The sequence below is a fragment of the Sylvia atricapilla genome, chromosome 7 (genome assembly GCF_009819655.1).
Source record: "Sylvia atricapilla isolate bSylAtr1 chromosome 7, bSylAtr1.pri, whole genome shotgun sequence".
In the NCBI taxonomy this organism is placed as follows: domain Eukaryota; kingdom Metazoa; phylum Chordata; class Aves; order Passeriformes; family Sylviidae; genus Sylvia; species Sylvia atricapilla.
This window is the reverse complement of record NC_089146.1, coordinates 20,536,591-20,680,769: the sequence shown is the minus strand read 5'-3', so window position 1 is coordinate 20,680,769 and position 144,179 is coordinate 20,536,591. Positions and strand designations below refer to the sequence as shown.

Sequence of the window (144,179 nt, the reverse complement as noted above, 5' to 3'; positions counted from 1 at the left end):
ACGTAAGTGCTGCTTCATGGAGAAACAGCTTACTGATCCAGTCTGGTACACTGTGTGCTTTGTACACCTCTTTTTTCTGGTGGATGTCATTTGCATTTGTTACAGACAGTTACTGGAAAACTTGATCTTCACCACCAGATTCCCTTTCAGTCACTGACATGCAGCTCAGGATAGCAGTCCTCTTATTGACACTGAGGAATAAACAATACATAAAGCACATAGACGACATTAAAATTCACATTTCAGAAGTGGAACATAGTCCTTTGGTATCAGACCAGGAGAAACATTATCCTCTTCCTTTGAGGTTTTCCTTAGCCATCAACCATTTTCTTCTAACTCCTTACATGCAAAGAATCTACAGAAATTCTGTGTTTGCAGATTCCACCATTAGAGATTATTTGAGCATATATATACATATATATGATGGCAAACCTCTATCTGTAAATACTCTGGTTATTAAAGTGAAGTTGGAGGGTAACTTCCACTTCCACTGCTGCATTTTGGGCTTCATACTCACCCATTCTCTGCCGCATAATGCCCTTTTTAGAAGATTAAGAAAAACCCTTCCTGATCATTGCTCAGTCCTCAGAACAGAGGTGTTAGAACAAAATTCTCCACCCTCTAACCTTGATCTTAGTGTATGTTTTATCCTACTCCTTCATGGCAATGACACCAACATTAAAGGAGAGCAAAAAAAGGAGCAGTAGCAGCAAGAATGTTGAAGAACTTAATGATATAAAGATTGTTAAAAGTCACAAAACAGACCACATCTTTTTCCTCTAGGAACTATGACAATTATTTCAGCAGACTCAAAACATTAACTTCACTTTATAACATTGAAGGCGATGACAAAACACACATCTTCCACAATGATAACAGTATAGACACACACATAAATATGCAAAGTACTTATATTTTTGTAAAGCAAGATTTACCCCTAACTCAGTAAAATTCACGTAAACTTTGCTCCTCCTCTCAACACAAATGTATAAAACCAGGTGAATGCCATATCCTTTTCTTGACTTTATAAAAGAACAATACATCAATTTGGAGGCCTAAAATAACTTGTAATTTTTAAAACGCTTTTTTTAATTCCGTGTTTGAGTGGTCACTGATGACCCCTCCTTGCCACAGCACAAGTTGCTGAGGCTGTGAAAGCGCACAGGAGTAACCAGCCAATGACATTATAGAACAATGAGAAGGTCAAAGTTGCATTGCATATTGCTGTCCTTCTTCCAGCAATGCACACCGCATCCAAGCCGGAAAAATTAACCCTTTACTCATATTTCTTATTACTCCAGTAAAACAGCACAGGATGTTCTGCTAAGCCAGAGCAAGAAAAGTAGGGTAAAATTCTAGGGGAAAAGCAGTCATAATTAGGGTATTGCTTGCCCCCTCATTCTGCCTTTTGTGTAAAAAAAAAAAAAAAAAAAAAAAAAAAAAAAAGTTGCTAGTGAGCAGGACATGGAAGTGTCTTTTGTTATCTAAAGAAACGAACTACAGTTTTCATCCCACTAGGGGTTTCCACAGTAAATGGAGCTTTTCTTTCTTTCAGTCTTATTTTAACAGTTCTCAGACTGACAAGCTGTTATAAGCATCAAGTTATCTTCTATTGGAACTGCACTAAGGAAAAGGTCCTATCTTTATCCCTCAAGACAAAAATTAATTTTAACATAAAAGCAGAAAAAGATGCAAGTATGGAAAAACATCAAATAGTGACTTTCAATATAGGCATAGCAAGAGCTTATAAAAATGCAATACTTAAAATAGTTTCATATTCACACATGAGAATACACAGAGATATAGACATAAATAAATTGTATATAATATATGCATATATTTGTGTATATTTGATATTTTCAAATAAAATGATTGCTGTGCTTTTCTACTTAAATTCCAGGCATCTGATACTAGTTTCTTAAGTTAATGAGCCCTCACCTTATCTTACTGCCCATATTGTATGTTTTACAAGCTGCCAGCTGTGCATTGGAGCTGCCTGAAGAATTTCATGTTTGCTTATAGGAAAAAAAAATTTAAGAACTTCTAAGAAACCTGAAATTTACAAAGTAATGAAAGAAATGCCCCTTATTTTTCATACTTACTCTAGTCTCATTTTACAATTTTTTTTTAATAAAAGAAAAACACCCAGAATCATCCATGGTTTCAATGGAAGGGGAAAAATAAATTTTAGTCTCACATATTCACAGGTCTGATGGAAAGATTTCCTCCTCCATGATATAAGCAACAGTGACTCAAGCCACGCAAGTGCTGGCTGGCTGGTAGGGCACTACAGCTGTGGAAGTAATTCCATCTGAGAGCTCCCCAGCTGAATGAAGAAGCCAGCCAAGGGCAGTGGGAGCCAGAAAAAGAGAAATGGAGAAACAAAACACACACCAGAGAAATGTCTTTTGTCAATTCACCTTAGGCTTAAGCTCTTTCATATTTTTCCTGACTACTAAGATCAGCACTATTTATTTTTTTTTTTCTGCAAACAACAGTATTGAGAGGAAAGAACAGCTATTTGCATAGATTTAAAATTACAGCACTCTTCCTACTGGTAACAGGATATACAAATTCAGACAGTTTCTCACAAAGCTAAACAGAAACTTTCAGCTCAATTCATATTTGAGTCAACAGTAGCTCTTCATCTCATCCAAGATTTCTGTTTGAGACAGAGAATTCAATAATCATTGCTACTCCTCAAAATTTGACTTGCCTGGAAATATATTTCGTTTTTGATAGTAAGACAAAATATCACAAGTATTCCATCATTGTAAATTCTTATGGCACAGAATGACAGAGTGGGTTTTATGTACAATCAATACGTTTTAGTAATACTTTTATGTGAATTGTTTATTCAAACATGGATAAGTTAGACAAAGTAGTGAAAGAAATCAGCAAGCACTTGAGAAGGATATTAACAGTATGGTCAAACGCTCTAAGAATGAATAACAAACTTGTGAGCCTTCTTTCCAAATGAAAAACCACAAAAAATCCCCATTAAACAAACCACACACAGCAATCTCCTCTCCTCCCACCCCACCCCCCCAAAAAAAACCCCTTAATTCAAACAAACAAACAAACCCAAATGGAGCAAACCAAACAAAAACTGAGCTTGTTTATTATTTATAAGAAATAGAATCACTCCTATATGTCACTTACCCATTGGGAAAAACGCTACTACTACTCCAGCTGCAGAAAAGGCCATATGTGAGGTATTTTGCTTTAGTTGTATGGGGTAGGGAGAATCATCAGAAATAAAGGCAAAAAGATAATTAGGTAAAGAAAAAAATGCACTTGCCCTTTGCGCCCTCACTTTATTTCCTACTCAGAGATCTGTCATCGATTTCCAGTAAGAAGAAAACGGAGAACTCTGGTCCTTTGTTTTCATTGCTCTGGAGATACTAAGGATCAGAACACCCACCGGACTTTAGTTTGGATTAGGCCATAAGTGCAGAATTTAATTTCTCATGGCTTTAGCTGTGATATGCAGAATGAGAAAGAGATAATGGGATACACTTGCTTTTACATTAAGCCCTCCTTGGTGCCTGCAATTTCATGAGTAAAGCTGACTGTCCCTTATGTACTACAATTCTTCAAGAAAAGCAGAAAATATTTTTAATTATGCTGGTGCCCGCTAGATAAACCTCTGAATGAGACTCTACCCTGCCTGCTGAAGGATGAGATAGATGAGAAAAAGGCAGTAGCCCATGTAGGTTGGTCCAGTGCCAGAGCTGGATGACATGGCTAAAACAAAATAAAACCAATAATAAAACAAAACCAAGATTAACCTCACAGTAATTTCAGCTGTATTAGAGAGCCTTCAAGCAGAGGTGCAGCGATGCTAAGTGGAGGTGATGGCATTTTAATTTGTTTCTTTAATCAAATTTATCCAAATTCATCACCCCTGAATAGCAAAACATATCAACAGCCAAACAGAAGATCATGCACAAAAGACAAAAGATCACATTCCTCAAAGTCTGAGAGGCTTTATGCATACTCGTGCCACATTCTTCAATCTTCAAAGGAGGTCATTCATATAAATTCAGTAAAGACAGTAATGTGTGAATCTGATGCTACCCTGACCCCTCTTCCACCTTCGGAAGAGACTCTAAAAGCTTAAACAGTAAAATTCAAGCAAAAAGGCACCTCCACTGCTGCCAAAGAGATAGATAGCCTATGCCTGAACTCAATTTACAAAACAGAGACATCACTGTATGTTAGCCACTTTAATAGATTCAAGTTTATTTTCAGAATATACATCTACCCCTTCAACAAACTGCAAAGCACAAACAGAATAAAAATGCTGACAGAGACAGCAATCTATAAGAAAAACAGTCAATGGAAATAAAAACAAATAACAAATAATAGTAATTACTTTATTTTCATAGCAAATGAGGAGTTTTACCTTCAGAATCTGCCACAGCAGGAACAAAAATAATGCTTGTAAATCTATTAATCCAGAAGGAAAAAAAATATATTGGACCTGTTCATGCTCAATATATTGCAGAAACCTGTCAGGAGCTCTGATATAGTCACCCTCAGGTCTAATTCCATTATATCAGATGAAACACTACAAGCATTCATACAAGACCAACCCTACCCAAGAAATATCAAGAAAACCCTATAGCAGCGTGGGTGTCTGGTCTTAAGCGTTGTGAGAACATTAACAAGCTGCAAGCAATCTATGAATCTAGAAATGGCAGTAAATCGGATTGCTCAGTTTATGAGCCTTTTTCATCCAGCAGTTCCCAGTGACTGAGAGCTTAAACACTGGCTCATCCAGTAGTGCTTGTGCTGCATGGCAAGAGGCAGGGGGCCATGAGGAAACTAAAACACACCAAAAAAATAGTGACAAACATTCATCATATGTAGACACCTTTCGAAAAAATGAGCAAGAGTTGGGACATAGTTTTAAGCCATAGGCATTGCTAGAAGGGAACACAGAACAAACACAAGCAAAATCTTTCTGGCTGGTTACCAAAACTGTGGAAACAGTAGCAACAAATTGTTCTTGATACTAAGCAATCCACTTCCCCTACAAAGTATTTTATGTCTCAGCCGTCTGGTTTTCTGCCTGGAATTGAGTTTTCTTCTTTTTCCTTGGAATTAATTGTAAGTCAATTTCAAGGTAGTGAATATTTTCAAATAAGACCCATTTTTAGTTTCTTTATGCTAAAAAAGCTGTTCAACATATTTGAATGGGTTTATTTTTGAAAGTAGCTACTTAACATTCTCAGAGACCATTTCACAAATAGAAAAATAGAATAACAAATATAGAATTTTGAAAGATCATTTCTATTCTCCCTACTGGCAGAAATAAGCAGGGTGCAAAAGGATAGAATGGTGAGTCACATTTCCTTCCATTCACTCAATAAATCAAGAGCGGAGATGAAAACACAGAAAAAATATTAAGACTAAACTTGAAAGAGTATTGATGAAAATATCTCCAGAAAACAGAGAGGAAGCAAGTGCTTTATATATAATAAATAGGTACTACCACCAGATGTGGCTAGAAATATTTTATTAGTATTGTATATAAATGGTAGTGGAACAAGACAGAATAAAAATGCAATATTAAAAAAACCAAAAACACCTACATAAGACTAAATTATTTTAATTCCTGCTATATTCTGTTTGCTAAAGAAACTCAAGTAAGAATGAACTGAGTTTATATTTTCTTAATATCAATTACCAGTCTGGTATTGATACACATCTATAAAGTACAATATCTTGTACTTTAAAACAATTTTAAAGCAGTCTGCATATTCTTTGAGGAGGATTTAACCACTACACAAAAGTCTAGCAAAAGCTTTCTTTGTCATTTTGGACCACCAAGTCAGGCATATATACAGAAGAAATTTCACATAGACTTGCTGCACAAATATAAAATTCTCCTACTGAATTTATGTCTATCTAGCACTTAGCAAAATATAATCTCTTTTTAGTTTTCTTACTTTCCCAAATTACAAGGAAGTGCTTTAGAAAAACTTGGAAGAGGTAAAAATAGATACCAGTCTAATGTGCTGGAATCCTAGAAATCAAATTCAACCAAAATAGAATGAGCTCTAAGGCATGAGAGGTGAAACAGTTTATTCCACTAAATTCAGGATGACAGGAAAAGAACCATGAGAACAGACAAAATGAGCAGACTCGTTTTTCTGATGGAACACAGCACCAATGAAAGGACTCCTCAAAGAATTTTTTTTAACATCATAAGTTTCCTCTTGGTAGTACTGTTTTTGCTTGGAAATGTATCCTTTTTTCTAGATTAATCAAGCTTCTATAAATTAAGCCTTCAGTCTACTAATATATTGGGGGAGGGGGGGAAGAAAAGGTTTTGATTTTTCCATCAGCAACAAAACAAGATAAGCCACTGGATCTCCTGACTGCAGCAAGCCATTTCCTGCTTCTTTCATTTGCCAAGCAGTTTTCCAGACTTCAAAGAGGGCCATCCAAATGCTTCAAACACAGTACCTCAACTATGCAGGATATATTTTATGTGACATTCAAATGGGAATATATATTCAAAGACGAATAAAACTATCACACAAGGTTCCCTCATGTTCCTAAAAGTAGGACATTGGTTTGCATTTGGAACAAGTCTTTCGTTGTACAGCATCATGGAAGTTTAAAAGGTAGAGAAAAGCAGTCCCTTTTGTTGTCAAATTGTACCTAAATGCAGAAATTTTAGGGAAAATTTAGGAATCTCCAAAATTAGATTTTATTATTTGTTTAAGAGTGTACACTACCAAATTTAGCTTGGGGATATTTATTTACTAAGTCACTACAAATTATTTACGTTCTAATCCCAAAGCTGTGATGCATTAAGGCAATAGCATCACACTGCATTCAAGATCCTAAAGAGCCTGAAGAAAAAAGTCTGATGACAAATAGAATGCTTTCTTGCAATTTTAACTAACAGGAAAGCCAGCTACACACAGCTCAGACACAGTACTTGCAATGGAATTCTGTAAAAGTGGAAAAACTATGCATCCCTCAGAAAATGGAAAAACTCATTTCCATCTCTATTACTCACAGTGCAGTTAATACAGTACTCTATCAAGGATTAGCAACATCTATGGATACCAAAACCAGATATTTACAGAAATGCTAAATTTTTAAAATAGAGACTTAGCCAACATAAACAAGAGCAAGCATTTTCTGCAAGTCAACAATGCAAAATCTTCATTTGGTTTGACTGAATTACAGCCCAATACCTGCAGACTGCATTATGCACACCCAGGTATTCTGCAAACAGGAATTACTATTTCCTAGCATTAAATAATTCAAAATGTATTTTGTATGTTGTGTTACAAATATAGTTGTGTTTTGTTATGCATTATTTTAAATAATTCTCTTGCATTTCCCTAATATTTCAATACTCTTTTGCTGATTATTTGAAGGTGAAATTATTGCTTATGGGAGTTGCTCAATACTTCCTAAAAGGAAGGGAAGAAAAAAGGTAGATTTTTCTTTTTCAGGAAAATTTCTCATTTTTTCTCATATCCTAATATTTCTAGTAATGGATCACGTCAGCAGTCAGTATTCTGCAGTGAGAGAGAGAGAGCATCATTTTCTGCTCTTGACAAGCTCCCCCTTAAATGTGCCTCTTAGATGTAATGCCCTATGTCACTGCCTAGCTCTGTGCAGCTTCTGTTTCCATGGCTGCTTTTAAAGGTTTTAAAGCCTCCTTTTCACCTGGAAATGTAAATTTGGAAACTCTATCAGGAGGATTGCCTAGTAAGTATTTTTAATCAAAAACTAAATTTTAGGGGGTACATTTATAGCAAGCTTGCCTTAATACAACCCACAAAATTGCAAACGCATCAGTTTTGCACACATAAAAACTACATTTGTGCAAATAAACAGGGCAGTTTGCAAACGTTAACTTGACCAATCATCTGGTTTGTGTGTAAAAATTCAGATTTGCCATATATGTAATGCCTGAGTTGGCAAATTTACAGCCAGAAATATAGAAATATCACTAGTTCTGTAGTCAGACTGTTGAGGAAAAGCAAAGACATTTCAAAACTAGTCTAACATTAAAGAACTAAAGAAATTCCACCAAAAGTGATGTAAGGTTCAATAGGACTTACCAGTTCAACAATACCTATTGTGAATCCATATCTTCCAGAACTTTCAGGAATTAGGATCTCAAGCAGGACTTGAAACAAACACATTCAATAGCAAAAATAAATAATTCTGCACAAGATTGCCTATCATGTTGGCTGAAAAGCACCGTCGAACTCTAATACATTTAATGGAAAATTTGTTTGTAGTGCAGAGCATAACAAAATTTTACAGACTATGGTATGAAACTAGCCTTGAAATCCTTATGCCTCTGGAATATCAAAATTGGAGAAAACCTGAATTGCTTTCTGGCTGAGCTGAAATAAAGAGGACTTATGATCTAGAAGTCACATTTTGTGAGTGGCTTTCTAGATAGCTTTTAGAGGGCTTGTACAGACCTGCAAGGCCCTGTATGGCTTATGATAGAATTCTATCTTAAGAATACTAAGTTTAAGCAACCACAAAAATTATACCTGTGCAAACAGTGTCCAGAGGCAGCTCCTCAGAGACTGGCTTCCACAGTGCCTTCAAGTACCTGTTCTGCAACCTGAGCTCTTTTCAACACCTAAATCAAACTGACAGGGCTAGATCACTACCATGACACTTGTCTTTTAGTAGTCATATATGCCTCACACACACCCAGCATGCACAGGATGATGCATGAACAGGTACATAGAAATATAATTTAAAACAAAAAAACAAAAAGAAAAATATGAAAACAACAACACCGCACAATTGCAAGGTACAATTTTATGTAAGACTTCTTTAAGTATCTAAAGAATCTCTAAACCCACACCAGTCTTCCAACCCTAATGGCCACAGCGATGCTACTTGAGTAGCAGCAGTTTGAGTCAGACATGAGTGATGTGGCATCTATTGCAGGAATTGCTTCACGAGGAGAGCTGCAGCTTAGAAAGCTGATGGGACTTTTCATGCACTCACTCAGCATCAACTGTTCAAAGACCCTCAAAGGATGTGCTCCTAAGTCTCATGGAATTTGGCCAAAAGCAGCAGGGTTCTAAATCAGCAGCAATAAGAGAGAAATTTTTCTCCAACAGAGGCACTGATGTCAAAAACAGCCAGTCCTCTAGGATAAGACAGATAATTTCAGTGGCATATGTCTCACCTAATTCTGATCTTTCAAGCACTGGCTAAAGTTATGGGGCAATATCTGTGGAAATCTAACCTTTCAAGGACGCATGCATAGGGAAACAGATGGCTTGCAACAGACTGTTTAATCCCAAATCAAATAACAGAATCAGCATTTCAGAATGACTGCTTATACAGACACTTCTGTTAGAGAGTGTGGCCTACAGACAGGCAGCTTATGCAACAAGATGCCCAGAGAAGCTTATGTGATTTATTAATAAAACATAGCAATTCAGTATTTTTAAAAATAATTTTCCATAAATGAGCTGTGTTTATAAACAAATAATCTGATATTTTCTAGAAAAATACCTTCATTTTCTACAATAAATTTTGTTAGCATAAATAATACTTAAAAATAGGTAAGATATTAACATTTTACTTATGCATACTCCTTCCATAAAAACCATTATGCCCCAAAAGTAGTCTTTTTTATCATGTTCTGAAGCCAGTAAAAAAAAGATCAGTTGATAAAAAGTGATCAAAGAACAAAGCAAAAAAAAAAAAAAACAAAAACAAAGGGTTTGCTCAACATTTAAAAGAATTTCATGTCACAACATGACACACTAGGAAGTGTGAGCATAAGAATAGCTCAAGAAGCAATATACTCGAGAAAAACAGCAGCTTCATTATCACATAAAACTCTGTCTCTTACATTACTGAATGTAGTCTTAGAAACACACCAGAGAATTAGTTGCTTGCTCATATGAATATCAGGAGGAGTAAAGTGTTCTTTTAACATCCCAATGTTTGCTATTCATATTGAAATGTTTAGAAATATTTTCTTTATTTGATAACGAAAAAAATTATGAAATTGTCATAGACTCCCGGGCCACCTGCTTGCTTTACAACTGCTCACCAGTGAAGCCAACTCACCCTGGGAGGTGTAAGCACCTCACCAGCTGCACACAGTAACACCAGGCTCTGTACCTGCCTTTACTCAATACACCTTCAGCTCTAAATATTCACCATTATGAGAAAGCATCTCACATGTTAAATATTGCCAGTATTACCACAACTCATATCTTCAACATAAGACAACATAGCCTGTTGCCTAATAGAAAATTTGAGAAGCTAAGAATCATTTTAAAAGCTGGTGAAGAGAACCTATAACTATGTTATGCTGCTATTGAATTCCAACTTGCTTGTTGTTGAGCGTAATAAAGGAATGGATCCTATCCCCAAAACCCTATGCCTTCAATTTAAGAGGCAGGCAACTGCTTTGCTTATGTCGAGATCAAATCCATAACTTATTGTGTTAGAATTCAATGAAGACACAAAACTCAAGTGTGTGTGATACATGCCTGGCATGACCTTTTTAGTCAGCTGGAAGACATAATCTAAAGATCTTTAAAATAGTTTAGTGGACAAGGAATCCTTTGTCTGGCAGCCACCAAGATACAGAATTTCCATCCTTCTTAATAAGCATTGAACCAACTTGTCCAGCAGCAGTGATTCCATAATGCCAAGAAAATATTGTAGCATATCATGTATAAAACAGACATCCATTCTTAATTTTTGGAGATTGTATCATTACTGGCAAGAAGGTTGTCTAATTCCTAAATTGTGGAAACATTTTATCGATCTAAACCTCCCCTTTTGAGGGTTACATTTTCTTCTCCCAGTTCCTTCCTGAAAACTATTGCATGGTCTTACTGAGTCATCTCAAAAGCAGGAACACATCAGCAGTGAACAAGTCATATATAAATAATGTAGATCAATAGTTTTCAACATGTGGTCTGCAGACTCTTTGGGTTCACACGACCTTGCTGGGAAAAGGAAGCCTACTGCAGTAAGTTAACTTTTGCTGCACAGAGATACATGCCTCTGCTGAAAAGTACTTGGGGATCAACAAATCAAAAAGGATATAAGCCAATGATGTAAGTAATCCGTTAGCAGTTTTAATGCTTTGTAGATTTTAAATGCCATTTCCGTTTACTATTTAAACAAAATGTAGTGATTTAGGGCCTGGCTAATTTCTGCAACAGAAATATTGAAAAATCAGAGTATGACTGCACCACACTCCCAATGGAGGAAACATCAAGTGATTTAGCTAAATGATGTTTTGATGCAGTAAAAGCCTAAAATGTACCTGTTCTAGTTTTGTACAGCCCCTCATAGCTTAGCTCCCTTGGTCTGTTAATTTTTCATTCTTGTTAACTGACAGAAAAAAAAAAAAAAAAAAAAAAAAAAAAAAAAAAAAAGGCAGTAGAATGAAAAAAAAAACCAGTAGAATGAAAAAATAGTTTAGCACAGCTACAAATACTGTATTGTCTTTGAACAAATCAGAAAAATTAATCTCTAACAAAAAGCATACAGAATCAATGAGGCTGTTAAATATAGACAACACTGACAAATAAGCAGGCTATATTTGTTTGAAAAGCTTATGGGTTCCCCCCCACATCCCCGCTCCTGCCTACAACTATTGAAAAGATGTCCTTATCTCAAGTACTTTTCACATATCAGAGAAGTGGTAAATTTCACAAAGCCTGCACTAATGTTTTGCATTTCCATTCCAAGTGAAATGCACTTCAGTAAGTAAACATGAGTATTCAAATAAAACTGTTGCTAGAGACAATGAAAAAAAAAAACAACCAAAAAACAATGCCATTTTAAAATAGATTGAAAAGTAAATCATTCTAAAAGCATTGGATAATGCTGTAGAACACTGAAGAGCCAAGGCATGCAATGCTGAGAATAGGGTTAGTCCCATTTTAGTGATGATTTGAGTTTTGCTTTTGTGGGCTTCCTGCCCCACCAAATCCTCATGGTGCTTGAAAACATAAAACAAGATATTTGTATTCTAATATTTTGTAATTCTGTAGATAATTAAGTGAATTAATGGAAAACAACCACATCCCTCTTACAGTCTGAGAGCACACTAAACAGTGTGCACATATTCCTTTTCAAATGTTTCACACAGCTGAGGGATGGGGGTGGTGGGACTTGCTTAAGAAATGTTTTGCCTTATTTTGCAAGCCCTGAAATTCATAGTGTGTTGGATTTGAGCACCTCAGGATTTCTATTCTCAGAACTTATTAGAAATTCATAGACCAAGTAACTTCTTTTACTGGAGCACAGCACAGGGGGTCACCATCAAGAAACACAGCCTCTGTATTCTAGTCACTAATTTAAAAATATATCTTGACTTTGCAAATGATGTATGCACATGCCTAACTTCACACGCTGCCAGATAGTCTCACTAGATTCAGCAGGGCCATCTACAGCAAGCTAAAAGCTAGCAAGCTTTTAAGGCTTGGTGCTGGAAAGACCTACATATTCTCTAAGATGATGCATATGAAAACAAACAAAAAAAAACCAACCCCAAACAATGTGATTAGTGTTAATTAATTCATTAGAATATTAATTTGTCTCCTAACCTATATCTACCCTTTCTTCACCAGGACTTATCTGCTGTCAAAAAATTTAGACAATGAATATTTTAAAATTAAATTGTTTGAAAATTTCTGCATAATCTTTCAGTAGAATGAGGGAAAAGCTTCTGATGGCAGTCTTACCAGAGACCAAGAACAATCTGGGCTCATTCAGTGATTGTATGCTGTTTTCTGGAACAAGCACCTTAGATCCTGGGTTTCACTTCTGATCCTTCCCTCTGAATGGGACTCTTATTACCGACCTTTTCATTGTAAATCTCCTGATGAGTTAGATGTAGTCAGGCAGGAAAGAACAGCCTTTAGAGTAAGATTAATTTTAAACATACTAAAAAAAGCCTACCAAAGAAGATGACAAATGCAGTTTTCTGACCACCAGTTTATGTTGCTCTGCCATGTAGTCATGTCCTGCATCACACTCCCATGTGCAGCCTCAGCTACTGCTTCTGAGACCTCACCATATTCAGCCTGTGGCAAAAAAGGCATTGCAATTGTCTGTATTTGTACCCCAGCAAGGTCCTCAACAGTAAAATTACTGGTTAATCAGACAATAAAAACAAGATGTAATGTGTGTCCTAGCGTAGACAGAAGTCAGGCAGAACACTATTTATCACACTACCTTAAAAACCAGTGGTCAGATGCCCCGAACCAAAGCAGAGATCAGTCTTCCAGCAAGTTTGAATTTTTTAATCTTGTCTCAATTTTTTTTATTTCCTCTGTCTTCCTGATTCCAAGTTTGAACCTGTTTTTCACCCTTTGCTTATTCCTTCCAGACAATCTATATTTTGAGAGACTACTTTAAGCATAATCACTTGTATGTTTATCAACTTGTATGTTTATCAACAAAACCTTCTAAATACACTAGCCAGTCATCTATACTATGGTCTATCAGATTCAGATTCTCAAAAAAATCACTTAAAACTGATTTTTCCATTTCTTTTCAGTCTTTCATCAAATAATACTTGAATGGACTCTGCAGACCATATGGATTAAGCTGAGTTATATGTGAGAAGCAAGAGTAAGACACGTAATTTGTCTAACATCACTCTTTCTGCTAAAGTAGGAGCATACAAGAAAATTTCAGTAATCTACAGCTACGAATGTCCTTATTCTATAAAAAATGTAAAAATATTTGTGAAGAACAAAATGCTAGCAGCTACTCTTGTTTCACCAAATCAGTGAGACTCTCAGAAAGTCCCCTTCTTTCTTAGGCCTGAGAAACCAGGAGAAATTACTCAAGGAACACGTAAAACAAAAATACCATGTACTGAGATACTTAATCCTACAAATATTTGTAACTGCACAGGATTTCTCTTCCTAAAAATACTTGTTTAATATTTAATTTAAAAAAAATACACTTTCCATGAAAGTTCTTTTCAAGTCTTAACTTACATATAACTGAACTTCAGTTCTATAAAAAGTTGGTTGGCAAACTTCTCTATGGCCATATTTCTGCTTGTAGCATAGTTTCTATAATTCAGCCTATTCCAGATTTTTTTTAATAAATTTACTTTCAGCATTGACAAATCCAGCTGCTGTGTACTATTCCCCACTGCCTGGGATTATGATTACCATTGACTTTCAGGTTCTGCAGAAAACATGTTCTTCTTCAGCCCCTGATACAGTAACATTTTTCTGGCTACCAGTAGGTTTTAAAACACTAATTAAACTTAAATTAATTTTTTGGGTCTCTCTATCCTTTTAAATAGTAATGTGTTTTGGGGGGCAGAAATACAATAGGAATAACACAGGAATGCTTGGCATTCCAGTTGCTTATTTTCTAAAATTGTTTATTTAATGCTTCTCCCCAACCCCTGGGTATTGTTCTTGCCAAGACATATACATTTCTATTCATTCTATTTTCCAGTGGAACTTTTACAAAGCTAACACGAACAGTATGCATTAAGAGCCACTTCTAAGCTGCAGGCAGAATAAAACAAATCCAAAAAGTAAATGTACCTTTGCAGAAAATTGTTGAGTACATTTAACTTACAACAATAAACAATAAATAATAAAGTCTTTCTGAAAGCTAGAGAAGCACATGTGTTCCCTTCATTGATTTTATCACTTCATCACACACAACAAATCTGTGTCAACATGAGTGGCAAGTCTCTGAGGTAAAAGATGTACAAGTCAAGGCCATAAAAGCAGACCACATGCTTAGGAATTTGTCTATTGTAACCATAATGAGGTGGCCTGCTGTCTCTAAGGAGACAATTCATGATACAGCATATACCCAGAGAGAAGTGAAAGACTATTTTATGAATCCAGTACAGTCAGCTGTAAGTCAATGAAGATTCAATTTCTTAAAGGGACAGAGGAAGAAAGAATTCATGTGAAAAGTAGTTTCAAAAATCCTGATCAAATGCAGCCAGATATTGCTATGCACCAATACTATAACCTACTGGAAGCAGCACAGCTATTCATGTAAGTAAAGCTTAATCATCTGCTCCATCAATAAGAGGCCTTTGATGTGTAACATGATCTACCTCATATATATATATAAATAGCATTTTTCAGCATTCTATTAATCTTGACAGTACTTCAGAGAGGTTGCCAGTATTAAAACACATTTTCGGGAACATTCTGAAAAACAAAAAGGCAAAGCAATTTCTTGATATTTATACTGTGCCTTACTACTACCCCACAATACAAAACTCACTTTGGGTGAACACTGTAGAAAGCATTAAACTGTAAAAGGAAGATGCAGCCTAAAAACAACTGAAAATTAGGGTAACTGCCTGCTGTCTAAAGTGTTATTTACAGAAGTCTGCTCAGAGAGGCATAAACACCCCATTTCATTTCAATGATTGCTAATAATTAAGAAAAAAAAATCTTTATGGAGAATCTCCAATAATTTGAAAAGACATATCATGTGTTTAATGGAGCAGGAGGAGGATAGAGAAATGAAACTAGTGTTTTAACAAACCTTTGACTTTGGACACAAGAAAACAAAAGAAGAGCTGTTTATCAAAGAACTGCAAAGTAAAGAATAGATAAGTGTAGGGTGTTTGAGTATCCAGCAGGAAGAGAACACACAGAAAATAACATAGTTTCTTGCTTTCTATCACAGACAAAAGGACTCTTCCTTAAAAGACTATACTGAAAGGGCTTTTTAATCATTCTTTTTCCTACAGGAAGTTATGCAGTAATAAAAGAGTTTTGTACACACATTTGGAGATTTTGTTTCAAACCATGTGAATAGAGTGCAGGGACATGGGACTCTCCCTGAAGTTTACACTAAAATACTGATAACTTTATTTATTTTTTTTTTTTCTGAGCATTTCTAGTTTCTTTTTTCTGCACATTGGTAGAGTGTTACACAAAACAACATTGCAGACTCTTTAGTAGTAATTCATGTAAGCACATTTAGCCATAAAGGTTACTTTCCAAAAGCTTTCTTTCGCATATGCAGCTGAGAGAAGTAATGCCAATATCAACAGAATAGTTGATTATGGATTTATAGCCTATAAATGTGAGGGCATATGGTGAGACTCTAAAATGAATATCAAATGTTCACAGAGCCTCACACAGATCATGAAGTGAAGTGTAAAATAGGACACAAGTGACTTAGATACAGTAATTTAGCATCTGCTGCAGCTGTATTAATTCGGGTTGGACATCATACAGTAGCATGATACAGACACAGACAAGTAACTGCATACATAAGACAGCTTGATTATGTCCTAGCCAAAAATGAACTGTCGTGCAACGGACCTGGGGTACCAGGCACATTCCCTTCTCCATTGTGCTAGTATTAGGTGAAACAAAAATTGGTCTTTTAGTTACATCACTCCTGAATGATATCCATAGTCCTCTCTTTCTTTCTTTACGAGTACGAGAAAAGTTGTTTTCTAAGCATCACACCCAGCACAGCATATGCATCAACTAACTCAAAATACTCTCTTTTGAGAGATACAGTTGATCATAAAATGAAAATCAAACAAGCTAAGAGAAGGTATCTTAAACCCCCAGAATTTCATCAATTTCACATAGACACTAAAACTGTGTCTTTGAATAGCACAATCACTTTCTTGGAAAAGGACACATTGACAGCAAATCCAATTTGAAGATCTAGAGCCTTCACATCAGAAACAATCATCGCTCACAATATACAGAGGAAAGAGAGGGAGAGGCTGCTTTCTCATCTGGTTTCATCTTAAAGCTCCTGACAAAGAGACCAGAAGCAAAGAATTGATTTCATGATGCAAAGGTAACACTATCAGTACTAGTCTTGACAAAGAGTGGACAGCAATCATTAACATAATTTACATGAACTGTCTTGGGGTCTGTCTTTCCATAGCTTACAAAACTGGATGGCACACAATAACGCTAAACAGAAGTGCTGATTCTTGAGGTAACCATTTAGTATGCTGCATGTTTCTTCACATTAGTCTCTGTAGTCCAAGCAGATGGATGTCAGTCTGTCTCTCTCTTACACAAACCAACACATTAGCAAGGCAGAAAAAAACCTGCATTTTAATTAATTGTTAAAAGTTTAGTCTTGCCACCTGTTTTTACCATTACCAATTAAAACAGATTGTTTTCCTATTACAGGTAGTTAATAACATGATTGCTTTGGATCTGCTCTCTCAAATAACCTAAATTAGGGGACTGAGTAATTAATCAAGTCCAAATGAGTATAAACAAAAATGTAGAGAAGAATTTATGGAACTCCAAAATGTAGGGTCAGTATTACCAGGCTTGACTAAAGGATTTCTCTTTATCTTGCGATAAACAGCTTTTTGCTTTCCTTTTCCAATCTCTTTTTATCTCCTATTCTTTTGTTTTACTGTTCTCCAGTTTTATCCTTTTTGGTTCTATTCTTTTCGTTTTTGAATAGTTGTATAGTTGCCACTCATGTTTCTTCATCCAGCACAAGTTAAATGGTTCCATTTTTCAGTACTAAATGAGCTCATACAAAGCCAGTCCAGAGCACTGTCAAAATTTAAGGGATTAGTAATAAAACAAACAAGACTGGTCACAAGTGCTGCTGGCTAGCCCTTTGGATATATGGCAGTCCTGGGTGAACATCACGGTCATCTTTAAAACCCAAAGAATCACTGTTAATCAGAAACGCAAGAACACACTTTCCCTGCTGAAAGAAATGCTGTCTTCTCATCCAATTTTTGTCCACATGCTCGCCATGTTTTGACTAATATTGGCCAGGTTGCAGACACACAAAACACCATCCTCTGTAGATTCCATATACAAGGTTATTGTAATCCTTGGCTATAATCTAAACATAGAACTCAATCTTCAACAATCTCCAGCCTTTAACAGAGGCTTTCAAAGAGCCATCAGTACAAGTAGCTTAAAAGCCAATGTCAAGGACAAATGCAATTGTCATTGAATATTAGTATGAATAGTAAATACTTTTCCAATAAGAATTGGCAATATCAGTAAATTTTCTAGTACTTTCAGGTTTTTTTTGGATATTTTATCTACAGAGGGCTATTAATGAAAAAATTTGAATCGCAGAAGTTTCATGACTCTTATTGTGAATTAAATTTATTCTTTTAAATAATGGAATTTATTATTTGTTAAATTGATGTTCAAATATTTCAAACTAGCTCATTACAGAGCAGAAAAGGCATCACGTAACTTCAGTGAGCAATCATGCAATATGAAAGAGCATATGGTTCAAGTAACCAATTTACAAAAAAAACAGATAAATTTGTTCACGATCCCTTTTTTCCTACTCTCCTGTCTATCTGCAAATACTGTCATTATTAATTTATTTATTGCACTCTATAGTATTGAATAGTATAACATCAGTATAGTATACTTCTATGAATTTAATCATCTTGTTTAACATATTAACATTTAGCTTTGAAAAGTGATTTTTCTCTACATACAGAAATTTCATTGAAATAAACAAGTTGCAGTGCCTAGGATTTTACATTACAAAATTATGAAGACATTGAAGTCTTCAATGTTGTTTGCTTAGCACTGCATCTTCATTATATCCAATATTGTTAAAAGCAAGTTTTGCTCTCTAATTAAGTTCATCCTAGGCTGTCCCATTGCTTTTGCTCATGGTTTCATACCAATCTGTATATTATAAAGAATCTCCTATTGATTCTACAAAGTTGACAATTTGCCTAATGGAGGGCAAGAATAATTTGCAACTGTGACTTCCCTTCCTTTCCAAAGTGTGCCTCTACAGAAGTTGCAGATGACGTAGGAGCAGTGCACATTAGGTTCAGAATGAAAACATTTGTCAGCCAGATATCTGATGGCCCACTTCATGGGGAATAGATGATGTTTGAAATATGCCAACTTTCATGGGTATTTTAATTACTGTTTTGATGGGTACAGCTTAGTTTACCTCATATTTACCTAACATGTACAAAAGGCCTGAAATCTTCTTTACTCTCATATTTACCTTGAAAATCTTAAATTTGTGGAAGCTAATCAAATGTATTTCCTTTCCAATGAGACAGAGAACTAAAAGGTTGTAACTGCAATATCTAAAATTTGAAATGTTAGACTGAACTGAATAACTAAAATCAAGGGACTGGATTAAATCCAGAAAAAAGAAACAAATTTTCTTTCATCTGTTTAGAAGAGTAGACTTACTCATCAGCTACCCTATGTAAATATAAGCCACCATCCATTTAATTTTAAGCACTACCGAGTACCGTACTAAAAAATCCACACCACTATTCTAGTTACTTTTTTCCACACATTTTTATACATAAAGAGGATTTTAAATTAATTCAACACGATTGTATAATTTCCTGGATTGGATATTATTTATTGATTTTTGAAAGCAGCATGCTGAAAAAAAAAATTAGAGAGATAAGAAGGGAATTTACAGCCCTTGTCCAATCAAGCACAATTAAGCCTCTATGTTGCTTATGCAATTTTAAAATCTCAGCATTTGTTTTGTTATCTATTAAGTATCTTCACAAAGATCCAACTATTTGTGTTTCTATCTGCCTTACAAAAACGTTTCAGAAATAGAAACACAGAGGCAGAGATTTCATGTTGTGTTAGATGCTGTCAAAGAGGTCTCTTTTTCTCTCCCTTTCTCTGTTGTTTCCAGCCATCCTTCTCTCCATTCGCCTTTGTTTGCTAAAGTAGCTTACTGACTGTAATAAAGGGAGCCCAAGTGTCAGCTTGAGACTGCCATGAAAACTAACATTCACATAAACCATTTTTTTCCACTTTTGTTAAGCTCCTTATCAAAAGAACTCTCCATCTCTCTCGCTCTCTTTTACTCTCTCTCGTCTTCTGTCCTTTTTAGGATATCTTTCTAATTTTATTGAGACTCCTCTGTTAAGGTACAGCACTATAGTTCAGTAACTATAGGAAAGTGAACCCAAAAGAGCCAGCTTGAGACTACCACAAACCATTTTCACTTCTTATGTTAACATTTCATCTCAAAGGACTCTTTTCTCTCTGTGTCAGTTGCAAGGCATCTCTTTGTCTCTATTGTGCTTACTGAGCTAAGGTGCCTCATTGACTGGAGTGAAGTGAACTCAAGCGTGCCAACTTAAGGCTGGCACACATTTTTTAATTTGGTTGAAGTTGACAGCCCAAAGGACTCAGTTTCGGAGCAGCAACACTCCTCTACTCCCCCACTTCATGCCCACTCCACAAAGGTAACTCCAAGATATATTTGCTGTATTAATACTTTCTATATTATGTATCAAATCTAACAAAATTCCATCGATCATAATCCTGCAGATCATTAAAAGATATTCCTTTTATTCCTCACCACCTTAGGCAGAACATGGGATGCTGAAACACAAATACCAAATTGCCAAATACACACAGCACTATCTATACCTGCCAGAAAACTTAGGAGAACTTAGAAATAAAGCCTGCTTGAAAAAGAAATACCTCTGAAAATTAGAGACTGAGAAAAATTTAAAAAATAAATATCCAAACTCCCCACATTAGCCTGTGAAGTTTCATGCTAACTGAAATAAGTATAGAATTCTAAACAAAGTTCTGATCCTTTTGGTTTGAACTTTCCCAAGAGGACATTTTTGGTGACAATCTAGTGATTAAATTTAAAAAAAATATTAAATGAATTATGGTAACCAAACTTATATCCCTGAGTGAAAGAGCACAAGTTGAAAGACAAGAACCAAAACTGACTAAACTGGAAATTCCCAGGACAGAATTTAAATCAGCTGCTATCGGCACTTAGAGCTAGCAAGCCTTTGGTACCTAAAGGTTTCATTGGAATAAATAGCCCAGAAGAAAGAATCCAGTGTGCAATATTTTCCACCTTGTTTTTTGTTTGTTTTTAGAAATGTCCTTCACTTCTTTTCTATGTTTTCCACAATTCCTGATAATATTCAGTTAACTCAATTTAACACTCTTATCTGTCTTCTGTATTGCTTAAATTAAGTCAAGTAGTTTTAAATCGGAAAACAAAAATGGATTTTTTTAATAACATTCAATGTATCCTTCGGTTTTTCACAGCCAAAACCCTACACTTTGCCGCATGGAAAATCTGTATGCCTTAAATTCAAAATGTAGTTCAAAAAAAGCTTGTTTATTTTTGCACAAATCAGAGATTCATAATGAAGTTACCCAGAAAAATCTGCGCTACTTATTTTCAATTTTTCTCTTTTAAATACCTGTGGATCACACTAGAATTTCAGGAACATGCCTAACACTGACAAAATCCACTCCAAGTAACAAGTGATCTTAAAAACACTCCCATTAATTGTGAACACAGCAGAAATCTTACATAGATGTTTTACAAGCTTTCATACACAGTTTGTCTCCAAAATAAAAGAAAAAGAACTAAAAAAAAAAACCACACCAGAACAAATAAAAATAAAAAAAAAATTTAAAAACAACAACAAAAAAAAAAAAAAAAAAAAAAAAAAAAAAAAAAAAGAAACACCCATAAAAAACCTCAAATAAACAACAACAAAAAAAATTCAACCAACCATAACCAAAACCTTTTTCAAAAACCCTTCACTGCTAGAGAAAATACAAAAATATCGTGATTTCAGGGCACACAAAATGTAAAACCACATCCTGTCCATTAAATCAAAAGGCACCATTGAGTACAAGAAGCCATTTTACTTCTAACATTGCCAGTAAAAGCCTTAATCTTGGTTGCTACACTTGGGGTCATTCCAGCTCCTGAATATACTACTAAGCAACAGTGCCAGATTCACTGAACATCACCCCAAGACAGCAGCATTCAAAAAGGTAGGTCCTCCCATATCTAAAAGGCTTTATTTTATAGTACATTTGGGATCCAATATCTCTTCTTGTTTCTGAAACTTTAAAATTCAGTCAAGTCTATACTTTTACTTTTTCACTGCCACAGCAGAGATGGAAAATATGCAATTTACTCTACAGAAAAAGAATCAGGAAAAATGTGTAAATTTAGATCACAGAAGGTAAAAAATTAGTAAGAGAGGGAATAAATATGGATTATAAACTTTCAGAAAGCTTGATTTTCACACCACGCTCTAATTGAAAACACTCTTTGACACATCAGTGCTTATTAACGAAATGAAGTACTACAAGTTCCTTAATAGTCAAGGTCAGAGATGCACAGAAAAGCAAACAAAACCCAAGAACACCCACACCCAGTCATGACCAATAGTGACTAAACAGGGTTGGTGATGATTTTTTAGAAAACCTAACATGAACCAGGTACATAAAAACATACGTTTTGGCACAGAATTTCAATAATGTAGCTAATGTTGCAAAGAACCACTTGCAAATAGTAAATGAACTGTAAAAAACTCATCTCACCTAGTTATAAACATAATAGGCATTTTATCTCAATATTTAATGAATTTCAATAATTGGTTTAAGTCCATTTCTTATATGATTACCAAAATATCCAGTTGTCACTATCTGTAGGAAATTCTTAAAAATAAATAAATAAATGTCACAATTTCTGTTGGGCATTCTGCCATTGCTCTTGGTAGTATTACACTTTCATTAGTGCTTTTGGGAAACTGTTAGATGCCTAAAAAGGTGTTTTCTTCTGGAATAAAGGAATGTTTACTTCACATTGGACAAGCACAAAAGCCAAGTTTCACAAGCTGTAACCAGCTAAATTAACTACGAATATTCCTTGTGACAAAGCAAAGCATCTCCTGGATGAAATGGTAGGAGGTGCTGTAAGCAATGTCTTGGACAGATTCATAGGACCCAGGAAGTTTTCTGAGAACTTTCTGGGCCCCCTTTCCTCTTAAAATCAGTTAATAATCTATTATTTGCCAGCAGGAAACTAAACAAAAGGTTTAAATGCTCTAAGCCTGCAAACCTTTCTCTGGCAAACAGCAAAATAAATACAACTGGCCAATTTCAATCAGATTTCTTTGACAATTTTTCAAAGATGAGAAGAAGCATGACACGAGTACTCTGCCAGGTCTCATGTGTCTCTTAATATTCTGTAAACAAAAGCACTTCAGCACATCCCCAATCAAAGTCATACCAGCTGTTGCTCTTCCTGCACTTACTCTCTGCAGTGAAAAACAAGATGAAAATCATACTGCATGGGCAAGAAAGGGAAAAAAAAAACACACAAAAAAAAAAAAAAAAAAAAAAAAAGGAGCACCCAACAAACAGGAAAAACAACATATATGAGGAAAAGAAAGAGATATTAATGGCTACTTCAAGAAGAAAATTTTTTTCAGCCGGCATTTTGGTGACCTCATAGAAAAGGCCATTATGATGATGATGCCATAAAAATAAAACTGTATCAAGCCAGGACTTTAATTTTCTTTTGACTCATGCAATTTTACCAGATTTGTGTAAAGCTCACAGCACTTCAAGAAACAACAGAAAGACATATTAACACTGCAGTAGTTCTTAGAAACTTTCCATGACATAGAAAATGTATTCATGTTAAAAATATTGAGTCACTAAGCCCTCCGACTGCATTCCAAAAGTCTACCAGAACCATTTCAATCAAGAAGTGAGTATGTGACAGCCAGGCCATTCGGGCTAAAAAGCATTGTGCAGAATTATGTCTGGTGAATCTAGTGCCCTCTAAATGACCTCGTATTATGGCCATGGTATTAAGTCACAGAGAAACCTGTAAGTAAAACGAATAATTTTTCTTCCCTTAAAAAATAAAATTTTAAAAAAAATAAGAAAGGGAAAACTCTCAAGTTCCCAGTAAGAATGTTAAATTACCCCCTCTCCCAATGGAATGCTTCACTTTCATTTCCCAGTAGCAGTAAGCCTATTGACCCCCACAGTGTTATCCTTTTCACTGCTCTTACAGTACTTTCTTTAATCTCTTGGATCAAAGATTGGTCAATAAAAATCATCTCTGCTTTTGTGGGGAGCAAACAAACTGCACCAAGACCTATGATAATTTTAAATCTTCACTAAAATCCCTGAGAAACCAAACCAAACAAAAAAAAAAAAAATCTAAACAAAACACACCACGTATATGTTGATGTTAACTTTGCAACTAGAAGTGCTTGTGGTTTTTTATTCTGTATTAAATATTTTAAAGTATTTTTAAATATTATTTTATTAATTGAATAAAACAGGGGTTTTTTTCCATACATGTTGCATTAAGATTTAGGCCTTAAAAAACTAAAGCTAAATGATATTAATACACCATTATATACTATTTCAAATCAACTGGTTTAAGTCCAAATTGTAGAAAAACCTCTGCATCCTCCACAAAGATTAAAAGATTGCACAGTGTTTTCACAACAGAAATATTTGGTGAGACTGTTCCTAAACACATAGCTTCCAGAATATACGGCATCCAAAGGATTTGTGTTACACCTTAGGTAACAAATCTAATAAGAATCTGAGCTTGGAGAGGGGTGGGGGGGGGTGGGGGGGGAAGTGAAAGTGAGATAAAAACAAGTGCCCCAGTAGACTTTTTTGCTGTGGAAAGAAGCCCTAAACTAAACCCAAATATTCAGAGGTATCAGCTCAATGCTACATTAACTTACAACTTAACTCATTTTTAAATTATTTTTCGATTTTAACCTATGCCTTCTGTGTACAGCATCCATATCCTAACCTTATTATTCAGTGTTTCTAATCTCCATCAGCTTTCCTGTCATCTAAACTGAAATGAAGTGATTTCATGACTAAATGAAGTTTAGTCACAACTCTTTGAAATCAGTCATTATCACTGATCACTGCATCTTCATCTACTCTGGACTCCTTGATGAATGCTGTGCATTTCCCTCTTCCCAAGTCTCAAAAAAACCACAGAGAGTGGATGGTCCTTTTGATTTGGCTGTGACACCGTTACAACTTTGAATGTTTTCACCAGGTCCCCCAAGACAGCACTTGAAGGTCTTGACATTACTTACAGCATGCCTTGTAGAAAATCTCTTGCTATCACAATTTTACTGTCACCTCCAAACTGCCCTCTTCCTTCCCTCAGGAGTTGTTCAAACCCACATTGACACCAACAAGTCTCCCCATTTCACCAGCTGTATTTGCCTGGCCCTCAGGACAGGTTGTCTGCAAAGCTGCTGAGAGATTCATGGTCAAGCATTCCTCATAGAATCACCAGTCACTCTAGTGAAAAACAACCTATGTATGTGCCCAGAACATTTTAGTAACAATAACAGAATTCCCATCGTTTTGGACTACATCTCTTCCAAGCAGAGATCCCAGACTTGGAGCTTGAGTTCAGGCAGGCTTAAGCCAAGTCTTAACTCTGCTATAAATAACAGAGTTGTTTAGTAACAATTTCCTACTTTATTCTATAGCTCCATGCCATTTTTTAGGTCATGTTGAAAATGGATCAGAAGATTCAAAGGTGAAGGGGAATGCTTTCTTATTTTTTCTGTATGGCACCTTGTATGCACTCTGAAGTGATGTAAAATAACACATCAGCCTAAATACCACCCATAATTACTGAACTATAATTATTTTCTCACACATATATTGTGAGGTCAGGAGTTATTCTACTAAAAATTTTGAAAAAAAAATAGACCTTCACTTCCAAATGCAGATCATTCCTTATGCCAAGGCTGAGAGAACAGTTAGTGTCCCCACACCCTAACACCACGGTAAAGATTATGGAGATGCACTTGGCATATCAGGTATGGCCCCTCAAGCCCCAGGGAGAGCAAAAGATGCTTGGAAGACAAAAAAAGCTTAGGTGAATCTAGAATAGCCTAAAACAAAAAGGGCAACCTTGCATTTGCTGCATGAACAAATTCCCCATTATTTTACTTAAAACTTTGAGCATACAAGCAACAGACAGTGGAAACCTGAACAGTTTTGTCTGTCCCCACTGCCCCTGTCATGACCCCCCATCAGGGAAAACATGTTTCACTTAAAATATAGATGAAAAAAGCAGTTTTTAAAAAACTTTGGAATTTACAGATTGTTACTGAAGAAATGACTATTTTTCCCTATGATGTAGAAAGGGAGCCTGCTGGACTTCTCACACTGTCAGTGATATTAGTGCACAGAAAGGCTAACAAAAGGCAGCCATGCTGTCTGGTGCAGCACTAAAAACAGAGAAAAATACAGTAAGGTGAAGGGAAAAAAGGCAGAAGCTAATTTCAACACCAATTTTAACAGCAGATTCAGAAATATGAAAGTAGATGTTGATACTTTTATGACAGGCTAAGCTGACATTAATTCAGTTACGTAGTTATAGTAACCTTAGAAAAATATTTCTTTGTTTAAAGAGACATCATCATGATTCAAAAAATATAATACATATGTATAGTTTATATACAGTTTTTCCTAAATCTCATTGCATCTGACACATACATCACACTCAGCATCTCTTGATACATTCTTACTGTTAGACTATTCTTAAGATTTCCCATATCTCATAATAGTAATTAATTTAAAATATTGTTTTCTTAAATAAACTATTCATACTAAAAATAGATACCTCATATAGAAAATAGGTTACTGTTCTCTAAAATTGACTGTAATGTTAGTCGAATATTAATAAAATCCATAAACCATTAGTACATTATAGCTGCTTTGTTCTGAATTACATAGACCTTTTATGTTTATTCCTCAGTGAAAATGCATTTAAAAAAATGAAATCTTCTCTAATTGTTCTCTCTGAAGATAGCTGGTAAAATCATTTCTAGCAGCAATAAATCAATTGTAGTATTAAAATGACCTGCCAGGTGCATCTTCTGGGTATCAGACTAATTAAGGAAATGTATTAATTGCAACTATTCATCAACACCACCAATGTTAGATAACCCTTACAATGAATCTTTTTACTATATTATCTAGCAATGAAACTGCAGTTTGACAAAATATAGGGGATTAAACAACAACAACACTTTAAAAAAAAATCCATGCAAAGCTTTTGTTTATTACTTTGTTCCCAATTCTTTGTTGGTAAATCAATCCAAGACAAGAAATCATAAATATATGCATATATGTAGTTTGTGCTTAGACACATTTCTATCTCAGGAGAGAGTTTTACAGGGTTTCAGATACTAACGTGGGTTTTTTCCCCTCCCCTGAAATCCAACTCTGATATAGATTCATATGCATTTTCTGTAGCTGTGAGCCAAATGTGACCCAAATTTGGATCATCAGGCCTTCACTAACCCTTTACTTCTGAAAGCAAGCTTAATGGTATGTTCATTATTTTTTCTGCCAGGATGTATTTATCACTTTATACATTCTTATAAATGCAAACAACAAAATTTCAGTCTACTGGTTTGTATGTTTTGCTGCTTCCACCAGTCTTATTTCCTGGGCTAAAAATAAAAACTGTTCTTCAAAAGCTCAGAGTTTTTTATCATCGCCTTCCACAAACAAAAATTCCAGATTGCACAATAACTTCATATATTTCACGCAAAGCACTAAAAGTTGCAAGATGACGTAAAACTCCTACAATACCAATTTCTTTGCCATGCCTTTCGTTATAGACGAAGATTAAGAAAGGGCTACAATTATAGGCAGAGGGGGGAAATCTGCATGTGTTAATTCAATTAGCAAAATACACAGAGAACAGTAAATACACAGACCAAATCCAAAATATATGAGGAAAAAATTTGGCCCACAATACCAAAATTCACATTCCTCTCCCCCGTGAGCTGCAAATGCTCCTAAGAGACTGGTTCTTATTGATTAAGTCTGTTTAGACCTAGTAAGTATTTCTAAGTGACCTGGTGTCTAAGCACTAAAAATAATTAGATATAACTGTGGCTTTTCCATTGCCAACCCTCACGGCTGTCACCATCATTCTGTCCCAGGTGAACCAGAGATTATAAGTATACTTGTAGATTCATAGAACAACACTCCTGTACCTGGATAAAATTTATCTTCTCTTCTGGCTGTATATCCATAGATGGGCAGTGAGAAAAGGAAACTGGTTATACTTATAAACCAGCACTCACATACATATTAGAACAAATATGTCTTGGTTTTATTCGAAAGAAGAGGGGCTGAAGAAAACTTCACAACTCTGGGGCTTCTGTTTGGGCTTTCGTAAACTCACTCTAAGCTATACTTCTGCAGAAAACACAAACAATTATGCACCTTGTCTCAAAGGTCACAGTACTAGTACTAGATAGTACTTACTGGCAAAGGTAGCAAGTGAGATTCAGGCATTACAGTGCAGATGCACTGATAGCACCTCCCCAGATGACTTCAACACCAGTTCCCAGTAGCAGGCCCTGGGGATCAGGGCAGACAGCCTGTTCAGCACCCACAGCCATTCACACCACAGTCAGGATGCTTCTCTTATCATGCACCTCTGCAAACGTGCTGCAGTCCTGACCTCAAACACTGCTTATTGTGGGTTTCAATGTTTCTTGAACACCTACGACCAAGAATTGTCAAAATGAATGAAATCAAAAGGAAATAGTCCCACAGTGAAAAATACTTGATTCATTTTTATTTATGACTCATAATAAGAATATATGTCTTTCTACTTTTAAAGATTGTCAAATATAGAAATCTTAAAATTACATAGACACTTCACAATCAGCAATGAATTTTAAAGCCAGTCACCTGTCTCCAGCTTGTGTCAATATGTCTGAAGAAATGCTCTCGATCGCCTTTGGTATTCAAAGAGTTAGAAATAGAAGTTCACAAGTAAGATATTGTTCCTGTCTCTCCCTTCACTACCCAGACTGCTTTCTGATCTTCCTTTTGTCCTCAATCCTTTCCTTATCCCTTTCACCTCTCTTTCTCACTCTCACTCCGTCCCCTTGATCCATCAGACACAGCCAAGCTATCTGACACCAATGCCTTAAAGTAATTTTGGACAGAGGCAAAATGCCCTAGAATCCTTAGTAATCCTCCTCAGATCCATGTACTGAGCCCCAGGTTGGCTCTTTTACAGCCACAAACAGTCTTTCAGCTAGGTAGCCTGGAAACTGAAAGCTGTTTCAGTAACAGAAGAAGGACAACAAGTCCTGAAAAGAAATTAGCCTTCTCAGGAAGAAAAGGAGAAAAAAAAAAAATCCACTTTTTTTTTTTGACTGCTAATATTAATATAAACTAGGAGAATTAACTGATCAATCAACTGATTGAGGCACACAAATCAACTGATCAAGGCACTCTCTAAGAGTAGTAGGTAAATGGGGAACAGTCAGTTATGAAGGCAAGATCTGTCTTTTCATTGCAGTTGTATACACTCCACATCCTGGTACAAGACAATGGTTTACAATAACCAGTGGTTTTGTGAATTATTAAAACAGCTCCTGTGTTCTGTAGGCCTGTAGAAAAAAAGTCTTGCCCTTTACCTCATCATTCCCTACTGAGTCAAAGTATAGTTTTTGACATACCAGATATTGGGATTTTCTTTGTCCTTTTCCTGTACAGCTAAATCAAAAGCCATATGGAATTTAGAGAAGTAAATAAAAAAATAAAACACAAAAATCAATAAACTACTGCCAAAACCCTGTGGATCATACTAAAGTCAGTGTTAAGTTACCTTTCATGACTAAGCAAAAATATAGAAAAACTGAAAAGACTATTTGTACCACAAGAGCTGCTTTCCCCAACACTTGGTGTTTACCAGCACTCACACTCCCTTGGTACAAAAGGTATATTGCAGTGACAGACTGTGGGTCCTAAAGCTATCTCACCTCTGAGAGGAAAAAAATATTTGACAAAATAATTCTCAGTGTAGGAACATAACAGATCCTACTCTTCACAGCCTAATATAAGTCATATTGTATCATGACTTTCTAATATTTTCATAGAATAAGAGAAACATTTATGTTGGAATATGCAGATACAATGCATGAGCCAACCCTTCCACAAAAAAAACACAAACCAACAAACAAGAACAACAACAACAAAGAACAAGAAAGAAAACAGCTGAATACAGTTAGGGAAAATAACAGATGATCAAAACAATTAAGGATTCTTTCTAAGTTGTGAGTATTTTTTTACTGAAACAATGTGGAGATTTTTGGAAATTAAGATGAAGGAGGAAATAGAAGGAAAAAGGAAGAAATTCAGAATTCAAAAGCTGCTTCTTTCTTTGAAGGCCTATCAGACCTGGCAAGAAGCAGGACGTGGAGCCAGATATCATGCACTCACTTCTTTTAGGGTGAGGACTTAATTCTTCTTCAGCTCTGCCTTGTTGTTCTCATGGTAAATCCCCAGGGACAATTGATGTCAGAAGACTTGTATTAGACTTACTTTCGCATAATAAGGAGAAGAATCCAACATCAAATTGCAGCAAATACAGTCAAGGTGAACTAATACACCTATCTGCCAGTGATATTAGATTAGAATTTTTCAAGTTAAAAAACAAAAGCTCAGACACTCTCTGCTATTACAATTACTAGTAATCCCTAAATCTATTAATTGGTATTTCTCTGCAACAAAACAAAGAGAAAGATGCTATATGAGACTTTTTAAGAAAAGAAAAAAGACAAATCATCACTGAAGGAAGTGCAACATACCTTTTACTAAGAGCCACAAATACAGACTTGGCCAGCCCCTCTCCTTCCCCCAAAGAAGCAATTTACAACAGTGAGAGAACGTAAGTCAGGGGATCAAACACAAGAGAAGTGTAAAAGCAGGTTTTGGCTGCAGTACTGATGCAACCTAATGGGGGCAAGAACAACTTAATGCCACACAAATCCATTTTTCTGGTAGGGCCAGAAGGCTGTGAGACAGCCTGACAGCTGATTCCACCTCTCTGGGATGTCAGTAGGCAATGCTCTTTAGAAAAGCACAGCCCAGACTTAAGAAGCTTTACTCACCCTTATTTCCTCATGAAAAATTACAGTATGTGCCACATCAAGAGGCAAAGACTTTAGCATTGCCATGTTCAGTGCTCCTAGTATTAAGCTCTTAAAACAGACCAGGGCTTTTGATTATAAAACTCCTACTTCTAAACTGTGCTTTTGTTTAAAAATGAAAAAAAATAAATAAAAATAAAAAGACTGGGCAACATAAGCTCAGCTCACACTATCACAAAAGCCATGAGATTAGACAAGTTCGTAATTTTGGAAATAACTGATTTTTGACATCTTTAGTCTGGCAATAACAGCTATTTGAGAACCTAACATTGAGGGGGTTAATTTTCAATTCATGTCTGTATGTCCCCTCATCACTAATGGAAAAAAAAAAATCATAGAGAAGAACATATGTGTTTCAGTTTTTCTTTATTTGGCCAAAATGGGAATTATCAAGAAGAAAGCTGATCTTAACTTTTGTGGATGACTGACTACAAAACACATTTGCTTAGTCTGCTTTTACATCAGTCATTAGCTTCTTTTTCTAGTACTGTAGTATCAAGGTAAAATTTTACTCACAACCACTTCAGATACCTGCCAATATAAATAGCATGCAAGTACTTGATTTCCAAGGGTCAATGCTTTTTGATAGGCCAAAAATTAGGTATCCCCCTTTTAACTCTTGACTACAGTCTGTTCAGTACGAAGATATAGCTATAATCTTTTGCATGCACAAATATATTCTATACTCTGTTTTCTTAAGGTATTTGGCTTTATACACTTTTTCTACAGCAACAGAAGATCCTCTAAAAAGCAGTATCAAAATCCATATCCATAATCTGAAATTTTTCTGATTGTATTGGTATGCCAGCTTCAAGCCATTAGCCTCTACCTTAGCTAGAAAAGAAAAAAGCATCCCTCTAAAACCCTATCGATTCTAAAAACATCTCTTCCCAACCACATTTGTTCCAAGAGATTGTTGTTCTCTTTACTCTGCTATTCTTCTATATGGTTATACTTTCAAAGGAGCAGATGGTTTTCTCCAAGGCTTATATTCAGTTTTGGCATTTACTTATGGTAGTGGTTTATCCTTAATACGGCTGTAAAATATACCATATTTTGCTCTATTTCACATTTTTATACTGTAGTTACTCTTTTTCTCTGAAAAGTGTCATCCTTTGTGGCAATTTTTTAAAACGCATGAAGCCTTACCAATTTTTAATTCATTTAAAAAATGCAGTTTTCAGACCTCACAAATGTAAGACGACAGTTATTATGGGGATAAAAACCCTAAAAATATTCTTAATAATGGAAAACTATTTAATGCTATTACAGAGATGAAATTTATTTTAAAAACCATTTTATTTAAGCATATTTAAGATGCCTGGACCCATTTAGCAAAACAGCTATCTGTCTTCCACTGCACATGTAGCTATGAAAAGCTATTGTTCGGGACTTCAGCGGCCTTGCCCAGTGCATGAGACAAGCTGATTTTTGCTGAATCAGGGTCTTAATCCTAAATTATACCTATTTTTCTTTTTGGACTTCATATTTCCTCTTTAAAAAAATAGGAGGGGGTGATCGTGGTGTTAAGGCAATTTGTTTACACTGGAGTATTAGAACCTCTGTCATTTAATTAAAGGAAAAAAAAAAAAAAAAAGGAAAGAAAAAGAATGAGATCTACCCTTATCAGAAATTTTCAGTAGAGTTGCTCTTGTTAAGAGTCATTAGTCTTATAAATAAAATGGAAACGTATAATTTAAATGAAGAATAATAAGCCAACTAATAGATTAGAAGTATACTTACTTCCATGTGCTAGAAAATATTTACAGCATCATCCTGTATTGTTAATTTTCACTGCTATGATAATAGAAAATTATCTGCAAAATAGCTCAGTACAAAGCCATTCATATTGTTTGTCACTTTGGAGAAAAGTACATCAGAATAATAATGTCAGACAACTAAGAGTTTCTATAATGACAAATGCAATTTTGAAATATTCTGGGCCAGAGGTGCTAGGAGATGATGGCAATTTCGGATATTCTCTATTTTCTTATTAAATCCTAAAAGACATTTGGTGCTTATATTTCCCAATTCCTACAAAAATACTTTTCTATTATGAAGAAATTAATATCTTACTAAAGAAAACATGTACAATGATAATGGTATTAATCCATTTTAGAAACTCAGCTCAACCCAGTATATTCTACTACTAAACCAATATCTTGCCAGTGAAGTAAATTATCATTCTCTCAGTACTTTTAATTGACACAAGACTGTCATTAACAATCTAGCTTCCACACCAATGTATCACTAGAGACACAGGTATCGTTTCAGTTGTATGTGCCCATATATCTACACATTTCACTCAAACTACAATTAAACATGACTAGGTTTGTATTCCAGCCTTTCATCATTTTCTTCCCCATTTTTCTCAGTAGACCAAACAATCGAGAATTGCATATTTCATCTGTTGCAGTGCCTCAATAATTATGATGGAGCTATAAAGGAAATTATACACTCTGCAGATGATTAAATCAGCCTAAACATTCTACTCTCATGATTCATTGTGGCATGAATGAAGACACCATATTCTTAGCCTTATATCTGTCCTGCTAATTTTCCTTAGCTTCATTATTTTTTTGCCTGGTCCTTTTGACCCTTCTTTTGCTCCCCCCTACCCTACCCCCTATCATCTGTCTCTCTCCTTTTTTCTTCTAATTAAGCGACTTCTGGGTTTTTCTCTTTTTTCCTGTCTCTTGCTCCAGGTATACTTCTGTCCCTGCTCTCACCTCTTTTCCACATTATCTCTTTCTAAGTACAATACGAATGCCACAATTTTTCCCTTTCTGATTTGTGAAACTCATTCTTTCCTCTGTCCCTGCCCAGGCTTCCTACCCCCTATGGGGAAAAGCCTATGCTTTTCCTTTCTCCGCTATTATGAGGTATGGTCTCTCTTGTATTTCAAGCTCTAAAGTTCACTGAGCTTTTGGGAAGAGAAAACTACAGCTGTGGTGAAACAACATAGGTTAGTCCAGAACTACTGCTGTCAATTCAATTCAGTTAGAACCCTTACTCTGAAATAATAATATAACTGCCCCAATTACTGGAAAATTAGAAACCAAATCAAATAAAAACACTATACCAAAAAACCACCTCAAAATTCCCCCAAATCAAAACAAAAGCCAATCAAAAACCCTGATCCAAACACCACAAAATTACAATCTCCTGGAGAAAAACACTTAGAGAAATCCTTCTGCCAGAAATTTCACTGGCTGCTTATGCTAGGTGGTTGCTTTTTAGAGGATTATAGCACAGTACAACTCAACAGAAATTGCCAGACTTAAGTGATCTGTACTGAAGCATCTCTGCTAACAAAACTGCACTAACATAATCCAAGTGAAGAGCTAGCTCTTCAAGTATATAGTTGTATGGTATAACCCTCTTGTGTAACACAAACCCTCCACATCTGTTCAGTTCAGCTTTTCTGATTCATAATGTTCCAAATCTAGGAGATATTTACTATATTTTTTTGTTTGCAGTACTCCATAAAGTGTAAGAAGACAAAAAGTGACGATCAATTGTCAGTCATTTGGCAAGAATTTAGAATATAAAATTATGGCATTTCTTCCTTGCTCTGCTTTTATCTGTCTCATATTTGGTCTTTCTTGAAGTAAGCTGCATTAAGGTTCTTGCAACATTATCAGTACTTACACTCTTTTGTAAGACAAAATTACACACCTGTACAAGGCACTTTACTCAAGACGTTTTCCTTGTAACTAAATGTAGACACTTCTATAAATCTTTCCTGATTTGGGTTCTACATTTTGTCTTGTAGCCTCCTCATTTATATTTTATAAAGCCATTCCTATTTCTATTCCTGTATTAAGCATATTATCTTCTCTCTATACATCTTTTCTGCAGAACATCAATTGATACAAACCCATCTATTTCCTTATATCTTGCTAAAAAAAAGGAGGATAAAGAGATTTCTCTGGCAAATTAAATTATCATAAATCACTATTAGATTAATGAATTCTTTTAAATGTCGCCTTTAGGCAAAACAAAAAGAAACCTAAGAGAAGAAGTTTAGAAATACGCTTTTGCTAAATAATCTGTAAAGTCAAACAATTTTGTTGGATTAACCACTCCATATTTTGGTATAATTTTCTTCTTTGTTTGGCTAAAAAAATGTTACTGTGCATATTAGGTAGGCATTCATATATTCAAACATAAGTGGCGAGTTCTCAGAACTGTTAAACAACTTAAGAAGTCATAACTATCACATGGAATCCTTTAGAAAGCAGCTACTCGTTCCCAAGGCATAACAGACTAATTGGACCAATTAACTTTAGGTACCCAATGCTAGAAGTTTTGAAGTATAGAAATTACTGTGAAGTTCACAGAAAAGACATACGTGTGTTTAAATACATTAATGACCACACAAAAACCACTGCAGTCAATATAGGTTTGTAACTCTTCATATTCAGCAGAAATGTAACTGAAAGCAATTCAGAAGAGTTGAACTGCAAAATGTAAGAAAGAATGAGGACTCTAGTCTTTGCTAACAAATGGATTAAGTCAGCACAGCATGAATCAAGAAACAATATCTAACACATTCTGGAAGCATTTTATAAAAGACTGAGAATTAAATACATAGACTAACTGCTTCTGAATGGTATGGATTAATTTTGGCAATCACCTGTAAATTAGAAACAGAATTTGAAATCTTGCATCACAGTGGTCAGATTGATGCAATTCTACTGCCCAGTTTAGAAAAATTCCTTAGGAAGCACAAACTCAACAAAAAAATCATATTCCATTCACTGCCACTATATTTTTTAGAGTCACTTTAAGATAAATAGTGCTGTGATAAGAGGGGAAAAAAAAGCATTACCACTAGCATTTCAGTAAAACTATTTTATTCTGAGAAGTTCTGCAGAAATCACACTATGCCAGTGATATTTAATTGTAACATAAAAGTTAAACACCATTTACTTGGTATAAAATTGGGAAAGTATGTAAATTAAGTAAGTTTCAATTCATGTCTTCTTACTCACATCTGTTGGCAGTTTAAATAGTTTTAGTGTCATTAATTGTTATAAAAGTGCAAGATTTGCTGTATGCTTGCCACTTAGGACCAAAGGCACAAAAGTCTAATTGAACTAAGTAATTAGTAATTTGTCATTTCCTATTGTCAGCAATTACTTTCCATTAGAAATCCTCACTGAAAATTCTAATTTGAAGTGAGGTTTGCATTTTATTGCTGTCCATCCAAATTAGTTTAAAATTGACAGCTACATTTTCATTTAAAAATTTAAAGATATTAAATATGCTTGAAGACACTGAGACATATTGTACCCTGTGTATAGTTGTGATAATAAATCTGGACTCCAAATGAGACACAAAATCCAAAACATTTCTTTCTTTTCTTCAATTACAAAGTACATACCAGCTTTACATAGTAGGCCACATCAAACTCCTGCTCATGTGAATAGTGCCCTTAATTGGCAATTTAAATGGGCAACACAAACAGAGTATGACACAAAATTCCGTTAGAATTCATTGGATTTCTCACTCACTTTCGTACAATAAAGCAGAAATTCATATTGAAAAATGCACATAAGAGCAATGAAAGTGAGTATTTTCATGCTTTGTCCTAGAGGCTTTTTCCTGTGTTTTTACTGCAAAAGAATTTTTCATTTGTTATTTTGCAGGCTTGTTAAAGCAATCAGCAATGTTCAGTTACGAATGCTCATCATGCAGCCCAAGGCTGTGCTTGGGAGGGTAGGAGTGCTGCAGGTTCCTTAGAAATGCACAGGGCTGATTAGCCACGAGGAGGTGGAGATTTATAATTAAGACATGTCAAACAGGTATGCACTATCATTTCAGGGCTCATAACATACTACTGCCTAGCTAGCAGCAACTTGGTGCCTGCTGAAATGCTGTTGCCCAGTACAACCCAGTCCTGAAACTAGGGGAAAACTTGATGTGCCAAGAAGCAAACTGGTTCAACTTTCTTGGGAGAAAGTCAAACGCAATAATACCATAAATTCATCACTGTCCTGGAGATCTTTTGTAAACAAGTTACAAACCTGAACACAAAGAGCACAGAGGTTTATTTTTTTAATGTGAAAAATGCTCAGACCCTGAAACAAGATCATGCTTAGCTCCAGCTGACAAACGTTTCAACATAAAGCTAACAGTTTAGCAGAGGTTCATACTAAAAGTGATCAGAAGATACCAGCTGGACATCAGTTGCTATTCACTTGTAAGCAAGCCTCTCAAAGTCACATACAGGACAGAAGAACCTACGATAAGTTCTCACCATAAATTGGGAGAAGGAATTTTATTTTTAAGAAGCTGTATTAATTTACAGAACCAGAAGACAACAGAATTGAACAATTTTTTGTCTAATAATGGACAGTTACTAAAGGTATTATCAAGCCCATCTGCATTTCAACTGCAGTAGAATGCTATGGTATACCGCTGCCTTTCTTTACTTAGTTTGTGACACAATAGATTACCTTTAAATCTTGCGATGGTGATGAATTTCCCTTAAGTAGTTATTCTACATTCGTATTTCCCAAAAGCATACATCTTTTACTGAAATTCTCTCTGATAAGTGGTTAATACATATTGCAGATAACTTGCAGTCCAGATTAAGTATACATTAATTACTCTTAACTTGGAACATAATTCCTATGAAGATACCATGCTTACACAAACTTCATCACAATTAATACCGTGATAGACAGAAGTGAATATTTCTAAAGATTTGTCACTTATAAATAACAGACATTGTCCATAATACTTTCATAGCTGGAGTAGACTCTATCAAGGAATCTCAAACAGATAGTACCCTAAGCATTTTTCTTAAACAGATTGGCTAGATTTGTTACCCATTCAGGGAAGAAAAATGCTTAAAAGAAAAACCAAAACACCAAAAAAAAAAAACACCAAAAAAACCAACCCTCCAGAAAAAATCCAAAACACACACACTCAAAAAAACCCCCACACACATGCAAAAAGCCACACCAGAAGGGGAAAACATCATCTGGACCCTCAACACAAGTCCTCTGGACTGGCAGAAACCTTAGTCCAACGCCCCCCATATTCCACTGCAATCAGTTCTACTTCATACTGTATTGGTAGGGCCTGATAATATTTAGATCTTTGATATATATTAAAAAAAAAAAAAAAAAAAAAAAAAACCACAGCAACCAAACAACAACAACAAAAACCACACCAACGAAAACCACCTGATCACAAATGCAAAGACTGTTTCCTAATTATGTGATTCCTACCATGGGGTATTCAAAGCTAAGGCTTAGAGATATTTTCAGAATAATAAAGATAGTGGGTATATTGCAAACCATTATTCTGCCATTTTTGCAGCTGTGTTTAATTGACAATAAGGCACTGGACAAAACAGAGAATTAAATTAAAAGTTCAATAAACACAGATCAATATTCTTCTAAATACCAAGTCTATAAAATGATCTCTTTAAATGTAGTTATACTGCAGGTACCATGTAGATAACCTGCATTTGAATTTTATGTGCTGCTTAAAGTCTAGTTAAATCTCTTCCCAGTAAAATGTCTTTGAATCTAGGAATGCTGTCAAAATAAAATTATTATAAACCTTTCTTTATTCTTGAACTGTTGGTGTGCTCTCATTTCACATTAGCTCACGATCAGCTGAATAAAGAAGTCATCTTCTGTCTAACATGTAAATAAATCATCAGCTTCAGTTACTTTACCACTAGCTGTTTGTCATTCAGAAAAATAATGGTTAATCAATGACTAATCAATGAAGATGTGTAACGTATTAGTTTGCAGTCCTTCATCATCCTATTTTCCTCAATTGCCTGGGGGTTTGTGTTCAGTACTTACAGAATCGATTACAATTGTGAGTGATCATTCAGCTCATGTTGAGAGCTGTCAGCTGGGCTTTCTGCTAGGAGTTTTCACCCTCCTGTTTAATACGAGATGCTAATATTTAGCTGCATCTGACAAGCCAGATACTATGGTAGAAAATTTTATAAGTGCTTAAGTAACTAATTGCAACACTACATGTCACTTGATGAAACTAAACTTTTCCTGACTTCACAATAATCATAAGCATTACTGCCTTGCTGTGGAAAATTAAAGGAAAATAGCTGTCTGCTTGAGTCTGATCATGCCTGCAGGGAAGGCCTAAGAAAGGCAACTGACAATGATGCCTTTGTGCATAACTGCAGGGAAACACCGATAATTCTTCAATTTTCATATAAACTGACATTTTTCACCATATGACATTCATGTGTGTGTTCAATTTCATAGGAGAAACACTAGAAAAGTTGGACCCTCAAACTTTTGATACACAACAACATAAATGGATAACAAAGGTTTCTATAACGAAAGTCATGTTTCACTGCTTGACGAGACTATTTGCTTTGAAGCAGATTTAAGCTTGTCACCAACATAAGGAGAAAAGATTGGGTGTTTTTCCCACACACAGACCAAATATATTACTGCCTATGTGTAGGTTTATTCACTTTAATTATTGTTTTCATACTTCTCTCAGAAAATGCATGTCAGTGGTAGTCAGAGAGTGTGATGGTGGAAACTAATAATTGTTAATGTATTTCATTAAATATTTAGAACTGAGCGGTATTGATTAAAACGGCAATACGTAGGTGAGCCGTTCTGGCAGTTTGAGCTCCAACAGCTCCCTCTTGCGACTGAAGTGCCAAAGCTCCCTTGCTTAAACCGAGCAACATTTGGGTGTCAAGCTAAGTTTATCGGCACTCTTTCCACATACAATACTTAAAAAAAAAAAAAAAAAAAAAAAAAAGGGGGGCAAAAAAAAAAAAAAAAGGGGGGCAAAAAAAAAAAAAGCGAGAGAGAAAGATGTAGCCTTAGCCGCAAATAGTGCCGATACATCTTTTTCACACAAAACATTACAATTCAGTTCAATAAGCAAGAATTTTAAACAAATTTAATCAAGAAAACTAGAATAATTTCTCTAATTATTTAAGAAATACAATTCATCTAAAATTCTTTTAAGAGTGTAGGAGTTTGTTCAGCTACTTTTTTATATAACTAGTTTGATAGACAGGAAAGATAAAAATTTATTTCAGGAAACAAGCACGTCCCCATCAAGGAGACTAAAAGCTGCACTTATAGAACTGAAAATAATCAGTGCCTGGTTTTTACATATTGCATAAAAACAGTCCTAAATACATATTCTAATTCAAAACAATCAGTGACCCACTAAAAATAGCTACAAAGCAACATTGTTTGCTACAGAAAAGAATATTCCCAAGATTAAATTGATTTTGTTTCTATGTTTTTGTCCCTGTTCTATATTGAGAATAAAATTACCTTTTGCAAATGATTAGATGTTCCAGAACTTTTTGGTTTATAAACAGATTGATAGAAAACACTAGTTTATGATCAGAGAAGTTGCTAATGCATTGCCTATTAGTGCATCCAGCAAAAATAAACCAAATTTGCTATTAGTTACAAGACTAGTACTAAACCAATTAAAAATATAAGGTCTAAAAACTCTGCGTAGCAAGAATCTCCCTACAATCAAATAACAATATTGTAAAGGATTAAATACAATATTTGTAAACACATAACACTCATTTATATTTAGTAGACAGTTGGAAGAAAGGGTGTTTTAATTTCAGATACTTGACAAAGTTGCCCTCAAGGATCTGAATGAAATAAAATATTGTAACTTGGTTTTTTCTCCCCTAAAACTTCTGATAAGTACATAGAAATATTTAGTATGGTCAATTTATCTTAGAAACATCTTGAACACTCAGCTCAGCTCCCACCCCTTCAGAATGACAACATAAATTGCTCTGAAACCACAAAGTGAAGGAAACAACACTTTAAACTATGGATGGTATTCTCAGTGCACACTCCTTTTTGTTTCTCATTTCTTAAGTTCCTGTAGAGATTCAAAAAACACAGACAAGCAAAACAGGTCCATTCCCTCTTAGTACTTGGTGTCTACAGAATAGCCCCATTTTGTTAAGCTCTTGAAGACTAGAAAAAAAAAGTACTCAACTGCTTATATCAAATTCATACTTTGAATTACCTTGCTTGGTCACCTGACATTTTTTCCTTTGGTCTGGAAGCCCCCAGTTCACTTCACTATTATTAACAATCACAGCCAGAGTATGATGGCTATATGAGAATAAGTATTCTCATTAATGACTTTGCAAGGCATACTGACATTTCATTAAAATGCTTTTATAACAAACTTTTCTCTAATCTTTGTCTTTAAAATGAAACCTTTACACCTAAAGCATCTAAGAAATCATATTACATAAGACAAAAAAATTTTAATTTTATCAAAAAATGTATAAGCCTTAAAAACTATGATATGATTCCTGATGCACAGAACATTTTTCTTTTTTTTCTTAAGATATAATCATCAAAACAATGACAAATGAAAGACTCAGAAAAGGTTATGACTTGACAAAGTAACATTTTTAAAACCTGGACACCAATCAAATTGATATAAGCATCAGTGATGCAACACTTTCTGACACTAAAGTCTTTACCACTGTCTAAAACATATAGAATAGCCTATTGTGATTGCTTAATGTCAACTTTTGTTCATAAACTCTTTCATAAAAGTGAAACAGGGAAAAATGATTTAAAGCAGTTCAATTTGTCTATTTACCTTAATCTCTAACTATTCCCATATGTCTTGGATACATGATGTATGACATGCCATAAAACCAATTTTTCAAAGATCTACAAGACAGAAAAAAGTCAGGCTCCTAACATTTTATGCACTGAACTTTCATAGACAGCTGGCAAAACAAAACACTTACAGGCTTCAGAAAAAGCTGAAAGGTTTTACTTGCATCTCTTAAATAAGATACAGATAAAATGTTTCATCATACACACAAACTCAAGGGAGGAAGGTCTTCTTAAAAATCTGAATTAAACCAAAAATTTGATGGATGATATTTTAATAGGACAAGTAGACTTTTATTTAAGAAGCAAATGCTAGAGCTGTGTGCTCATTTCTGAAAGCCAGCCTGTGACACTGTACATTTAAAATCACAAGTGTTGCAATCTTACCTTATGGTCACATTCATAACTCAAGCCACTGAGTGCTATGACTTTTTCCAAGTATTTATTAGCAATGCTCACTTTAATATGCATCAGTCTGAAGCACAGGGCAAGGCAGCACACATTTAGCAAGATTTTCACTGGCTACTTCGAAAACAAGAAACACACTGCACAATACAAGTGTCTGTCTGACTTACCTAGAATAGGCAGTAGACCAGAGGAAACTGATGTGTCAATTATCAAAGTTTTTGTTGCATCCAAGTTGCAGCATAGGATCCATTTGGGCATATGGAGTAGGTAGGGTCCCAGGTGAGATTATTAAGAAAATTAACACTGCAGCTATAAAAAAAATTAAATAAAAACAGAGGGAGGAAAAGCATAGATTTAAACAAGTTTAGTTTATATAAAAAATTAGTTTATAATCCTGTGTAAGATATATAATCTTCAATTTATATTTTTAAAATTTCATGCACACTTTTTGTTTTAATTTGAAATATTTAAATAAACACCTATGTTAACAGGCAGAAAGGTTTCTCATATCAAGACAGTTTCTCCTATCATCAGGAGCTAAAGCTTTTTAGGAAGTCTAGAAACACATTTTCTATAATTTGGTATTGTTATGCATTTAAAAAACATCTGATGTCAGGTAGAGATACCTGACAATAAGGAGGAGTGTGCATAAGTTTTCTTAGACTGCACTTAGAAACTTCACTGTCATGAAGTACATTTGTGCTAAAAAGACCAAGAAGGTTGTATATAGAAATAGAAAAAATAATATCTCAAACTTACAGCTATAAACAAAGAAAAATACTTTTAAACCAGAATATAAATTTGTACAGATGTATTATAAATCCTAGGATTAAAATGGCTGGTTTTAGACTTCAAATAAGATTGAGAAACAGACTGCAGATCATGTGTGCAATGTAGGGTCAATGCCGTATTGAATTCCTAGACCATTTTCAGACTACCTTCTGGCAATGGAAGCATTTTGACCACTGACACTTCCTATGGGTATATCTGACTATCCTGGTACAATGCACCATTCCCCATTATTGAATCTACAAGAAACTGCTGTAGGTTATTCATTGATTGAGTGTTTAAGTGTATTCTTTGGGAGCAAACGGAGAACAAAATCTGTAAACAATCACATACACAAAATCAACAGAATTCTTCACTTGGACAGGGTTTTCAGTTTTAGCACCCAATTATCTGTATTATTTGATAGAACCTCTGTCACTTTAAATATAGATGCATAGGAATTTTGCACTTAAAAGCTATGCCAAGCTACACTGTGGAGCCACACATTTTCTCTCAAAGATTAAGCCATCATTGGCCAATATGACTACATGGGCACACAAGGTTTAAGTACATCTGCCTACTTTACTACTAATATCTTTATCTAGATCAATTACAATATGCACTATCACTGTTAAATAACCAATATAGATGCAGACTGCAGATCTATAATATTCCTAATGGAGGTTAGAACAGATATTAAGAGCTCCATTTTCGTAAGCTCAAGCAATAATCATGTGTGCTTGTACGCCTGTGCATATCTTCAATCAAGCTGTATTTCGATATCACAGGAAAATGTTCCTTTTTCTCCTTTAACCTGTGCAAAACACTCTCATATATATAGCTCCAACTTCATTTGTACAGTTTATCTCCCACTGTATATTTATAGCTATTGCCCAAATGAGCTCTTCATACAGTACTAGAGAGCTAAAACCATAAGAAAGACGTTTGAAACTTATTTCATCATAATTTCCACCTCTGATTTAACAAACAAAAAACAAAATAACAAGATCATCATGAAAATAGGTAAAAGTTATATGTCTTCACCTTGAGAAAACTGTACGTGTCACTGCAACACAAAAGCATAGTAGAAGATTTACATTTCTTACAATTAAATATTTACAATTAATTTTACCATAAATCTAGAAAGAAGTTTTATTAATCCCTCCCATTTTCACTGGAAAGCCACAACTAAAATATAATTTTAACTTCCAACTAGCCTCTAAACAGCAGGAACACAGAAGTCTTAGCCATGTAAAGCTTTTTTCAAACAGATAGCAAAGGTTGGACTGTCCTCCAAAGAGCTCAAAGTTGAGTAGTTTGGAGCAAAACACACATGTTGAAAATAACATTCTGTTCAGTGAAGAGAAGTTCATTATGATTCAGTTACACTAAATCATTGAAGAAAGATGAAAACCTGCACTCTGCTCACAAAGGTATTGGACTGTATACTCAACACAGACTGTTAAAAAATCTCTTATCTGTCTGTACTCAACTTAGGTATGCCTATTCACAGGCAAAAATATGTATGGGTAACCAAGCAGGACTTCATAAGTATTCAAGCATTTTAGGTGCTCATGTACTGCAAATCACAGCATCAGAATATTCCAAGTTGCAAAAGATCCACTAGGATCATCAAATGGCTCAAACAGTGATCATACCAGTAACCTTGGCATTATCTACACAACGGCGTAACCTAGTGAGACAACCTCAGCCCATCAATGATCTTCTCTTCCTACTGGAACCCAGACAGAGGTACCTGTATTCTGATTGCAGGTTGAGTGAGATCTTCACCAGGGCTCCCTTGGATAGAACCTTAAGTCCACAGTAAATCCATAAGGACTCCATGGGCATTCAGGGAATAAGACTGCAAGTTGCACCATGGAGAGCATCCACTTTGCAACTCAGGCACTCGCAATAGGAGCTTTTGAGCAGATGCTCAAGTGTGTTAATAAATTGTGGCAAGGTATCAATTTCCTCTTCTGTCTGACTAAGTTCAAATTCATACTTCTTACCTCCCCAGGGGACAGCTCAGCCATCTGCCAGTAAGCCCAGCCTATCCTTTCCCTTCCATTTCAGTAAAGCATGCTCACACACTTGCTGGTTGGTTGCAGGACAGGACAGGTTTGCATTTGGAAATCCAGCAGTACCAACCCTTAGATGTTTGCTTAATTTCACAGGTGTCCAAAACTCTCTGAGGAATGAGATTAACTTGCACTCCATTACAGGTATTTTTGTAGAAATCCTGGAATATTTTATCTGATCTCCAGCTGTCACTTCAGGAATGTGTAGATTTCTCTTAGCATATCTTCTGGTCAAATGCAGGTATGTCAAATGACCCAAGACTGAAAAAACATCAAGTGTTTTGATTTTTGACACAGACTGCAATTAAATCAACAACAGCCCATTATCCCAGGGCATTTCAAATATTAGAAGGAATCTGATCATATTATCTTTCTTGAGATGTGATGATTAATACAGCCAGAGTAGCCACAGATAATATGGTTTCACTTTTTTAGGCTGCAGTTCAGGTATTTCTTCACAACATTCATTGGACTATGGAGACTTAGACATTTGTTCTTTTTCTAAATACACCCAGAAGCATCTCATTCTTGAACGCTGAACAACCATGTATTCATACAGCTCACTTGGAAGCTGCTTTTAGGAAACAGATTTCACATACTTCATATGAAACCATTAAGGAGGAAAACACAAGCAGCCCCTGGAACAAGACTTCCCATTCCTAGCAGGATACCTACCCCATGCTTATTCCCTTCAGGCTAACACTTTTTTCCTCCAAAGAAGGAATGAAACAGCAACCTAGGTATAGTCCAATAGTGAGGCCTCTCACTGAAAAAGGAGACATGGGATCTGATGTAGGTTCAAGTCTCTGACAGTCAGACTGATGCTTCTTCTGCTGAGCACCTCACACCAATGGAAAGAAATTCTTTCAAGAAAAGAGTATCATGTTTTGCTTTTTGTAAAGGAACAGCTCCCAGGATCAAACACCAAGAGAAAACTTAAAGCTATAAATATCACATAAAGGTATATGTTCAAGGTCTGAAAAATTAATGCAGTGCTTCAATGCTGCTTGTAATCAGGATTTCTTATTGATTGATTTAGATAGCCACCTTATAGATGTCTTTAAATAAAAAAAAAGGACGATCTGATGGTTCATGTTATCAGTAAATCAGAGAGGTTTTGTGTCACAAATAAGACCCCTAACTCTCAGGTATTTCCACATCCAGAGTCACAACAGCTGTACTGCACCCTTTAGAGGTATATATACCTGCAGGTCCAAACATACAATTGTGTGGACTATAAAGAAGACTTGGAAGCATTTTAAATTTCACCTCAAATCCCTTGTGACTGACTAACTTTGTGTCAATTCAGTTATGTCACAGGGCTTCCTTTGGGAGCCTTTGGAAATGAGGACTCACGTCATCATGCAAGTTTTTGTAATACTTCAAATTAAGACAATCACAAAAACAACTATAACAAGAAAAGTGAAAGATGTGAGCTGTCTTTCGTCTTTATGGGTTTTGGGGAGTTTTGTCAGTTTTTTTTAATATCAAACTTCTATAGCACTGATACCTATGCTTTCTTTATAAGTTCAGCTTATAAGATTGGGCAAATGTAACAACACTATTGTTTTTTAAAGTCAGTCTAGAGTTTTGTATTTTAGCTGGTAGGAGAACAAAATTAATTTCTTTATCTGCATATTAAACACATACAATAAAGCAAACTATATTCATAAAGAATTTTTCCTTTGGGATCAGCTGCCTGCATATCCTATCCCCAAATGATATTAATACTAGGATATTCAGCACCTTTCTTCACAAAAATCCATTATATTCTGTTTCCTATCCTGAGGAAGACATCAAGACAACACACAATCACTTTGTCATTGTTCCAGTTTAAATGTGGTAAAGACTTGTTTTGTAAAGTTTCAGAAGTGGGGCTTAGTCATCTGACATTTCATTCCTCAAGTCAAGATGCTGATTTACTTAAAGGAAGTGGCTCTGCTGCAATATTAATTTTAAAGTTATTTTGTTTTAGAAAGAAGGGTCATAGGGATCACCTTATATGAGGTTATATCAAAAGGGATACATGAAAGGTGTCTAAGCTTAGAATAACAAGTGGAAAACTGGCAGAGATGCAGCACTTGCCATTACAGCTGTACTGGAAAGAGCTCAGGACCAGGAAGTGGAAAGGCTTGAGACTGCACACATGAGCTCTGCAGTCTGATGCATATGTATTACAGCACAGTTTTAAAATGGTCTCTGTCTTTTCCAGTCATAATATGCACTTTCTATAGGCAAACAAATGTAGTATCTTATGCTACATATTCCAGGCAAAGAAAGTCTTCTAAAACATCAAAAATGTACATGTAAAATACAGAACATCATCTTAGAAAACAGAAAAACAAGTGCAACAACTTTCATGCTTTCATTCTCACAAATGCCTACTTACCTGCTCCCACCTGTTTTGTAGTGTCTAAGGGAGGCCTCACTGACTGCTGGAAAGAAATTTGTTCCATGGCTGCTACCTAAGTTCATAAGCTTGCCAGGGCACAGAAAGACTTACCTTTTCAGGGAATACCACTGCCAAAAATATGTTACTAGGACCATGCCAGGCTTTATCAAATGTGTTAGTAGGCACTGTTTTAGAAGCTATGGGATAAAGGAGAAGTTTGCTTTTCAGAAATAGCTTTAGTCAAGAGGAAGAACAATTTCTCACTTGAATTTTTTGGGATCACAAAATGCATGAAACAGAAAAAATTCTTTGAAGGTTATTTTGGTTTGCCTTAACATCATAGTACCTGAAAATTAGTAACCACCATGTAACCTTCCTAGCAAAGAAAGTTTTTCAGTTCCAATTATCCTGACTCAGAATTTTGTCCATTCTGTGATAAGAAAGGGTGAAGGAAATTATTTTTTATCAACATAATGTTACTGCTTCTAAGAAGCATTTTAAGGTGGAATGGCAGAAGCAGGCAGGACTTGGTAGAATCCGGTTAATCACAGACTCATTTAGGTGATCTAGATGATTTTTAAGGTCTCTTCCAACCCAAGCAATCTTATGAACTAGATTGCGAAAAAAAATTTAACAGCATAGTGTTCATCTCTTAACCTAACATGGTCAAGTCCACCATTAAAAATGATTATATATATAGTCTGGTTCTCTTTGAAAAACTGTTGAAGTCTAGCTTTTATGACATAAGACCTACAAATTAAATAATACTAAAAATAACATCAGAGTCTTATACCAGGAAACCTAAGGAGAACAACCACTCAGAAACAGCCTTTTGAATGGACGCACCCTAACAAGAATTTCCTCCTCAAAAAAATGTTTGAAGGGAAAAAACACCACTTAAAAGGAAATATTTCTGTATTTTTGAAACTTTGTTTTCAATTAGTTTTTCTGGGTACAAGACAGTTGCCTAATAAAAGACTCTTCTCCACATTAAAAGTTTGTTAGTCTTGCATCAGGATATACTCAAAAGGCCCATAACAGAAGAAAAATAACTGTATACCTCTAAGTGGTAGTAAAGGAGAAAAGTAATATTAGAAGCTAGGTTATTACTACTGAATGCAAGTGACTTCTGAAGATGCTACACTTGTTTTGTATAGAGTATAAATGAGGTGAGTTCGGTTTTTTTTTACATCGCAGCTTAGAAAATAACTGTTGATCTAGAACAGCTGGAAAAATTACTTATTGACACATCAGTTTAGAAAAGGCTTAATACAGACGGACAAGAAAAGGGTTGCATATTTAACATTAGCATAACAGAGTGACATTTATTGCAAATTTAATTACCTAATATGCATGTTTGAAAGTTGTCTGAAAATAATCACTGACGACTTATTATAGTGACGGAAAAATTAACAGCTCCAATTGCCAAGGATGCCAGAGGCTGGCAGAGGCAATGCTTACTGCTGTCAGAACAAAGGCGGAAGCTGGTATTAACACTGGCACATTTTGGCTAAATAGAGTAGCATTATTACTGAGGTAACTGGTGCAGATGGTACATTTATATTTCTGATGGAAGACAACACCTACAAATAGTAGGTGGTAGTCCATGAAGAAATTTCTCTTCTTCCTTCTTCTAATAATCCTGCTACTTCCAAGTTAGAAAGAAAAAGCCAAGTATGTCTAATGCAGTGGGAAATCCAGAAGATAAATATAAAGCCACCTGCTTGCTGCTCACAAAATTGACCCTTTACTAACCTATAAGAAAATGGTAAAAATAAATGGACTTTGCCTGGAGTCAGCTGAATGCATGAGGTGAGCAGGGAGGCTTGTGATTGATAAAAGATACAACACTTGAAAGCCTTGGAGCAGAGAGACTAATCCATGAAATACAAACCAGAAAAGTATTCCAGACCAGACTGCAAGTTCCTCCCAAGGACAGGAGGTGTATAAATTTTCTCTCATGCTTTTTTATGAGAAATGGCCCTAATAAAGATATTTATATTGTTGTCACAGAGGTATCTGCCATGTAAGCACCACCAATTGCCAAATTAGCTTAATCAAGACTAAAAGGCAATGCAAGACTTAGCAAGAGCTATTTTAATTTCCCCCAAAGATACTTGAGTGTTTCTGCAGTGATGTCAGCTAAAATTCACTTCAAATTAAACAAACTTGAAATTATAGACATACTACTAAGCAGAAGTCGTCAAATTGAATTATGCTTGACCTCCTGGTACAAATACAGCTTCCATACATCAGATAACACGATTCAGAAAAAAGAAGTTTAGACTGTGATAATATTTACCCCACATTGCAAATATTTCACTAGAACTATTTATATAGAAGTGTGGTTGCTGTCACAATTTATCCTTATCTATTGATTTCATTGCCTCCATAGTCTCCAAATGTGAAGGCATAAGATGACACCCACAATCTTACAAAAGAGCTGTCTTGCTCTCCATTCCACTGACTAGGATATGCAGGTATTGATAGTAGGATTACAGAAATAAACAAGAGTTGCATGACACAATCTCTCCTTGCCTCATTTTATTTTTAGCTGTAGTATAAATGAGATCATCTCCTCTCTAGACAAAGATGGAGAAGAGTCCATTTCAGAGTTTTCCTTAATTCAGGAAATTAAATTAGGGTCCTTTATATCCCACCAGCCTCCAGCAAAAGGGAGCCCATAAGAGATGAACAGTAAATTTGCAAATCAGAAGTGTGTTTGATTCCTTAGGAATCTGAGCTGGCCACTGTCACTTAGAAAAAGAAAAAATTGCTCATGAGTGATCGGCTGCACAGCAGGACTTCGGTTGTGGTTACTTACCACCTGTTCCCTGAGAGCTACTCACCCCTGCTGTGCTCAGGGAGGCTCTGAGCAGAAGAAAACACTGTCCTGAGTAGTTACTGTTAAAATTAAACAGCTCCTTAACAAATGAGGGGACCTCAAGCACCCAAACCACTTTAAACTTACAGGAGAGACACTTTCAAAGCTGTTTAAAGCACACTGAATTTCTGATCAACAAACAGACTGTTCTACTCCGTACAGGCACAACTGCAAAGGGAGCATTTGTTTGAAATTAATCCTCCAGTGCAAGTTTTAATGTGCTGTTAAACTCAGCCATTTAAACCAGAACCAGTGAAATAAAACTCTGATGACTCTTAAAGATTTTAAGATTAATGCTGGACGAAATTACCTTGCCTAGTCATGCCTACTTTTATTAGTACCCTGCAGTTGTGTTTCATTTTGGATGTGGCAAAAGTATGATTTGAAAGTCAAGAAGGCAACTCCTTGCATTTTGTATTTAATTATTGAACACAGAACAATGCTAAAGCTGCATTTCCAAAGTTTGAACTGTTGTGATTTGCAAGTTTTATTAACAAAACTGCAATCTAGCAGTAAAATATTATGGCTTATCATGATCAGATTGAAAAATATCATGTGTCTTTTACATTATGCATGTGCAATAATCAATATACCAGCATTGTAGAATTTGACCATTTACCTATTCTTTTTCTTATTTTTAGATAATTTTAATACAGTGAAACACATCTCAATAGGCTCCACTGATTACACACATGGGGTACAAACTTTAGTATTATTCCTGGTGTGTTACATTCAATTTTTATTGTAGTATGGGGTTTTAAAGAGAAAGCTAGTTTCAGCTTATAGTGAAGTTGGTTTTATTTATAAGGCTACAGCATATAGGGAATTCATTAGCAAAATGGCAAAATAAACTAGACCAACTAGGTTAGAGAAGTTCTAAAACATTTATCAAGATATTCAGATGAGCTGTACTCCCTTGGCAAATCCCAGCATACCACTCAGATTCTGCCCAGCTCTACTGCTTATGAACAATATACAGCTACACTCTTGTGCAAGTGTTTCAGTGCCTTATCATTAGCTACATAGCTCAAAAGATATTCAATACACAAATCTAACTTGAAATTAATTTAACCTGCTGGTTATTTATGTCTGCATTTAAATGCAAAGCTGTGCTGAATGAAGCAATTTTTTATCCCCTCCCATATATTCTCATCCTTTCCCTACCCACAAATGTAAGCTTCCAGCAAATTTCTTATCAAAATACATGTGCACAGAACAGCAACAGGCTGGTGGAAGTCTGAACAACTGAACATTGAACAATTTTTATTTTGGCATTATTGAATAGAAAAATCATACAACAATAGTATTTCCTCCTCCATGATTATATTTTCATGGCAGTTCACATGAAATATGACTGGAGGAAACAGAGTAGCAGCAGAAAATATCTAAATATTTCCTGAACACTTTTTCTTCCTTTCATGACGATAATGAATGAAAAAAAATTACAGAAAATGGTAGCCAACATTTTTTAAAAGTGCTTTGAGGTCTTCTTAAAAAACATGAGATAAATAGCAAAAATCAAAGACATGCAATGTCTGCATCATGAAACAATATGTGCTGATATTCGAACTTGAACTACGAATTACGCAGGACTGCTTTCAACTATTTGTGTCTGTTCCCTGTGTTTGGCACAAGGTGGACACATCTATAGAGAGAAGTAAATGCTTTCTGCCTGAGTATATGCTTAACCCATTCCTAGTGCATGCCCAATGTTTTCATAGTATTCAGCATCACCAAGCAGTAATTTTGGGAATAGTATTTTCCATAGATTTTCCATTTGTAAGCAGCAAAGACACATTTAGGAAGAGAAAGTGTAAGAAAGCCATCTGGCCATAGCATTGGCCTTAACTTTCTTCCTCTTGGAAAGAGCTCCATGAAGACTTTAGTGACCACAGGTGGTTAAAGGACCTTTAATTTACATCTTATCTCAAAGACTTGAAAGATTTTTATGCAAGCATATATGAAAAAAAAATCTTGCACTTTTTGCACTTGTATATATGAAAAGTAGACGCACAAGTATATATAAAAAAAAAATCTTGCACTTGATAAAGGAGTAATTCTTATAGTTAAATTTAAATGTTAAGGCAGACAGAAAAAGATCTCACACAATCTGATCCCTGGACTCAAACTCAATGAGCAATTTTCATTAAGTCACTAAAAGAAATAACACGTTTAGATGTTTTAATTTTGTGGTAAAGAAATTTTACATATCTTCACTGGAGATTGGATCTTTGTCTGAATAAAGTAAGAACACCAGCAATTTTTTAAATCCAGGATTTGGGGATGGGAGAAGAAACAGGAATGTAGAGAAAACTACAAAACATGCTGCAATGCTAGTATGTACACTTGAGCATATACTATGAGGTCCAAAGAGGAAGGCAGTGGATGGTACTAACAGAAATTTATGTTTGTATTCAAAGCTCTTCCCTTGGAAACAGAGCAGAGAAAAGTTGTGGGATTTTTTTAGTTGTTTTATTGTGTAAATAACATTCATTGGGCACAACACACTGCAATGCCCAGCCAACCTCTAAGTGATAAACCAATTCACCGTTCTGACCAATGGGCACTTGTCCCAGGACAGGGAAAGGTGATTCTTGTTCCAACCAAGAGAAAGGACTGAAAATCCATTGAAGTCTTCATTTGAAGGAGCAGCTGTCAAGCAATTCCTGACCCAAAACTCTAGTAGCATTAGTGACAAGAAAAGTTTTCTGTCAGTTCTTTGGGATCATCCCTTCCTCTCCCTGTAATGACACAAGACTGTACCTCTCAGCAGTACAGACAGGTGCCAGAGCTAATGCTTACAAAGACAACTAGAGGAGCTGAAGGAAGCAGGTGCCTAATGCAGAATTAATACACATTCTGAGAAAATGGTGGGGATTAGATACATTTGGATATCCAGAGAAGATGGAAGTGTAGAATGAAACCTATTCCCTCAACAACTGGATTCATCTCAGAATAGCAAAATCAGCTCTTTCCTCCTTCTCATTCCTCAAATTCTGTCCCCTCACCAAAATTATTTAAATTCTGCTCAAACCATAAAGAAATCTTATGTCAGCTGAATATACAATAGCATCAGTCTTTCAGGCAAGACCTAAAAATCGTGCATATTCATGCAACTTCAGCCTTATTGTGGAACACTTTCATAAACATTTGGTGCAATCCATTTTCCTTATTTCAGCCTTTTGCTAATATTGAAGGCTCTGCCTCCCTCTTGCTGCTTGCTTTTATATCCTTGCCATGTCTACTATTTCACTGTGTGTAACTATAAAACAGATTACTTTTTAACTCATCTCCAAAGGTCAGTTTCTCAGTGGTGAACAAAAAATCCAAAGTAACCAAACCAAAAAGAACAGCACATAGCAATTCTTTAGGGACACTAACAGTATGACAGCATTACCAGTTATAGACAGGATGTCTGGAAGCAAAATTTCCCTGAGCATAATCACAATAAAAACTGAAGAAAAATCTGAGTGCCCAAATATATTTATACAGCTATGTACACTTACAGTGTTGCTTCTGATATTCCACAGCTGTAAGAGAAGAGATGACCCTTCCTTGGAAATTTCACTTGGATCAACTACATATGATTGGATTTTTAACAAAGGTGAGAAGCCAGAAACCAGCCAAAACACCTGAAGGAAGACTTCTGTTCTTGGAAGCCTTTAAGTCGAGAGCTATCAAAGCTTCATTTGATTAATTTGGAAGGGGAGGACAATGTAATCCCTCTAACAGTTTCTTAAACAATAGCACAAAAAAGACAACCTACCCAAGCCCCAAAAACCCTAAAAGACCCTGTGGACCTACTCCACAAAAACCTCCAAACACTTCAAAAATGAGGACAAAGGCTCTCACACACTGCCTCACTTGCTTTTAGAACATCATGAGCAAATTAAGGGCATCCTGCAAGGTGTCCTTTCTCACAGACCCTTGGGACTTTCCTAACTCTTCTAGAAGACACATGGCTTCTCCAAAAATGCACTATGTACATACTCAAGATTTAAGAAGTGCCTAGTACATCTATATCCTAAATTATCTTCAGGACTTCCTTAAAATTTCATTAAGATGTTACAACTTATACTAGGAGAAAATTACACATCAAGAAATGCACTCCCAGTGAAAGATTCTATTTTTACACTAAAACCCATCACTGGAATCAAATATCCCACAAGTCATGCTTTACCTAATGGAAGCCAGCAATCACAGATCAGTCAAGACAGAAGATGGCCATTAATTGCGGTAACTATACCTGAAACTATTTGCTAAAATTATTTATACCACTAACAAAGCTATCCACAGGTTCAGCTAATTCCTGACCACCAGTGTGAACCAAGAACTCATAAAAGGGACAGGAATATTGCTAACTACTGCAGAGTGTTGTTTCTGCAAAAGAACCATTCTATATGTAACTTCGCAGCCCTGAATTGAGAAAGAACTGAAAAAAGTAAGAGACAAGACCAGAACTAACATTTACAGGTCTACAGTGACAAAAGTGTTTTGAGAATATTACTATTTATTCACTAAACCTCTACCCCTAAAAATTGCCCTAATGTTTCATAAATGCTAATTATCTGTCTCTCTCTGTGCCATGAAGGTTAGTGACCTTGTCACTCGTCTCCTTGTTAATACTTCCCCTTTGCTCCACAGGTCTGATCACCTTTTCTTTCAAATTGCTTAATTGATGAACACAATCAAGTTAAGCTCAGAGCAATTGTTCTCCACCTATATTTAATTTTGAAGGAGTTTTGCTTCTATTTCAGACAATGAGGCTGGCTTTGTGTTCAAAAGCTTGTTTGTCCCTCCCTTAGAAGCCTGATAAGAAATAAGCTGATACAGATGCAGTCTTATCAAAGAGTTTGAGATGGGGAATAAAATTTGTTTAAAATAACCAAAAAGCTGAACATCACACCATTATTACGTTACTTAGCCCTCAGATATGTGGAAACTTTACCTCAAGATTCAATTTATATTTGTAACTTGACGTTCTGGAAGACAACATAGGAGAGCACCACAGTTTCCTGTAATTATTTTTTTTCTACATCAACAGAAGCACAAGTTAAGAGCAAGGTGACTCTCAGACTGACGATAATAGCCCTAAGACTGATGCAGAGTTCTATGTTAAGACAATTCCCTCCTCCACAATCACTATACAAGACTTACCAGTCTAGTAAAGCCTGCAGCAACAGGCTTTATGACAAGCAAAACACTTTTTTTTTTTTTACAATTTTTAGTCATACATAAGTATGGGTTAAAGAAATCCAAACACAGACACAGAAGAAAAAACAAAACAAAAAGAAACCAAAACCACCCCACAAACACCAAGCCAAAAAACCCCAAACCAAATCTTCCTCTACCTTACTTCCAAAAAAGCTTAGTCTCCTAAGGTAACTGATGTCCTTTGAAAAGACTGAAGTTTCTGCAGATGTTACCACATTCTGATTTAAGGCAAGCCATCAGAGACACAGACCTTCCCAGCTGAGTACATGGAACTGATGCAAACCAACATTAAGAGACTCTCAAGGCCACATATTGCTTCAGCGTTGGTCATCGGGAGACATCAAGACAGGATGATTCAGTGATAAGGTTCAAAGAATCAAGTGAAAACTTTTAAGTCATAATATACACTACTGTCTTCTGAAAAGGTGTGTGTGCTCTGTAATATCAGTGTCTACCATATATGGAAACTATGGATTTTTTTGAAGTTGTATCATTGTTTTTCCCTCTAACTGTTTAGGGTCCTTTCCCCATACAAAATAATTCAACACACAAATTTATCATGTTTTACCATGCATACTAAAGTAAAGCATGCTTTTAAATCCAGTCCAATATCAATAAACCACTCCAAATCACTTCTGCAGCATGTAATTTTAAAAACTCCAGAATAAAAAATGGTTATTTTTCAGATTAGACAAGCCACACCTACTGCTTCCCTCTCACCTCAGTGCTTTGGGGTTATCTAATTTCTGCTGGAAGCAACTACTGATTTATGTTTGTCAGCTTGCTTCCTCACAGAAGCACATCAAGCTGTCTGAGAGCTGTAGTATCCCTGCTTTCCAGCTCTCAACATACTGACATTTGAAGCCACCAGTAGTACTTAATGTTATGGTTTTAGGTAGCAGCTTTACCAGCAGTAAAAGAGAAACCATCAGACTGTTCAGCACCTGCAATGCCAAAAGATCTGAACTCAGGTTTCCTGAGGTGAACAGAAAGTGTACCAAGTCCACCATGCCACCTAGCCCTCAGTGTATTAAGATGTTAATTAGTCACTTCACTGATTATTCAGTCAAAATATGCTGGATTGAAACAAATTAGATTTTAGCACATATTTCAGACATTGGCTCAAGTCTTGCAAGGATTTTCTTTTATTATTTATAAGATCATGTGCTGTCTTCCTGCTGAAAATGAAATGGTCTGCATGAGGAAAAAGGTAAAAGAAAAGCAGAGAAATGAAAATCAGATATTCCCTAATGATATTTAAAAATAGAAATTTTGCTACTGTTACATACAGCATGTTCCATCTTTCGAGATTTAATGGCTCTCTTGTGGTTTAATGGAGAATTACTTCCAGTAATTGATTATTAAAATTTAAAATTGCTAACCATCTTCATTATTAGATGAGCGAACATGTTATCCTTGTAATTAAAAAAGCTTGAGATTCACTTTTATCCTGTTGACAGAATGGGCAGATAGGCTCAGCACTCCAGTGCAATGGTTTCAGGGTTCTTGTTTGACAAAAATAGCCAGCAAGCTATATGATGGTGAAAATAGAGAACATTCACAGACTGAGAAAAAAATAATGAACAGAGATAAAATAATAAAAATCCTTACAAACTAATTACAGCTTTCTGTCCAAACTATCATAGGCAGAATATAGAGAGCATTTTACAAAGAATTTCAACTGGTTTCAGTAAAAGAAAAAAAACCAAAAAGTGTATTGTTTGTGTTACAAATATATACAATACATATGAATTTTTTCCTAGATCTAGGGCTATTTTCACCTTTTGGAACTCAGTGCTGGACTTCTGCACCAATACAGAAACATGTCTGGGATAAGTGGGATGACTACAGTGTTCCCCCTTAAGAAAGCCTTACAGCTGAATAAAGGAAGAGTCTTCCCAAATTACAAAGAAGCAGAACCAAGATAACATCTTAAGTATAATCCAAAAGGCTGAGAGTTTGCACAAGAAAAGTAATCCTTTGGCATTTCTGTTGAGACTAATAACAGCAGTTTAGGTCCTAATTTAAATGCCATAGGCAGCTAATTTTCATACCACAGGCAGAACATAAGCAAAACAAACCAAACCCGGCTTTGCCCCCAAACTCCCCTCCCTCCCTGCCCCACAGAAAGAAGCAATTATTTTTATTACAAAGTTTTAAAGTTAGTAAGCATATTACGTTTCTGGATGTATCTGCATTATGCTGTCAGTTCTTACACTTTACAAAATGATACAAAACCACCAAAAGATCAAGACTGCTACACAGTAACTGAGCTTTAAACAATTGAAAATAACTTTTGCATCCTATATATTTAATAGTAGTCTCTTTGCCAGAGATATCACTTGCAAAAACTTATTGCTATATTTTCTCATTTCTCTAGCAAAATGAGAAATCTACCACCTACACTTCTCATACCAAAAAGCATGAAGAAACTTCCAAATATAAAGCAAAGATGCTGGAGAACAATTATTTTCCTACTGTAATTAAAGCAGATGTTTTTACCATCACACTGGGCAATCTTTATAACTAATGGTAATATCAGTGGGAAATGTCTGAACCATCAGGATCACATTCCACAAGCCCCAGAGTATTTCAAAACTGTTCTCCTGGCTAGTCCAGTTCAGTTTGTTTCCCTTCAGTTCTTCCCTAAGACTGTTCTCTTCATCTCATCTCAAAGTGCCAGAATGCTGTTTGCTCTATGCATATGTTGGCATAGGTTGCACCATCTCAGCACAATGCCAAGGCAGATTCAGAACGACAGTAACACCTCAGGTCACAACATCAACAGTATTTCCAAAACACGCCATGAGGGGAAATTCCACATTGTCAGCAGTGTATGTGCCACTACATGATGTACATATACAAAAAAATAGTGTAAGTGTTATATATAGTATAAAATAGTATAGATGTTCCTCCATATAGTTACAGCAAGTATATTAACCATAAAATATGAATTGCAAAATATGCAGTGTATATGTTTATTTTTCAGTGTAGATGTTTACTTTCGTATCCTGAGTGGCTTGCAAACAAGCACTTTGCGTTAGTGCATAAAGGTGTATTCTACCACTTGTCTAATGCTACTAGAATCATTCAAGAGAAACATTAAACCTTAGTTTCAGTCACTGAGTAGGACCAAATAAACAGAACTTTCTAGCTTCAGTGTATCCACAACTCTCTATTACCTAAACTACATATAACTAAAATACAAAATACAGAGCTGTCCTTATCTGGTAATAGACAGCTTATCCATAGGCCAGGAGAAGCATGTGTTAAAGATCTATTTTTCTATATATGTCATCATCATGAGACAGACTTTAAAGAAATTTCCTATTGAAGGGAAAAATTAGTATGGATTTCCTGTCTAGCAGGATGTGCATAGCTGTTTAAAAAGCCTCAGGTTTGTTTTTAAACATAGACAAATACTGAGCTTAAAGTGTGAGGTTATGATACCACATGGCCCATTACACATATAGCTCTAAAAGTTACCTTCATTTTACATAGATAAAAGATGCTCTTCATCCTCCAAACTGCAAAAATTACTTTCACTATAAATGACAGAATCACAGAAAAAAAACTAGAATAGATTGCAAAGAAGGATAAGGTCACTATTTCAAATGTTTCTGCGTGAGCCATTTCGCATTTTTATGCATCCCTCCTTGGAACACTTGATGTCTTGAGACTTACTGGCAGACAACAGAATTCCAAAGTTAAATTATTTCTGAATGAGTGCTGTCAGGTTAGGACCAGGGAATTATAAAATAAGACGTCAATAGGATTAATTACAGGAATAGAACCAGAAGAACTGCAATTTTAATTACAAAAATCAAGTTTTCCCTCCAATTTCAAAAACATGTGAAAGTTCTTTGCATATATCTGCAATATTCCATGATGTTAGCAACCCCACTCTGCATTTTACTTCACCATGCCTGAACTTCATACCTGGTATTCCATACCTTAGCAGTGCAAAGACAGGGACAAAATTTCACCCTCTTTGGTCACAGGCAAATTCATATTGGAGATCTAATTCTAATGATCTAGATGGGATCTGGAACATGAAACAAAAATACAGAACCAGCGCAGTTTGTAGCTTTATCCTGTGAGACACAGAAGACAAAATACTGGCAGGTGTCAGTAAAGTCTTAAGTGATATAACTACTTTGGCACACACAAAAACACCTGATTACCTGTTAGACTGATTTCAGCTGAGACTAAATTTTAAAAGAAGGATGTGAAAAATCAGATTTTTTGAATCATTTGAGGAGACAATTACAGCTAGCAGGAAGTATTTTTTAATATCCAATGAATTATACTTCCTTTGGTCACACACTGTTCAGTTGTGTAGACTCAAAGATTGTACTGAATGGACTACATCTGGTAATCTCTAAATCACCCACTACAAGTACTTAGTAGGGTAGGGTTGGAGGACAATAGGAAAGAGACAGGTGGACACAAACCTCAAGTTTTACACAAACAGTAATCCCAGTGTGGTTTGCAGAGCCTAAGAGGTGAGTCAAAGAGGAGGCAGGAAGAAAAGTCAATTTATGTTTGCCAGAATCTGCCTTTTCCTTCAGGGACGATTCCTACTTAGCAAGCTCTACTATAAGCAGTGTCAGCAAGAAGCACTCCCTCACATGTCCAAATGTAAATACTGTAACTCTTTTAGAGACAGGGAAGGGGAAATATGATAGGGAGAGTGAGCACTCCAAAAGGGAACAGCTTGGGCAAAAATCTTCAAGATGCAAGTAGCCACAATACACACCCACACAAAGCTGGTGCAAATGCCCATACAATCACATGACTACACACAGCACATGTGAAAATCCATACCCTGGGCATGCTTGTGCTTTGCTTTTCTTATGTAACGCATCACAATCTACTGTATGAAAACACTAAATCCCTTGAACTTCACTAAAGGATCTATTTCCATAAAATACCTATTAAAATTACAGGTCGCTCTAATTCAGCATGCCACTAAACTAATGTTGTGGCTGGATTACAAACCCAGTGTCACCTCTACATGCGATGCACTGGGTATCAGTTGGATGTTTGGCTCTGTGCCTGGCTATAGCATGGGAGACCCAAACCTTCAAAGCTGGCCTTGTGTCCTTCTTTCCTCCTGAGAGAGTTTCTCCTTGTCCTTACATGGCTCTGCTATGCTCTTATTATAGGAACAGAATACCTAAACCCTCATGCAAAGACAAATTTCTACCAGCAGAGACAGACTAGAAAGGAACTAAGTAGGCAACATAGAGGCTGATTAAATTGACATTTTCCTTCACTCAGATTTTGCAAAGTACATGCTTTGCTTATGCATGCAGGAAATCCTTTTCACTCTCCTTTTTTGTTAACTGCATGCTCTGTTTTGGTTCCAACACACATCACCCTGTCCAAGATGATTTCCATTCCACTAAATTACTAGCTTATAGCAAGCAACTTTTTGGATTTTATAGTTTTACATACAAAGAAGCAGAGAGAACTAATTGTTTTTATTTTCAAGAGAATCAGCTAAAATTACGTGTAATTTAACATGGATATTTCTTTAACCAAGATGAAGAGGGAAAAAATAGATCCTTATACTTGCTTAGAAGTAGTATCAGAAGTCTGCTACTACTGACAACAAAAAGCTGTGTTTATATTTTAAAGAAACATTTTTTTTGAAATACAGAAACATTTACAAAAGGAAATTCTATATTAAGTTTCACAGGAAAAAATATATGAAAGCAGGAACATGACTTTCAACTCCAATTAGAATCTCAAAGATGAGAGAGAATACCCAAGAAAAACTGAGGTTTTGGTGTGGTGAGGTTATCTTTTTTGTTTCTTCTGAATACGGATGAAATCTTTTGCTAGTGACACTTGCACTCATTATATACCATTAAACATAACAATCATAATTTTTCATCCGTATCTACATTCATCCAGGCAGTGAAATAATTTATCACATCATTAATACTTGATTTTAAAAAAGGATATATAAGCACTTAAGTACTGCATCTGGAATAAGTGATAAACATTTTTTCAATAGCTGAACTACTACAGTGTACCAAATTCACATGTTACAACAGAAGTACCAAATTGAATATTGCCCCAAAATGATAAAGGGGAATGGTGGAGTACTTTGAATACTTTTTTCCAGGCACTGTCAGTGACACAGACAGACAATACAATCTTATCCTACTAACAGCATTCAAATAAAGCTGAAAAATAGCATTCTAATTTAATTCATAATTTCATTTTAAAATAACATCAGCTGGTAGTTATAGCAAGCCCCTACAGCATTTTTCACCCTATCCTGATATCATCTATATGTGTTCTGAACCTAGAGGTCTATGTCACAACTTGTGCAAGTACAGTAAAGCAGAGAATCACCAGCTGAAAATAAGGCTTCAGCAAAAGAGGCTTGTTTTGCTTTTAAACACTTAAATGACTGAAATCTTACACTGTTGTCTTTATGCAGGAGGTTTTTTATATGCTTTTTCTTTTGTTGTTGTAACCATGACAATCCATAATTGTAATCTAGCTATCCATTTAAAAATATCTTCATTAACATAAACAGTATCAACTTCAGCCAGTTTTGCTTTATCTGCAGGGAATACACCTTCAATTGATAGATAACTCTCTCAGCTAACTACGTTTTCATACCACAGCAAACCAAACAAGCAGTTTACTGATACATTCAGCAAACAGGATTTATGAAACTCTCCCAGTCAAGTATTCCACGGCTTTAAATATGCATCCACTCAATTTGCAGGATCTGCTCTAGCTTGCTAAACTCCTGCAAATCCCTATTATTATGCCACATGGACTTAGATGTGGGTTTACTTTCATAATCCATAAGCTGAAGACACACAGTATCTGACACCTCCGAGAAAGAGGCCCAGTCTGGCACCCTGGGCTTTTATTTAGCTAGACCAGCCTAGAACCCACAGCCCAAAACAACAATACAGTCCCCTATTATCTAAGGAAATAGTTTGAATTATTGTGTTTTATCCAGAGTCATAACAGTACAGAAAAGCATTCCTTCCTGGCAGCCACTGAATTAAGTGATGCTTCAAAAATTGATTAGGTGCAGAATGGCAATTTTAACAGTTGTTTTGGCTTTTGGTGTGAGGTGGAGGAACAACAGACCAAAAGACAATTTAGCATTGTAAATATGTGCCGTATTGCACACACACTAAAATCTGCCAGCTTAAGTGAGATGTTTTTCCCCTTTTCAAAGAATTTTAAAAGAGACATCATTTTGATTAAAACACAGGGGAAAGTTGAAGTCATGAGAGCAGAGAATGGCTTCTACTCAGAACAGTGAAAAACAAAGATCCTGATGTTCATAACTGCTCTGATCCCAGGTCATGGTAGCTTTTTGTGGCATTAAGAAACAGCTGCTTAAAAACTGTCTTTCTGGAGACCAGGGAGACAAAAACACAGCAGTGTAGATCATTACTTTTCTGATAACACTAAAAAACCTAGGGTACAGTTGAGCTGCTAATAAAGCCTGCACAAGACATTCTCTCACACTCCACATAATCTTCTGGTGTGTGTTCAAGGCACAGTTACTCCTTTTTAATCATATATTACCTGTTAGCAACTCTTAGTCAAAAGATTCTCACTCTCTCTTCCTTTGCTGTATAGGAGGTAGTGATCACCCAGTCTTTTACCTTCCTTCGTCAATTCCTGCAGAAAAATCTCACCCTCCAACCCCAAGTCACAAATGCCCCTCTCTGCTCAAGAACTGTCACCACCTATCTTCTCTTGTCTGGTTGCCCAGGGTATTTGATTCTCCTTGAGGCAGACCTGAATGCAGTCTTTTACACCTGCCTCCTTCGGACTTGCAGACGCTCTGCTCAGCCATCTGGAAACGTTTCTAGGCCTCTCTTCTTGGTGGAAAGAAAGTTATTCTGTAGGCATTCTATACTACTAAAGCTTGTGATCTTTTTGGATCTTCACATCTCTTTTTCATCAGTAAACCAAGTACAGATCCATGACCTTCCTCCAGTTTCTCCTACACTGGAATTTCAACTACAATAATTGCCACATTTTGTTTCAATAGGATTTTTACTGCTATTAAATTTAAACCAAGTATGAGTTGCAAATTGCTTCTAGCCTAGGGCAGACACATCTTACTCCAGGGCTTAACACTTTATTTGACCCTAGTTTGACTTCATATCAGGATCCACAAGACTAATCAGATGGGTAGCTTCAAAGAAGCACCAAGCATTAGCTTTTTAGGCCTTTTCCTTAGAATTTTTTCCTCTAAGAACAAGCACAATATAAACAGTAGCCGGTTTAAGAACAACAAAGACTGTTTCCACATGCTTTTCCTTTTCTCCCAGATAGGAACAAGATTCAAGGATCTACAAGGCCTCTACAGCAGTGACCCAATCTAGGAAAGGTTGCACATACGGCAGTAGAACAGGTAATACTAGGCAGAATACCAGTGTGCACAATGCAATTAATATGCACAGTACTCTATTTATCCTCTTCAGGAATTCTAACTTCCTACAAACTGAGTCAAGAACAAACAAACTACATCGATAATAAATTTGCCTATAAGCAGCAATATAATCATATTCTGCATTTACGGGAAACTCACTAATGGATGCGGACACAGTCCTTAAAAGATCTGAAAGCTTGGGACCTTCTCAGTACACTTTCAGTACACTTCTTAGCATCTGGAAGGTCTATAAGAAATCTTTCCCCTACACATTTTTGACCCTTTTGCTAAAATTCATACACTTAGTATCTTATATACCGTGATAGATGAAGCTCTTTTTCACCTCTGTTTGCATGCCATCCCTAAAACTCATGACATTATTAACCTCTGTTTTTCAGCATCTAATAGATGTCACTAGAAAAACAGTTTTAATAAATGCATCCTGGAACATGCAGTTTGGAGCTAAGGTACCATGTGTGAAAAGGAAAAATAATGATAAGTGATAAATGGGATAAAGATTTTAGGGAAATTTTATTGTATTTAATTAATCTACCATTTTTACTAAGTTGCTTTCAAGTGAAATGGCTTTTTACCAACTCCTTTTGAAAAGGTTAGAAGGGTATTCCCTGAGCTACAATCATTAGCATATAGATGTCTCTAAGTGTTAATTTCTGTTTTCACTGAATGAATGTAATTTAAAATGAGGCCCTTTCAAATCAGTTAACTTTGGCCATTTGAGGAAGATAAGAAAAACGGACTCAAGCATGAATCCCAGCAAAACCTGCTTCTTAAGGATAAATATGTGACTATTTAAGAGTCTCCATCGCCACATGCTGCAAATGATAAATTTCAGGAAAATTACAAGAAAAGGTGGATGACGGGATTAAAGTCCTTTCACTAGGTGATAGAATCCATTAATAGGGTTAACAATAACGAAAAAGAAGGGTTATTTTTATAGTTCATTTCTAAAAAGAGTTGAAAACCAGCCTAGAAATTACAGTGCTGGCAATCAGTTTTATACCTACAGCAAAATGTGTTGAATTTCTCCTATTTCAGTTTTATGCAACAAAGGAAGAAATTTAGGAGTTGATCCATCTCCTAAATTAATGAATAATATACCAACCCATCTTCATCTGGATAAGGCTCAGGACTCTTTTGAGGTTTTCATTTAAAAATAACCCAATACATGTTCAGTATGATGTACCATGAACCTCTGACACAGCTGTCCATACAGGCCTGCCCCATGCCCCAAGAAGAGAGGGTTTCTCTTCAGCAGGTTTCTAGCATATGTATACCATAGAACGTGGTTAATAAAGACACTGAATATTTCTAGTTAAATGTACCTCATTCTCCAACACAAAATCATACCTTCACGAGAACATAACTTTTCTGAAATTACATTTCTCGCCAGAGTAAGAATTTCTGGCTTCAATGTTTTTAATACATGGGAGAAAAATAAAGAGAGAAGCAATCAACTTCAGTCTTAGAGAACAGGAAATAAACATGGAATTTGAGAAAGCGATTTGTCCCAACTGACACAAATTCCACCTGTTCTGGCAAAGCTACAGTGTTTTTGATTATATTTAATTTGCACATACTGAAATGATCATTGCCATATTTTTGGTCAAGTCCTCAGACAATATATTTGCTCTGTATCAGGATCTAGAGAAGTCAGACCTAAGCCACACCATTTCCTCGGCAGCAGGAGATACCTCAGGTGTGGCAGGTGCTAGGAAGGAAACCAGAGAGACAATTCTTTCTTTTTACCCATACAAGATATGATTATGTTAGGAAAGAAAGCAATGCATTTTTCAGAAAGTCAAAAAACAGGAGTAAGAAAAGAGACTGATGCCTTCTAAGCCCTCTTTTCAGAAAGGGAGAGCAGCAACAGCCACAAGATTGAACCTGATAAATAAAATTGAAAGTCAGACCATACATGCATCAAAAATACAATTCAAAAAAATCCACAAACCCCTGCTTCTACCTTCTTGTTCATCAACAGAGATTAACAGAAATCTTCTAAGTTATTTCTCTTTGCCACTTCTACAAGCTGCTCCTTTAAATCAAGTGAAGTTTCCTGTTGTAGGCTATACCTGATGGACTGGTCAAGAGGGAAGTCAATATTTTTCCTTACATATAATTTTTCTCTTCTTCTCTACTTAATAACCAAAATAACTTAATTATACTCAAATAAAATTTAGGTTAGAAAGTCATAGAATATTCTGAGTTAGAAGAAACCAACAACAATCATCAAGTTGGACTTCCAGATTTGCACATCCCCAAAAAATCACACCATATACCTAAGCGCTGTCTGGCTTGATGCTATGACCACTTCCCTCGGAAGCCTATTCCAGTGTTCAACCACCCTCTGTGTGGAGAACCTTTTTCTAATATCCAACCTAAACCTCCCCGACACAACTTCAGGCCATTCCCTTGGGTCTTAGTGTTGGTTACCATGGAGAGATCCTGCATTTGCCCTCATGAGGCAGCAAAAGACTGCAATGAAGTCTCCCCTGTCCAAGCTAAAATACCAAGCTACTTCAGCTGCTTCTCACACAGCTTCCCCTTGAGACCATTCACCATCCTCATTGCCCTCTTTTGGGCACTCTCCAATAGATTTATACTGTTCTTACATTGTGGCACTCAGAACTGCACACAATATTCAAGGTGAGGCCACACCAGAGCACAGCAGGACAATCCTCTCCCTTTCCTGGCTGGCAATGCAGTGCTGGGACAGTGCTGGCCCTTTTGGCAACCAGGGCACTGCTGACTCATATTCCAGTTGCCACTGACCGGGATCCCCAGGTCCCATTCCATGGAGCTGCTTTCCAACCTCTGTTTCCCCATCCCAGGTCCAGCACTGCAGAATCCAGCACTCACCTCTGTTAAACTTCATACAGACTGGTGGTTACCCATCTCCCTAATGTGTCAAGATTTCTTGGGATGGCCTCTCTGTCCTTGAGGGAGTCAACAGCTCCTCCTAATCTAGCATCATCAGCACACTTAATATACCTCTGAGTCCTGCATCCAAGTCAACATTTAACAAGGGAAAAACAATGCATTAAACAAGCCCTGACATTACACAGGCATGCAAGACTACTGATTTGGGTTCAAATTAAGTTCTCTTCCTGGGAAAGGTAATGTCAGTGCACACATTCCCCTCCAGATACTCTAGACAACGTGTCAAGACCAGTTCTCTTGCCTCAGACTTGCCTTTTCTCTGCCAAAAAACAGGCCAGCTGACTTCAGCTGTAGAATGGATACAAGACTATTTGGACTTGGATTAAGACCAGCAACAGGATATATGAAATAAACAGAACAGATGGTAAGAACATTCATTCAGAACATTCTTTTTTATCCTGGTCACTTTTCTGCATCAGATTTGCTTGAAATACGCTGATTATGCAAACCCTGAAAAAAAGCCTTATATTCTTCAGATAAACATACATACATATGCACAATCTAATATTGCAACAGCAAATATATAAAACAGGCCAACCCCTAGCTGATCTTACTATGAATTGTTGATAATAAATCCAGCTTGAATAAGTTGTTCAGTGGAACTGCAAGTACTCCAATCTCTGGTGTTGCATGCAAACTGGCTGCAGGAGGAGGGATTTCCCATACACGGAATTCTTCACAAGACTTCCTAAATTTACACTATTTATGAGCATTATCTACACAGCATTTTGGCTTCAACAGCCCTGTTCTATGAATAAGCAGAATTCACATGTAAAAGCCCAAGTGAAAGTTATGCAATCACCTTCCACAATTACAAGCCTATCCATGCTATCCATTGCACAGTGCTTTAAACAAATTCCAAATAAACACTTCTACCTTGATTTCTAATATAAACAATATTCAGAAAAAGCATTATATACTTTTTACATTCATTTACATCCCTGAAATTCTATTTTGTTCTGTAAGTTTTGCTACATACAGCTCCCACAGAGTTTCAAAAAGTTCAATAATTTCTTCACATCATCCCTTCCACAACAAAAATTACTAAAAAACTCCTATGTTTTTAGCATAGTTGCAAATTAAAAAAATGCCATCATATTCTGGTGGGGTTTTTTTTGTTTGGTTGGTTTGTTTTGTTTTTTTTTTTTTTGTAAAGCTCTTCATGTAAGTAGAATCCTTGTAGTCTGTTCTTAGTGTGTATGAAATGTGCACAGTCTTTAGAAATGCTGATAATCAAAAAAAGAGCCACTAGGGAAACAAAGTAATAACATTAGCTAATGCCACACAGTAATGTTTATTTAACAAATCTGTGTTGCATGCCTGACATTTCCCCTGGCATCAATTTATTTTGTTTTGCTTTTCTCTGATAGAAGCACAAATGCATTTAAAATGTAAACTTATTTTACACCTACCAAAGTGTATACACAATATAATAAAAACATATACATCTTTTTTAATATCTTATGGGAATACATACTGAAGATGTGCAGAAAGCCCAGCCAGCAAAGTAAACTATCTAGATTATGGAAAATGTTCACTTTTAGCATTCTCAATAGCTACTAAAACTGCAATTGTCAGTGCACTGTACATTACTGCATTATGTTATTTATAAAGTGCCACAATGTGACAAAATGATGCTATCCATCAGGATCCAATCTTAACTGAAAGTGGCAGGGGAAGTGGTGTGGATGGAAAGATATCTTCACCGACCATTCAAACTGGCAGTTTGGAATAGTTACAAATGGCAATTTTCACAAGTTTAATTTACTGGCCATTTTTAAAAGTGTACACAAATGATTCAATGAACCAAATTAGGAAAAAAAAAGTTTCTACTTTCAAACTTCTCAGTAATCAAGCCACCTCTTTCTCCACTTTCCTTCTGGACAAAGTTCATGCTGCTTCATTCATCCACTCACTTCATTAGAGTCCTAGATTTGTCAGCCTTTCTTTATAAGATCAGTACCTTTCTTGACTTAGAAAGCCAGCACAGCCAGTTGCCTCAAAAAGATCCTATTTATTTTCTCTTTTCCTTGGTATCCAACAGTTTTTGCAGTCTCACGGGACTTTTTCTAAACACCAACACAAATTTTACATCTTCTCTTCTAAAATATTCAAGTTATATCAGACAACACCAAGGATGATACCGAACAGCACACCAGGCAGGATGACATCCTCTCTCTTTTGTATACCCATAATCTACTTCTGCAGTAACAACTTTATTTTTAAATGGGAGATAAAAAATTTCATTAAATTCAAATTAATGGGGAAGAATAACCCTGAGGCATGCATATTCAGTGATTAGTCAGCAGTTAGATACCACCACTACAAAAACACCAGTTCAATTCTCAGAGGACAGAAAAAATAAATAGTATTAAAAACTGAAGAAGAAAAAAACCAAAGGGAAAAAACTTAACAGAAAAAAAAATCAAAATATTACATGATTTGGTCTCAGAAACCTTTTCTTCTAAATGCGGCTCCAATTACCTCATTAAAGAGCCAACAGGAATACAGAAAACATTCAAAAGGGAGACAGTTCAACTCTTCAACTGGTCTCTTTCCCAGCAGAGTTTCTACCCATATCTGTGAAGCAACCTGAGCACATTACCTGCTCACTACTCGTTGCTTATAAACATCTGGTAAACATATCAAGAAGCATGCTTAAAAAGACACAAAGAACTTTCTCCACATAATGAGAACTGCAACTCTTTGCCTGAGAGGGGGTGGAAGTCAAGAGTATAAATGGGACCAAATATCTGCCTGTTCAAAGTCCAGTAATAAATACTTAAGAACAGACATGATGCAGCCGACTAAAAGAAGGTCTCTAATGACAGACTGGTTACAAAAGGAGACCCAGCATATACAGGGGATGAGGTGAGGAGAAACCCTTAGTCTCAAAGTAGCTGTTCTTATAAGGGCAAAGGGTATTCCTCTTTTCAACTTGTTTAGTCTCATCTCTTCAGTGCTCCATTGTGCTTTCTCCATCTCTCCTGCTGAACTAGTCAGATTGCATTTCCACCTCTGACAATCATTAACAGTTTTCCAGATGCAGAAGTTTGGGACAGAAGGCTTCGCAGAAGAGAGAATACATCAAAATTATTCTTTGACCAAAAAGGGAATAATAGCCTTTAACTTATCTGTATGGGCCTGCACCTCCAGTTAGAAGCTAAAATACTGAAAAATTAAAGTACCTAACTGGAAATTTAGGCTTAACAAGGAACTGTACACATCTAGGTAGTTTTGACATGAAATTAATATGACAAGCTTTATGCATTTTAAACTATCTGTAAGAAAATGGACCTAGATATAGAACCTATTTTATAACATAGAAGTTTTACTGCTATTATTTCCACAGCAGAATCTGGAAGAATATGCTAGGATATGCTGCCATATGGTCATACTTGCTCAGTTCCCCAGCTCCATCTATTTTCTTCTCCCTTATGAGGGTAGCTTATGTTGCACCAAAAAAAAAAAAAAAAACAAAAAAAAAAAAAAACCCACACAAATCAAAACCAAACAATTTAAAAAACCCAAAACAAAACAAAATACACACACACAATAAAACATACAAAAAAACCCCAAAAACAAGCTAACTCCAACAACGACAAACCCAAAACCTAACAAATCATTACATGAAAAGGTATTAGTCTAGGTATAATGCATGACCTAAAGACATGTTGGCCTATATAAAAATCACTATGTACTTATTGGACTGATAACTATATGTCAGAAAGATGAATAGGAATGCTTGCTCAAAAACATATCATGCTTTTCATTATAATAATAAAAAAATCTCCACATAACAGTCACAGCTAAAGCCATTAATGTTTGAATAGCCCACTGATACATTTGGTACACTGCTATGCTCTGTTAGTATGTACACAGTACATAGGTCGTACTTCAGAATATGTCTTGCTGGGTACCAAGATTCTAACACCTGAATATGTTAACAGAATTATTTTTGAGTCTGCTGTCTTAAAAAAAAGTATAGTTGATGTTTAGTGAAAAGCAGACAACCGAAAGAACATCTCCTTCTCCCACCTCAGTGTACCACACCAGTATGATTTGTTTCCATCTACCGCCAAGATCAGCAGTAAATGAATTGGAAGATATCTCAGTTTTTAAGTGGAAGACACCTTATTGCAGGCATCTACTTCTTTGGTACTCTTTTTCACGTTTCAGGAGTTTCATGTACTCCTGCTCTTTAATACCTCTGCAGAAAACTCTGGTCTTCTTTGGTTGGCAAAGGAAAACTGAAAATCTTCCACAAAAAATTGTAATCACTATATTTATTCCACATTCATCTACTTCACATGATGAGCCCATATTGCTCTTCCCACTAAAGATGTTTTTTCAGCACAAACACCAGGCAACGCAGAAATGTTTAGGGCAGACTAATGTGTTACTGGCTGTAAGCTACAATTGTTTATTTCCCTTCTTCTGTGCCAGTGCTGTTTATCCTCATACAGCATCACTCTAAACCTTTCTCTGCCACTACTGTTTTTCCTAACCTGCTAGTTGTCCTTGTCTAGATCTGTCATTGCCTCTATCCCAAGCTCAAAAACTTGGGCAGTAACATTCAAGATTTCCTATTAGAAGTCCACAGTGTAATCATTATGACTTAAGAAGTGTCAGCTGAGGGCAATGTGCAAAAGCCAATACTCTTTGAAGCCTCACTTTTTCTTCAGTTTCTACTACAAAAACAATCTTCTATGCATAACATCACAGAATAAATTAAGTTGGATGGGACCCATCAAGATCATCAAGTTCAACTCTTAGCCTGGCACAGAACACTCCCCAGGAGTCCCCCCACGTGCCTACAAGCATTGTCCAAAGGCTTCTTGAACTCTGTTAGGTTTGGGGCTGTGACCAGTTTCATGGGGAGCCTGTTCCAGTGTTCAACTGCCCCGTGGGTGAAGAAATTTTTCCTGATACCCAGCCTAAACCTCCCCTGGTTCATGCCATTCCCTCGGGTCCTGTCACTGGTCACAAGAATGATCATTACTTGTCCCTTCACCTCCCCTCATGAGGGTGCTGAAGACTTCTCCAAGTTGACCTCAGCTGTTCCTTATAAAAGATTCCCCTCCAGATCCTTCACCCATCTTCATGGCGCTCCATTGGACATGGTAATTTGGATGCATAAGTTTTAGTTTTGACTTTTTATTACTCAACACCAGAAAAAAATAAAAATGGAAAAAAAAAAAAAAAAAAAAAAAAAAAAAAAAAAAAAAAAAAAACCACAAGCAAACAAAACCCAAATGCTGCAATCCACTCAGACTGAGTGTTGTTTCCCTGCCCTGCTCATATCAAAGATTCCAGAATGTGTTACAAATAATAAAATTGAGGCAGCCACCTAATTCAATACACAGGAAAGTAGTAATATGTTGGGATTCACTGAGAACTGCTGCTGACACCCTTGATTGAAATAATCAATTTACTCTTATTCCTCTTCCCGCTACCCACAAATAACATGTAGTATAATGAGAGATGAAAATCTGTTTGATACTAATTAGAGATAAAGAAGTGCTTTGCACAGATTCTCCTTTACCAGATGGTTTCCACTAATATTCGCTAATAAAAGCCTATTTAAAAAGCTTGCACTCAGTTAGATTAGAGGAGGTAAGAAAGAGCACAACTATGTCTGCAATTAACTTCCTTAGAAAGATTCTGTGTCAGTACTGTCTAAGAACTCTGTAGGTTTTATGATTTCCTTTACTACATGCAGATTTATTTTATGCAGTGCAACATACCTGACAGCCTTTCTGTAGCAAAAGCGGGTTTTTTGGCTTTGAAGACAAAGTCTGAACTGGAGTCCTGTCAATATACAAACATGCACATATTAATGTGAATCCTTGAGGATAGTACCACCTCTGTCTTTCAATGTAAACATACTATCCACCTATCAAAAGTTTAGAACTACACTAGGACAAGGTCAGTCAATGCATCAAAATCTCTCTCATAAACACTGTTTCTGTTGGTAAGGTACTGATTAATCTCAAGGGTCATCAAATTATTTTGTCATCCTCTCTCTATCTATCCTGTCCCTTATTACGTCACTGGCCAGAAGGAAATTCAGAAAAATATATTTCCTATGAAAAATATTTTAACTCAAGTAGTAGAGAAAACAATATAGCCCTGGCTATTTGTCAGAAGATCCAAGGTAACATACATTTAAGCATGAACAGCAATTCCTTCCCAAACAAAGTATTATCATGTAGAACCTAGAAGCTATTTGGTAAATTTAACAAAACACAAGTAATTAGATTGTACACACACATTTTAGATATGACAGGTAACCACAAAAATACCTACCTACTCAAAAAAAAAGGACCCTCTTCCCCTCAAAAAACCCCAAATCAACCAAACAGAAACATACTTTGTGTTATTTTTAATGTCCAAGAACCATTTCAACTCATGGTCTTGTCCTTTGCTCAGATCCTCTCCATCACCTGATGACTTTTTGCCATCTTCCTGTGCTCTTTCTGGTGGGATATCTCATTACTGATCTTCATTTAAAATTATACTATCTTCTAAATACCATCTTAGTTCCACCCACATAGAGCAGAAAAGTGATTCGTTCCTCCTCCTTCCTCCCACACCAGTGAGAAAACAAACCTGAGGTCAGGACTGATTGTTTATTTTGCCTCAGAATCTGCATCCAAAGGCAGAATACTCGTATCCCTTTGTACCAATTACACTTTACAAACTACACTGATATGAAGTCTCTATTTTAATGAAATCACCTTAAATATATGCGTACCTTGAATGTCCTTTGGCAGAAAGGCACCAAAAGAAGAGATGGTCTGAGATGATCCTGAGCTGTCTGTGAAGACAATTATATGCCCCAACAGAGTAGGAATAGAACAGGAGAACCTCTTCACTAGACCTACTTCTAGAGCCAAGGAATTTAAACACATCATGATTCCTGAGAAACAGAAATTCTTTGCAAGAATACTGAACAGAGGTATAGTTTATCGACAGATCATTTTGTTTGTTTAAAAAAGAAAAAAATGGAATTATTGAGTAGATTTGATACTTTGAGCCTATATATAAAGTGTGCATTTTTAAAAATAATCATCTGCATTATGAAGTTGGTGACATCATGAACGATTCTATAAAGCACTTTCTAACTGTCCCAGTTATATATGTGAAAAGAAACTATAAAAATCAGAATGAATGAACAATTCTTAAATTAGTACAAGGGCAGAGCAACAGCTTTTTTTCAAAAATGCCTTTTATGCTGAACATGTTTGCAGTTTTCAAATTTATGGGTGTAGCTGTCAACATGTATATTCACTTTTAGAATATCATCCTGGCTTAATGAGGTCTCCTGGAATGATTTCTTTTAATAAAAAGTTAACATGCTTACATATGTGGTTTCCACCTTTCTACATTTTTTTTAAATATCTAAGCTACTCTTCAGCAGAGATACCACAGCAAAGTTTAAAAGTAAATTTCACAGCACATTCAAATACTTCAACACTTCGAAGTCAGCTTCCAATAAAACTTATAAGCAACAATTGTCAAAGCTAACTCCTAAGAAGTGTAGATCCATATCTTCAGCCAGAAACCTAAGCCAGAATAGAGTCACAAGACAACTGCATTTTAATCAAAACTACATACCATCACACCAAATGATGCCAAATTAGTAAATAAAAATAGGACTTCTTACTAGTCTCTTCATCTTTGCTCAGGCCTCATAATTGCAACCCATATGATATGCACCCCTCACTTCTGTCTCATCATCTTTCCACCTGTCTCCACTTTATACTGTTTAGATTAGGCAGGGCATAAGATGCTTAGATTCAGATAATCCATAGAACCCCTTCAGAACAAAATCTCCCCTACAACATCAGGCTGCGAAGTGATGATTGTGAACTATTCAGTAAAAATACCAGTACTCCACTAACTCCGAATTGCACCATGAGACTCCACAAGTCAGAGACAGAGTCAGTGAGAACTTTCAGATTTATACACATCCCTGCAAGAATGTCTCAATTGTGGGTCAAACAGATTAAAACTCTTCCCCTACCCCAAGCAGATGAAATAGTTGTTATTTTCTAATATTTACCATTTCATCTTCTCATCCACTTTTTTGCTCTTCAGGGTTCAAACTGCTACAGATCACTTGTCTAGACAGCCATAGTTCTTTAGCTCTTACTTGGAGCTTCTTTCCTCCAAATCCATCATCACCATTCTCTTCTTTGGGAGATCCCTATTTGTTTTGTTTTTCTTCTCCTGTACTCCCCACAACTGCTCTGATATACTATAAAGGAAAACCACTCCACTATAAAGATGGTCAGTTACCTCAAGACTGATTTTCTTTTTTTGTCTGTATGACCTAACATAGCAGAATTTCTCTGCCATCATATTTATTTGTGAAGAGCCTGTATTACATCAAATACACATTTCTCCTTCTGTTACAACTTTGAAAACATCCTGAACAGTGTATGTGTGTTAATCCATTAAATACCATACTTTCAGCACTAGATTCAGCAACTGTAGATACAGAACCAATGCTGCTTCCAGATTATATCAAAAATTTGTTCAGAGAACCTACAAACCTCTTTTCTATAGGAAAATATCTAGGAAGATAAATGACAAAAAATACTTGATAAATTAATTTCTGCAGCTAATAAAAGTGTAAATAAAAAGAACTATATATATAAGAAAATGTAAGTCCAAAGCTGAGAAGAACATCAATAGTTAACCTTATTGCAACTCCTTGAATAAATGTGGTGGCAAAAGCATATTCATTCTTCCCTGTGTTTCTAAATCCATGCTGAGTGTTGCAGCCTTATTTCAAGTGGAAGTAGAAGCAGAAGTGGAGCACACATTCCTGCAGAAAAATAAGCCTTTGATTTCACCAGAGAAATCTAGAATTTGTTTGTTGCCAACTGCCATTATCTTTACCAAGGGATAATACAATTCAGCTGTACATCTTTTCCATGGGAAAGCCCTTTTTAAGCACCACCTGTAGTGCTGGTACTCTGAATCAGCATATTAGTTTTATTTCTAGGAAAGAAACAAACAATTACATCATTTCTTTAACGGTTTTTAGTTCCTAACTCTATAGTGATGAGGAATTAAAGAACTTTTTCTTTAAAAGTGTCATACATCTTAAACTTTCATAGAGCCAAGGCTACTTCAAATATAGATTCCTACTGCAAATTCTTTTCTTATGGGAAGCTTCAGACCAGCATGGGGGAGGTTTGGATGGGTTTTCTGAGCATTTCTTTTTCTTATGCACACACAATGCAGTATAATAAGCATGAAGAACAATATCAATGTACAAGACAAAAACATTCTTAAGTTTTAGTTCAACGTCATATACTGCTCTTCATTTACTTCAAAAATAGAGATGGATATTTTTCAGTCACAGTGAACCCAGTGACCACAGTCCATCATTAAATATAATATCAGCTACAAATCCACTTCAGCAGCAATTGCAGTATCACCTTATTACACTTTGTAAATTTCCACAAGCCCTCCAAGTTATTTTTGACATCTTTGACTCTGATCCTGCCAACACTTACACACATTATCGTAAGCATACAGAAATCCATAGCATTATGCACAGCACACAAAGAAATACACGCATCATTTTAAAAATGAGGACTTCATTAATTGTTTAGTACAGAAGCAAACCCCTCCAGACGTGATATGTACAGGTTAGGAAAAATCACTCCAATAGCATATCTATTGTTGTTCCAAGTGTTAGCATATCTTGAAATTCTCTCAGTACCCTTCCATCCTCCTACACATATCACCTCCTTTACATTCTCTTTAAATGCCTAAAAATAACTAGCTATGCATATGGTCTGAGCACCACAGCCCTATACCATATAACTGGGGAAAAAAATATTTTAGTTTGCATAGCTGACCTCATATCCATCATCAGAAGATATTTTTCCATGAGTTATTTCCCAGAACTTAAACACTTAGCATAGGCTGCAGATTTAGCTATTGCCAAGTTTCACTCTAGCAGAACAATTTTCTGTGAAAAAATTACCATATCAAGATACAAATTAACAAAAAAAAAAAATCCAAACAAAAAACCCCTGAAAGCTTCATGTGTGTTTTCTCCCACCTGCACTCTCTCACATTGTAAAGGGATTTGAAATTATATATTTCATTGCCCTCAGTTTAAGTACTTTTTTAATTTTAGAAAGTTTTCACCAACATTAAAAACCAGTCTAAACTTATGACCTCACATAGCAACATAGCATTCTATACCATATTCAGGAATGGGAGACTAAGCACTCACTCTTTGTTCAGCTCCAGCCACAAGGAGAAAAGCAGGAAGCACCTCGGTCAATGTGCTCTCAACTTTTTTCTATCAACATTCTTGCTCTAGCTAATGCTTTTTCATCTGCTCCTTCCCTGTCCCCAAGCAGGTGACTGGTACAGTAGAATGGGAAGCTGAAGTATCTTTGTCAAAAGTGGTGTTTTGAGTTAGCTCAGAGCAAGGACATCCAAGTACAATGCATCTCTGGAAGCACTGCAGAAATGCTTCTCAAGACTGCCTTCTGCAAAGGAAGTCCCTAGGTCACAGGCTTAATTTCTCACCATCAAAGAGACATACCTTCTATTTTACCTAAAGAACAATAATTTTTAGTTAGACTTGTCCCCACCAGTGAGCTCCTAGCCATGCAAGTACATTGGGAACAGCAATGCAAACACTATTGTTGGGTCTCATTCTAGTAAAGGTTGTTCTACCAGTTCTGCTGCCTTCTACAGCCAGGGCTAGAAACACAAACTGAACTTCATGGAACTGAGGCCTAAATACAGCTACATAGAGCTTAGCACTTGAGAATAAAGGCACTCTCCTTCATAAAAAGAAGAGAAAAACAAAAAGAGGCAGCACAACAGATGCCACTGGTTATTTTCCCTTCCCACCTCAAAACCCCAGTCCTTAAAAAAAAAAAAATATATATCCACTCACTTTTCACACCAGCTTCAATCCAGCCTTACTACTCGAGCCTCAATTGCACATATTTATTTAGAGCAACACATTGACTCTGACAATTTCCAGCTGGTGGCGCTCATAAGCATCACCTGAGGGGAAAGTGCTGAGCTGCTCACACCACCCTTCCCCATGCCTTCCAGGAGAAGCTGGGCAGGCCCTCACCTTCCTTTGAAGCCTCATCCACAGCAATTCACTCTTGTGGTGTGCCCGGGGCCTTTGGTGGCACTGCACCAGGCCGAGCGGAGGGGGAGAGAACGGAGAACTCGTGCTCTCCCCGCTGCAGAGTGCTGAGTTTCGCTGCCCGTCCTGCTGGGATGGCAGCCCACAGCCCACCCTTAGCCCCGCTCACGGCCCCGGCACACTTCATCCCCCAGCGAGTGGTCAGGTCTCACGACCACCCGAACCCTCTCCCAGAGGCGCTGCAAATCCCCTCACACCCCACTGCACGTCCCAGCAGATGCTGGAAGCTGTGCCATGTCAGCACCCCGGGCTGCCATCAGCCGCCTGCACTCCCTGCAGCCATTGCTGCTGCCTTGAGGGCTCGCTTCTCTCAGGAACATGGAAGGTAAGAAGCCTGGCCCCAGGACTGACTTCTGCTCCAGCTACTCCCTTAAGGGGAAGAGAAGTCGTTTGTTTTCTTTCCCCCATGGAAAGGAGGGCAGGCCCGTGTCCTGAGGCAGCCCTGCAGGTTCGAAGCACCAGGCTGCTCCCCTGACGGCGGGCTCCGCGGAGCCCCTGCCCTCCGCCCGGGCAGGCTGCTGCAGCCGCGGCAGCGAGGGCGCTGCTCACCCCGAGCCGTGTGAGGACAGCCCCCTCAGAAACCCGGGCTGGTGCCCGCGGCACCCCTCAGTGCGCCTCTGCCTTCCCATGGAAACCCCCGGGCTCCTCACACGCCTACATCCAGCCCTGCCTAAATGTCGCAGGAACGGCATCTTGACAGAGTTTTAGTTGTAAAGTTTTGGGGAATCATCTGTGTGATCCGTGTTAATCACATCAAGTTCTATTATGAAAATACGACTCACTAGTTGATAAGAGTTTTCCCAAATTGCTTTAAAGATTAATAAAATAATCAACTTAGCAGAGGGGAAGGAAAACCACAAACTATTCCTGTAAGGAAATCACTTTATTGCCTATACATGTGAATGAGCTGTTTTAATGCTCAGGTTCACTGCCTCCTCTACATTTAATCTCTTCCCTTTTATGTCCTACTCTGAATTTTTTTAAAAGACATTCAGGCTTTTATAAAATTAATTATACAAATCATTAGTATTAAAAAGGTAATATAATGGTTTCAAGAACAAGCTTCACAGACTATCTGCATATTTAATCATCTCTGCTAATAAATTTTTAATCACTCATTGAGTTCAGGTTCTTGTCTTGAAGCTTAACTTGATGACAAACCTAGCAACTGGTAGAACTAATTGGTACAGAGTAAGTGAATAATTTATAAGAGGAAAAAGCACTGGGTGTTCTGGAGGTGTGCAGAGACCACAAGTCACAGATATTTCTGGGAGGAAGCATGAAAACAGCAGCTGATTACAGGAATTTCGTGATACACTGCTGACATCCAGAGGCCAACAGTCAATACTGTTCACATATGTGAGCCAGGCTGTAAAGCGTGCTGTAAAGTCAGATTCATTAAGTTTTAAATATTCATGCATTTCATTAAAGTTAACATTAATTGCACTACCATACACATTGATTATGCATAGACCATAAGTGTTTAACCTCTGAAAGCTTGCGAGTATATTCAAGTAATGGGGTATGTCCTACCTTCGATGATTTCAGCTACAAAGTTGAAATTAGAAATGGAATGCATTACAGTGTGAGTACTAGAATAGTATTCTGAAATACCAGACCAGTAATAAAAATAATTATTTTTCTAATAAAACAGAAACACTTGTAAATTGTAAACTTGTAAACTGATGTAACTTGTAAATTGCTTTGTCTTTTTCTAACCTAATTTAAGAAAGGTAACAAGAAATATATATAAGATTTCTTACAGACAAATACTAGACTGATTTGCAAGCCACAGCTAATAAATAGGTTTAAACAATTAAAACTAATTGGTGAATGAGTGGCTTCTGTTTAGATGGAGATGAGTAGCTTTTAAACAACATAACAACAAAAAAGGCTATTCACTTGAAATAGGCTGATTTTAACTTAAAATTAGATACTCCAAGCCCACTGTAGGATAATTCTACCCCCAGGGAAGCACAAAATGCTACAATTCTTAAACCAGGATCTAACAGACAACATTTGACAGAAATTCAATTATCCTTGCAAGATCCCACTTGTAGTTAGTTACATACATAATCCTCTTTTATTTAATGGGTTAAAGCTCTCTTTCAAAACATTTAGTTGGATGACTGGAAGACTCACTACATTTCAAAAAATTAATCAAGTGACTTAATAAGACTGTTAAGTAAAAAGACTCAGAAGTTTAAAAACGTCATTTAATGCTGCCCATGCAACCTTAATTCTGGCCGTGTGTGTGTATGTGTTATGAAACAGCAGTGAATTAACTTTTAATCTCCTTTGAGCCAAGAAGATTTTTAGATTGGAAACCAAGGCACAAAGGGCATGCCAACAAATACAATGCTGAGCTTCAGCACAATCTCTGCACTAGCTCACATCTCACAGAGCATACCCCTGCAGAGCTAATTACCCCAGACAGCAAGCTAGGCTTGTGCACTTACGCTGCTTTTGGTTCCACTACATGGCAAGCTCTGTTCTCTCTTCCTGGCAGTGCAGTACACATAAACACTCAAGAGGAGCATAAAACTTTAAGCCTGAAGAAAAGATGAAGTTTTTCAAATACTATGCTTCATACCTACGTGTTTTGCACTGAGTTTGCATCAAGTAAAGGTAAAAACATACCATATTTAAGTTTGAAAAAATCCTTCTGCAAATAACACTAGTTTCTATTGCTCTGTTTTGTGGGGTTTTTGTGTTGTTTTTTTTTTTCCTTAAAAATCGGTCCATAAACTTTCTGTGAGGTAGATATAAAATTGTCCAGATTTTGTAGAGAAGCAAATGTTGAAGACAGATAGACTGGCTTGCCCAAAATAGTACTGATTTCTTCCTGAGCTGTTAACAACTCCTGATTAGCCAATTCTCTTTGTGAAGGTGGGCACCAAAGTGTAGTATTCCTAATTAGAAGTGACAGTTAACACACTAAAATTCTGTCTAAATAACATTGCCTACACCCCCAAAGAACTTCATGGTCAGAAATATCTTGGCTGATCTCATAGAAATTCCTTGCTGGTTTTATTCTGACTGGTTGCAAACAAGGATCTTGAAAGTCATATATCAACAACTTGTACCCTTTAGTACATCTGGAAGAAGTCTGGGATATCAGAATATTTGACTTTTGAGGGTTGGTGTTTGCTTTCACACATTAAGACTACCTCTTTCATGTTTGTTTCTTCAGTAATATTTAAGCAAAGAGGTAATCTGTGAAGTAATTTCAACAGCAAACTAGGTTTATTAGTTTTACTGGTTTGTTTTTCTGGCGTAGTCACAAATAACAGTGTTCAGGAAAGGTATACACATCATATAAAAGAGATTCTCAGCAACATTTCCGTTTAGATTTTAATTAAGAGAGCTGTCAAAATGCAGGAGGAAATGCTTTGCAGTAAAAGAAAGTTTTGAATACTTGACAGTTCAAATGTCCAAATCCCATGCTCACTAAGCAATGGGTTTTCATTCATTTTACTTGGGTTTTTTACTACTATTATTTTTTAGTTTAGTTTTGGTTTTTTTTCAATTTCACTTGTGAAACAAAAACTGAAAAAGCAGGCAAAGCTTCTTGATGGTTGATCTCTCTCCACCACGTGACATAATCCCTACTTTCTTTTCTTTTCTGATAGGTCCAAAGGTGACAGGTGACACTCACTGAGCAGTTGGCTTCTCTGCCAAACATGTATACATAAATACAAATAAAAATTACAGTGAAGCTTTCACATGTCCAAGTAGAAATGGACTACAATAGACAACAGACATTTGTCAAGAGATGATTAAAAAATAGGGATGCAGAGAATATTTCTCCTTATTCTATGCCAACACGTGAAATAAAAGTACTTGAGAAGTAATCACATTATTAAACCAAACCTGAAGAGGTTTTGATTATTTTCTAAGTACAATTTAAAATTGTGTTTGAGATTTAAGAGTTAAATTTATTAGACTGTAAAGAGTTTTACAAGGCTTTCCTAATGTAATGAGCTTAGGCACCACATATGTTGCATCTTTGGTACACATTAGGAAGAGCTGCCTTTTTAATGAGCTTTAAAAACTGCATTTGCATACCAGAGGAAAAGGTCAGTGATGTGTGGATCAAGTCGGTAAATTAAGTATCACAGTATTATGTTATTATGCTTGCCTTCCAGAGGCACACAATAACAAAACCACAGGCTACAGTTACCATACTGTTCTAATGCTTCCATGTCCATGACCTTGTCACCTGACACATCCTGGCACCGCAGTGCCTCGGGGCGCACTGGCTCCATCCCAAGCCTCCTTTACCTTCTCTCCCACCTCCTCCTACAGCAGAGCAGCTGCTGTGCCTGGCAGTCAGGGAACTCGAGCAAGCATGGGAAGGGGGAGCTGGATTCAGTGTGACAGCCCATCTTCAAACATCATGTTTACTCCAGCCTCTACCCTTTGTAAAGACACCCAGGACAATTCCCTGAACCCTCATAACAAGATCAAATATCTTGGACAGCAAAGCATCAGGACGGGGATGCCTCCTTACCAAGTCCCATTCAACTCGAGTTTCTGGTGAAGGATAGGGCAGTATCAACTCTCTTTCAGAACATAAATATCAAAATTAGTTCTAATGCTGTGGTCCAAAATTTGACTTGGTCTACTAGCACAGTTCTTTTTAGCTGGAATGTTAAATACTTGATAATCTGTAAAGATTGCTTGACTGGTAACTAAACTGACATTTTTATTTTATAATAAATAATAAAATGAGCTAGGAACTTACCATAAATACACTTTCATGATGTTTTCAGTGAAGTCCAATGGATTTACCTTTATTTGTAAATTATTACCTGTATTTTTTGTAAATTATTGATAATTTAAAACTATTATAACATTACTTTTATTTTTTAAGGGCAATTGAAATTTACTCCCTCTTCAACTGTGCAAAGTTCCACAGTTACTTAACAGGTCTTTCTGCCTCTCTTTGTGTCAGAAATCATAGGTATACACTGAACCATTATTATGCACTCCATAATAATTTATGCACGTTTATACACTTCACAGCCAAGTAAGTGACAGTCCAGCTCTGTATAAAGATATAGATTTAGTCATTGGATTAGAGAGAAATTACTTTAAAATATTACAAGAATAGCACAACTCAACACAACTGAGCAGTTGTAAGTGGTTTTAATGATTTTTCACTTTTTGGATGTGATAATCCTCAAAGTAGCATTCAAAAATATAGTGCAAAATATTTATTTATTTTATTTACAAATAAAATGTGCAGTTCAGCTTCTTATCCTTGCCACAGTAAATGTTATCCTTTTATGTGATGAACCGAAATTATGAGAAACATTTACAGAGAAAAAAGTTAATTTTAAACCTAAGAACAAAGATCTTCCTTCAGTTATATTTTTGTAGAAGTTACACGATATTTTTCAAAACTGTTTTCAGTTGAAAAGAAAACCCAGAAAGTCCAAGACAACACTAAAGAATTACATTGGAAAGAATGGTTTTTCGAAACCATAAAGTTAATTTCGCTGTGACAATCACAAGGCAAAGTTCTTATCTACACAGAATATAAATTTTTTTTTTTGCAGCTTAAACATAGAATCTTTACAATGTAATGCGGATCTTTTTTCCCCTTTTTGCTATACAATTTGCCTTTAGGGGAAGAAGTATACTAGTATCTTCCTTTCCCTCTGATGAAACAACAAATGCTTTGGTTAAAGAGCAATCCGTGCACAATAGTGTTTTAACTTGCAAGGCAGTACTCCTTTATTAAGTTGATAGAATTCCACTAGCTGGATGAGATCAGTAAATCTGGTATGACCATCATCAAGGGTATAGAATAGCTTCCCATCGTCTTCCAACTGTAAAAATGGAAAAACAAGATTTAGTAAAATCCTCTTTTGCTATGGTATTTCTTTCTAACTGGAATACTTGTTTGAGAAGTGTTGTTATGGACCAATATATTCATAATCTTATCACTACTGTGAGCAGAAAAAATACAGTGATCATTTGCACAAAAAAAACCCAACAGGAAAATATCCTATTATTTGACTTCAAGTACAGACCTAGAAGGAAAGAACAGTTAAATAAGTATAGGAATACTCTTTCTGCATTAACAATACTACTACATGCCTTTGCTTTGGAATGATAGCTGGGGTTAATAGCAACCCTGAGTTCTTACAGAGCAACATGAAGCAACCAAGTTACTTAGAGATTTCAACCTTTGCTCCATTCACTTCCATTATTTTCTATCAGTTTTGTAAGGTGTGATAAGGCTACACAGCAGTGCAGTGGTGGGCTGGGTAATATTAACTACACTAGTAGTACACTAATGTAACTAAATTAGTATGTGACACTGCCCATCACAAGAATGACATGCTTGATCTAGTAGTCCTTGTTGTAGGAGGAAGAATTGCTGCAGCTCCAAACACGTATTAGTACAGATACAGAAGAGAAAGAAGAAGCTTCAATGGATACCTTGAAAGATTCCTTTTGACTTTTAGATGTTTAAAAAATTTGCAATTACTATTTCCCTCTTCTAAGTTACTGAATGTTAGCTCTTGCACAATTTTTATTCCTTTACTGACTACATAATTTCTTGATTTAGTTCCTCTTCTGCTGATATATCTAATATCACAAGGATTAGTGAAATGGTGAAATTGGCATTCATGCAAATATAGGGTGAAAAAACCTATTCAAACGATTTTTAAAAAGAAAAAGGGGAAAAGGACACTTTACAAGATTGAAAGAGTAGCGAACAGAGGATTCTGAAGTAGGGCTAGCACCAAGGAGCAGATGGTGTGCTAGGGAAAGACAGAACTACCCTACTTGAATACAAGGGAAGGAAGAAGATATATTAGCTCTCTTACCTGTAATTAAGATGTTTTATCTGAAGCAGTTGTTGAACTGCTTATGATTCTTGGTTATTCTACCCCTTCCTACCATGACTGGAAGTAGTTTGTAATTTCTTTATTCTCAGACTTTGGTCAAACCAGGTCAAACACTGCTAGTTAAGGAATTAACAATGTGAGAATGCGTAAACTCCTGTGCTCCAGCCAAGAACCTGAACATGGATTATCATTCACTGGACTTCCTTTATGCATGCAATTTTCCTGCTAACACACCGCAGGCTAGGAAAGTTAATAATTCAAATGTCTGCTGTCCTCCTAACAAGTTTATTCCAAACCAGAATGAATACCAGACAGACTGCTAATTCTAAAGCTATCAATATTTTGCAACGTAAAATCTGATATCAAAGTTCTATTGCCCAAGAACCTAGCATCTTCTACACGCTAAGAACGCTGTTAAGAGAAAACATTTTTTAGAAAAAGACAGTCCCAGAACTGTGTATCAACTCTTCATCTTTCATATGGATGAAATTCAGGATGGAATCCATTGAAGTGAACTTGCATCAGCTCAGAGTATAAAGGCTGAAAAATACTTTTAAACTAACAACGTCTTCAATTTTCACAGTATGGGATCCCAAATGTATCCCAAAGATTTCCTTCTGAACTTTTTACAATCAGTTCCCTACTACCCACCTGCCATACCTGTTGTACAGGTTACCAATGTTAACATGAGGCACCTGTTTACATGGGTGAGGCATGAACTGGCAGGTTGCATACTCTATCTAAAAGGAGACATTTTTAAGTGCAGCATAACATGAAGCAACCTAAAATACAAGAGAAAAATATTTCATTTAGCAATTGAATTGTTTTTACCTTGGAAAAAGGCTTTGTAATGACATTTATTTGTTTACATTTAGTGAGAAAGTTTGCCTTTACAATGGCTGGAAACAAGTAAGAGTTTAGAAGAACAGTAGAATTTGAAATTCAAAGAGTAACCTTGATCTTCAACTAATAAGCTATGAATTTACTACAGTAACACAAAATGCCTTGTTTCTCAGAAAATGATCACTTAATTTAGATCAGCAGCAACTGGAACCAAAACACTTCTTCACTTAAACAACAAATATTTTTTTTTAAATCTTTAAAGAGCACTGTTCTAGCAAAAACAATGTACATTTAAGTCAGGGTATTGAGAATGGAATGAGGGTACTGAATGCAACCAGAAACTGACAGAAAGGAACTGAAATACGCCAGTATCTTGGGGACAAAGAGCTTCCATTCTGATACACTCTCTGGATTAAACTGTTCTCATCAGGATTTCTTTTTTTCTGGTTACTAGCATAGGAGAAATTACTTTACTTAAAAAATAATTCAGAAAAATTTCCTTCAAGTCAAGTTTTGCAACAAAGTAGTACAGGTCTTCTTGATGAACAGCATGGAAAATGTGACTCAAGTCTGTACACAATTACATCAAAATTAAGAATTCCTGATTCTTCCAAAGATCCAACAGGAGAGCAAGGTTTTAGCAGAGTCTTTTGAAGGCAAGAAGAAAATCTTCACAAAGGAAAGTGAAGATAACTGCAGCATCCTGCTACACCCGCGCTTAGAGAAGAGAGTGTCTGTTTTCTGAGAGGGAAAAGTGGTCTCTTAAATCTGAAAGTTAAAGACCATCCCAATGAAATAAAATCATACACTCTTTGTACAGAATTCAGATGGTTTTCTAAACCACACAACAGATATACCAAAGTAAATACTAGAAGTGACTACAGTGAATAAATACTGAGAGATCATACACCTCCGATTCTTATCAAGGATTATATGTTGATGATCCCATGGGATCCAGTAAATAACTATTACCTTTGGATGAAGGAATCGTCCATATTCTGTACCTATACGTAATAAAATCCTGGACAATTCTTATATGAACTAATCTCATTGACTTTTTCCTCCTCTCAAATAGTGCTTCAGTTTTATTTTATATGAAGTTTTTTTTAGCGGAGGATATCAGCTACAAGCCCTAGGTAAGGCATACAGAAATTTGGTGAATGATCAGAGACCATCAATAGATCAAAGACAAAAAAAAAAAAAAAAATAGTGCCACTTGGCTAATTTCTACAGAGAAACAGCAGAATCTGCTAGAAACCTCAGCACGAAGACACATGGAGACTAGAGTATTATGTGGTCTAGAAGAAAGGTTCTTGTAAAGAGAGATAAAAAAGCTCTGGGTCTGCTCAGTTACATCAAGCATCTGTGGCCAAAACATAAAATGCTCAAGTATTTCTCCTCTCAATAGAAGCAGCATGTAAAGAAACCCACATAAACCCCCTTGTGAGAGAGCAGGAGCAATGGAGATGGGTAACTATTCTGGCAGAATAACTGGACAGTATGCTCAATGAAAACTAACAGAAATATGATTGCAGTTTATTAACTTTCAGCTTACCTATAAAGCAGCTGGACTAAATAATGATTTTTTATTTTCCCCTGAATAAGACCTGTACATAAATATACCACAGTAACAAGAGAGGTCAACAAAATATGTTTGACTACAAATACTGAAACTATCCTGAACAGAAGACACAGTGAGATATGGACACACAATGCAGGAAGTCCAAAACAGATGACTAGGAAATTGTGTACACACTGAAAAGTAAAAGGAAACATGAACTCTATAAACACATGATTTTCATGCCATCAGGGCTGCTTCTAGCTGCAATAAATTAGTTTCATTTTTCAAGAAACTTTTTAGGATTTCATAATACTAGTCAAACTTTAGAACAAATCAAACTGCAAAAGAAGAAAAAAATCCATCAATATTCTATCACAGTTACTCAATTGTTTGGTTTTACAACTCCATATATAAACTGAAAAAACATACTTACTGGTACAATTTGAAAATGTTTTATTTTTAATCCATGACTCAGTGACAATACAAATGTTTTGGGGTTACTTTGGCTATCACGTACCAGGAATACCCTAGAAAAGATTAAAAAATTTTAAAGTAAGATCATCTGAAATCCTTTTACAAAAGTCCAGTTAAAACTGTTCTAAATTCATTACAGCAAGTATTAGTGAAAAGCATATGTAATATCAATTATGTAAGTTAGGCTTTTAATCAGTATTTCTCTGCAAATGTGTCACTGGGAATACTTTCTCTTAAATTCTTCTTCACCTTGTCTATTATGTGAAAAACATGCATTCTCAGAATAAATGACACTGTAGGCGTTAGTTTTTACACTGCATAGAATTACAATACATTTCTTCAGACAGAAAAGCACCCTCAAAGTTTATGCTTTGAACAGATTTTTTTCTTTGGACTCTGACTACAGAAAACTTGAATTTTCTAAATCACAAGCACTCTACAGAAAAATTTAAAAGGTAGTTAAAAAGGAATTTTACAGAAAAGGTAATGCAAGGCACACCAGAATGTTCCTCACATCTGGCCAATTCTCATAAATGCACTCTCATTTCTGCACAGCAGCAAAATTCCCAACAAGACAGAGCTATACTCTGCCTGCTTTATGGAATCAGTATTCAAATCATGACACTCTGAACGGCCAACAGTGCCACTGCAACTAGTTCACTGATAACTTATTCCAACCAGAACATGGACAAACATAACTTGCCATAGCCCTGGCAGAATAATTTGATACAGGCAAAGGATGATTAACAGCATGAGACATTTTTCACTAAATCACCTGGTTTGGAATATTGGCAGAGAACAGTTTGGAGGACAGGAAGAACCCGATAGACAGCTTTGGAGTGAAGAGAGCCTGAACTGTTTGTTCTGTACAGGCCTGGAAGAGATACAGCTGACCAATATACCAAAGAAGGGAAATGGAAGGACAGCCACTGCCAAGCACGCTCCTCTTTCAGGGCAGAAAAGAAATGGGCAAAATGGACTTGCAGGTATCAATCAAGTGAGCATCAGTGATCACCTAATCAGAACTGTTTGCCCCACCACACACCAGGAATGACAGAACAACTACTCCATGAAAAGAAAGAATTATAAGAAAAAAAAAAAAAAAAAAAAAAAAAAAAAAAAAAAAAAAACACAGCCAAATGTTTGCAGTGGATTTTCACTGACTTCCGGCATGGATTCAAACTACTAATTTCATTCTCAAAGTTTCTAAGAGTTCTGTTTTTACATAGTAAGAAAATATCTGGAATTAGGAAATTTGCAGTCCATAATAATTACCATTTCTGTCAAAATCGCTGTGCAGTCTATTTCGGAGCCCAGTTACTACCGCAGCTCCTCCCGACGGCTGCTGCCGGCCGAGCGCTCGGCACGGGCAGGGAGCGGCGGCGCGGGCTGCGCGGAAACCGGCTCGCTCCCACCACCTAGCGGGCTCTCACCCGCCCGGGACACCGACGAGACTCTGCACAGCAGTGACCGCAGATCCTCTGCATTAACTTCCATATTTTATGGATTTGTCATTAATGACTGGCACTTCATCTTATTCAGAAAAATGACACTGTAGAAATGTGCCACTTTGCAGATACCCAAAATGGGGTCCCTACACTCTCTACTAGGATCCACATTAAATGATACCCAATGTAATCACTTTGATTGGGATTTAGGTTCCCATCCATCAGTTCTTTTAAAGTACATTTTCTTACTTCTTTCCTTGTTTCATCACAAATATAAGCAACGTTTCTTCTTCAGATAAAAAGATCTTTATTATTTTCTAACATAATCACAATAGACCTAACTTTAGTTGTCAAAGAACCTTTAAAAACTTTATTATGAAGAAAGGGTTGTAGTTTGCAGAATCTCAGAATGTTGCCTGGAAGGAGCTTTGTAGACATGGTAGATGAATCCAGTCAACTTCTGCCTCATGAACTTCTCTAAATGACAAGTTGTACCTTTCCATGGGCCTTTTGGTAATGCTCTTTCATCAATCAGACGCTGATCAGTTTGCAATCATGTCAACCATTTATCACTGAAAATTCTTCAAACATACTTTAGGGGGTAAAATACAAAATCTACAATATTACCATGTGAACTTTTTAAATAAAGTTGTTGTAACACCTGATCCAAAAACTTTCTTCCTTCATAGCATGCCTTAAGATTGCTGCTGTCCCTAATTCTGTTACTGGGTTACCCAAATACTAAAATTGCTGTAGTTAGTTTATATAATTACCTCCTTGTCTTGTAAAAGCCATCATGAACAACATATTTGTTGCACATACCGTATTACAGAGGCCCTACTCCCTTGTCATATATGCATGACAACTCCTTGCTTGGGATCACCCTAAAAGGCTCAATATGAATTATTTTCTCTGCCTTCACTCCCAGAAACTGAAGTCTTATTTTTCCCATTAAAAATGGCTGTATTTTTGGTGATAATTCATGCTTTTAGCTCATCAAAATGATGTCACATGACATCATGTGTTCTTTACTTCAGTGTAACTCCTGAGTATGTATCAGACAGAATATGAGCACTCCTACTACCAATGTTCTAATTAATTCTAGGCAGTCCACACAAAAGTATCATCCTTCTCAAAATCCCACTGCAGAGCTATGAATGGCTCCAAGACTGTAACATAAACAATACCGTACTAAACCAATGCGAGCAAGGTATTCACTTTCTCATTTCAGTGTGTGTGTAAGAAATACACTGGAAGATGCATCAGGCCTAGAATGACATCCTGCTCAGAAATATATGTTGAATTCATCCCCATGTCCTGTCTCACTCTTCTAACAAATACAAAAATAAATGCAGAGCACAGAACCAGCTTCAATATCATACGCCAGGCTTTAAAAAAAGGCCCTGGAAATTTAAGAAAAAATAAAAAATACAAAAGTGGAAGTCCAATTAGTCATCCTTGTGCTGATTATGACCAGGTTTGTCTCCTTTTCCTCCCCTTCATTTTTTTTTTCCTGGAGCCGTTTCTGTAGATGTAGAAAACAATACTACAACATACTTAATCTAAAACTGAAGGAATTTAACCAGCAATCTGATGTTCCAGGTACCTAACTGGAAACAGACTCAAAGAAACTGAGATTTTTTTTGGAATTACTCATTGAATGAAGGAGGCCCAAGTTTACATTTAATACAGGACTAAGGATAAAAATACAGCAATGAAAAGCAGGAGGATTTGAACATAAAATACCTACTTGCTTTGTCATTTTTTAGATTAATGTTTACTTGAAATATTTAAAAAATCAAAGTCGTTTCCTAACATTTATTGTTTGCTATTAAAGGATGACACAATTTTTAGTCAATTCATGAGGAAAAAAGCACAGTTTTTTTCAGTGTCTGTCCCAGCACAGCTCATCTTAGAATAATGTTTTCAGGCCCTCTTTCACTAACAGAGATACAAAAGACAGTGGTGCCAAGGTTGCCAGCTCCCAGAGAATCCTGTGCAAGGACACAGCTCTAGTGCTTGACTCTAAATGGACATAAGTAATTGGTCAGTGACAGAATCAGTGTCTTAGATCACCGCTTCATTGTTTCCAAATTAGATAAAATAGGAATCAACTGATCCCCAGATAACCCTATATAAAAGAATTTTTATTCCTATTAGGTAAGTGAAAAACTTCTTCCTCTACCTCCCCCCAGTAAGAGGAACATGAAAACAGGAGTTGTTGGCTAGAAACATGCCTCAGAGAAGATACGTAAAGAATTAACTTACCCATCTACAAGTCCATGCTGCAAAATAAGTCTCTGAGCCTCTTCTCTAGAGATTTTATGATGAAACCATGACTGAGATCTGTGTATAGCTGAGAAAAAAAAAAAGATCAGTGAAAAAACATTTTCCCTGTATTGAAAGAACCAGCTATTCCATTTCTCTGGCAAGGAATTAACTCACACATACCCATGTTAGACATGGCAATAGGACTACCATGTGAGTTGAGTCGGAGACACCCTCTCCTCTGTTTGAGAGAGAAGCAAAAACATAACTTCAAAGCTCCTTTGTTTGAAAACAAACAAACAAACAAACAAACAAAACCACCAAAACAGAAAATAATATTCCCATAAATCAAAGGTGTTTATACCCGCCATGCTAATCCTTCTTCAACTGCAACTGAAAGGGCTTCTGTTGGATTTTCTATAATTCTGCTCCTGTGTCCTGAGAAATCCATTGCTACTAAGGAATTTTCTGAAATGCTTCTCTGCAAAAATGAAAAATAAATTTAGTTTGCTCACTTTTTACAAGATTCATAATTTAAAAACAAGCTTCTGAGAAAACATTATGTTTTGTAAGTGATATTTCAAGTATTGGCAGTGTTTCCCATCAGAGCCAAACTCATTTTACCCTAGGGAGCATTTGTAATTCCAGTATGCTGCTACAAAGCTCAATTTTACAGTCTGGCAGGACAGACCATTTTTTTGCATTACTGCAATGGATGACAAATACATCACTTCACCATAAACTGTATTTATATTTTTAACTATAACTATCCCTTTCCATTTCAAAACAAGTCAGGAAACTGTTACTAAAATGTCCAAGTAACAGGGGAAAAAAGGTAAAATACAAAATTATTATACATTATGATCAAATGAAAAATATCAAAACATTTTATTAGAAATATGTCAGATTTATATGTTTGCTATATAAATTTCCATTTAATTTACCATATTTAATTATTAAACCCAGCAGTTTCTATGAAGTGTAACTTCTATTTTAATACATTCCTTCTAATTCTAGTCACAGACTCAATAACTGCAGCATGTTAAAAAAAAAATGCTTGTGGGTTTTTTTTCTCTCAATGAAGATCAAATTTGTAACAACCAAATAGAACACTGAGGTTTGACAAAACAGTCCTAAAAAGTCACCAAAATATTTCTCAGAAACCAAAGTTTACAAAATCAGGTTTTATAAGAATCGTGATGGTTCACATGTTGGCAAGCACTAGAATATTTAACCAATAAAAAAGCATTCTACCACTGTGTAAGTTAAAGCAACATCTGGACACAAGAGGCCCAAATTTTTAGAGGGTTAGCAAATCTTCCCAAAACCAGAGCAACTCTGGGGTTTTTTTGAGTGGTTGTTGGTTTTTTGGGTTTTTTTTTTTTTTTGGTTTTTTTTGGTGTTTTTTTTTTTTTTTTTTTTTTTTTTTTGGTTTTTGGGTTTTTTTTGGTGGAGGTGTTTGGGGCTTTTTGGGGGTTTTTTTTGTTGTTGGTTTGGTTTTGGTTTTTTTCGTTGTTGTTGTTTGGTTTGGTCTGGGTGGTTTTTTTTTTGTTGTTTTTTTGTTTTTTTTTTTTTGCTTGGTTAGAAGCATGAATATAACTAGAAATGGTAGAGAGCATTTCTGTAGTTCACGATAATTCTTGACACTGTAGACTAAGGTCTATCTAAGTAACTGTAACCTGTAAAGAACTTCCCAAAAGTTAAAAAACAAACAAACAAACAACAACAAAAAAAAAACAAGGGCAAATGAAGAGAAAATGTTTGCCTCTAGCAGAGTGGAGGGAACTCTTTGTAGCTGACATGGCTGAGAAATTAAGGAATGTGAAATGTGGAAGTAGCTTCCTTATGAAGTATGTTCATTAGCATGTGCACTTAATCCCCAGATTATTCAATTTGCTGTTTAATTCATGAATTATACACGAGTAGAAAAACAGTGCCATTGTTAGCAGTGGTTATAGATTCTGCCTGTTAGAAGCTATGGGAGCTAAAATGCACACAACAGTGAAAGAGAAGAGAATCAGTAGTGGCTCCCTGATCCATCATAAGAGCAGCAGCTGGCTATTGCAGTAGCTTCACATAACACAAACTAAGGCACGGGCAGCATATTAAGCACATCCTTAATAAGCCATGCTTATTTGCAAGATCACTGAAAACTAATTTTGTGAATACATGGGATAGCAAATTCATTTCTTAGGGATTTTATCAGCAAGAACTATAATAAAAGCTAAAAAAAAATCACCATAAACTCATTGTCACATATCTCGGCAACAAGTAATTTTATCCAATTTAGCCAGCAAAAACCACAAAAGGGATAGAAATCATCCATGAAAAAGTTTGAAATCAAATTACTTATAAAGAGGTAGGATAATATAAGACATTAACAAATGGACACCCTTCATCCAATCCCAACTATCCAACTGAGAAGATGGACACAGTATCCAGTATAGGCTGTTTTTTCCTCCAAAACAGGGCAGACAATCTGCCAAATTATGGTTTGCTTCTGAAGTCCAGTCAGTATTACACCAGGTGAAATTCATCTCCAGTACAAAATATTTTATATTTTTTAAAAAAATAAAAGAGGAAGTATAGCAAAAAGGATTTGTTACAACTTTCTTATTCATCAGCATGTGTAACCTTAAATACTTTGATTTTCTTTTAATGCATTTATGGTTCTGCTGCTTTGTTTTCAAAATCTTCTTTCCATTCAACAGTAATAAGCCAATGAACTCCCAAAATACTGAAGATTTTATAGAGGGAAGAGCCTTTTAACTAATTTGTTCTAAGTAAGGAAATTAATTAACTAGCTCTCTCATCAACCCTGGCAGCCCTAAATACTTCAGCAAGCGTTTGCACATGCAACGTTTCGAAGGAGCAGGTCAGTAGTGTAACTGACACAAGTTACTTGAAAAAAGCACAATGGCAGAAACATGTATTTATTCATGGAGCTGCTGTGGGACATACCATAGGTGTTATATTCAAAGGGCTGCAGCCACTTCTACCTTGATATGGTTGCATGTAATTCTGATACAGCTGCATCCCATACTAAAATCAGAAAATAACATGGTTAGCATTTTAAATTATAAACCTAAGCCAAGTAAGGTTTTTTCCCCAGATGAAAAAGATAGCACACTCTTCTCATTACCATTAAAAACCAGGGACAAAAACTGTTAGGCTAAGGAAATGTACATTATCATTTTTGCTGCTGCCTTTATAAATGTACACTTTGCATTAAATGCTACCCATTTAATATACCAACTGGCCTGTTCCTATTTTGTCACAACAGTCACATTTTAAAAACATTACAGTTCTCTTCTTGTGTATTCTTGTTGCTTTGTTCAACATTACTCAGCAATCTCACTGAACTCAACACGGTTACACCAAGGCATATGCTTAATGTTAAATATTTTCAGGACTGAGACATCATTCCATCCCTTACAATGATTCCAGGATTTGGTCTCTCGCTTCTTCTTGGGACAAAATAAAAAAGCTTTCAAAGTACAAAATTGATACTGCTATTGCATGGGAGCCTAAAATGATGGTACCTCTCTACTCACAGCATCAAAATACCACATAGCGCACTTATGCAAGAAGTTAACTCCACACAGAAAAATTACCTTGAGTAACCTAATTGCTGTCATCCAACAGGTCCTACTTTGTTCATCATCTGCACAGAGCTGTTTCAGGTCTCTGGTTCCTCCTGATTTGTTAGGCTAGAAGGCCACAGCACATTTTTTAGCATTAAAGCATATCTTGAAGATAATACCTGTTGAAATAAAAGCCACTAATTCTCCTATTTTATAACAGACAGCTGAATATTGCTTTCAAAGCCTTAAAGAAACTTAAGCTTACCTAAAATCTGTGGCTTGCTTTAATATGTATCAGAATAATAAGCTTGTACCTTAAAGCAGAATCCATAGTTTGTTGGTGCTCCAGAAGTCTTTTTGCCTGTTAAAGACATGTACATATCACTATTGCTGAATTCACAGAAAAACTGCAGATGCCTTGGCTCCTAAAAAGAAAAGTAATGTAATACAGTTAGACTACTTTTAGCCAGCCTCTCCAGATAAGACACTTGGATGAGTACAGTAGTTATCCTGTTCCAAAATACAGTCTTATAAACTTTAAACCATGACATCATGAAATCTAAAAGGAGGCAACTCAATATTCATTTCATAATGCAGAGGGAAAAAAAAATCAAATCAGTTAGAGTTTATTCTTCCAGAGGGGAAAAAACCCCCCAGACTACAAGTTATATAATTTCTGAGAAAACTTCCAATAAATCCAAGCAATAATAAAATTAGAGTAGGAGGCAAATTTTGAGAGCAGCATGCATTTCAAACATCAAAACAAAAGAAATTTTTATAAACTGAAAACCAACATACTGTTATAATTATTGACCAGTACCATTTTTAACCATTATCTCCACCCACTAAGGTTAATTATGTGAAGGCAGCAAACAAAAGAAATTTGCCAAAGGTTACAAACCAGCTCAATGAAAACTTTGGCAGGTAATTACAGAAAATCCAAAACATGAATAAACATTGGTTTGATTCGTTTATGTAAAAGGTTTCTCAACTCCAATGTTAAATATGATAAGGCTTAAAGTACCACCATCAAAAATTTGAACTAGAAAAATAAAAAACTGTCCAGATACCAATTCTGAGAATCCCAAATTTATCCTGTAAAAATTCTTATTTTAGATAATCAATTACTATATCCACTTTTCAGAACACCTACTTCAGAAATTTAACTAGTATTAGAAAATTCCTTTTAACAGGGTACTGTTATGGGTAATATTAACCAGAATTAAGTGAACTTATCAGGCAAAAAGAAACTACAGTTTCTAAGACAACACTTTCCCAGTTTTCTATCTCCATATCTCTCTAGATTTTATCTATAATGAATATATTTATTTTTTATCATTATAAGTTTAATTATTTGGTTATAAATTTTGGTTGTTATTATTACAACAAATGATAAATACATACATATTTGCTGTGACTTCACAGTTCTTGCTCTCTCTCTTTTTTTTTTTCCTCCCTTACCTTAGATGTACCTTTAGTGGAAAAATAAAGGCCAGATCTTCTCAAAAGAAAGTACAATTTTTTCCACGATTTTTTCCCCTGTTCCTTTGCATGCAAGTAACCATGAATCTCAGGATATGTGCTGGAGCTAAGGAACATCTGAAAGAAAGTATCAGACATGCATTTTTCTTTTCCTCTGAAATCAGCTTTGTGTTTCATTAACATACTCAGACACGGCTAAGGGGAATAACTCCTAAAGACACTATCACACCACAGTAATTCAGTTATGATTTAATCCCATTAATAGTACCTCTGATTTAAGGCATGGAAGAATGTTACACAACTCCAAGGTATGCTAAGCAAGTTACATATTTATATGGAACCATATGGTTGAAATGAGAGCATTACTTCTGCAATATGTGAACTTCTGCAACTAAACCAGTGTAAGAAGTACTGATTCCATGCCTCAGACCCTATTTATATAAAACTGCTAATGAGTGCTAACAACAGAAGAAAAAGAGTACATCCCTCCCCTCACCCACCATGTTACAAACCAGAGAAATTAATTGACCTGAGTTAAAATTAATTCAGCAAACCACTAACTCTGAATAACAAAACCACACAGGTCAGGCAGATATTAGCATTTTCAAAAGCAGGGAATAAAGGTCTCTGCACCTGAAAGGTGCTTAAGGAGGAGCTTTAGTTGAACCAAAACCAGAGAGACTGGGCCAGCCCCCAAGACAGCTCCTGCCTCCACTCAAGATATTCAGAGATTTCTCTTCAGCCACTTCATCAGACACTGTCAGAGTGCAACAGCTCTTGTCTTGCTGAGGCTTAGACAGTTCTACTCAGACTGCAAAAGTACCCACTAAAAGTGAGCAACCATTAATTTTACCCTAATTCCATGTCATGCTTTTGTCACTCTTCTTCCAATGACACTACTCAGAACCATGACTCTAAACATATTAACCCAGAATTCTTCTATTTCCATATATGCCACAGAATCTGTTATCACTGAGCACTTCAAGGAACCTCGCCCCAGGACTGGTCTGTGGTATCATAAATTCCGTCAAGGCTTATATAGAGGTACGGCACAAAGGATTTTTTGGTCAATATCTGCAGTTTTCATTGCTGAATTTTTCTCCTATCCACTTCTATTTCCAGAAAATCTTATTTAAGAAGTGAAACAACAGATTACGAGGCAAGAGATGGACTGGCTAGTACTGGACTCCAGCAGAATGAAAAATTGAACGTGATTTTGGAAGCACACCAAGTTCTCTTGCTACTAAATAATACAGTCCAACCAAGACATACAAGATTTCTTTGACTTTTATTGTTTTCCTGCCTTGCAGTGAGATGCATGACTGTACCAGCTGCAGATCAACCTGAGCTGGTGTGAATGCAGTAACAGAAGCAGGGCTCCACTGGCCAGGGGTGACCCCAGCCCACCACCAGGACTGCATTATGAGCAGCTTCACTGCTATTCACCTGAGCAGTTCAATCACAGAAAGCCTGGGTACATCTGTCTACATGTGCTGTGTGCAAATGCAGGTCAAGCTATTTTAGCCACACAGAAGCAGATGGGTAGGTCTTGGTACATGTTCCAGCTGTTAATCTTCCCTTTTGCCACATACTAACAGCTTCACTGGTGGGAAATATATAGGCTGAACTGAAAAAGTATAAAATCCATAAACAAAGTCAAATAAAAGCCTTAGGGAAATCTGAACCAGTCAATGTATGCAAAATAAAAAGAGCATCTTTTGAGGCTTTAATGTCTCTGCTGAAACTCAAAGGAGTGGTTGGCTTCCTGCCTGCACAAGTGTCTTCCCCAGGATTTCTGCCATAAGAGCTTCAAACCAGAAATGCTGTCATGAAAAACACTTCTCTTACTCAGCAGACCTAAGTGGAGGAGCAATACAATGCTAAGCTTCGACAGTCATTGTTGTAGCCATGCTATCAATTAAAATAAAGTAGCAGTAATGCTAGGAAAAAGGCAATCTCAAATCCATCTCTTCCTTTCTAAGACAGCTGAGGACTGTGTGAGAAAATAGAACATGAACAAGCTGTAGTCAAAACCATTAACTGTCAGAAGGATGAGCAGTAAAAATATTTCAGAGTGAGAACTGAATGTCTGTAATAAATGCCAAAAATGAATGATAGTAGAAAAAGAAAATTACCTTGGGTTGTTTTTTGTTTCAGGTTGGTTTTTGCTGGGGGTTTTTTTGTTGCTCTTTTGTTTTGTTGTTTGTTTGTTTTTAATGGAGGTACATACAAGTTTGTTATAGGAGGGAATGGATCTCTGTTTATACAGATAAAAATAAGAAAAATCCTTAATACTGGAAGAAGAGGGGAGACCTAAATGATAGTACACTGCAGACAGGGACTATTGGTCACACAGTATGCAGAAATAAACCTGCACCCTTTCCCCCACATAGTGATATATACACCCTGATAAGTAGAGTGGTGTCAAATGCCACCACATCTTTCAGATACTGATATAGAGAGCCCTAAGGATTTGATTACTGTTTGATTAGCTGTAAACCAACTAATTTAAAACCAATCTGAACATGAAACAAAACAAATAAAAGTCTTTTGTTGAAATAAAACCCCTAAACAAATAAACAAAAATCAATCAGAAAGTGAAGAAACATCAGAATGAGAAAAACATTGCACTGTCTCAGATGAATATAAAAACAGTGAAAAATGCAGAAATCCTAGATGTCACTGAATTCAATAAAGATTGAGAGCTGCACTCCTAATTACAAAACTTATTTGTCTACATTTTCAACATTTTCAATGAACAAATACCTGCAGTAGCAAAATAACAGTATCTACTAAGGTGGATGCTTCTTGAGCATTTATGCAGTGTTTTGGGGAGTCAAAGAAGCCATCATTATACTAAAACTTTGTGAACATGTTGAAATAGATGACTGATTTCTTCAAAGATGTGGTGACAGCTAGCCATGATCCAGACCAGTACTACTGGGAATAAGCTGGATTTTTACCCTGAACCTGCTGAGAAAATTTGGGGACACTATGTAATTCTAGTGAAGAATTGATTCTTAATCCCAGTATTGTCTCCAATAGACTTCAGTCTGCCTGAGAAGTTTAGACTGGGAGCCAACAAAATCTAAAGTGGAAGACAGAGTAAGGCAATGAGGAGATTAAAACAACATCCAGGAGACTGACAAGAGACTGAAATTCAGTGCAGGTCTGCTTCAGCCTGAAGCCTGGAATGGCAGTCAGGTGAGAAACTGGTTAGGGAAAGAGGGACTTGCTGTGGCACAAAGATTAAAGAAATGAAAGTCTGCTCCTAACAGTGATCCTAAAATCTTCATACTACGTTCATTTTTGACACATTTTAAAACATCCAATTTGCAAAAACAGCCTAAAGCAAGTTCCAAATCACCCAGACTGCCTACCACTAGAGCAGCTATACCCTGATCAATACAATGACACACCTCTTTTGTAGGCTAAAGATCTCCAGGGCAGCAACTAAACCTCTCTGGTATACACAGACATTCAGTATATCTAAGACCTAGTACTATTACTTAGCACATGCTAAATGGACAGGAGACAGATTTTGTTTTTGTGGCTCTGTTCTACAAAGATGTTCTGATTCAAAATAATCAACCAAAATACTCACTCTTCAACTTTCAATAAGAGTTAAGAAAAACAGACCTTGAAAACATTTTACTTGGTTACAGCTCAACCCACAAAAGAATGTAAAAGTATCAGAAGTGATTTTTAAATCACTTGTAAGCATTGAATTGTCAAACTAATGTCTCTTTTGATACTTAACCAAGCACATCACAAATAATAATGCAGCCCATTACCTTGTCTTAATGAAAGTTTCCAAGGAAATAGTGACTCACAGTAAACAATTTACCCAAAGTTTCTGATGAAATGTGCACAATGGCTGCACAATCCACCAAGGTATTCTCTACTTTGTGCCTATTAAGTTTTATTTAATGAAATACAATTAATATACAATGCAACACAAAATAGCAACAGAGGACAGTTTGCAACGTGTTTTTCAAGCTACCAAAATGGCCAGTAACTAGATATATTTGGAAAGATCGTTAATCTTATCTACCAGCTTTGAACATATTCTAGGTCTTACAATATGGGCTTAAAGAAGTTCTGCACAAGAATATAAGCCAAAAAGTTCTCTTACAAAAGTCTTCATTATTTTATTTACTAAATTACACTTGTGAGCAAAAAACTTAAAGTTCTATTAACATAGGGGACAGAATTTTCTAAATTAAATGTTTATGCTAGACTGTAAAATCTGTGTTATGTAGGTGGCAAAAGGGAAACAACTTTCATTAGATTTGCAGCACTTTTGAAATCACAAAAATTTTATTTAGGTTTGTAAAAATTACAGAATCTAGTGTGCGTCAAATTTAATTTGCAAAATTTTTTACTATATTTGGGATAATCTTAACATCTTGATTAACATTCACTTTTATAAGGATATAACTTTTTAATATGAAAGAATGCTTTGAGAATTAGTTACACTTTCAATGGTTTTCATTTACTGGTGGATGCTAAGGTAGACTTATCGTATAGTTGGGGTTTTTTAATTGTAATTTCTATGTTTCTTTTGCTTCTGCCCTAAATATCCTGTGTTATTATGTTGCCTTTCCAATCATTCTTTATCCCCAAAACTCATGCATAGGGTTACTGTCTTAAGACCAGTGGAAGTTCTTCTTCTATTATTTAATTTCTCTAATGACAAGCAAACAAGAGTGATGTGTACGTTTCCACCTTTATTACTCATTTTTCCCCTCTTTGAAAGTAAGACGATGATCCCTGATATGGTCATTCTCTATTATCATTTCATTATTCTCACTGTAAATTAGAATCTTGTGTCTGCTTAAAAGATGACTAACACTGAGTGACCTACCATAATTTTTTTTGAAGGCTACAGTAGCCTTCAAGCTAACAAATCATACTAGTCAGTCTAAATTTTCTACTCATTAAGTTTAACCATTTAACTCTTTTTATATCCATTTGTGTCACATTGCCAGTTCTTTGGTATTCTACCATAGCCTGCTGCAAAGTTTGTCCAGCACTCCACCCTGAAAAAGGGTTTTTCACCTGAAATACCCCATAAAGGTATTTATGGGTAGGTATCACTCTATTTTCTCTGTATTTGTGTTCTTGATTCTTAAAGGATGTTCAAGTTTCCAAGCGTGGACATATAATAGCTTCTTGGAAGGGACACATCATTTCATATCTCTTGAGGAAAACGGTTATTAACCATGTCTTGAATTATTCAAAACCTAGCAACAGATCCAACAGCAATAAGGAACTATGCTCACACAACACAGATAATGGGAAATTCTGAGCTGTGCTGGTTCATCTTCACTCAAAATTACATACCTGTAATATCCCAGAGTGGCTTAGTGCTGCACTGGTCTCACTTGGAAAAGATATCATATGATCTGGAAAAAAACTCTGTAACAACAAGAACTCGTATTAAAATTCTGTAGAAATTTATATAAAAATTTCTCTTCTGTATGTGCAATTTAAGTTCTCAGTGCAGTGCAAGACACTGAAGATTCCCTGATCCAATAATTTAAGCTTACCTTAATATCAAAGTGGCACATGCTATATATTATTTGGCAGATGCTATATATTATTTGCTGAAAAACACAGAATTTTGAGAAAACATCAATAGTCTCTGGAAGAAGCTTTCAGACACCAGTGCAAATCACATTGCAACACTTGGCCCTTAGTGTTGTTTTTCTAGCAGTAATTTCTATTGCTGTTGACATACAAGAATTGCCTGGAGATTCAATATACTACAAAGTAAGGAGGCTACACACCAACTCACTGAAAGTTTTCTATTGTTTTCATTACACTAGAAACCCAGTAAAATATTTTGGTATAACTTCCATAACACAGAAAAAGTTGTCTCAGGGTTTTTTTTAATCTTTTATGTATTATACAAATTAACAAAAAAAATCTGACTAGATCATCTACATGACTGGGGTAAAAGTCTACAATTCAAATGCCAGTTTTATTATCAAGGAAAGCTCAAGGGATAATTTATGGAACAGACCTGAAGCTGGGGTGTTCAACACAGTCATGGAGATATGAACCAGACAAAGGTTTGATGATCACAAATACTGTTTTCTCAAGACCTGGACAAGTTTGAAGTTAATATTCCCTTGGCCACCCAATGTCCATCAATTTCCATTTTTTAATGAAATTCAACTGGTGCCAGTTAATAATTCATATTAACTCATTATGATAAAGCATTCTTGCTACAGCTGGGACCAGATCACCCAGAAGAGCTCTGCTTAGCTATAGCTGCTGCAGCTGGTGCAGCTGCAGGTCAGCCACGCTCCACAGCTGGTTCCACTCACTGGTTAAACAATACAAAAACTTAATTTTTGGAGGCAACAGACAGAAACTGATGCATATAAAGTCCCACTTGAATCTGAGGAAGAATTTCTTTACTATGTGGGTGATCACACACTGGAGCAGATTGCCAAGAAAGGTTGTGGAATCTCTCTCAATGGAGATATTCAAGAACCCTCTGGATGCAATGCTGTGCGATGTGCTCTGGGATGACTGCTTGAGCAGGGAGGTTGACCCATGCTGTGATTCTGTGAAAGCCTCTTTACTAACTGTAGACCATCTCAAGCTGAAAAATTTTTCACTGGTATTGGGGTATCTCCATATCTAGGATAAATCTATCATATTTGTCTAGAGACACAAAGGTCAACCAAACAAGAAAATTCTCAAAACTCTTATAATTTTTGTTGTCTTTATATATTTACCTTTTTATCCTTTACACAGACAGATAATCTGAGCTCCCTTTCACTTTTTACTTTTTAGGTCCTCACACAATTCTGCTATTTTTCCCTTTTACATCTGAAACGAGCTGGCTTTATAAGAGACAGCATTAAGAGTTGTCCAAATACACCATGGAGCAACCAGATGGTAAGTTCCTTCTGCTGAGCCAGGACTGCTTCCATGGCCTTTGCCATCAGCCAAGGTCTGAATCAGCAGCATTAACCTTTGGCAATGTCCCTGAGTTACAAGGTATCTCTGCTCTCTTTCCATTCCTTGTTTGGCCTCACTTTCACTTACCCCTAATATGTTAGGGCTGTTCATGGCCTTTTCTGTCAGTGGTCATTTAGCTACAGCTGGGAGAAGCTGCAATTGGGCAATGCTGGGCCAGAACATTCAATTTTCACTTCAACAATAAAATCCTCTTTTCTACAGGTGCCCCTTCTCACACTGCTTCGTTTTATGTTATGTTGTCACTTGACGAAAAGTTCACTGTGTTGCAAAAATTTAATTTTATGTCCGTGTGCAAATTTCAATACAATTAAACCTATTGCTGCTCCCATCCCCCCCAAAAATAAAAAATGAACATGGATGTTTTACAATAGTAAGAAAGGTACCAGCCAATGATCACATGCACTATAATATATTCATTCTTGTATTTCACATATTCCCTCTCGATTATTCCTTATGCTCCTGTTACACTAAAATATTTAAACTCTGACTATCTGTGTGCAAGAAAAAAGACTGCTTTTTAGAACAGTAATTGCATCACTTCACAGATATAATGTTAGGACTTACCAGTGGATTTTTAAAAAACTCATACTTTGCATAATTTTTTCTAAAATACAGTTTGGTTTCCTCTTCCATTACCCAGTTTGACTGGACTTCCATCACTAATTCGTGGTCTTCTAGAGCTCTTCCTGTAAGAAAATCAAAAAAATTAAAACAAAATGCAAAAGCAAGTATCAAGCTCATGACTAGCAGAAGACAAAGAACTCTCATAATCTACAGATAAAGTGGAGCAAAGTTAAACTTCCATTGAATTTAACCCATTCTTCATTGAATTTAACTAATCCTTGAATCTAAAAGGACAGAGATTAAGGTTGCTATATGAAAATCCCATTTTTGTAACCAGATTAAATGAAGCAAATAAAACCATAAAGAAATTCAGAAAACAAAACAAACCAAAAGAAAACAAAACAAAAAATAATGAAAGGAAATTAAACATTTTAAAACCTTGTGCAGGTTGTTCTACTCCAAGACACATTCTTCAGATGCGAGGGTAAAGAGACACTAAAGAACTGAAGCTCTTAGTTAAAAACAGCATTTTTTTTTCTTTCAGTTTTATAGAGAGAAAGTGCTCCTCTGAGATGACATTTAAAACTCTTAAATGCTTGGCATTGTGACATTTAAGAAAACACCATTTCCTCAAGACTTACTTCTTGGTAGAAAAATATGACATTGTGCATCACCCCAAAGGATGGGTAAAGGTGCTGATATTTCTTTATTTTTAAGGTGTCACAGCAAAAAATATTTTACAAGTGAGTAAACTTACTGTTTTGAAGGAACTGAAACACTGAGTGCCCTCCAAAAAACAGCCCTGTAATCACACCCCTAAATGGTGACACAAAAAAGCTGCCCTTCAGTTTAGGTTGATCATTTTTGTCTTCCAACTAGAATGGAGAGTTTCTACCTCCCTTTCTATCATCTCTTTATTACTGCTATCTCTAACATGAGGAGCACCTGCTACAGTCCACAACAGCCTCCCTTAACTATGAAAAGTATTTACTGCACATGAAAATAAATGTACTCCAGTACATGACAAAACACATGTACATGTGGAGTACATGACAAAACACATTTCAAAAAGCCACCCAGTGGGGAAAAATTTTAAACTAAATAAAAAATAGGAAGACATTGCTCAGCACTATTGCGCAAGTAATGCTTTATGAACCTTCCCAGCCTTCACAGACTACCTGAAAGAATGCAGAGTGAAATCAAAATGTGACTGAAAGATACTGATGATGTGCCTGGCCAAGGCACCACTCTCTTCTCAAAAGAGGAGCGCCCTAGAACATGTGTGTTCAGCTGCAGAAGCAAACAGAAAACTGTCTACAGTCAGCACAAAAATTTCTCAATAGAAAAAGAAAACTTTCCAGATGAAGATAGTACTTCCCTTATAAAGGGGAGCAGTTATGGATAACTGTTCTTTTACACAGCCTGCCCTGCTCAGGGGAATTGCAGTGGAAGTATGGGACTCCCAGCACCAAGGTACTTGGTGGCAGGGATGACATAGCATCATCCAAATTTAGACACATTTCAGATGCTTTCAATGATCTTATATACTGTGAAAAACATTCAAAAATGTATTTGAATTCAATATGTTAGGATAAAAAGAACACGTACCAGAAAGACACAGTTCTGAAATATACTGATTAATAGAGCTGCAAGAATTGCTGTACTTCAGGTATTTGAAATAGAATCCCTGCTACTCCAAACTTGGGAGGTGGAGAGGAAGGCTGAGCTTCCTGGCTGACAAGGCAGCAGCAGGGGGCTGAGTGCAGTGAGGACACAACCATCCTTAGTGCTCAACAACAGAGCTCTGCACTGAAGGGCAGAACGTTTGTGAAAACTGAAACACAGAGAATGTGGGTTCGTGCTTTGCTTTAGGTGAGAATTTTGTTGGGTTTTTTTCCTTTTTAAACTTTCACAGCAGATACCTCCACACAGCAATGAAGGCACAATCCAGTGATGTAATTAATGTCTGTCTTGATTAAAAGTAGAACACTGTGCTCAGCTCACTAAGATTCATGCAATTATATCTAATTCAGTAGTATTCAGACAGCTGTTAGATTTTTAAAGAAAATGTTCACTAATTGATGGATGAATTATTAATCCACATTCTCCTGGAGTTTACACAGACACATACATTTGCTCACAGTACTTCTTTCAATGCCAATTCACTTTACTTACGAGATTAAAAAGACTTTCCAAATTTACATTGGTAAAACACACAACAACAACAACAAACACAAAGCAATCCCAAACTAATTCATAATTTGGAAAATATTTCTTCAAGCTACTCTTCCAGTGCTTATGAATCTACTTCAAGCAAGTCAAGATGAATATGTTAATGCTTTCTAACAAAACCAGATCTAAATCAGTATGGTAAAAATAACTTCATTATTGTCCAGTACTCTAAAAATACATAGGGGATATCTCAAATTGTTCCTTTCCTTGGCCAGTAATGTTGAATTGCCAACCTCATCATGAAGGAAATTATTTTACTTTTAAAATTAAGCCTTCACCCTTTTCTAGGACTACACTGAAAGCAGCTGAAGCAATTATAAAACTGCATGGTGAATGAAAGTCTTCAGCAATTTCAAGAATATCAGAATATTAGGAAAATCAACTTCATTAATTATTTGATATTGAAATCTTTCAAGAAATCCTCCAGATTGAAGTAAACACACCACTTGTCAAAAAGTGTACTGTGCAAATACAGAAAGCTGGAGAAACAGTGCCACTATTGTTCTGGCATGCTTTCACAAATGTGTCTTCTTCAATAGTTACTAAACTACTTGAACACCAGCTACACTATAAAATACAGAAAACACTTCTACTGTTTCTCTAGTACTTTTTTCTAAAGCTATTTCACTACCTCTTCCACAGTAGTCATTTTCAGTCTCGACACAGATTTAACTCCGTCTTTACTCTGCGTTGGAAGCACCTTACAGCGGATACATGCGGTGTAAAAGGTTACAAATATCTTTGAAATCTTACAAAGCAAGAAAAGATATTTGAAAAACGTGTCAGCCTTCATAGGATAAAGGAGTATAATAGGGCAAAAAATAGTTTTAGTTTTTGTAGTTCATCCTTAAAGTACAGCTGTTAAACATAACTGAGTCAGAGATGCACAGTCATGTTTATTTTCAACAAATGCACAAGGCCAGATTCCCCAGATACATCTAGAGAAATGGACTCTATCAATAGCTTTTAGCCATATTTAAATATCTGGAATGGAGGGAGTGGCCAGGAATGAAGTTTGTGGGGGTTGATTTTTGTCTGTAGTGTGTACATCTTTTTGTTAAAATCAACAGCATTGGAGTTACCAGGTACCAGTGCAGTCTCTTGAGAATTAAGAACTCCATGGAGTTTTCTATGTATTTTAGAATGCAGGAAGGCATCCAGAACATCCTCTTTTTCAAGCCACACTTTGCACTAGCAGATGGAACTGCCCTTGAAGTTGCAGAAGTACTACCTTTTTTAGCTCTAGTACAGTGCCAAAGTTCAAGAATAATATGGAAATTTTGAGTGATGTGAAATTATAACCATACTTCTTTGGCATTTGTCTTCTAGTAGATTTTTTTTTTAACATAATTTCCTATCAAAAGCAGACACAATACAGTACTGAAACACAGTGCTGTAAAAACAAGTACGATTGTCTAACTTGAAATTCAGTTCAATATTACATTCCAGCAGTGGGCTTCTAAACTCTCTCTCGCTAAGGAAAGTCTTCCCTGAATTTTGCATTTTTTACATCTCTGCAAACATCTCCTTTCTCCCTACAATTAATTTGCCTTATGTTTTTTACACTGCAAAGTACACCTATACACTTTAAAAAAGAACAGAGATCAGAAGTTTTATTTTGAAACCATGGATTACACATTTTGAAACCATGGATTACACATTATATTATAGAAAAATAGGAGTTTTACTACACTGATGATTTGAAAGGATTTCGGAACATCTTGTTACCAGCAACTTAAAATACTACACGTGGCATCACTTCAACAGAGTTCCCTGATCCTATGTGGAAGTTTAGAGGAATGGTTTTGTTTTCCTTTTAAAGTAGCACTGTCCCAGAGTTCACCATAAATCTAGCCAAACTGAATGTAGTGAAGGAAATAGTGACAGCCCACTCTGATATTATTTCTGAAAACCAAGTCCTGTAGTAAAGATAAAATAGCACTGTGTGACCTCTTTCTGTCCCTGATGTCTGATATTTTACTCAGGTGTGCTGGGAACAAAGAGGATTTTATTTGCAATTAAAATAACACAACTCTTTGTAGAGATAAGCAGGAAATACCACCCATAAAAGGAAGAACTGCTAGAGAAAAGCATGACAGAGCAAGGAAGAATTTGCAGTAAGAACTTTAACTCTTAGTGTCTTCCAAATCATTCTTACAGATGCAGATCAAGCAGTGTGAAGCAAATATACCATGAAAAAATCTAGTTTATACCTATGCTTTAAAAAATAATCAGAAGCAACGACCACAAAAAGAAAAAATTCACACAAGACTTCCCATCATTCTGCTTCCAAGCCTTTCTATTAGAATTGTACTTCCATGTGAAAATGAAAACCAAATACCTAATTTATCATCACATCATTATGGATTATTAGTCTTACCTAAACCTGTGTGGGTAAGTTGTTCAAAGAGAGTCCAGCTGTGGTCATCAACATAGTGGTTTTTCAATATCAAGAGCTGACACACATCTCTGGCTGTTATATCACTTGGTACTTCCAAAGCTCTACTAGTATCATCTTCACTATACACTTTGACTACCTGCAAGAAATAAAAAACCCTAAAATATCCATAAGTTTAATCTTTACTTCAGTTACTCCATCTATGTTGCTCTCTCAGCTTCATGACTGAGACAAGAACCCACACACACAGAATGCAACATGAAAGACAGCCATTCCTCTCTAGTGCAATAGCATAATTGAGAACAGAACAGTTAAGCAAAGCATATTCCACTTCTAAATTCAGCTACTGGATATTCCTCGTCACAGGACACTGGACAGACTGATGCATTAGCTTAAAAAAATTAATGGAGAGATAAATAAAAGCAGTTGAAACTGTAAGCTGAAAAAGAAACCACAGAGCATAAATAGTGAAACTCAAGAACTTTATGACTGCAGAACTGTAGAAAGATTTGATAAAGGAGTTAGTTCAGAGAATGGCAATCAGACTCAAGATGCTCACAGTTCTGTAGACAATAAAATAAGATGTTAGAGAGTGGCTTTGAATTTTGACAAGCAAGAACTCACACATATCCTCAGTTTAAAGGGTGTCCAAAATGCTTTTAACTGACAAAATACTCCTCTCAGTTTATTGAATTTATCCATATTCATGAAAATGCAAGACAAAGCTTTCCTGAAATTTATGCACAAAACCTAAATACCATTGTAAACCCCTCATTAAACAGCAAGGTACAAGTTCTCACTTTAAAGACGAACAAGCCTGTTACTGTCAGTCACTCTTAACAGCTGCCTTACCGAATACATGCTCATTTCAAGCATCTAATAAACAATCAGCAGTGTATTGTGCCCTGACTTGTCAAGGCAGCTCCCTCTCTGGTTTGTGCTGAACTTGGTAGGAAAGTGAGCAAGGAACTCCAGCTGTATCTCGTGCCACCAGCGTCTTCTCACCAACAGAAAAAAACCCAAAAATAATATTAAAAAAACAGGTCCTCTCACTCATGTTTTCCAAACATCAGATCAAGGAAAAAGGACTCCATTTGTAAACCACACTGATATTTTAAATATCAGCCTCACTCACCTCCAAAACCTATTTTGCTCAGTGGAACTAAGGAGATACAGAAGTTTGGTTCCAAACTTTGGCCCTGCGTGTTAAACGAGAGTGAAGTCCATGATAATTTGCTTTAATAGTGCATCAAATAAATGTTGACAGGTCAACAGCTCCATACAATTTCAACCACCCATGCCACAACACCAATCTTTAGGATATGGCAAACATTAAATTCATTCTCCTGAAGTACTGAAAAACCTCTCTCTACTCATGAATCAACCACCTCAAAGCTGGGACTTTCAAGGGAAATAGGCAGACCTCAGAGAAAAAAGATCCAGTGTTAACACGGGCTTAAGCTGCAGCTCAGTACTTCCATTTAATACGAAAGGCAAAAAGAGCACATTGCTACTGAATTCAATACTGCCAAAGTGGCCATGGAGGATGACTATGGTTGGTTTTGTAAAGGTCTGTTCTTTTGCAGTGTTCCTTCCCTCTGCTAAGCAAAGAGACCAGCAGCCATGCAGCCTGCTTGCAGCAAAGCCTGGTTGCACACACACAAAGTCCTACTGCAGTCACACAGAAATTATGTTTGGCTTGGTTTATTCAAGATAAACCAACATGAAATATTTAAATTCCTGCAACATTTACAATGATTCAAAGATGAAATCAAAATATGTGTCTGGCACGGTGCACTCTAAATGGGATGGAAGGCTGTAGGGGTGACTAGAGGAACCAGCATCCCATCGCCTTGAAAGAGATCCTACTCTGGGCAGCACTGAAGGTCACAGACAGCTTCATTAGTCCGTCCAGCAAGTCTGTGTCAGGCTAAACCTAAAGGGTTTGACAGGCTGAAATGCCAGAAAGGAGAGAGACACTAAAGAAGGTGCAAGCAAAGGAAAGAACTGAAACAACGTTCCAAGTATTGACGATGGCTCTAAGTCCCTTCCAGCTGAAATATTCTGTTCTGTCTCCCAATATTCTTGCAATAAAGCCAGGGTGGGAATCCATGTGAGCATGCTGGCTAGGGACTCTATGGCACAGAGCGGCAACTGCAGCTTTCCCCAGGCACTCATCAAGTTCAGTGATATGCTTATTTTACAGCAAGAGCACGTACAGCCCATGCTGAGGCTCTTGACGGATATTTTAACAGAAATTCTTTTTAAAAGGGTTAAGAGTCGCAGTGCAGACGACTTCACTCTCATTGCTAGAGAAACAGAAAAAGAGTTTTTAAAATGCTGGAGACAGCAACACAAGTCATGATAATGAGCTGCCTGTGGCCATACAGCTCAGGGAGCAGAAAGCCTTGGAGGTGGCCTTGGACTACTGGAGCTCAGCTAAAGCAAAACAAAACAACACAACAAAAAAAACAAGGAGAAAAAACTGCAGTTTATATTCTCTGTGAGTATTCTCACTCAGCTCTCTCAGTATAGGGAAATAAATCCTGCTCAAGTCTAGGACAACACATCACCCCAGCTCACAGCTATGATTGGGTATCTTATAAAACACAAATGCTGTGATCTTTTTCTCTTCCTTGCAAGGGATTCAGATGCAGCAGAAGACAAGAGTCACCTAATAGACTCTCATCAATTTCTGTTACACATTTTGCTTAACGAATTGGTGTAAATCTCCTCACAGTGATCTTTGAGGATTTTTTTTAATTAGAAATTGCTCAGTATGCACTTGGTGCTGTGTTTGAAGCAGTCTCCTCTAAGATTGCTGGGAATGTATTTATTCCAAAGGGAGCAGACCAGATGAAAAAGGATAAATTCAAAATCCCATTTTTTCTTGGAAACATGTTGCAATACTTCTCTTCCTAGAAGTAGAGGATGTTTTGAGAATTAAAGGGTGGCAGAGCTATGCTAAAATGCAGCTATGCTGATTTCCTCCAGAAATACGTAAGCTTGAGTGATCCCTTTATTTTTATTAGTGGTTCTCACCATGTATTTGACTGACCAGTCATCCTCACTTTTTCCCTTTTCTGTTGTCCACTGAAAAATTTGTCTGAGAAGTAGTACACAAGAAAAGAGCTGCTAACTGAGAACAAGCTCTCATTACAATTTTCATTACCCTACACTCTCAAACTTTGCTCCAAAGCAAGCTGTTTCACTTCCCTGGACTATACCTATTAGTAGGCAGAAAAAGTTGCCTCAGCCACACTGAAATCTTCTTTCTGGTCTAGTTTATAAATGCAAGGAGGTTTTAGTTCTTCCCAAGACTAATGAGTGGGTTTGCATTTATTAACATTTGGTGAGAAAAGGAAGACACCTACGGAAGTGATTTTTCTAAGAAAAGCTGTGATTAAACCAATCAGTGACTAGGTTTGAATGTTGACATCTGGCCACGCCACTAGAAAGCTGACACACCTCTGGGAATACACGTTAAAAATCGGGAAAAATCCCAGGAAGCCCTTTTTCCTCCTGGCCTGGGAAGAAGCCAGGCGGCTCGGCTCCCGCCTTGCCACGAGGGCTGGGCTGGGCCGGTGACTGCCGGCCAGGCCAAGGGGAGGACAGAACGCCCCGTCCCAGCCGGATCGGGCCCCAGCGGCTGCCGGGCACGTGAACTGGGGAAGCTGCAGCTGTGGGCATGCCACTGGTGAGATCCTGGCCACCTTCCCCTCCCAGCGCGGCTTTTGAAGAATCCTCTACTATAAACAGCTCCAGCCACCGCTACCAAGAGCCCTTGCCTAGGGAATAGCCCAAGCCGCACGAGAGATCACAGAATTACAGAATGTGTAGCTTGGAAGAGACCTTCAAGATCATTGAGTCCAACCCAGCCCTGACACCTCAACTAGATCATGGCACTGAGTGCCACATCTAGTCTCTTTTTAAATACATCCAGGGAGGGTGACTCCACTACCTCCCCAGGCAGACTATTCCAGTATTTAATCATGCTTTCAGTGGAAAACTGCTTCCTAATATCCAACTATAGTTCCCTTGGAATCATGCAGCTTGAGACCGGGGGCAGCTCTGCACTGCCCGGAACAAACCGTCATGCTCTCTGCAGGCCCAGGTGAGAATATTGACTCTTTCCTTGCACAGATGAAACTTGCAAAACACTGCATCCTCTCTGAGTGAGAGAAAAGGACAGAGTGAAGACATGTAGGGAGACAACATGAAGATAACAAGGCCAGTGAAGGAGGAAACTTCAAACCACTACAGTAATTGGTGCATTGGCCAGGAAATGAAAATAGGTGAACTAAAACCACTACACAAGTTGGGTGTTTCTGCCCGGTTTCAACCCGAAACGGTCACAGCTGGAAAAAGAAACACCTCAACAGCTTCTGTTTAAGTCACTGGAAGTAAGAAATTAACAGCTCCAAGATCTTCCTATAAGAGGAAAACACCAAGCTCAGCATGACAAGCATGAATCATTTTCACTGTCTATGGGAGCAGGAAAGGTGGTGTAGCATTCCCACATGTTCTCTTTCAGTTTTTCAATATATTAAAAATCAGCCAAGATCCCAGAATTACATGCAATTCATCTTTATCACTCCAAAAACCATTTTTATAAGAAATGTTGCTTCAAAATAAAAAATATTATCAAATAAATATAATATAAATGAAATACATTTCACTAATCCAATGAACTCAGAATGTAAAGTAAATGTTGAAAAATAAAATCAAATATTTAACCAAAGAAAAGAAAGAAGACCCTAGTTTTTACACTAAAAAGTAACCAGAAGAGGCAAAATACCAGCAATTGTTTAAAAGAATAAGTAAAAGAGCACATAAGGTAAGCAGTGTGGGAGGAGGGAGGAGCAAGCAAAGCTGGACTCTACTCCCCCGAGTCTTCTTCCCCACTCAATCGTCATCTCCACTACAATAATTAAATAATATGTTCATAGACTTTTAAGAGAGGGTGTCCAAGTCTGCTTCTTCAGAATCTTCATGCCATCTGTTTCGGAAGTTCCAATCTGCAGAAACAGCACAAACATATGCCCTGCACTGAGGAATTTAAAATTTCAAACCAAAGTCCTAACGTGTGAAAAAAAGCCAGGTAGAGCCTACAGAAAAAGAACCACTAGCACACAGATTCCATATTTAGGTGCCTACACCAACATGACCTGACATTTATGATTCTTAATGCTTCTGTATAGCCATTGACACAGTGGGTAGTCAGCACTTCTAAAAAATATCAGGCACTTTTATTTATAAAGAAAAAAGCACCTAACTTTAGCTTATGATTTCTAAAATTATCCCCTCCTCCCCCCAAATAAAACACTGCACATTTCTGTACTTATATTATCATTTCAGTCACATTTTTGTTAAATGTAGAGTTATTGTATACAAAACCAGGCTTTGAAAAGTCTTAACACTCCAGGGTGCCATAATTCTTCTGAAATGCTGGCCTGATTCTCTGCTAACCTCTTTAGTGTTAATAATCAGGCTATTTGCCTGCAGCATTTTTTCTCCAATTCCCAACCCTGCTGCCTGCTAGACAAAATTTTTTGCTTATTGATACTGGCAAAGGGTAGAGGAATTTGGAGTGTATTTTAACTACATGAAGGTGCTTGGAAACATCTAGCATTTTGAACTGGTTTACAACTTGTATCAATAGTCTGTTTTGGTTTTAGTGAGAATCAGCAAAATTTGGGATGCATAAAAATATTTAAGAGGTGAAGTCACAACTGTTATTAGAAAGAAATAGCATGTTAGTGATGTTTACTGTCTTCTTTATCAGCTGTGAATGCAAGACTTTCCCTTTAAATATCCCAGTCTAGAGTTAAAATGTCAGCTTCCAATATTTCCTACAAAGGGAAGATTTCCAGGCCAAAAGAATTCACGCATTTTCTAGAAATCCGTATCTGTCATTAAAACAAGGTGCATACAATGTCTAACTGTACACATCTTGACTTCTCATTTGGAACACAGTATACCTTCAAGAGGCAGAAGGAACACTGCTTCTGTATTCTGTCTTGCAACAAAACCAAAGTGCAAAGAATGAATAGCAAAGTCTGGGAAAATTGTCTGTCTTTCCTTCCACAACCCATAAAAATCTCATACTTTTTCCATAATCTAACCTTTTTAAAAATGACATTTGAAAGAGCAAAAAGCCTTTATTCCAATGTAAGAAGATGTCAGTTTCTTCAGCAATTAATGAATTTGTTGCCTCAAAACATAAAGAACTCTTTTAGACCTAAATATTCTTTTAGAAAGCATTAAAAACTTGTTAAATTCCATGTTAACAGTATGCATATATTATCAACTAAAACAATTTCTACTTATTTTCTGTAATAATCTTCCGTGGCACTATATTTACTATGACACTATGGCAACTGTCTGTATTACGCAGCCCACAGAGTCACTCCCCTCCTTCAGACTCCTGGTACAAAATTCCATGTCCTATCTAATCCAACCACCCACGACCATCCAAGAATGAAAAAATTACACCAAAAATAGAAACTGAACAGCAATGCAAAGAAGTAACAAAAGATACTTTATATTGCCTATAGGCAAAAAGGTCCAATTCTTACTTTTAAAAGACATACTTGCCACCTGCCTTTGAGCAAGTCAGCATTAGTCCCTCAGTTTCACTTTTCAACACGGGGCAGGGGAAGTGAAATCTGTTTCTGTACATCAAGGTAACAGATTGAACTCATTAAGATTGGTAGAGCTCTTATACCTCCTCACATGACTGCTCCTTTAGATGTGTAAATATGTTGTATTCTAAAAAGGAAGGTTAAATTATGCAGATCTCCAAATTGCAATAGGTTATGTGCAAAAATATACCAGCAAAGTTCTTTGAAACAAAGGTTATGACAATCACATCATGATACTGGAAAAAAATGGCAGAATGAGGACAATATGACATGCAATCATGGCAAAGACAACGTCAGTAAAACTGAAGAGAAACAGAGTTTGAAAGACACAACAGGAAAGTTTAAATACGAATATCATCATTTAATCTTGAATTTGATACATTCCATTTTACAATATTGGTCAACAGAAACAAAATATAGTTATAAATAGAAATAAAATAGTTACAGAAGTTTACATTTCCCTGTATAAAACTGAACAAAAAGCCACTGCCACATTTTGGACAATTAACTCATGGTACAACTTCTTTTAGAGCAGAAAGTGAGACTCTTGTAAACTACATGATAATTAGATGACACTTGGCCCAAAATATTACAGTAATTGAAGAATTAAATAGCAACAGCAACACTGTGAAGTTCAACATCCTGCAAGCAGGAATGGCAGTAATAAATAGATTAAAAGTGAAAGATTTATCACCATCAACAGTCATTACCACCAAGGACCAAGTAGGAGTGAGAAATACAAAGGGATCAACAGAAGTAAAGCCCACAATAAACTCCTTAAAAAGAATGCACATTATTTATAAGGAAAGATAGGGATGGATCAAACAATTTATTTAAATAGCGAGTCTCAAGTTAATCTACCTTACCAAAAATTTTTTTCAAACTAGGGAGATTCCAAATAAAACCAGTGAAAGAGATACTTCAAATACAAATGTTAAGATGTGTGTAAATAGCTAGAAAGTTGTGAGGAAATTTAAATATCATCAGCAAAAATTTCAGTTAATACACTTCCACGGAACAGGAGAAATGAAAGAAATTAGCAGACCTGCCAAATGATTAAGCTGTCAAAGGAGTACTTACACAAGATAAACACACCTCAGAGAAGCTAAATCATTTATTTGCATTAATTATTTACAAGGGCTATGGATGAATAGGTTCCCAGATCTAGTTTTTATAGGTGAAATAAAATTGTCAGTTTAAACGGAGGGAACACTGGAAATCAAATGGCAAATAGTTAATAGGAGGTTATACAGGCTGGCATTTAAAGAATCTTAAATGGCAAACCTCAGCCTACCCTAGCACCAGTAGAAATAGAGGCTTAGGCTCGATCTATCACTTCATCTGATGGGCACTGAGTATAAAGTTCTGCTCAGACCTGAAAAAGTGGAAAAGTCCAAGGGCTATTGCGGCAGATTAACTTTGGAGTACCACTCTGTAAATTTATGAGTCACCAGTGCCTATCACCAGGCAGCTAAGAATCTACCAACATTACCTAAATCTGTCTCTTTCTAGAAGAAAATCTACTCTGAAATTTATGAAAACTCTTCTCCATCTTGTTCATAGCAATTCCTAGAGTGATTTAGAGTAATCATCATAAATCTGAAAAATCTCAATGGGGTAATGAAGTTTACACTGACTGGTATCAATAACTTTTTCCCAAGTCTTTTAAAGAAGAGCTATAATGAAAAAGAGACAGTTATGAAAAAAGGGACTAGAAAATAAAGATTAACTTGGAATGCACAGATCCTTTTTACAATAGCTGTCTATAGTCAAGTAATTTCAGACTTTTACTCATATTAGCCCTTAAATCAGAATGGAAGAACCATGTCTTGCTAGCCCTGATAAAAATAAGTCTTAGATGTTTTTCATTAAAATATTAATAATGCTAACTTTGTACATTTACACCTGACACAAGGCTATTTGCAAAACTTCTTGGCACTGGGAAAGGTAAATGGCTCCCTATCCCTGTCTACTTAAAGAGAGTTAATTACTATTACTTAAAGAGAGTTAATCCAACATAGGTCCCTTCTCAACTCCAGTGCATGGCTTTTCAGTTAATCTAAACCCAAAATATGAATGATCAGGAAGGCAAGAGCATTTTACCTTCCTAGCCAGTAAAAAATAAATTAATTAATGGTGAAATTTCCATGAAACTTGGGTAAAATTCTTTATACAAGGGAAAGTAATTTTAAAACTCAGCTGAGACCATAAAATAATTCAACCACTGAGTAAGTGGACACAGGCTACTCTCCCTTATGCCAAGCATTACCACTTCTTAGTGTTGCAATCACAGTGCTCTTTCATAGAGTTCAGTTCATACAGTCCACCCATCACAGCTCAGTTGTTTAGGCTAAATGTACGCGCTTTACGACCCATTATTTTCACTCAAGAGCTACCTTATGAAATCCACAGAAGATTGCTAAAATAACCAGTAAGGTACAAAAATCCCCTTGGTAACAGCTAAGAGTTTTTGCCCTCACACCAAGGCCTTTCTGATAAAGATTCAAAATCCTTACTGTTTGACTTAAAGAAATTAATATTCAGACCAAACTCAATTATTCAGGTTAATAAAAGTGTATGTTCACACAGGGTGGAGGTGATCAGCTTATTAGCCTTAAGAGTAAACTTATAATAGTACTATCTTCAGTCATTTGATTCCACACTGCCTGCTAAGTCTTAGCTTTAAATAGTTTTTATATATTTAATAGTAATATGCAGGTTTACCTTTTATTACATACAATAGCAATATTTAGAATGCACTTATCATAGGCAGAAAAATATCCAGTTAGACTAACTGGACTTAAAAGGAGGGATGGAACAATCATTCTGGAGGATTCAAAGGCTCTAACTTATGAAGGCACTTTAGTATTTAATGTTTTTGAAAAAAGTTTGTCAAATACAAAATGAACAGAAAATGAGAAAAGTTACCAGTGCACAGTGTTTTTATCCCCCAGCCTAGGAATATGGTAGAAATTATCCAAGTACTTTCCACTACTTTCCAAAGAAGTCATGTCTGAAGACAGAGGAAGAAAGAAACTTAAATACGAAACCACTAAAATATACTTCTGTTTTTTGTTTCCTGTGTACAACGAAGATGAGGGCAAAATGTTATCAGCTTCATGTTTGTATAGCTTGTCCCTATTTATGTCAAGGCACTAACATTATTTAAATGAGGTTTTCTGTATTTAATAGTGCAGTTTGTCCAACATATCCTTCGCTTGTCAGAGATAAATAGAATGCTGTGTTCCAGCACAAGAGAAAGCAAATCTGTTACTGCCGCGTTCTGGCTGCAGTCTATGTTTCTGAAGAGATACCAGCTATAAAAAGAAGTACCTATTGTTTCTACCAGGTTTTTCACACCATGTTGCTGGTTTCTCAGTAGTGCAGGTCTCTAGCAAAGCTGAGAAAGACCAAGTCTCTGAATAACACTGTTAAGAGACCAATTAGCTTCCTATTTCCTTAGCAGCAGTCTTGAAATAGATTTTTAAATAAGAAAAAAAAAAAAAAAAAGGAGAACAGATTTTTCTTAAAACTCTCTTTCACTGGCCATTTTAAACAGAAGTTTTGGCTTGAACTGTAACACAGCTTCAAAGAGAAGAATGCCTTTAAAATAAATTCTATCAGCTGTGTATTCCCCTGAAGGTCACTAGAGGAGAAAATAATGCAGACTCCAAGACAAAGCAAAGTTTAGATTTTCAGCTAAGGAAGATACAGTCTGGAATTTTTCTCTGTATTTCTGGAGTGGTACAAGGAATGTCCAGAGCAAATATGACAAAGGCCATGTAGGGTAAGTCTGTAATAAATGGTTGTTTTACAATGCTGAAATGCTTTGCCACTTGGTACATGACAGAAAAACTTGCTTAGCCGGACTATAACAGACTATAACACCCTTCCAGTCTGGTACTGTCATCTCTGGGTATCTGTTTCTAGTCATCAGTAGAATATAAGAGCAAAGTTTAACTGTTGTAAGATAGGCATTCTGAGAGAACATTTTATTTATCAGCACTTCTGAACCATTTTTTTACTCACATAGCATGGTTCCCTCTGGCCAAAGCATAAAATCCAAATAAAGCATAAATCTTGCAGTAAAGCTAGTAAGTTTTCTCAAACCACGTAAAACCTTCAACTATACACTGTTGTATTATTACAGATTTGTCAGCAGGTTTTGTTGGCAAATCCAAACCCCTAAAGGAACAGAAAAAAAATGAGGGGCACATGGAAATCAGCCCCTGTAACTGTTGGCAAAAGCGTAATAGTCACCCAGTACAGCAGACTAAAACAGGTGAACCAAGTGAAACAGGAAGATAAGTGGGTGATGTAGTAAAAAGGGGGTGATAATTTCAGAAATTTAGTCTATTTTGATAACATTTACCTCTAATAATTTATTCTAAAATGAAAATGAGATACACAGACTGAGCAGTCTTCAGTCTTACGGGAAAACTGAGAAGCCAGTAGCACATTTTCCATCTCTACACTTGTTGCGATACCCTACATTCAGAGGTCTGCTGGGTTGTCTGGCTGCTGCTTCGCTTGCCCACACACAAGCCATGTTCGGATTACCATAAATGTATGTTATGATCATCCTACAAGTCTTGTAAAACAAGATACCCAAAAAGACAGTGACAGACACCAATCCAACAAGTTACAATCAACGGCACCAAAGTAAAAATGACATTTGAGGGCTTGCATATACAGTTGATAGTATGATGAGCTATTGAAGCCTAGCTTTCAGGCTAATACAAAACAAGCTGAGGGCGAGGGCTCTAATTGCTATTCAGTCTAGATATCATTTGATTGCTAACCTCTGGGAGAATGGGATTGACTAACTCAGAAAAGCTATGTTAGGGCAAAGGTTGTCAGAAGAAATTATACAGTAGGCAACAAGAGTGAGGAAAAGACTGAAGAAATCAGAATGCACTAAATAATAGTAGGGGGGGAAAAAGTATTCTAGCAGAAAATAAAGGAAAAGCATTAAGGATGTCAACTCAACACCTCCTCCCAGGTCTCAGTCCTTCATATGAATTTTAGTGGTGCCAAACAAAAAAGGTTTCAGTAAAAACACCAAGTGCAAGAAGTTGCATCTGCAGGGATGTGCAAAGTATGGGAAAAGAAAGGAATCAAAGATGTCTCCAAGTTATCATTTTTGATGCCCAAGCATAAGGTTTGGTGAAGATACTGGTCAGAAGTCCAAGAAAGCCATTGGGATCAGCCAGAAAAAGGAGATGAAATACAGGAACTGTGATGAAATATGAGATACATTCCAAGAGCCTGTCAACTCTGGGTGAAGAGGATGGATATGTATTCTTGGAAAGTGTAACTTAAAGTTTGACTCACCTTGCTTTGTACTGTTCCCAAAGTACTCATTATAAACTGCACTGCAGCAGAGTAAATATGTTCTTATATAACTACTTTAAACTGTAAAAACCCAGTTGCCTTGAAATAATGTAAACATAATAAAGGTTGAAAGCAACTGAATACGGACAACTTCAAATCAGAAATTTTAGGAAGTGTCACTACCAGAGTAAGCAACTTAGACAGACTGGAACTGGGCTAAAATTTCCAGTGTTACCAAAGAATTACATCAGTTGAGGCACTTTGACCTGTTGTGGGTTGACATTGTCTAGACATCTGGTACCCACAAGAGCCACGCCATCACTTCCGTCCTCAGCTGGACAGAGGAGAGAAAATGTAACAAGGAGCTTGTGGTTGAGGTAAGGATGGGGAAGATGGCTCACTAATTATCATCACAGGCAAAACAGACTCAGCTTGGGGAAACCAGTTTTATTATCAATCAAATCACAGTAAGGCAATGACAAATAAAACTAAATCTTGAAACATCTTTCCCCACCCCTCCTATCTCTCAAAGTTCAACTTCACTCCCAGTTTTCTCTACCTCCTCCCTGTAGTGGTGCAGCAGGACAAGGAACACAGGTTGCAGCCAGTACATCACATTTTGCCTCTCCTGGTTCTGCCTCCTCAGGAGGAAGACTCCTCACACTCTGCACTTGCTCCAGCATGGGCTCTTCTCACAGGTCCACAGGTCCTGTCAGAGCCTGTGCATTGTGGGGTTTCTGCAGGCATCACAGCCTTCCCCAGGCATTCACCTGCTGTGGGTAGGGGCCTCCAAAGGTCTGCAGGTGGGTCTCTGCACCCCCATGGTCCCACATAGGGACAGCTGTCTCACCATGTTGGCACCACAGGCTGTGGGGAAATCTCTGCTCCAGGGCCTGGAGCACCTCCTCCCTTCTCCTCCACTGACCAGGGTGTCTGCAGGGCTGTTCATCTCACATGTTCTCTCTCTTTTTTCTGCTGCAGTTGCACAGCAACCTTTTTTCCATTCTTAAATATGTTCTCTCAGAGGCACTTCCACTGCTGGCAGATGATGGGCTCAGCCTTGGAGCCACCTAGCATTGCCTCTATTGGACGTATAGGGAACTTTCTAGAAGTTTCTCACAGAAGCCATCCTTGTAGAGCCCCCCTCCCCCTGTTACCAAAACCTTACCATGCAAACCAAACACACGATCAGTCATAACCGCTTTAGGTCCTTAAGGTGGCTGTTGTTTTGTTGGGTTGGTCTTGCCTCTGTTCCTGACCAACAGGCAGAAAAACAAGAAGTGAGGAAGAATGGGACATGGGCAGTACCTATAGCAACTGCATGAAAATGAGGAAGAAAGCATGTCTAAATATGAATAATTCCTTGGTTCAATGTGATGAGTTTTCATTGCATTCACAGATGTAGCTTCAGTTTATTAAAAGTAAAGAAATTCTTCTAATTTTTCAAGTACTTGTTTATGCATGTTGAAAGTAACAGGTAACAGACATATAAGTAAGGGAAATTTGACCTGTTGCATAAGACTCACACCAACACCTTGTGTGCCATTTGTTGAGTTTCTCCCTGCACATACAGCAATGCAGCATAATCAGCATGGGGTTTACTTTAGCAGAAATAGCTATTCGGCAGTAGCTCTTGATACACTTCAAGGCCGGATAACACAGTCTGAAGGTCAAGTTCTGACTTCTTGAAGCCTAATTTATTCAAGAGGAGACTAAAGTACTAGGGCTAGAAAATGGCCAAGCACTTTCTTGAACTGATGAAAAAACAGGTTTTTTTCCCAAAGGATTTCTGCCCACAGAAGAGGATTATGAGCAGAGCAGGGCACTAAACATTGCCAATTTCCTTGGTTACTGTATGAAGAATGTTAGATGTTCAAAGAAAGCAAGAAGAAACTGAAAAAAAAAAAAAACGTATCAAAGATCTGTTCAAGAACTGAAGACAGAGAGGAGACAAAGTGCAACATTAATTGTACCACTGAACCTTGTCAAACTATACAAAGGACAAGTAATGGCCAAGTGCATTAAACCACTGAGATTTTAAAAAGACTTTTTAAAAGCTCTGTGCACTTACTACTCACCCTCTCATGGGCACATACACACATACGGCTCTATCTACCCTTCATGGCAACTATTCAGCATAGTGCTTTACATTTTAAATTTCGAGACCACTTATCATTTTGTGTACAAAATACTCTGGAAAATCTGATTTCTTGTAGAGACTGGAATCCCAAAGGACAGAAAAAACTCCCTTTCCCTGCCCACACCTGAACCATAGGGACTGCTAAAGCTAGCCCCACTTTGATTTCATTTATACACATGGGATCATTCTTGTACACAATAAAAAGGGTAGGAAGTTTTACTGGTTTCATGCTAGTCAAAGCAGGAACGATGACTGGTCAACCAATGGCTACACCAGAATCCACTTTTAGGTTCCTGCTTGAGTATAAGGAGTACATATTCAGTGCAAATATTGGTCTAAAATTCTTTTCAAGAATAGTTTCAGATCTAAATTTATTTGGCCTACATCATAAGAAACGGGATGAGTGCTGCAATACCTTCCCTGGAGGAGACTCTGTCAGTAGCTCTCTCCAAACAGTCCCTGGACCTAACCCGAGTTCTTCTATAATAACAGAAAATGCTGATCTGCCACCCTCCTTCTTCCCTATAATCCATCACTGAATCACTAGCTTCTCCTCATCCTCTGTCACAAGCAGGTAACTTAGTATCTGCAAGTACTGTACAACAGAAGACTGAATTTTCAGCAGTTTATTAATCCTTTCAGAGCTAACATGAAAGTAGCATGCTCCCTCAAACAAGGATCTGAGGTAGATACTTGTAAAGCTAGTTTCACAAAGTTTTATGTATTAGAAGAAAGCAGGAATTCCAGATCTCCTCAAACAAACTGTCACATATATCCTAGAACATATTAGATATACAAAGGTGGCAAGATCTTTCTGTAAGCCTACATACTGGCTTGGCCTTCTAACAGTCTTAAACTTCTTACAAAAACACACTACCATTCTTCTGAATTCAGTCTGGATCTCTTCCCATTCCCATATACATTCCTCTTTCTCAATCCTCCTCAAATCTTTTTCTGGCCCAAAACCTTTATTCAATTTGTAACAAACTCTGCAGATAAAGAAGTATCCTATTGTGATGTTTTATGCTAGTAATTTATGTCTAAGACATAATTCTGTACTGAATTTCCAGTTACGCCCATCCTAATGATTTACCCATGATTATCCCTGTGACCTTCTCTCAAATCCCTCAATAATTCATTAAAGAAAATATTCTATTTTAAATAAAGACTTTACATTCAAAAATTTCACCTCAATCACCAGTTTTTCTGACCACTGCTCCTTAAGCCTTTAAAAGCCTTTAAAGCACATTCAAGTCCATCTCCCACATTCTCCATCTCTAATAAACATCTCAGCTATCTTCAAAACTTTGTGGGATGCTGCCCTTACATTACCGTATTGTAGAAACATTTTCCTACTGTATTATAGAACAAAGAAACCTAGAAAGGCTTGGGTTGGAAGGGACCTTCAAGATCACCTGGTTCCAATCCCCCTGTCATGGGCACTGACACCTTCCAGCAAACCAAATTGCTCAAAGCCCCATCCAACCTGGTCTTGGATTACATTATTTATAATTGTATTTCTTTTAATTCTATTACTGTATGAAAGACAAAATAGGCACTGGTATTGTTTTTGCATTTTTAAATTACTATTTTTCAAACTGTCCTTATAAAGAGACACTTCAGACATAAATGGCTTGGTCTGCATCCAGTAATTTTATAAAAGGTATCTATTTAATGACACCATTATGTCACTTAAAGTGTCTTATGTAAAATTTCTGGATTAGCACACTGGCCTTTCATCTCAGGGATCCAAACGCAAAACTGAAAAATTACTTTCATGCTCTTAGCCTTGCAGACAGATATTACTTATGCTCAGTACAATTTGGCTTAAGTGGCCATTTTTCCTTGGGGGAGGGAAAGTGTTGATTAAAGCAGTATGTGATTTTGGAAAAATAGACACAATAAAGATGCAAGAGCATCCTGAAATTTGCATGCTTACACCAGTCCTAGATTTGAGCAATCGAAAATCACATCTTAATTTTCCGATCAATATTTCTTCCATTTAAAAGACACTACACAATCTCTTCAAGAATTGCTGGAAATTATTCAGCTGCAATATGTATTGACTATGTACACAATGCTTTTTAGCATCATCTGACCTAGTATGCTATGAATTTCTCAGCTTTTGTGGACAAAACCTACAAGTCTCTGTTTATACACCTTATATACAACATCAAGTGCATAAGTCTTCTACTTACCATGCAAGAAATGTAATAGACTTGTGAGTGTTTATATTGAAGAAATCGTTGGTCTTTGACTGTCTTAAATGCATTATAACCTTTCAAATCTAATTTTTAATTATATTTTGAGAGTACAAAGTTATTCATACAAAAGATAAAACACATTTACTCTGAGTTGGATTAAGTGTATGTCTAGACTAGACAAATCTGGTTGTGATAGCACTCAATATACATAATTCTTCATGCTCATTAAGCATGTGATTTTCCCATCTGTGTTACAAGACCCCTTGGAACCTAAACAAGGGCCAGTAGCTTCAGTTAAAAATATATCACTTAAGAATAAAATACATCAACTGTGATAAGTATTTTACATCAGACTTTAAAAGAGAAGGTATAAAATAACTTTGGACAAAGTATATTAGCCATTTTAAATGAAAATGAGAAAACGTAAGTGTTCAAGAAGTCGGCAGAACAGTCAGACTAGCACACTGACAATGCAAAATTTTACCTTTTGTGAGATGGAAAAAAAAGACTTGCAATTTTTGCAGTATTGAGATTAAACTAGACTTCTACACAATTACCTATTCCATGAATTTAATAATTATTTGTAATGATTGATACTCTAGAACAATATTTCATGAGCTAATGTTTAAGTTTCTCTTGACTATGCAGTGTTAATGTAAAAATCCTACTTTTCCAGGTACTTCAAGTGCAACAAAAAGTAGAAATTGCACCACTTTAAGTCAAAGGTTCTAATGTCCATGACAAACATGAACAAATTGACAGCATGTTACCCCTTATCAGCACTGCTCTTTCCTGTCTACCTTCCTGCCTTCATTTCCGCCAGTATTCTAGTTCTGGAAATTCAGGTATTTCTACAGAAATACCAAACCCCTTCTGTAGAGAGAAAAGATACTTTCAGAAGGAATTCTACTTGCATAGCTACAACCATCACAAGCCTTAACAAACCTATTAAACTTGGCACACAGTGAAACCTCAGTGAGGACATATGCCTTCAAGAATTTTTTGAAACAGTGTGCAACCCAATAGCTACCTACCTAATGCAACACCCTGTGCTGCTTCCTCCTACTGCTTCCATTAATTTTATTTTGGGCTTACAAAGTGCATAGATAAAAGAGAAGTAAAACCAATAACTGTTGGCAGCTAATTTGATAACAGCATGACAAAAAAAATTGAGAGAGAATGTGCAGAAAATTATCTTACTGTGAATATGTCAAAAAACTCTTGTATTTTCTCAGAGAATGATTATCTTCCAACATAAAAAAAAAAAAAAAAAAAAAAAAAAATTCAATCCATTGAAATATTGAAATATACACTGGAGTTAAAACTGAGTTTCCCAGCCTTCTGAATGCTAGATTGAGCAAAGCTACACCTCTCCCCTCCCACACAGCACCAAGTACTGATGTGTGCATACCAGAGGAGTCTAACACAACTACACACTGCAAGAACAAAGACTTTTCTCTCCTAATATACAATTAACAAAACCCAGACAAAAATAAAATTACTATGACAACTGAAGACTTGAGTTCTGTAGGGGTGTTAGGGGGAGGAAGACAGGACTGGGAGGTGACCACAAGACTGAGAGGATGAGAGCCAAGAACTTAAACCACAATTTTTAAAGGAGTATTTTTGAGAAGTGTAACAGAAATACTGCAATTTGTTAGGTAACATTGTGTAAGTGCCCATCTTGCCTATTATCTAAATATACCAGAAAAAAAGTATATTATCATGCTAGTGAGGCAGCAGCATAATCTACTCTGTACCCATCAATCCCAATAAAACTGGATGTTCACAGGTTCCCCTTCCAACTCAAACCATGAAATAATATAAATGAATACAATATATCCCAAATCAATAAAAGTTATGTGTTTATATACTTCTTTAGACCCACAGAACTAATGTCATAAATATATGCTGCATTCCATGTAAACTGCTCATGAGAACCATTTAATACTACAGTAATAGTTAGCTGAACTTTATTTTACACAGTGCTAGTACATTAAAAGCCACTGAGTAATAGAAGAGTCTATTACAATGAGTCAAGCACATCATGCAGCAATGAGGTTTTGAAAAATATCTACACATTTACAAAATAAATCAAACTAATTATTAACTTACAGCTTGTTTGAAATAACTTCTCATAAGTTAATATATCTGGCTCAGCAGAGAGTCATATTTCTGTACTTCATTTCTGTGTGTATTTTTAACTTCACAGATACCCCCAACGCATTGAGTTACACTAGGCAATCCTAGTGCACTGCTTACACTTTTTACTGAGATAACAAAAAAACCAAAAAAAATCAAAAAAAAACCAAAAAAAAAAAACCAAAAAAACCACCAAAAAAACCCAAACCAACAAGCAAGCTAAAAAAACCCCAAGCAAGTTAAAAAACTGCACAGTGTCACCCTGGTTCCCAAAATACATGATGGGGCATCCACTAGTAAGGCACTAGCCAGAAAAGGTCAGGAAAAAAGCACATTGTGTTTAAGGCTGATGCAAAACCTGTGTAAGCAGACTCCAGCAATCCTCTCTTAGAAACAGTATCGTAGCCTTTAACAGAGGCATCTTTGAATGCAATCATGACACTTTAAAAACTACATTAATCTGTATGAAAAATAATTTCCTGCACAAAGTACAAAATTATAGTAACAGAGAAATGAGCACTAGTAAAAAAATCAATTATGGACACACATATATTTATAAGCAAACATATTTCACATAATGAAATCAAAAATTTCTACATTTATCAGAAAAGAAAAATTATTACACCAGAAAAATTTTTTAAGAAGTGAAAATATAAATAGAGCCACATTTAAACATTGTTATCAACCCGTACTAATGTCAGAATTAAAAGACTGATTTAAATGCCATACCCTTTTCTGCAGATTTATTGGCATAACTGCAGGCAATGTTACTCTTCTGGAAGTTAAACTCATGACTGCTTTTCACAGAACTTGCAACCTTCATCCAGGTGATAATACGAAGCAGAACAAAGTAGTTAGCAATATTTTTTGAAACCTAATTAGTCATAAGCTAAATATTGGAGAGTCAGCACAAAGAAAAGACTAAGACTCTAGTAAATATCATTCCATTTATGCAAATTCAGTCCTACTCAAAGCCAATGACAGAACACACTGGGGTAGGACAAACCAGAAATCAACCAACCAAAGAGCTTGAAAACTTGTGTTCTGTCCTTGGAAATGCCCACACTATCTCTGGCTATAAAAATAAGCAAAACAACATGCATTTCTATCACCCAGAGTGTTGTCTCTATTGTCAAAACAAAACCAAATCATTAAAGACTGCATACTAACGCTTCACACTGAGTGGTTACAGTCTTGGGGCTTTTTCTCCGGCCTTTTCCACAGAAACAAAACATTCTTCAGCGCTTCCGATCTTAGAGTTTCAGAAAAGTAACTGAGCATAAGAATAGATTTAATAAATCCACAGAGTTTAATTATACAATTCTTAACTACCTTTATTCACAGCAGAAGCAAAACACCCCTTTTACATGAAATAATGCAGTTACTACCTTCCCAATGCAACCAAGGCCTGAAAAAGTGGCACATAAAATGTTACAAGGAGTAAAATTTAAGACTGTTTTATGAACCCAAGTCTTTGATCACCCCCATTCATATAATTATTTTATGTATCAAATATCTGCATAACAAATCTGTTTCACTAACATGGTTTGACAAAGGAAATCCAGGGATTTTCTTTCCTTCTTTCAAAAAAGGTAACATTTTGTATTGCTTAAATGATAAGGCAAGTTATAACCTTTTTTTTAAAGGACTCATAATGCACTTAATAACAGAATTTTTTTCTGCTTTTATGCAGCATGACTAAGCAATATTCCTCTTGTAAACCAGATTATTAAACAGATCTTAGAACTGTGATATTAACTATTTCTTTTATAACTCTTAACCAAGTAGTTCTCATCAGAAACATTGTAGCTGATCATAGCTGAAGACTGAAGACATTTTAAAAAAAAAATCTGTATTAAGTATTCACAGCATCTTGAATAATAACATGTCAGATATGCAAGCCACTGTATTTCATGGTCAGTCACTGCAAGTATATATATCGTCAATATATGTATTGATCATGTATCTGATGTATAGGTCTGAGAAGTATTCAGTATTATTGTAAATATTACAATAACCCATACTAAATTTCACTAGATCATATTTATAGTTTTTTTCTCCCTCAGTAACTGGAAATGAGCACACTCAGTATTAATCCCAAAGTATCTAAAAGAATTCCCGAAGTATCTAAAAGAAATTCCAAAGAATCTCATCTCCAAGACATAAGAAACTGTAAAAATGACAAGTTAAAAATAAGCAATTTTATTTCATGTGATTTTCTGTTTTGAGAGTTTACCAGGTGGCAAATACGTAACAAGTCTCTGGCAACAGAGAGATACTTCAGAATCTATGGATTCAAAGCACCTCTTTTCATCTTGAATCACTTTCCTGAAATCCTAAAATCACTACTAAAATCAGTAGTGCTGAAGTAAGTTCTGCCGACAAACAAGAGGAGCAAACACCACAAATACAAAAAACACAGCTCCCTCCAAAAACTAAAACCTGCATTTAACTGGCATTTTACCAGCAGCTCTCAAATAGTAATAAAATACTGCCAAGGAATCAGAAGTAAAGATAAATATTTTCCTAAAATTTCAAAACCTGTTGTCCTTGATTGAGACACACAGGACGGAAAAAAACTGATAAGAAACTGATGCCAAGTCACAAAGAGAATTTCTTTAGAGACGGACACTTGATCCTGATTGTTAGCTTTAGAACAAGAGCTTCTAATAAAACCATAAACCAATTAAAATACAGCATTATTCTTAAATAACCAATTTCCTCACCTCATAAGAAAGGTTCACTTTTAACTTTGAATCCTTTCACATTCAGTTCATAGCAGTAAGAGCAACTAATCTTTTAGGTTTAAAGTATTTATTTTATTTTATTTTTGTCCAACTCCAGTCCAAAATCTTTATGATTGTTTTATAAAATAAAAAAGCATTTCTGAGATCAAGTGTTAATTATGTAACATTTGGAATTAACATCCTTTTCTACTAGAGATAGCTATGATAAATGTCAAGTGTTTGCAATTAGGTTTTACCTTTCAGGCACAAAGTTTTTATTTCCTGTGGGAGCATGTTTTCAAAATTTTATAATATAGCTCCAAAATTTTGTTGTAAGAATCAGAAAAAAACCTGTGGTACGAGAGCCCAATCCCATAGGCATTTTACTCAAGGAGTATTAGACATGCTTACATTTGCAGCACCAAGACAAAATCTCCCTCTACTCTTTTTCCCTTGGATCTTATGAAAAAATGTTTGGGTGACAATGACTGTAGGACTTGCAGCACTGCATTAGTGACAGTACCAGGAAAGAAACATAAATAACCCAAGCCATTTTTCCTTACCCCTGGGTACTCAAGGTCCTTGGCTCTTGAAAGCATGTGCAGATTTTTGCTCTATGAATAAAATTGACCCATTTGTCTGCAAAGTGAAGCAAAGGCTCATTTTTTCAGTGAAATGATCTGTATTGTATCTTTTCCAACCAGATGAAGAGAACAGACCCATTCAGAAAGTAACCAAAACCTTAAGTGTTGCATTTGACTTGGTAATAAAAATCCAATATTCAAATCATGATTAGGTTTTAAATAAAAAATTACAGTAATTTACATATACTAGTTAAAGTAAACATGGTTGCACCCAAGAGTACTAAAAATAACACTAAGGAATATTTTCTTATGTTAAATTCCACAAACATACATTTAAGAAAATAAATTGAAAAAAACCCACAACTTCTGGAAGCAAGCCTTGCAGAATCACTACACCATGTTGAAGTCAAGAGGAGTTCTGTTGATAAATGTGAGATACAGAAAGGCTTTGAAAGCCAATTATGCCTTCAGGGAAATATATATATAACATAACCTTTTTTTTTTTTCTATAGATAAAAGATTTCACTTGTATGTGGCAGGTCTACAAGGAATTTTGCTGGTGCTGGTGGACAGGAAGGAAATCAGATCCAGCTCACTTGCTTGAGAGCTCTGTGAAATGACTATGTTTATGCAGCTTTTCACTCCTATTTTTGTCACTAAGCTACCAGATACAGTTGTGAAAACATTGTGCAGATACTTTTTAGATACTTCAAAATATAAACCACTTCTACTTCTTGCCACTTAAGAAAGCGTGACTAAATGGAGTGGGCAAGAATTGAAATGCCCTTGGTAAATTAGTAACTCCAATAAGGGTTTTATAACAACATATGGAATAGAGATATCCTGCTAGAAGAGGAAGGTCAGTGATGTCCTTAAGGCACTGAATATGGAGTCACAAGAGCTGATCTATTCCTAGCTCTGCCAGATATAATGCAGGAATGTGAGCATTTACAGGTAACAAGAGCAAATCAGACTCAGCTTTTGCTTCTGTAAAGGAAAAATAAAATCCAGATAATATAAATCCAGTAAGGTTTATAAAAAATGTTTATGCTATTTTTTGAACTTTTCTTTAAGCTAAGGCAGAAGTTTATTACACAAGACCAAGATAAATCAGGTAAGTTATTCATGGTACCATTTGCCCTTCCTTGTGAGAGTGCTCCTGTCTGCCTGGCACAGTCACTTTGTGTCTTCACCAGGAGAGCCCTTTAATATGTGACCATAGCAACACACAGAGGGTGGTTTTTGCACAGGTACATTTACATACACTTGACAAATAACCACTTACTTTAAAATAGCCCCACAAAAGAGAGTTTTCAAAGTGATTGAGTTGTTTTTCTACTCATATAGTCCCTTACATAAAGAAAACTAATAGGTCTTAGTCTTCACACAGAGCATACAGTACACCCTCTTGGAGGGTCAATAAGGACTGGTGCAGATGCATCTGCACTAAAACAGACTGTATTACCTGTAAAGTAACAAAGACATTACAATGTACCTAGGAAATTCACGAAGAAGTTGGAGCCACAAGGAACATAATGCAGTTTTCCATCCTTGCCAATTTTCCTCATAAACTTGGGGGATCTTAAAGCGTTGTTACACATGCTCCTTACAAAGCTTCTCAGCTGCATATTTTTGTAATCAATAGATTCAAGCCTGATAGAAAAACACACTGATTAATTTCTGTCAGCTGAGTTAAGAAAACCCTCATAGTGCATGGGCTTCCCTCTCACTACATAGCAGAAAATTCTAGCAATTATGAGAACAAATTCTTGCAAACTTCCAGCCTGTTTCTCAACAGCTGATACCATTTCTGTGCCATTATCAAGAGCTTGCAGCTGTTCATAAACACCAAGTCTTAATGTAATCAGTAACAGGAGTTATCATAACATAACTAATATAAAAAGGCTATTTATAGCCCAAGAATGCAGTAATTGAAAAATCCCATTCTGATCACAGGACAATCTAGTGTATATTGATTTTCTGCGGATATAATATCAAGCAAAGAAGCTAAAAGCCAGACCTACAGTATGCAGCATAAGCATATCAGAAACAAGCAGAAACACCTCATCAGTATCCTAATTAGAAGCACAGGCAGACCTCTAAGATAACCGATATATGTTTCTCTCTTGAGACTTAAGTATTAAATATCATGTACACTATTGGGCTAAAATGTGAGCTGATTAGCTGCAAATGAATGTTCTGTGACTGAAACAGGAGAAAAGCAACTTCACATTGTTACTAGAGCAGAGGTCTAATTTCTTCTCCCTCTTGATTTCTCCTCCCACAACTGTCCTTCTTGAAAGATTTTTGTTGGCCTGATTAGCATTTTTTTAAAGTCTTCCCCTCTGAGGTGACTCCCATCAGGACTATAACATGAGAGGCATGCTTAAATACTCTGTCTTCAAAGTTTCTCTCTTCATTCCCAAATCAAAAGCAGTCCTAAAAGTGTGAATGCCTGTAGAAGTGGCAGCTTTAAATATGCTGCAAACAAACATGGAGAACATGGGCATTGGTCAACTGTTATCTCACACTTAATCATCGCTGCATTTCACCACTTGCTAGAGATACAAGTGCCATCTTGTTAGTAGGAATAATCAACTGCTAGAAAAGTTTGGAAACTCTGAGCCCTGAAATCCTCAGCTGGAAGCTGTATCAGTTACTGCCTCTGCAGACACACAAAAAGAGATGAGCACAAATATTCCACAACAGGACGCCCTTCCATGGCCTGGCCATCAGCGTTCCTGCTGTACAAGCACCAACAGACAACTGTTATCCTAAAGATACTCATCTAAGTGATCTGCAGATGTTAAGACACAGATATAAGTTGTCCTCTACTACACAGTGTGGTAAGAAGAGTGAGAGATCCCAGGTTATTATCAGTTTCTATACATTTCCCTATGCAAGGGAAACCGAAAGCAGAGAGTGAAGCATATTACCAGGCACCTTAAAAAATGAGGAGTCATTTTCCTGTCCTAACAGGGACATCTCCAACTGATCCAGTTTTCATTACAGAAACTCTAGCAGGATCTCTTAATTACACTGGCACAAGCATAAAGATTACCACTGCAGAGTTAAAAAGAGCATGAAGCAAAAATCATGGAAGAATAACCCCACTGTTTCAGTGGCTCTGGAATTATTATGTGAAAGAACAAGTCTTCAGTTATCTGTTGTAAATACATAAAAGAAAATATGAATGTATAAAGAGTATTAAATTATTTTCTCAATCACAATTCAATACTATTCTACATGGATGATGAAGTTAATTCCACCTGGTGAAAACTGACCAGGTTAAACAGTGGTGTTTATATGGAGGTATGGGGATTTTTTAATATAAAATAAAAATTATGTTTATTGTGCCAACATTTATGCACAAAAGTAGAACAGGAATATCCCTCTGATAGTTTTTATAGTTCTCAAGCTCTTATTTGAAAAGATAATAACTCTCAGAACATCAGAAACGCAGCAATACAAGGATATGCTAAAATCTGCATCAGAACTCCTAGTAAAAATTGATTTGAGTTTGAGCTCTATTCTTCAGTTAATGCCCCAACACTAGAATAACAAAGCTTTATGATGAAAAAATCATGAAAATTCTATCATCTTACACACTTTTTAGTACTGTAATATGCATGGTAAAATACATAAAGTACGTTTTTTCCTTCTGTTGCCCAACTTCTCATTCAAAAGGGGTTGTTTCATTCAAAACCTTTATTAAGAATCATCTAAGTTGTCAACTTTAGTAAACCTGTAGTATTTAAGTAACTTAAATATTAATAATTGACTACCCTAGTCTTATTCAGTGCAACTATAAACTGTTTGTGACATAAAAATAGCAGTAACTGATATAACTGATATAGATGTTTAAAATACTGGGCAATGAAACAACAGAAGTAGACCAGAACAGAACCACAGAAGTTCTATAAGACCAGAAAAGAACATTGAGGAAAAACAAAATAAAATAAATAAAAAAAACCCCACACAAAATACTTAAGGCTTGATCTAATTTTGTGATTACTAAACACTGTTCTGATTTATCTAGACTGTGTGTCCCAGCAAGTCAGAAGGGAACATGTATCTGTTCTGATCAAAGACAGTTCAGACAACGGTCCATAAAAGGAAGATGCCAATAGTGTTCTGCTGTTAAAAAACCTGACCTCTTGCATCCCCTCCTTACCACAGCATCACTTACTGACAATGCCACCAATGAGAAGAAACCTTGGAAAAATTTGTCAATAAAATACTTCTTTAATCATGGATCTGTCTATGGCAGGTACAGAGTGGCAACAAAATGACCCAAACTTTTCAGTTCTCCAGTCTAACTATAAATAAAAGCACACATCCCTGGGAGCAATTACAAATAAAAAACTTGTGTTAGTATCTATCACATCTCATTTTCTTCTGAAAATTATGAGGATTCAAGCTCCATTCATGAAAGTTTAATTTTTCAATGTCAAATTCAATTAAACTGAATTATCAAAAGTGACTCAGCAGCATTAGAGGTTCCCTGAAGTTTCACCTGGCTTTAACTGACAAGTCTTGTATATTCAAACAAGTTGACACTGCTCTTATCATCATCTGCTCTAGACACTTTGTAATGACACAGAGACATCACAGGGCCAAAATGCCAGGTAGTCAACACAGAATTCAAGAGATTAATATTAAAGGTTCACTTTTTGGAAAAATCAAGGTTTCCAAATTTACAAAGTTATTAGATCTACTGCAACATCACAGAGGTTTCTTGTTCAAAATAGAGCTTCTCAAATAGTACAGAAGAGGTAGTTTCTTGTACTGAGAAAACTGGCCTAAAAGAAAAGATAAGAAAATTCAGGTTTGACTTTTAGACTGATGAATCTAAAACTATCAAAATCCAAAGGATTGTTAAAATCATTCCAATTTGACAAACACTGGCAATATGTCTACCAAAATCTTTGACAGTACTGATGGTTTTTTTTTATTTTATAGAAGAAAAACTGTAAAAATTTAAAGCCTAACGCCTTCCTGATGTTACCAAATTAAGCAACAAGCTTGCAGAGGCAATATCTTAGTAACCACAGAAGTTAAGAGTGCCCTTGTTTTCTTGCCTATTCAAATGGAAAAAAATGAAAAGAAAAAATAAAGATATGCTATTTTTGTAAAGTTAGAATGTTTACAGTCTTAATGTTTACAGTCTTTGTTTGGGTTGTTTTTGGACAGTAAGAAAGTGAAAGAAAACACTGAGGGTTGATGTGAAGTTTGACAGAAAGCAACAAATGTCAATGTAAAGAAGATAAAGTAAAATACAAAAAGAAACAAATGGGTGATTATTCTGAAGTTTCCTCAGGTTGATGTACCAGACAGCTTGTGATAGGGCACCTCCAGTATAAACCAGGCAATATTCCTGATTGCTAAAACAAGAAATTGTTCAACCTTGCCTCCTGATTTTTACCTATGTAGACAAGTGACTTTCTGTCACAGTGTTAAGATGACTGCTCAAAGTACAAAGGTACCTGCATTAAAATATCAAGTTTTAATAGGGCTCTGAATAATTCCAATCTACTATAACATCAATAAATCTTTCCTTATTGGGCAGGTAAAACCATATAAATGAAGAACAGATCACAGGAACTGGAGCAGACCACCAAAAGAAACATCACAATAATGAATCCAACTGAATCCTTTTTTTAATCCTTATATTAAAGACTTCATTGAGCTCTTTAAGTTGGTTCTGTACAAAATATTTTTACTGTTAATCCATAAAGTGGCTGGAAGGACTTCTCCCCTTCCCTTCTGGCTTTAAAACGCTAAGTCTTTCTTGTGTGATTTAAGGGTAAGACATGACGAAAACTGATACATGTTTAAAGGCTGTAAAGAAGAAAATATTTGAGAAATGATGGAGGAGGACATGTGTAATTGTCTCTAGCTTGGAACGAAATCTGGAAAGAAACACACGGACTGGAATTATAGAGTGAATTCAAGTAATGCCTCTTTTGGTTGGAAAAGATGTCTCAACCCTTAGAAATTGATTTGAAATTTATGAATCATTACATTAAAAAAAAAAAAAAAGCCTTTTTGTTTTTGGCGTTGTTTGAAAGTCAAGAGTAAACAGATATTTCAGCCAAAAAATCTGTCATGAAAACATTTAAATGCCAAAGACTTAGCCCTATATGTCTGCTAGTAGAATTATATGCAGTTTTGAAGAATGAGGCTCCAAGCAGATACATTAGAAGACGCTGAACTATAATTGTAAAAAGATACAACAGTCAACAGCATTGCTCAATATTATTCATAAACTTAAAAAACAGCAAAAATTTAAAAAATCTACTCTTTAACATAAAGTTCCTGTTAGCTTTTCTTTGTCAAAGAGCTTTACATGAAAATCTTTATGAATACAAAAAGCAAAGTCAATTCCACTACAATCACATGTATTTGAGGTCTCTATACACTGATTTCCTGGAAAGAACATTGTGGGAGTATATTTGGATTCTACGTGATAAAAATACCTACTTGTTTAGAACTCTTTTGTCAAAAAAGACAAAGGAGGCAAGGTAAATTTTCAGCTTTTCTTCACCTTGAGATTTACTTGAGTTTATTTTTGCACTTCTAATTTAATTTAAAGAAACAAGGTACTAATTACCTTGAACTACTTTTGTCACGAAACACTTTTTGGCTTATCCTTGAGCAGGGCAAGAACCGTCATTGCAGTGCAACTATTCAGGTTTTCAGAAAGAATTTAAAACTAAGCTTCCATAAAGGTACAATAACCTCTTCTTAGTTCATTTGACCAAAGACAACTAGAACATAACAAGTTTTCTTACAATTCATATTTTTCTCTACTAATATTTATTTTGATCATAAATAAAGACAGAAGTGCGGTGTTTTGTATCTTCAGTTCCTTGAAATTTCTTACAGAACACAGGCTCTGAGACACTAGATTTCCATACGAGTTCATGAATGCCACCTAATAGCAGCAGATGCTTGAGTCCTCAGAAGACGGCAACACTTCCCACCATCCACCAAACTGACCACGCTTTGCTGGACATGAGGAAAAAGACTGGTTTTTTGGCCTATTCAAAGTCTTCCACCCTGAAAGATTAAATTCATTTTATCTGAACACATTTCATAGAACGGAGAATAATCAGGTTTGGAAGATACTTTTACGATCATCCAGTCCAACCGTCAACCCAAGGACCACCACTGTAACCCCCAAACCACTAAACCCTCACCCAGCACCAGATGCAGATGGCTCTGAAACACCTCCAGGGATGGTGACTCCACCGCCTCCCTGGGCAACCTACTCTGATGCCTGACCACCCTAGCAGTGAAAAAATTATTAAATTATCTAATCAGAATTTCCCCCATCTCAGCTTGAGAACACTTCCACGTGTTCTTTCATTGCAGGCGCCGTAGAAGAGATCAGCCCCCACCTCACTCCAATCTCTCCTCAGGGAGCTGCAGAGAGCAATGAGGCCCCTCTGAGACTCCTCGTGACTAACCTAGCCCAGCTCTCTCAGCCACTCCTCACAAGACACATTCTCTAGTCCATTCATGAGCCTTGCTGCCCTTCACTGGACACTCTCCAGTATCTCCATGTCCTTTTTCAAAGTGAGGAGCCCAGAACCGGACACAGCACTCAAGGTGTGGCCTCACCAGTGCCAAGTACAGTCCCTGGTCCTGCGGGAACCGCTATTCCTGATACAGGCCAGGATGCCCTTGATCTTCCTGGCCATCTGGGCACACACACTGGCTCATGTTCAGCTGCTGTCAACCAGCACTCCAAGGACCTTTTCTACCACGTTCCAGCCACTCTGCCCCTAGCCTGAAGCACTGCATGGGGTTGTTGTATCTCCTGTGTAGTACCCAGCAGCTGAATCTCATGACCCTGGTCTGGCCCATCGATCCAGCCTGACCAGGTCCCTTTGCAAGGCCTTCCTGCCCTCCAGCAGATCAAATTCTGAGCTAACTTCCCACGGTTTTTGAATTTGCTAATGGTAGGCTCAATCCCCTGATCAAGATCATCAGTAAAGATGTTAAACAAGACTAGGCCCAACATTCCTCCCTAGGGGACACCTCCAATGACCAGACATCTACTGGATGCAGCAGCACAATTCACCATCTCTCTCTTGGGCCTGGCCATGCAGACAGTTCTCAACCCAGGGAAGAGTGCACTTGTCAGAGCCGTGGGCTGCCAGCTTTTCTGAATTTTTTCAGTGAAAGGGCTGTTCAGCACTGGAATAGGCTCTCCAGGGAGGCGGCAGAGACACCATCCTTGGCGGTGTTCAAGAAACTAATGGACATGGCACTTAGTGCTATGGTTATGTTCAGCTTTTACTGAACACTACCATGAACACATGGTAGTGTTCAGTAAAAGGTTGGACCAAACATCTTGGAGGTCTTTTCCAAACTTAATGATTCTGTAATTCAAAGATCTAACACAAAACTCTCCCAAACTAGAAAGGGGGAAAAGAGATGGACAGCTGTGTTGGTGAGGCAGACTGAATAATGTTCAGACATAGACATACTACTTCCCAAGCAGAGAGGCAAATCACTATCCTGCTACATGGCTTTTACCAATTTGCTTTTATAAACTTATTTTCAGTGAGTCAACCCCACAAACATGCTGTTCAAGCAGCATGTTCAACGTTTTGAGAGGCTTGTGATAAAAGATCATCAGAAGACAGTAAGAATTTCAGCTTAGAAAAACAAGAATTCAAAATAATGTTAATTATCTATTTTGAAGTAGAAAGATTTCAGTTGTCACAGGTGCTATGAATAAAAGAGCAGATATTCATGACAACTTCTTTCTTCTACAGAAGCAGAAAATTTTTTTTTGAGAGAAAAACAAGACATAAGAAGCATCTTTTTTTTCCTCTTTTAGAAACACCCATTTTGATAATAGTTACCTACAAGACATAAGTAGAAATTCACTCTGCAATTTTTCTTCCCTATGCTTGAAATTAAAAGCACAGCAGAAAAAGAAACTAAATCAAAAGCAAGCAATCTAAAAGAAGAATCACTGAAAACATATGTAGATCAGAGAGGCAACAGAAAGAATTCTGGCAGCTGTCAACGCTATGCACAAAAAAAAATCTTAAGAGTAGCTGGTTTCTCTTAAGAATTAGTAAACTACAAACTGAAACAGTAATATTCATGAAAATTTTGTATGCAGATATGTATTTGCACACAGAGCTGCTACAAAGTTGACAAAATAAGGACAAGGACAGGGGGTGGAAACATGACATTTCCAAGCACAGTTCCACAGCCACTTGTAGGAAGTCAAAGTCACAGCCAGTTCACTTCCCATTGCACAACTGCTTAGCATTCCCTCTTCTTTTAAACCTGAGTAATTTTATTACCCTATTAGAAGACTTCAACCAGAATTTCAAAGACAAAAGTTTAATTTGACAGTTGTCATTTGGCCTTAACATTAATAATTTTAGATGAAGAATCTAACAACAGTGTTGCTGAGTCTGACAAATGGTCTGCTTGGCCTAGTATCATTTCTCATGTAGTGGCCATAAACAGACACCTATGTGACAGAAACCATTGTCTTGTGAAAATGCCTCCACAAAAGTAACAGGAATATTTCTCTCAATTTTTCTGGTAGCTGAAAAACAGGTCAAGCCCTCCAACAGACACCAGCATTATGTTAGCTCACTTCTGTCAGGAAACCAGTTCTTCTTGTTCCTACGTTTACCAGAAAGAGCACTACATTCTTAAATAAAAATCCAGGAAAAATGGAAGGACTGTGAGCAGAAGTCACCATAAAAAGTACACATGAACCTTTATGAAGAAGCAGAAGTAAAGTCAGTGAAGATATGAACTTCAACTTCTGGAAGACTGAAGCTAACACTTAGCTGGTTTAACCAATCAAGCCTGTCAGTTATGTTAAATATGACTGGCCACAAAAGCAGTTGACCTTTGTGTGTTAAATCATGCTTTCCAGTTTCAAGTCCAAAGATTACCACAACGACTGCAATTTAGGTCTGCAACAGGACTAATTTAAAATATATTTTTAAGAATGTGATTTTTAGTTCTTTTGCTCTGAAAGACAACATTACCAATGCAATGTTTTTCCTGCCTCTGCAGAGACAGCCAATGCTTCCACCTTGCCCAAGAAGATGAAACTTGAACAGTTTTATCCCACTGCGTTAGCAACATTCAGATGCACGCTGACCAGAAATGCTTCACATTTGTATTGCTATTGTAGGAGAAGAACTAAAAGCAATAAAAGTAGTCCAAAAAGACACGGTAGGTTACAGAGAGACACCATAGTGTACATGCAAAATATGGCAAGATCGAATCAGTTTCCCAGACACATAGATGTTTTTCACTGGAGAAGTGAGGAGAAGGTTCCTCCTTAAAGTGCTAGCCACAACTTAGCTAACAAAGTTCTCTGGCAGGTGCACAGAAACAGCTGTGGCAGGTTAGCTTCAGAAAAGTTGATACAACTACAAGAAACTTCAACTTCCAGGCATAGTCTGCATGTAAATCTAAAAACGGAATAACCAGCAGCAGTTCAAGTTCTTACATCTCCAATACCACCCTTAAAACTGTTTAAACAGGCATCATGCAAACCACCAAAACAGAGAGTGTGAAGACGGGAGTACTCTTAATCCCACAGTTCCTTGTCAGAACTCTTTCCAGTCTTGAGAGAATGAGACAGGTAACCTTTCCAAGAGTGAAACTGATCTTTGACACCAGTAATCTCCATTAACTGGAAACTCTGTCTGGACAGCCCCCTCAGTTCTTCTCCTGGCTTACAGTTTAAGGTCTTTATGGAAATATAGTAACATCAGCAATAACATATAAACACACATGCATATAACATATTGCCAGGTACACGGCATTTGCTCCCTCCCCATCAATTTAGGTTTTTTCCATTATCCTAGCAAAATCAGAACTTCAGAAAAGCTGTTTTAACTGTTAAAACCTTCTGTTTGATAACACTGATGGTGGTAATTGGAGGTGGGGAAGAAGGGAAAAAAGAAATTAACTTCTCTTTTACGGACATAAGGTACTGCCTGCCTGCCCCTAGTTCCACTTAGACTGAAATATCTGCAGAGCATACATAAGAGTCTGTGAAAGAACAGTCATGTCTTAAGTCATAGATTCCAAAACCTCATTTTCTACAATCATTGATGACCTACAGAGAAAATTTCACCAAATTACAGAAATATGGAACACCTCTATTAGAAAAATAATCCAATAGGTAATAACCAAGCTTTTCCTCAAGCTTTCATTTACCCAATTCAGAAACTGTCAAATAATAATTTATAAATCTTACCTGCTTTTTTCTTGAAGTTGCCTTGGGCAACAGACTGGCTGACAAAACTGATGCAAATGGCGAGCAACACAGCTCAGGAAAAGGATTTGGAATCGATGGGTTTTCCAAAATACTGTCCCCTTTCTTTTTTCTCCTATTTCAACAGAATACATAATATCAAGCAATAATTGTAACAGCTGCTGTTAAAATTGCAATATCCAACCACAATACATGAACTACTAAGGCACTAATACCATGATGCTTCATGGTTGCAGCAAATAGCTTTTTTTTTTTTTTTTTTTTTTTTTTTTTTTTAGTTATTTTATTTAATCAGTAGGCTGAATATATTAACATACAGTGCCTAACACTACTTGAAAGCAATCCAAGTATTCAGCTCTGAATATAAAGTTGTTTAAATACACGTAAGTCTTTGCAGAGTAAAAGCAGAGATATATTTATATTGGCTTCTAAGGACATTAGTAAATATTTTGTTGTCCCTGTGTTTATGCCATTCCCTATGTACACATATTACAACAGTAGATGCGTGTAACTTCTCAGCAAAACTTCCCAAGTATATCACAGCAGTATTTAAAACAAATGGAAACTTTTTTTTTTAACCAGAATTGAAGCAAAGTGACTGACAAGAGAAAATAGTGCAAAGCAATCCATTCATTTCTGCATTCAGTTAGTTTTGTATTGGCATCTCTGAAGCTCCATCATAAAATAAATGTCTCAGTTGCTGCTGTCTGCTGAACACGATTGTGTCAGAAGTATCACCAGGCAGCATTTGCAGGAGTTGTGAAGCTAATCACTACTGTACTTGCCGAAGAGCTCATTATGCACTGGTTTAAAGTATCACATTAATAATGTGGTTGTTTAGACTGCTGTGTACATTACAGTGCAGGTTTTTCTCACATAAAATATTGAACAGCACTTTGTCTACTTGATTTCGTCTGAAAACCTGCACCCAAAGCACCTGATTATTTGTATCTGCCGACATAGGAGTTTTCTACATGTATGAGTTGATGCCTCCAAGCTTAACACTTAACTTTATTACCTTCTTTATTATCATTCCAGATTTCATACAGTAATTAGTCCCAAGTGGGGAAAACCACCAGAATAAGATAACAATACAGAATGAAGATACTTAACTTACTGAAAATCCTCACCAAACTCATTCATTTGAAGTGATAATTTGCTTAAGGAGGAGCAAAAAATCCTGTAATGCAGTATTTTAACATGTTGTAAACTTCAGTCTACTAAAACTCATCAGATGCTTCATGAAAAACCCAGCTCATAGCTTCCTTTACTAAGAATAGAGACCAATGTCTTTAGGAACAGCCTGAGAGGTAACAAACGGGGTGCACACCGCTGACAGCGGCATCGCTCCCGGTGAAGCGGTTTTATCTCACCAACACTCTGAGAAAGACACCGCAAGGATAAAGTAGCGGCTGGCTCATCCTGACAAGGCAGGCTCGGTACTGCCGGCTCCTTTCACCTCAAACTGGGAAACCTCAAAAATAAAAAGGAGGTGGGGGGTGGGACACACACGCATCCGCAGCGGCGGAAAGTGTCTGCAGGGCCGGGAAACAACTTTTGAGCTCCAGGGAAGCGCCGACCGGTCGGGAGCCAGGCCGCCCCGCCGCTGCGCCTCGCCCCCTCCCCAGGCCGCCGCACCCCGGCCCCGCCGGCCCCCGTCCCGCCCGCAGGGCGCTGCCCGCCCCCCGACGGCAGCGGGCGGCCCTCGAGGGAGCGGCGGGGCGGCGGCGCCCGCCGGGCTCCGGCCTTACCTGTCGGGGGGCGAGGGCGGCGGGTTTCCCCCGGGGGGCCGGGGGGGCGGCCGCGGGGAGCCGCGGGCGCCGCCGCCAGCGGGCTCCGCCGCCCGCCCTGCGCCGGGCGCACCGGGCAGCGGGGCGGCCATCGGCGGCGGCGACGTCCTGGCGGGGCGGCACGGCGGCGAGCGGCCCCGGCGCTGCCGGGCGGAGGCTGCTCTCGCTCCCGCTGCGGAGGAGGGGGAGGCGACGGGGAGCGGGGGGGAAGCGCCGCCCGGGCGGCACCGAGCGCCTTCCCCGGCACACGTGCGAGGGCGGCGGCGGGGGCGGGCGGCCGCCGGCTCCGCGCTGCGACGGGGAGGCGACGCGGGGCGGGCGGGGGCCGAGCGGTGCCCTTCGGCCGCTCCGCCAGGCCGGGCGGCGGAGCGGGGCGGGCCCGGCAGGTGCTCGGGCCCGGGACCCGAGGCCGCGGCGTGACCCGGTGGGGCCGGGGGCGGTGGGGCCCCGCTGAGCGGGCCCGGCCCCGGGCGCTGCCCGCCCTGTGCCTCGGCGCCTTCGCCCAGGGGGGCACGGCGGGCAGCGCTGCCCCCGGCCCGGCCCGTGACCTCCTGCCCCGCGCTCAGCAGCGGGCTCCAGCCGCACGCCGCCGGACGGGCCTGGCACGCGACTCGGCGCCTGCCAAATCATTAACTAAAGTGACACATCCCTCCGTGCATCCGGAATTTATGGATATGCTTTGGAGAAATAGGGGATGGCCGAGGCGGGGGGCCAGACCCGCTACCCTGTGCCAGAAAAGCGGCTGGTGAGGAGGCTGCGCTCCGGGCTGGGCCCAGCACCCACGTCCGGCCACAGCCTGAGCACAGCGGAATGGGGAAAGGTTTTCCCTCGTGC

At 36.8% G+C, this 144,179-nt stretch overlaps 1 protein-coding gene across 2 annotated transcripts; it reads right to left on the bottom strand.

Moving 5' to 3' along the window:
• Positions 1 to 82,913: 82,913 nt before the first annotated feature.
• GRB14 (growth factor receptor bound protein 14) lies at positions 82,914 to 143,452 on the bottom strand. 2 transcript variants are annotated; one of them, XM_066322879.1, is made up of 14 exons: positions 143,307 to 143,452; positions 141,538 to 141,670; positions 108,483 to 108,639; positions 103,871 to 103,992; positions 101,654 to 101,728; positions 96,287 to 96,424; positions 95,140 to 95,250; positions 94,856 to 94,951; positions 94,203 to 94,283; positions 91,606 to 91,722; positions 91,425 to 91,482; positions 91,242 to 91,329; positions 87,485 to 87,578; positions 82,914 to 83,618 (listed from the first exon to the last, which is right to left on the bottom strand). In XM_066322879.1, exons 1-14 carry the CDS (start codon positions 143,435 to 143,437, stop codon positions 83,472 to 83,474), a joined length of 1,548 nt encoding a protein of 515 aa, XP_066178976.1. In that variant the 5' UTR covers positions 143,438 to 143,452; the 3' UTR covers positions 82,914 to 83,471. The 2 variants fall into 2 exon arrangements, with proteins under 2 accessions (XP_066178976.1, XP_066178975.1); XM_066322878.1 differs by lacking the exons at positions 141,538 to 141,670; positions 143,307 to 143,452 and adding an exon at positions 127,694 to 127,866.
• Between the last annotated feature and the right edge of the window lie 727 nt (positions 143,453 to 144,179).

What these genes read in the sequence shown, in the direction of transcription:
- GRB14 (XM_066322879.1), bottom strand. Translation starts at nt 143,437, where the DNA reads ATGGCCGCCCCGCTGCCCGGTGCGCCCGGCGCAGGGCGGGCGGCGGAG. An exon ending in CCACTAAAGGTACATCTAAG is followed by an intron (nt 95,251 to 96,286) that starts GTAAGGGAGGAA and finishes TTTTCTTTTTAG; the next exon opens with GAGCCAAGGCATCTGCAGTT. An exon ending in AACATTTTCAAATTGTACCA is followed by an intron (nt 83,619 to 87,484) that starts GTAAGTATGTTT and finishes CCATTTTTACAG; the next exon opens with TTGGAAGACGATGGGAAGCT.